Source organism: Salvia hispanica, chromosome 6 (assembly GCF_023119035.1).
Source record: "Salvia hispanica cultivar TCC Black 2014 chromosome 6, UniMelb_Shisp_WGS_1.0, whole genome shotgun sequence".
In the NCBI taxonomy this organism is placed as follows: domain Eukaryota; kingdom Viridiplantae; phylum Streptophyta; class Magnoliopsida; order Lamiales; family Lamiaceae; genus Salvia; species Salvia hispanica.
In genome coordinates, this window is record NC_062970.1 from 46,932,400 (window position 1) to 47,036,309 (window position 103,910).

The window sequence follows — 103,910 nt, forward strand, 5'->3', positions numbered from 1 at the left end:
TAGATGCCCTCAACCTCATAGCGACTCGTGCACAAAATTCGACTTCTAGGATGGTCTCCATCTGATGAGAATAATTCATACAAAAAAGAGAGTCACTGAACTGTGAAATTAGGATAAATAGTAGTACTACTTTAAGTTGGTCATAAGTTAGTGTAAGAGTATTTTTTCTTTCTAAGATGAACAAAAAAGATTGAAGATAAAATACATATACCTTTATCCCCAAGACCTCGCAAGATGCGTCGTATAGACATTCCTTTGAGTAGGTTGTCAAAAACTATGAAAAATCGCTTTCCTTTTAGGAGCTGGCAAAGCATCTGTCTTAGACTTCGGTTATCCTTTCCCTCCAACAACGAATCTCTTCCAATTAGTTGTTCCTCACTGCCTACCACCATCTGTTGTATCAGTTCCACAAGTACTTCTTTGTAGCTCATGTCATTAGAAATTGACACCCAGCCACGACGTTCAAACCGGCTGACAACGTCCTTGTGGTTGTACACTAGCCTAGCAAGCGTTGTCTTTCCGATACCAATCATGCCTTTGATATTCCAAATACTGAGGTGGGGTGGCCAGCTAGAGTTGTTTAAAACTGCTTTGTCAAGCAACATTTGCACGACGTTTTCCAACCCCACCACAACTTGTTCCTTTTCTTCGTCTCCACTGATTTTATCTTGAGCAGCTCCAAAGTTTATCATACGCATTTTTGTCGACTCGATCTCCCTTTTGTAGTACTCTAGCGATTGAGTGAAATGGAGAGAGCTCATGTCCTCCACACTTTGAGCCGACTCGACCAAGTCCGCCATTAAATATTTTAGCTTGCTCTTGTCTTCCATTTTCAAGCCTCTCAAGAAATCCAACATCTCTCTCAGCTCTTTCATTTTGGTCTCCAGGATGCCACGCGACTTGATATCCGTACACGCAACATGCGAAGTCTCCAGATTTTGTATCAACCCTGAGATCATGGCCTCCTCCTCCATCTTTATTCAAGATTAATTCAATTTCTGAAACCAAGGATCCAAATTCACAATTCTTGATAGTATTAAAAAACAACAACATATATAATCATGATAATTGACAAGGTATATTTCCTATTATGCATCAATTGATAAGGTAAGAATTTGCATATGCAAAATATGGATGAATTAATCATGTTTTTATTGTTGAAAATAGAGCCAACTGAAGATTTAACTATGACAAATTAAAAATTCATAATTAAATTGATCAATGCAGAAATAAGTTTTAATGTAAAATTGCAGAGCGTTCATTAGTAGATAACATTAAGTTCATATCTAGGGTGTTTGGTTTGCAAGATTGTATCTCAGATTAAATATGTATTAAGTTCATTTCTAGGGTGTTTGGTTTGCAAGATTGTATCCCAGATTAAATATGTATTAAGTTCATTTCTAGGGTGTTCGGTTTGCAAGATTGTATCCCAAATTAAATATGTAGTGCGTTTAGTTCATGAGATTCAATCCCACAATTCAATAATCATGGATAATTAGTAATAGCTAACCTCCTATGATTAAAATAATCTCACAACCTAATCTTAGATTGTATCTTGGTATTATTTTATCTAATAAACCGAACACCACCTTCTAGTTCATATTTAGTTCATTCTAAAGAACCTATTTTAAAAATATGAAGAACATTTTTAGATCATTTACGGATCCAGGTCATTTTTAGTCAATTTTTAGTTCATTTTAGGAAGGATGATCTAATAATAATCTAAAAATGATTAAAATCAGAAATTTCTAAATATGAACTAAAAATTAACTAAGTATAATCTAATAATCATAGTTCTGCATTACTCCTAGTTCTATTTTAATCACATTCCTATATATTTCATAAATCCTGGTTGAAAATTATTAATAAAATTTAAGATGAAGCTATTGAATCCTAACTAGGGCGTTGACTAAATCATGCAGAAATTGAAACTTAAATCTTTTGAACGAATTCAAACTTGTTTAAAAAAAAACAGCAACATATATATAATCATGTGATGAATTGGAAACTAAGTACATAATTTAAGGAAGGAACGATTAACATACCTTTTTTTTTAGGTTATCTTCTTATCTTTGCCAGTTGAGAGAGATTTTGAACTGCAAATTCATCAACTCAGAGTTAGTAATTCGGAAAAAGTTAGAACTTAGAAATACTTGAGTTTTAATTAAAAACTTATGAGGCACCTGTAAAAATGTATGCCATGTGAGAAGAAGGCAAGTGAATGAAGTTATAATTTAAATTAATTCAAAGTTGGTTTACAACACATTTCTCGATAATTTATTCTAAGATTTTCAACGGCAAATTAATTTTTTAATGCAGATTTTGCTTCCACTTGCAGGCCAGCTATTTTTTCATATTTATATTAGTTGATTACTTCTTGAATTTGACCAAAATAAAATAATGGGGGAAAATAGCTGGTCATTGTTTCACATGATGCTTTTTCAAGAATCTAGAGAGCATAAATCTCATCTAATTATAATTAATTATTCTGGTGGATTAGGTGTGGAAGAGCAAGAGCAACCATCTTAATTTTATGATCAATTTATCATAATATTACTTCATTATTTTGTGAAAAAAATGAATTAAATCTATATTTTTAGTTTGAATAAATGAAAACACAAGATGGCCAAACTGAGGTCATAAACCGTGGGCTGTAAATTCCAAAACTTGGGCTTCGAAATTATGAATGGCCCAATTTTACTACAATACTTGGTATTGCAAGGCCCAATGTAAACTACTTAAAATTATGAATGGCCCAATTTTTTATTTGTTTATCCTAATTAATCATTTATCCTGTTGTATTTGAACGTAAGTGTGGAAGATGCTTCCCAAGGGAAACATAATTATTTTAAATTATGATTAATATTTTTGTCCATATTATTAGAATTACTATTGCTGGTATTTTATTTGATATATTTAATTCATAATCAATTTGACCATAAAGTTAATGAATTTGTTGATCACAATCCCATCACCGGCAAAATAGAGGAAAGAGTTGAATCGGAAAATTGATTCCAAACAGGCAAATATAAGAGGAGTTAATCTCAAAAGGTATTTTATTTTCATTGAATAGCTTCATAGTTCACTTTCAATAGTATAGTTAGAATTTTTTACAGATTTTTGAAATCGTTAGCTCAGAAACTTTACTCGGTCCCAATTAATGGTAAAAATTCCAAATATTCTAAATTTTCAATGAGTGTTTTCGAAGAAATCTGTGTTGTCGAATTAAAGCTTCTACAAATGAGTTAAGAAGATTTACCAACTTTAATGGCATAGATAATAGTAGCTTTATATTCCCAAGGTTTTTAATTTGTGCATACCAGAAAGTGAGACCCAATCAGAATTCATTTTTCAGAATTCGATCAATTTTAGATCTGAATCTGGATTTGTTTTTGGTATCATTATCATGTCCAATTCTCTATTTTAAACTCATGAAGTCATTTATACTCCCCCTATCGATCGTACTTTTATGCAATAGTTGTCAAAATTTTAAAGTAAAATGTTAGTGAAATGGGATGTTTAATAGTTCCCAAAATGAAGTAGTAGAGATATTCAATGGTGGGCATGAAGAGTATTACTCACTCCGTCCCGCTTTAGCAGTCTCATTGACTTTTCTGCCATCTTCTTATAAAAATGATAAAAAATAGTTAAAGTAGAGAAATGGTAAAGTAAGAGAGACAATAATATAGATAAGACTATTCTCTATATTATTCTCTCTTTTAATTTACCATTTCTCATCTTTAACTATTTTATATTATTTTTACAAAAAGATGGCAGAAAAGTCAATGGGACTGCTAAAGTGGGACCGGGGGAGTATATGATATAGATTATGTTTTCATTTTTAATGGTGTTCATCTGAATTTCTAAATCAATTCCTTGTAGTTTTTAATAATCTTCCCCGGAAATCATGTCGGAGGCCATCATCTCAGGGGCGATAGAGGAGCTGGAGAGTTTTCTAGTTGAGAGCGATAAAGGGTATCTCGCAAAGACGGTAATAAACGAGCTGCGAATGATGCTGGATTACTTGAGGTTCAAGAACTCGGGAAAGAGGAGAAGGATGCTAAATCATTTGGTAGCTGACTTTGCTGAGATAGCTCAGTATTCAGCTGACCTCACAAGAAAAGCTGATCAGACCTCCTTATACAATGAAATGGGCATTGTCCTCGACTGGCTGAGGCGGTCAAAAAAGCGGATGACGGAGTTTGGAGTCGGTGAGGGGGTGAGCAGACTGCAAGATGTTGGAGAAAAGGGAGACAGAGTTTCCGTGGTGGGGTTGGAGAAGGACATGGAGCAACTTATTGGGAAGGTGATTCTTAACGAGGAGGCGGCCCTTGTGAGTTCTTGTATCAAAGGCATGCTTGGTGTGGGGAAGACGACTCTTGCCAGACAAGTGTACAACCATCCGGCTATCGTTGGGAAGTTCAAGCAACGTGCGTGGGTGACCATTTCTAGTGACACGAGTGTACATGAGGTGCTTGTGGAGCTGATACAGCAGTTGGTGGTACTTGATGGGGATTCGTTGTTGGTGGAGAAAATGGACAACCGGAGTCTTAGACAGATGCTTCGCCAGCACCTGCAAGGAATGTCGTGTTTCATTGTTGTCGACAACCTTCTTGCAGAAATGCGCTTGGAATCTTTCTTGCTAGGTCTTGCACAGATAGGTATGTTCGTCTTCATTTCTTATCTTGGAATTAATTACGCGTGTTTACATTTTGAATGGGACATTTCAAAGGAAAACGTGTCACTTTGAGCAGAACATGACATAGGGAGTATATTATAAAGATTTGAAAAAATTGAATATTTTTGGCTAAAAGTATTACTCCCTCCGTCCCCCATTAGGAGTCACACTTTGACCGGGCACGGGTTTTAAGAAATGTAAAGAAAAGTTGGTTTGAAAAAGTTAGTGGAATGTGGGACCCATTTTTTATATTGGTTTTATAATAAAATGTGAGTGAATTGAGTTAGTGGAATGAGACCTACTTACCATTTATGGTAAAAATGAAGTGTGACTCTTAATTGGGAACATACCGACATGGAAAAGTGTGACTCTTAATAGGGGACGGAGGGAGTAGTACTCTTGTTGTGTATATTAAAACTTGTGGAAGTATAGACTGTATATTAATTGTTCTCAACATGTATATAATCAGGCAATGGAAGTAGGTTGTTGTTAACCAGTCGCTATAAGATTGAAAGAATAAACATAGGTTATATTCACGAGATGAAAGCTCTGAATCCGGACAAGAGCTGGCAATTGTTTTTGAAAACAATTGATAAATTTACTGGGGTTGAGAACAAATTCTCGAAGGAGTTGGAGAGGAAGGGCAGAGAGATGTTGAAAAAATGTTGGGGTTTGCCGGTAGCTATCATAAATGTTGGAAGGCATAAAGTGAAACAAAGACTTTCGGGGATTGAATGGGAACAACTTTTTGATTCAATTGATTTGCGAGAATCGTTGAAGATATTGGAGCCGATGTATCGTAATTTGGATGAGACACTCAAGGCATGTTTCTTGCTCATGTCATTGTTTAAAGAAAATGCAATAATGAGGGAAGAAAAGTTGGATCATGTTTGGAATATAAGAGGAATAAATGTAGGAAGATCATGTACGTACCGGTTAGTTAGTGAATCCATTTTTGAAGTCGTGCACGAGTTCCCGTTCGTACGAGAAGTAAAAAGGTGTCACATGAATCCTCTACTACACATGTTATCCGTCAAAAAAGCAGAGGAGGAATTGGGCTTTGAGATCTTGAGGAGTGGAAATAGTCGACTCTCTCGAAGCTCACGAATTCCTTGTCATCGTGTTATTCATTGTGGTAGAGACAAACTTATTCACTCCAAGAATCAAGACAAACATCTTGTTTCTCTCGTCTTTCATGGAGGTGGTCGCTACTTGGACGACGCTGGAGAGGCTTATTGGAAGAGTTTTGAACTCCTCGACATACTCGACATGGAAGATTTTGGGGTGAAGACTTTATCAGAAACTATTGGCACACTGATTTCGTTAAGGTATTTGGGATTGAGAAACAATTACACGCAAGAGATTCCTCACTCGTTGGGGGGATTGAAAAGGCTTGAGGTTCTCGACATAGCTCTAAACTTTATGGTGGAGGTGCCGGATATCATCAAGGAAATGGGTAGCCTTCGTCATCTCTACATGTCTGATGTGATTTGTCGGGAGCCTTTGAAAGTAGATGCGCTACAGAAGCTTGAGACACTAACTTGCATCCCGATCTATGATTGGACATACGAGTTCTCAAGCTTGGAGAAGATGAGTCGTCTTCGTAAATTGGGGATCGAAGAAATTGATGAAAACTCGGATGTTATAAAGCTCTTTGGATCACTATTTAAGTTGAATAGGCTTGAGCACTTGACCTTGAGAGGGTTTCGTTTCAGAAGCATGCCGTGTTTGGACCAGATTGGTGTTCTTGATAGACTCGCGACGCTTAAACTGGATGGACGCCTAGCTAAGCTACCAAGTGCGGGTGATTTCCCTCAACGTATTCGCTACTTGATTTTGGTAAATACTTGTCTGGGCGAAGACCCCATGCCGGAGCTAGAGAATCTACCCTCCCTAGAGCGCCTCAAACTGCGGAATGCATACACTGGTCGAGAAATGGTGATTCAGCACAACGGGTTTCCTAAGCTCAAAGTGCTTCGGATAAATGAGCTGTGGAACCTTAGAAAAATACAAGTTGGAGAAGGTGCGATGTGGAAACTCGAGCAACTCGAAATCAAGAACTGTACACATCTGGTGAAGTTTAAGATTGGGTCGATGAAGCGTCTGAGGAAGTTAAGAATGGTAACAACCAAACACATGGCAGCAAAGATTAGAAACTCGAGCTCAATCTCCAGAATAATTGAAGTTGATATCAGTCCATAATTTGAAGTGTATGAGAAAGTGGATATTTTTGTTTGTTGCCTTTGGAAGGATGGTGTGTACTTTTCCTTCTTTCATTCCTCCTTTGTTTTGTGTGTTTGCAAATAAATGTGTATAGTTTTAAGGAACAAACTATATGTATTTTATGTTAGTATTATTTAATATGATATGGCTTGAGAATCCAGCTCATAAGAGCATCTCCAATGGCTTCAGGCCAGCCACAGGCTAGCCACTCTCTCTCTCTGCCACATCATCAGCACTAAAATTCCACATGCCACATCATCATTTTACTCAAATAGGCTAGCCCAAGGCTAGCAACAGGCTAGCCGCAATAAAAATAATTCAAAAACAACTACATTTACGCAATTAAATTTACGATAAATTACTGAATTAAATTTACGAGACATATACGGAAGAATGCATTCATTTCATTTAAATAAAAAAAAGATACATAGATAAAAAAAAGTACATAATAAAAAAAAAAACCGGGCTTCCACACACAAGCCCCGCCTCTCTCTACTCCTCATCGCCATCCCCGCTGCCACCCGGGACCTCCACATCAGTGGCATCTGAGCCCGCGTCTGAGCCCCCAATCAGTGCCCTCGTGGCATCCAAATCCACCTGCATGCTCTCGAGCATCGAGTGAAGAAACCTCTTCTCCATGAGGTCAGTTGCGGCCTCCACTCTTGGAAGACCTTGTACATCTGTTCCCGCATTTTTTTGACGCGAGAATAAGGTGTACGCGCGTGGGGGGTGTCGAGAGGACCTCCGGGGGCGATAGGGGGGAGGATCCCTTGCTGCCTGTTGCGCCCGCTTTTGGCCAACCGGGCGAGGGCGACGAGCAAAGGATGGAGGGGTCGGAAACTCCTCAGCATCCGGGGGGAGGTCGTGGGATCTGCCGCCGTAATCGCCGGAATAGTTCAGCCTCTCGCATCTTCGGCCACCCAGCTTCGACCCCCGCCCGGAACTTCTCGGACTCCTTTAACACCAGATAGCATTCCCAGTAGGTGAACTCCTTATAAGTCCCCGGCACGGGGAACTGACTCTCCGCTATCATCCGGGCGTCCTCCTCGTTTGCCCACTAGTCATCATGCGGAGGGCGTTGGTGTACAACCCCGAAAATCGGCCGACCGCGGCCCTGATGCTTTCCCACCCCTTCCGGCACTCCTCCCCGCTGTAGTCCTTTCCATGCGGGCAGTACCTCATGTAGGCTGCTCTAATCTTAGCCCACATGTTGACGATTCGCTGGTTGTCGGATCGTCGCAAATCGACAACCACGCCTTGGCCAGGGCGACGTACTCATCCTCCGTCCACTTCCTCCGCGTGGGGGTGTCGTCAACAGCCGGCTACGACGACTCACCGACCACCTTGCTCTTCCCCTTGGTCTTCTTCTTCTTCGGCGCGGCCCGACCCGCTGGAACGGCAGTGTCCGCTTCCCCGATATCGATCCTCAGCTCATGCAATGAGAACTTAACGGTCATCCCCAGTGAACTGCGTCTCCACCGGGGTCGACGTGTGAGACGAAGCCGTCAAAAAATCAAGAGAGGGGCGATAGACCGTGCCCCCCCCCCCCGTGACCCCCCTCTGCACCCCGGGATGCATACCGGGCTGCATCCCTCCCTGCCATACCAGCATCATCCACATCATCTGTTGCATGGTACATCTGCTGCGGCATCCGGGGGCATACCTCCCCCATCCCGGCGTTGCCCTCCCGCCGCTGGCCCGCCCAACGCCCGGCATCCCCCTCTTCATCCCCCCTGCGTCCCGACATCATCCCCATCAACTGCGCCAAGGGATGTTAAACCCTTGGCCCATCTCGGGCTCGCCCATCCCGCCCCCCCATCCAGACCCCACTGGGTCTTGTAGAGTCTGAGATCCGCTCGTCGCCGACCGGACTCGTTCTCCATCGCTCGATGTTGCTCTTGTACTGAAATTTAGAGAGAGAGATAACTCGTTAAAACAAGTGGTGCAAATGAAAATGAAACTAAAATTGCGTATATATAGTTTTTCAAAAAATTTCAAAAAATAAAAATAAAAAATAGAGCTGGCCGATCGCTCGCCGATCGGCACGCCACAATGGCGGCCAACGCCCACAAATCGGCGTGCGCTTGCCTATTCTCTCGCCGAAAACGCGCTGGCCGATTCCAATGGTTCGGCTAGCGACACGAATCGGCTAGCCGGTGGGCTAGCCGCTATTGGAGATGCTCTAACGCCCCAACTGACTTGAGAATCTAGCTCATTTTAGATTATGCTAATTTAATGAAATTGAATGCATTCAGCTGAAGCTCATTAAAACTGAGAGTGTTCTTGGATTATTGTTTGCTACCATCAGAGAAGAAAGCATAGAAAATGTTATTCATTTTATGTAGAAATAATGATTTAAAATAAGATTTTTTTAAAAAAATAAAAAATAGTTTATATTAGTGTTAAACAAAACTTTTATTTAAAAGTTAATAAAATTTTGATTAGAAGTTAATTTATTTAATAAAAGTGATTTATTACTAATTGTCTAAGTCAACTAAACTAGGAGTAGTTTAACCATTCCACGAATCAAGACAACAAACGTCTTGTTTCTCTCATATTCCATGGAGGTGGTTCCTACTTGGACGACACTAGCCCGTCTTATTGGAAGAGTTTTGAACTCCTCAAGATACTCGACATGGAAGATTTTGGGGTGAAGACTTTGTCAGAAACAATCGGCACATTGACCGAGTTAAGGTACTTGGGATTGAGAAACAATTACCTAACCAATATCCCGCGCTGGTTGGGGGATCTTGAAGACCTTGAGGTACTTGATATAGCTTGAACTTTATGCTTAGTATTCCGAATATTTTATGGAAAATGCGTAGCCTTCGTCATATCTACATGTCTGATGTGATTTGCCCGGAGCCTTTGAAGATAGACGCGCTACAGAATCTGGAGACCCTAACCTACATCTCGATTTGTGATTGGACCTATGAGATCCCGAGGTTGTGGACAACCGGAATCCGTATATTAGGCATTGAAGAAATTGATGAAAACTCGGATGTAAGCAAGCTATTTGCATCACTTGTTTGGCTGTCGAGGCTCGAGAGGCTTACCTTGAGAGGTTCGTTATAGGAGCATGCCATGTTTGGACGAGATTGGTATGCTAGTTACACTCCGTAAAATCAAACTAGATGGACGCCTATCTATGCTTCCGAGTGCGGCTAGTTTCCCTCAATTTATCAGTTCCTTGATTTTGGTAAATACTTGTCTTGACGAAGACCCCATGCCGGTACTGGAGAAGCTGCCCAACCTAGAGCGACTCAAACTGCAGAATGCATACACTGGTCGAGAAATGGTGATACGACAGTACAACGGGTTTCCCATGCTCAAAGCTCTTCACATCAATGAGATGTGGAATCTTAGGAGAATACAAGTTGGATGTGCAATGTGGGCTCTAACGGAACTAGAAATCAAGAATTGTCCGCATCTGGAGACCCTCCCGGAAGAGATTGGGAAGATGGTGTATCTGAGCAAGTATAAAATGGTTACAACCAAACACATAGCAACAAAGATCAGAAATTCTAGTTTGTCTCCAAAATAGTGAAAGTGGATATCAGTCCCTAACTTGTATTTTCTTTATTGGCATTTGGATGCCTTGTATCAAGTTGGACTATTATTTGGAGGTACCAAATCAGAGATCACTAATAAAATACTACAGTAATTAATTTGTAATAACGTGAACCATGTTAAAGAGCAGCTTAATTCATTGTTTCACGTCAGAAACAGCCTCTTCATTTCCACATTCATGCATCCTGCTTTATAATTCTATTTTACTGGATTAGGTGGGATAGACCTATCATCTTAATTTTATGGTCATTAAATACAATATGTGGAATATAAATAGGAAAAAAAAACATTTAGTCAACAATTAGATGCGTAAAAGCAATCATTCTAATCTTGTGTGCTAATCAAGTGGCCCAGGATCACCTCAAAAATAATAACCTACTTGCCTCCGTTCACATGGCTTATATTAATTTGTTACTCCCTCCGTCCCCTAAAATTTGTTAATTACATTTTTTTTCCGTCCCTAAAAATTTGTCACCTTTCACTTTTACTATTTTTGGTCCTACATTCCACTAACTCATTTGCACTCACATTTTATTATAAAACTAATATATAAAAATAGGACTCACATGGTGACGGAGGGAGTAGTATTTTTTTTGCGCTAATCAATTATGCATCCTAGAAAGTTTAACATTGTAACAACCAGATACATAGCAACAAAAGTTTAAATTTTCAGACTTAATTTCCATCTATTTTAATCGAACTATTTGTTTTGTCCATTCATTCACCAATCAATATGACCATACTAAGTCTTTGAACTCGCCGGCAAAGCTAAAGGAAAAGAGAATTGAAGAAATAATCACGAAAAGGTATTTTCATTTTTTTGAATAGTTTCATAATTCACATGATTATGTTGTTTGGCATAGGTATTTGAAAGCCTTATTCAATCCAAATTAATGGTAGAAACCTTCCAACTTTTCTAAATCTTCAAAGAATGTTTTTTGAAGATTCGAAATTGTGCCGTCAAATTAAAGCTTATACAAAAAGCTTGGGGGAAATGAGTTAAGAAGATTTACTAACTTCAAATAGCATAGAAATCTTAATTGGGATACAGAAAAAAGGTTAAAATCTGGAACTTAGCTTTATATTCTTAAGAACTTAGCTTTGTCAAATTTAATTTAGGAAGGCATATTATAAGAGAAGAAACTAGTACTTACACTAGTATCTTGTAATTTGTATCATGCTTGATTCTTTTGATATTTGAGCTTTGTACTTATACTTGCCTAGCAGTGGATTCAAATTCATTTTTCAGAATTTGATTATTCAAACATTTGATCTGAAATGCTTGTCTTTAATAGTAGTAGTGTTGATCTAATTTGGTGACAGATAGTGTGCTTAGTGACACAGTAGTTTAGAGTTCAAATTTCAGTAAAAAAAAGTAGTAGGAGTAGTATATTTTGTACTCCATATATATAAATGCAAACTCTTACTAGTATACCATTCTGGTACTTGCAGAAACATGTCCGAGGCCGTCATCTTAGGGGTGATAAGGGAAGTAGAGAGTGATTCAGAAGAGAATCAAAGTATCGATAGTGATTACAAAATGATTCTACTTAATGAGCTGAGAATGATGTTGTGTTTGTTGAGGGACAAGGAATCGGGAGTACTGAGGTGCAGGCTAGATCATTTGGTAGCTGACTTTACCGAGATGACTCAACTTTCAACCAACCCCACAACACAAAGAGTAATAGCCTATGCCCGAGATTGGCTGAGTAAGATAGAAAATTCGATGATGGAGTTTGGGATCGATAGGGAGCATCACTTGGAGGAAGGCCGTACTGAGTTTGTTGGCTTAGAGATTATCGGGAAGGAGCAGAATCGACTCGACTGTGTGGCAATGTGGGCATGTCTAGACCTTTCTACTGGAAAATGTATGACGGACGTGGTCGTGGAAATGATAGCGAAGTTTGTGAGACAGGGAGCGGAAACGAAAGGGTAGGTAATAGATTAAATAAAAATAAAAATGATTTTGCAAATTCTTACAATTTTCGTACATGCAGATATTACAGAAACATGTCGGAGGCCATCATAGCATGGGCGGGCGAGCAACTGTGTAGTTTTTGGGATAGCAAAAGTGAGGGCGATCACAAGTCGATCACGGATGAGATAATAAATGAGCTTGAGCAAGTTGTGAATTTTTTCAACAAGTCGGAACCAGGAGAGTTGGACATGCTGAATCATTTGCTAGCTGACTTTGCTGAGATGGCTCAACTTTCAGTGAACTACACAATAAACAGTGAAGAGATCTTCATGAAAATTGAATTGGAAATGGCACGGGATTGGCTGAGGAAGCTAAGAAAGCGAATAATGGAGTTTGGAGGTGGCGAGGAGGCAAACGTCCCCCAAAGTGTTGGAGAAGAAGGTGTCGTAGTGGGCTTAGAGAAAGAAGTGCAGCTTATTAGTAGAGCGATCCTGGATGAGTCGACACGTTGTAAATTGATCCGTATCAAAGGCATGCTTGGTTCGGGAAAGACAACTCTAGCCAGACAAGTATACAACCACCCGGACATCATTCAGAAATTCAAACACCGTGCATGGATAAGCCTTTCTAGTGACACAAGTGTGAATGAGGTGCTTGTGGAACTCCTACACAAGTTTGGAGGTCCATTATATGTGGAGGAAATGGACAACAAAAGTCTCCAACGATGGCTGCACTGGCACATGCAAGGAATGTCACATTTCATAGTTCTAGACAACGTGCCAAAAAATATGCGCTTGGAATCCATCTTGAGTGGTCTTCCGGAGGAAGGTATGTTCATCTTTATTTCTTATCTTACAATTAATTCTCCATGGTTAAACGTATTCACCTTATAAGTAGAAATACAAATTAAAATTTTTTTACAAGGCATGGAAATACATTTCCAAATGATTTTAATGTGGGGGAGTACCTCTATTTAGAGAACACTAATTATAGCCACACTAGGAAACATATCTCAAGAGAAAACATAAGGAAACAAAGCCTAGATATGGTAGGAGATATCGCCTAATCTTCTCTTCAAGTTCTAAGACCAATTGAAGTTATACATAACTTCATCTTCTTTAAGGTCACCAGCTTAGTACACATGTATGTTGGACTCTCGCTTCCAAGTATATTCTCAAGTTGTAGGATTTTCATCACCAACAAGTGTTTAATGTAATGATACTTCAACTCTACATGTTTTTTTCTAGAATGAAATGCTTGATTCTTTGCTAAGAAAATGACACTCTGAGCCCAAGTTCATCTAAGAAACTGTGCAACCACACGATCTCCTTACTTGCTTCCACCAACTCATTGTGCTTCTTCTTCCATCGGGTAGTCTGCATCCACACAACCTATCAGCTCAACTTCTTTCCATTGAAACATAATAAAACCTTTTATGCGGTATCTCTTAAATATCAAAGGAACCGTTTAAATGTTTCTCAATGTTGTTTGCTCAAATGACCCATGAACCGATTCACTACTCTCACTACTTGTGCAATATCGGGCTACGTACAAACCATTGCATATATAATACCGTAAACTGCTAACGCATAAGGACCTTTCAAGTTAGCAAAAGGACCTTTCATCATTTCAACATGTTCTTCTCTTTTACTCGACAACTTCTTGACAGCTTGACGTAACTGCCCAAAGGCACACTTACTAGCTTTGAATCATACATGTCAAATCTTTCCATAACGTTACCACGTAAGTGGCTTGCAAAAGATACAATTTACCTGACTTCTTGTCACGCTCGAGTCTTATGCTCAAAATCTGATTAGCCTCTCCAAGATCTTTCATGAGAATCGTTCAGACAATTGTTTTTTCAATTGATCCATCTTCTTTGCATCGCCTCTTGAGATCAACATATCATCAACATATAATAACAGGATAACCTCTCGTCACACTTATCAGTGGCGTTTCCAGAGTTTTTGATTTGGGGGTACGAATTGTATGTTAAATAATATATAAAATTATTTAAATAGTACTAATAACTTTTTTATATGAAGTACTAGTTGTACTAAAAATAATACTTCCCCCGTCCCATAGGAGTCCCGATTACCATTTTAGTCCGTCCACATTAAGAGTTCCAGTTAGAATATTAATATATGATATTAGGCTTCACATTCCACTAACCTTATTTCACTCATATTTTATTATAAAATTAATATATAAAAATGAGACTTACATTCCACTATCACTTTTCACCAATTTTCTTTACATTTTTTAAAATGCGTGTCGAACTTAAATGTGACTCCTAAAGTGGGACGGGGGGAGTATTATCTAAAATGTTAAAAATGAGAATTTCATATTAAAAAATAAAAGCAATAAAAGAACTAAGAATTTTTTGTTTGAAGTACGTTACATTACTTAAAATGATTAAGAAAAATAATAGAGTATAACATAATAAAAAAAAACAATTAAAATCAACAAACATAACAAACATAAATAGGGAAAATCAAAATAAAAAAGTATAGTAAACAATCCTAATGTCTAGAAAATAAACATAATTAAAAACAATGAAAAGGAAAATGAATAACAAAAATGAAAATGTGACTACCCAAATAAAAAAATACTTCAAACAAAATTAGAAAAAAAAAGAAAAAAGAAAAAGGAGACTAAAAGAATTAGAGAGGGTTTTTGCCCCAGCGGAGGGTCGAACTCGGAACGGTGGATTGATTGACATTATCAGCAACTTACCACTGGAACACCAAGGTTTTATCTAAATTTCCACTATGGGGGTGTTCAGTTGGCAAGACTAAATCTCATGATTAAATATGTATCATGTTTGGTTCATAAGATTGACCCCCTCAACTTAATCCTAGATGGATAGTCTCATGATAATTAGTCATAGCCTCCCCTCTCCTACTAAAATAATCCTACAACTTAACCCTAGATGGATAGTCTCATGATAATTAGTCATGGCAACCGAACACCACCTATATATGTATTTGGGGGTACAGTTGTACCCCCTTGCTCCTACTTGAATACGCCTCTGTCTCTTATAGTAACAACAACTACCAATATCCATCATTAATACATCAAACTTCTTATAAACTACTTTGGAGCTTGTTTTAGACTATACAAGTTTTTCTTCAACTTACACACAAGATTTTCTTTTCCTTTTACTACGAATCCCTCAAGTTGTATCATATAATACTCATCTCGAAATTACCATGAATGAATGTCATCTTTACATCCATTTGATGTAACAATACATTTTCTACAACTACCATGCTCAACACTAAATAAATAGTAGTCACTTTCACAACAGAAGTGAACACATCTGTATTATCAATACCATATCATTAATAAAATTCCCGGACAACAATCCTCGCCTTGTAGTGCTTGCTATCATCAATTTCACCCTTGATTCGAGCGACCCACTTGCAATGCAATATCTTTTCATTTTTGGAAATTTCACAAGCTCCCATTGTCATTCATGATAAGAGAGACAAGCTCATCATCCATGACAATTTTTCACACTCGCTTATCAGGGACTTCTCCTGTCTTTACATAGCACTCAGGCTCACCACCGTTAGTAAGGAATGAATAAATTTAGAGGGTGAATACATGTCAAGTGCACGTTGTTCTCTAGTCGGTCTAGACAGTGTTGGAGTACTCAATTCCTCTTTAAGCACCTTCTCAACATCAGGTCCCTCCTTGCTCCTGCTCGAGTTTAAGATGCCTAACTCGATCACTTGGGGTTCAAAACTACTAAGACTTGATACCGTCAATCTGTGTGTGTACAATATATGTTCATTGAAAACCACATCTATACTACAAATAACCTTTCGGTTTTGCCATTCCCGGAGTCTATAACCGAACTCATCACCTCCATAACCAATAAACGTACACTTAACAAATTTAGCATCCAACTTACTTCTAAAATCAGAACTAGCATAAGCATAAGCAATATACCAAAAGATGCGTAGGAAAAATAGATTTACTTCTTTTCTCATCCAAACCTTTTCATGTGTATGAAATGCAACGAAACTGATAGACCTCTATTGATTAGAAATGCAGATGTGTTGACTACATCCGCCCAAAAATTATTTGCTAAACCAGTTTTCAACCTCGTACATCTTGCTCATCTATTCAATGTTCTGCTCATGCACTGAGCAATTCCATTTTGATGAAGAATCACTCTCACAATCTTCTTCATGTTGTAGAAACTGCGTACAAAGATACACTAAGCTGGCGTAATACAATCCATAAGAAAATGGAGAAATTACAATATACGGAATTAAGCTAAACTAGAATAGAGACAACAAAACCGTAAATAAGAATCAGGCGAGTCAAAGAGTCCTCTTTCTGGAAGACAAGATACGCCTCGTAGTGCTCTCGGATTGACGTGTCGTCCCTAGAGATAAACCGGCTTAACCTTGTTTGTTGCAATCGCTGACGGAATAAGCTTCAGCGAACAGAATGTAGGCGAGGTAAGAGCTTCGGAAGAATATTATGAGAGAGGAAAAGATCTTATGATGCAGAGGATGTTTTTGCTTTTTTTTGGCATGTAGAAAGCATAGAATGAATATCCTATTTATAGGCCAAGTCCACTACATTGGGAGCTGGAGTGAACAGAATTCAAATCTGTCATCATATGGCTGCAGTTCCGTCGGGGTTTACAAGCTGTTACAGGTGCCATCGCTGGAGCTAGAGGCTGATCATGGACAGGACCTCTTTGCTATCTAAATGAACTAAAAACGATAAAAAAAAATGACCTCTTTGTTATCTAAATGACCACCCTGTTTCAAAATTCTAAACTTTTAGAATGAACTAAAAATGGTCTAATAATGAACTTTGTTGTGTTGGTTCTGTAGTTTGTCATTAATATTGTCATATTGAGATTTTGCATGTATCACAATTCACAACCCTTGTATAGTATTCCTTCCGTCCCCTATTATGTGTTAGTTTTCCATTTTGGTATGTCTCATATTAATTGTCTCACTTTATTTTATCATTTTTGGTAGTGGACCTCACATTATACTAAATTCATTCTCACTCACATTTTAAAATTAATATATAAAAGTAGGACACATTCCATTAACTTTTTCAACTCACTTTCTATTATATTTCTTAAAACCCGTATCGAGTCAGTGGGACACATATTGGGGGACAGAGGAGGGAGTGGTATATTACAGAGATTTGCTGATAATAGTCACTTTGACTTAAAGTAATATGTTGTCCTCAATTGGCGAGCTCAACACCTTTGGCAAAATATGATAAGAATACATATATCCGGTCATATGGCTCCTTATTATGGAGTTATCTACTTTAGCAAATGGACCATAAATCTGGTATTGTTGTGTAAAATTTGACAATCTTAGATTTGAGCCTCCCGTTTGCCGTTAATTGTCCTTAACATGTCTATGTATTCAGGCAATGGAAGTACGTTGATGTTTACCAGCCGCTATGTCATTGAAAACGCATGCATCCATTATGCTCATGAAATGAAAGCTTTAGAATCTGATAAGAGCTGGCAATTGTTTTTTAGAACAATTAATAAAATTATTAATGATGAGAAGAACAAATTCTCAAAGGAGTTGGAGAGGAAGGGCAAAGAGATGCTGAAACAATGTGGGGGTTTGCCGATAGCTATAATAGATGTTGCAAGGCAGAAAGCAAACCAAAGACTTTTAGGGATGGAATGGGAAGAAATTTTTGAGTCAATTGATTTGGGTAGATTATTGAAATTAGTGGAACCAATGTATCACAAATTGGATACTGAAGTCAAGCCATATTTCTTGCATTTGTCCCTTTTTAAGGAAAATGCAATAATGAGAGAAGAAAAGTTGAAACAGATTTGGATTGCAAGTGGAGCATCGTCCAACATGAAAACACAGATGATTGAAAACCCATGTGATAGTTTAGCTAAAGATTCGATTATTAATGTCGTGAAACGTGGCTCACTTTACTGTGAAACGAGAAAGTATCGCCTCAATCCGTTATTGCACATGCTATCCATTGAAATAGCAGAGAAGGAGATAGGCCTTGAGGTCATTAGGAGCAATGGAAATAGTAGACTCTCTCAAAATCCCCGTCATCGTGTTATCCATTGTGGAAGAGAGAAGTTTAGTCATTCCACAAATCAAAACGGAAAACACCTTATTTCTCTCATCTTCCATGGAGGTGGTGGCTACTTGGACAATGTTTGCTCGTCTTATTGGGAGAGTTTTGAACTACTTAAGGTACTCGATATGGAAGATTTTGGGGTGAAGACTTTATCAAAAACTACTGGCACAATGACGAATTTAAGATACTTGGGATTGAGAAACAATTACCTAACCAACATACCACACTCATTGGGGGGCTTGGAACAGCTTGAGGTTCTTGATATAGCTCAGAACTTTATGGTTGAGGTGCCAGATATTATATGGAGAATAGCTACCCTTCGCTATCTCTACATGTCTGATGTGGTTTGCTCGGAGCCTTTGAAAATAGACTTATGGAAGCTAACCACTGTAACCTACATCTCGATTTATGATTTGGTGTTTGAGGTCTTGAGCGTCTTTACGCCAAGTAGGCTTCGTTTCTTGGGCATTGAAGACATTGATGAAAACTCGAATGTAAGCAAGTTGTTTGCATCACTGACTAATATGATCATGATCAGCTTATGCCTTACCTTGAGAGGGTTTCGTTTCAGAAGCATGCCATGTTTGGACCAGATTGGTATACTGATATATAAACTCCAAAAACTCAAACTGGATGGATGTCTGGCTAGGCTCCCTAAAACACTATGTGAACTGCGTGATGCTAAAGAGTTGGTTTTGGTAAATACTCGTCTTGGTGAAGACCCCATGCCAGCAATAGAGAAGATGCCCTTTCTACAGCGCCTCAAACTGAGGAATGCATACACTGGTCGAGAAATGGTGATCAAGGACAACGGGTTTCCTCATCTCTCCGTCCTTAACATCAATGAGTTGTGGAATCTGAGAAATATACAAGTTGGAGAAGGTGCAATGCCATTTCTCGAGAAACTAGAACTCAAGAACTGTCCACACCTGAAGAAACTCCCACAGGAAATAGGGTCGATGGAGTATCTGAGGAAGTTTGAAATGCTTACAACCAGACACATTGCAACGAAGATAAAAAATTCGGGGTTAATCTCCAAAATATTGGATGTGGATATTGGTCCATTGTCAAGCATGGCTTGAGAGATTGAAAATAAAAGGCATTGTAGACTGGAATAAATTTGAGAAAAGTGTTGTTGATTGTATTCTGTTGTGTGTGTATTTCAAATTGTTTTAAGGGAACACATATTGTATTTTTCCTTTTCTAAGAAAACATCTTGCATTGATTGATTATATATAAACTCTAGCATCCATCAAGAGAAAGTTGGCCTGCTACTTCTCTTGTTTAGTATGGACATATCGATCTTTTTAACATATTCACTAGTGTCTCTATACATTATATTTGGTTTCTCTATACAATATTTGGACTATCTAAATTGAGATTTTGTACCTAAAATTGTAAGGTGGACATCCTAGGGAAACAAGTGATAGGGTTTAAGTTCCCTATCGAGCGATTTGTAGAGCACGCGAAGATTGAACGGAAATAAATCGATAATTCCCTAGTTGAAGTTCTAGGGTTTTGGAACAAGAATGAGAAAAGAAGTATTTTATTTCTTAATTCTCAATGAATCAAAATGATAGAGAATTCTATAATTTATAAAATTCTAAACCCTAAAGCCTATCTTTCTAAGCAAGCAAAATATATTAAAAAGATTACAAAAGATATGCAAAATCAAATCAAATACTATTAAAAGATACTTTGAAGATTGAGAGAGATTTGGATGCGATCATGTGCGTGATTTGGATGCTCGAGGGCCCTATCAACAAGCTCCGGCTGATCAGTTACACTTGATTGTCTAATTCATCTATTTCAATTTTTAGGAGTCATCTTAATTTTATAACTTACTCCTTTCGTCTTTGGCAGACAAGTTATTGTGAAAAGCGAGAAATGTAATGTTACCCTTTTTCCATGTGACTGTAGAGGTGGCCAAACCAAACCGGACCGCCGGTTAACCGCCGGTTTCCAACCGGCGGTTCGGAACCGGAACCGGAATCGGAACACGGTTACACAGTTTTTACGGTTCGGTTACGGTTCAAAAAATATGCAATCGGAACTGACGGTTAACCGCTGGTTTGGAACCGCCGGTTAATCGGAAATATGTAGCCGTTCGCCGGCAGGTTCGTAGGGTTGCAGGTGTAGGTCTGAAAAAGGTAGGTTAACCGCCGGTTCCCGACGGTTTAGGGCTAGGGTTTAGGCGTAGGGTTTAGGGTTGCAGCGTAGGGTCTGAAAAGGTGTCGGTAACCGCCGGTTTTCTGACACAAACCGGCGGTTCGGTCAGAAAACCGGCGGTTTTCGACCGTTTTCAAATTTTGAATTTCAAATTTTTTTATTATTTTTTTTAATATCAGATTTTTCCCCCATTTTTATCTATAAATACCCCCTTCTTCATCACTTCTACTCACCCCATTCTTGTGTTAACAAGGATTTCTCTCTCAATCTCTAATTCTCTATTCTCTGCCTCATTCTCTCAATTTGCTCTCTACTTGTTTACCTAAGTTGTTCATCAATTTTCATAATTTGCTCTTTATATTAGTTACAACTTGTTCAACTACATTACTATAAAAAAAATATGTCTTCTTCTCGTGGTGGTGGTGACCGTGATCGACGGGGCAAAGGAATTGCCGAAGATCATGATGGGGTTTGGTGCCCCTTGCATAGCGGAAGACTTGTATAAAACAAATAAATCAGACGTAGGATCTATTTGACCGATTATGCGATTAATCAATTCACATGTTAAACAGATAATTGCATGCTAGAATGCAAATAATTCATGCTCAAAGATAGTAAATCCTAAAACATGAATTCTACGGTTTAGAGTTACCGATTTTGATTCTCCAAAGAATCGTCGATTGCTCGCGCCTTCTCCACGATGATCTTCAATACTAGACCACGGATCTTCTCTCTGGTTCCCGAACTGTATCTCGATATCAGGGTGGGCTGATCTTATCAAAATACTATGACTCGAATAAAGAAGACAAAGAAATCCTTCTCCAATTATGAGAGAAATTCGAACTCCTCTAGGTAGAGGGGAACGAAAATTATGAGTAATAATAATTATTATTTCTGTCTCCTTTATTCTCCTATTTATATTAAGTTCCTTTTGGGCCCAGACAGGGATCTATGGAAGGTTTTGGATATGGGCTCGCCCAATTAGCTTTTTACTAATTAAATTGAACCCACAATTTAATACAAGCTTATATTGGAATATTACGAGCAGCCACTACAGAAGTAATATTGAACTCTCCCCATCCAAATCCGAAATTACAAGTAATCCGGGTTTCCACTTTGTTTATTATTTATTTCTCGCGCTTAAGATATAAATGTCCATTAATTAATTAATGTCTGCTATGGACTTAATTAATTAATATCTTATTAATTCCAAGAGTGGACTTAGCAAGAAACATTTATTTATTTATTCATAGAGTAATAAAACTCCAACTGGCCAGTTTTCCGAATAATAAAACCTTGTTCGAGCTCCTCTTGAGGACATTATCAAACGAGACTCACCTCGCGCATGTTTCAACATAATAGCAATCCTAGCACCGCTAGATAATAATCACCACTACCCAATATATCAGGATTATTGGGTTGCGAAAAACCCGCACCATTTGATAAGTCAAAGTAGTGCATAACCAATACCGTATGCTCAATGCTAACATATGTAGATTAAGAAATAGTATTTTATCAAGACCTAGCCTTTCAGTAGATAGCATAAAGACACGTCTTGCTGTTAGATCCGTTCAGTGCTATACCACACCAATGTCATCTTATTTCAGTAAGGCTTAGAAATATGCGGACTGACATTGCAACCTTTCACGATAGGTAGCCAAAGCCTATCTAAGTTGTGAAATTCTTCTTTTTCTTTTGCAAAGCATTGCATAGATCTGACCGTGTTACCTTAAAGTGGACGACGCCCACAACCGGTCTACTAAGCAAAAGACTTAGACTTTGTTTACTTCTTATGCATTTAAATGTTTATAAAACATCTTATAAATGCACAAGCAAACACAATGTCATAATAATAGTGATTCTATTCGTGCGGAACTGCTCGAATAATACTGAATCGGGTTAAAAGTGGATTATAGATTTTACGTATACAAGCAAGATTCTATTCGAGCGAAACTTGTTCGAAACATGCTTTTCAGTATACCAATTGCCTAAGATCAATCTACCCGTCCGAAAAAATCACGACGACCTACTCGTCGAGAAATTTTGGAAGAGGTTTCCCATGCTGAGGCTGTTCGCTTACAAGTAAGTTATAAAATATTTTGCATATTATTTTTTTTATACATAACTTAATAAGTTTGAGTTCATGATTTTTCTATGTTCATCTTCTAAATTCTAATTCGTACATATACTACTATTTGTAGATGGAAGAAGATCGTCGTGCAGCTGCAGCCATTGCACTAGCCCAATTGGGTGGTCATGGCGCGGTTGGCGCCGAATCCGATGCTGATAATTACATCTCGGTCGATGATTACGATATTGATGACGTTAATGTTAATCTGAACGATGATAATGAGGACAGTGACGGTGACCACGAAAATGAGGAAATGCCCCCCCCCCCTTCACAAGACGGCCGCGGAGAAAAATCTAAATATAAATCTGATATATTTGTGAAACATTTCAAAAAGGTCCCAATAGTTTCTTCCGCTAATGAAGTGCCGATATTTTTTATGGCATATTGTAACTACTGCACCAAAAAATACAAATTCAAGAAGTCCGGGGGATATGGCTCTCTCATCCGTCACATGCAGACGATTCATCCCGAACTATATGGGCATAGCGCTAGCCAAACCCAACTCAACTTCCAAAGTGCGAGTGCCCATGGCTCCGCCTCCGGTTCGTCTCAAACAGGTACGCCGTCCTCCGCTCTTTTAAGATATGATCATAAGCATACTACTGACGTTATGGCTAAATTTGCTGCCATGCATCATCTTCCTTTTGGTATTTATGATAATCAAGATTACGAAGATTCGATGAAAGAGTGTTATAATTTGAACTCAAAAAGACTACCTAGAACTAGTATTCAACGATCTACCAAAAATCAATATTATGAAATGAAAAAAGATTTATCACAATATTTGAGTAACTTGGGACACAAAGTGAATATTTGCTCTAATGTATGGACTGACGCTTTCCAAAAGCATGCATACATGGGAATTACGGTTCACTTTATGGACAATAGTTGGTCTTTGAACAAACGTTTAATTGCTTTTAGAGATTTTCCTACACCACACACTGCAAATGCAATTGCTTTTTTAATTATTCAAGTTTTGAATGAATATCAATTATGCAATAAGGTGTTTTCTATTGCTTTTGATAATGCAACTGCTAATACTGCAAGTATTAGCGACTTGATTGATGCGTGCTCTCCGATTATCGATGGTAAGTATTTTCATCAAAGATGTGTATGTCATATTTTGAACTTATGTGTACAAGATGCGCTTTCTTTATGGCAAAAGCATGTTGATCCTATTAGAAATGCAGTTAGAGCGATCCATTTTAAGCTTGGCAAGGCTTGGAAAAAATATTGCCGTAACAGAAACATCAGGTATACAACTTTCATAATGGATGTGTCTACTAGATGGAACTCTACATATGATTGCCTCAATTCTACTTTGGAGCATAAAGATGCTTTGTGCGATTTTTTTAGAACTAACTATGGTGATATAGTTCTTACGCCTAATTGTTGGGACCAAAGCATGAGTTTATGTCAATTGTTCAAAGCTTTCAAATGTGCGACCGTTGAATTATCGGGTGTTTACTATTGCACATTTGTTCGTGTGTTAGAGCATTGCATGTATATAGCACTTGGGTTTAAAACATGCATGAAAAATGCTAGATCTCGTGAGTTAATGTGTGTTTTATTTTATATGATTGAAAAATGGTTGAAGTATTTTAGTGAAATTCTAATTGTGTTTTTAATTGCTAAGTGTTTGGATCCGAAATGGAAATTAGCTGGCACAACTAAGATCTTAGATTTCTATTATCAAAATTTGCGTTCTATTGATCTTAGTCCACTTCAAAATTTGCCTTATGATGATGATGAAACCTCGAGAGTTTTTGAACTAACCATTCCTGATAGATCACTTGTTCAAGCTCAATTTAAAAGTAGTTTGTGTACTCTCTTTGCCGAATATGAAGAAAAGTATAACCGTACCCACCAAATTCGTCCACGTACACAACTTGCTCCTCAACCGCAGCAATACGGCGGTTTTGGTTTTGCTTATGATGACCCCGATGCTCAATCACAATTAGCCGACTTATACGGCTACGGCACAAGCTCAAGTTCAAGGTCCACCTCAATGGGATCGGTAAGCGAGTTAGATTTTTATTTGGAAGCACGCCACCATACTTTTAGTGATGCAGGTCCTACACCCGCCCAAATCGACGTCCTAGAGTGGTGGGGAACACACGAGAAAAATTATCCCATACTTGCGTCAATGGCTAAGGAGATCTTTGCAGTCCCGGCTTCCACCGTAGTCGTCGAGTCCGCTTTCAGTGTTGGAGCATGTGTCTTGGACGTGAGAAGAAGCAAACTCTCCGCGAGAAATATGGAAGTTGTGATGTTACTTGATTATTGGGGAAAAGCTGCAAAGAGAGCGCAAGAACCAGATTGGGATGCTCGTGAAGAGAGTGAGGAAACCTTCACCGACACCGAGGATGAAGGTGGAGAATGAAGGCCAACCGTCGTCAACCGCCAACCAACAAGGTAAGCAAGGTAAGAGAACTATGTGGACTTTGATTCCTCAATGCAATTGAGCATTAAGTTGAGCTCAAGTCCTTTTCCTTTTATTTCTTTTTTTTTCTAAGTTTCAACTTTACTTTTAATATGTTTTTAGTAAATTGTAATTTTGTATTTAAATTTTAAATTCAAGTGTATAGTTGTATTGTTGTATTTTGTAACTTGTAATTGTAATATTGTATTATAGAAATTTACATTCAAAGTTTCAAATCAATAAAATTGCAATTCTTTATCATTATCAATTCTCTTTGGATTTTATTATAGAATTGCAATAAAAGTTATAACTCTAAGATTTAAAAAAAAAAATGAACCGGAACCGGGCCGGTTACGGTTCAAGATATCGATGAACCGGAACCGCCAGTTTTCGAACCGTGGCCACCTCTTGTGACAAGTAAGGTATTCTTACATTAGGTACGTGTATTGTTTAGTCAGTTGGGCCTTTCAAATTTATTTTGAGCTAATATGGGCTTTTAAACTAGTATAGAATCGGCCATTCAATTGGACCTGCTTTTTGTTTATTTTCTCGTGTTCCACTCTAAACGGGCCCTAGATAGTTTTTTCAAATTAATTAGATTGGATAGGGCTCTATGACTATTTAATCATACGGTGTAATATTTTATTTTTCAGATGAAAACTTGAAATAATAAAAGATAAAATAATACTAGCATTATTTATTAATGCACCATTGATAAAGAAACGTTTGAAAAATGTCTCTTTGAAAATCCAACCACTGCTTAAAACGTTCACATTGAAATGAGGATACAATTGAACTCCAAATAAATGGAGTAAATAATTAAATAACTATAATTGATAAATAAACCAAAAAACAAAGCATTTTCCTAATGTCCTTTCTTTTTTCACTTTGTTTGGCAGTGAAATGAAAAAGTGAAGGAAACACAATGAGGTGTGCGCCAAACATTCTTCTTTTAGAACTAGAGTATTCAATTTTACAAGAAAGTGAAACGTGGTTAAACAACACAAAGATTAGTGTTATTTTTTAAATTATTATACCGTTCATAAAAAATAGGCTAGTTTTACTATTTTGAGGTGTCTATCAAAATTAGACTAAGTCTAAAAATAAAATTTTACAATCAATATTAACCATACACGTCAATCTAAATATGGATCCCACAGTCCACTAATACCTATTCTCCATATTTTGTCTTCATTTTTCTTATTTTATCAATATAAATTAAAACTTGTGTCATTCACAATTTTGTCTATTTTTCATGAACGGAGAGAGTATATTTTAATTAGCAAATTAAGTCCCAAAATATCGTTTGGTAGATCAGTCATGTACAATGAAAATCCAGATTTGTTCGTGTACTAATTCCAAATACATGTTTATTTAACATTCAATGAATGAATTGATAGATCTATCAAATTATGAAGACCATGAAATTGTACTTTGGTATATACTTTGATCATTGATGAGACGTGTCACTCTCTTATAATTTTAAAAACTAATGGTGTTCTATAATTGATAATGATCACATTCAGATTACAAAAAATGAACAAAAAATTTGTTCATTAATTGAAAATTAAATTGTTAGATAAAATTGGAAGTAGAAAAAACACAAACAACAACTATTTAATTTTGAATAAAATCACACATCCAAACAGAGACTTAAATATTATCCTTCCTTGCACACAAAGCCGGATCCCTTCGTCCAAATCCATTTCGCTCCCAATTCCTAAACGGGTCGGTTCCATTTGTCCTCATCGCGCGATAATCGCTGCCCCTTTGATTATCTGTGAGTCGGTGGTTTACGATTTGGATTTAGTTTGATTTGCCTGATTATTTTTCGAATTTGGAACGAAGTTGATTTTCCTGAATTGTGAGACGGATTTGCAGTGGGTTTTAGGTTTACAGGTTGATTCAATTTCCAAGTTTGGGACTTGTGCAATTGCGTTTAGTTGATTTCAGTTTGATTAGTTTGCTTCTGTTGGTTACTGCAGATGTTGTGTTTGAGCTGATTTGATTGAAATGTGGGCAGTTTATTGCTTTGAATGTAGGGTAGTTGGTTTGGTGTGTTTGATTTTTCTCTTTTTTTTGGTTGAGGAATTGGGGGAAATGGAAAACTAAGGAGATGGTTGGGTACTTGATTGCTTGATTAGCCATGGATTGATGTGTGATGGAATGGTGATAACTTTGAAATGAAAAACTTGTGGCAAATTCTATGCAATTTGATATGTACTGATATGAAGATATGGGAGAAGATTACAAGATATGGAATATATCTTAGTTGATTTATTATTCCATTAGTTATCTTTATTTTGTTATTTCCATTAGTTATCTTTATTTTGCTATTTTATTCAAGTCAGTTAGGATATTATTTACTTTTTGATTTGTTTAGATTTGGATTGAAACAGAACCCTTAATATATTCATCTATATATATAGATGGACGATCAAGAGGGTTAGGAATTCGTTCCTTTCTTGTTTAGGGTTCGTCCCTTTCATTTCTTTATCAATTTCCATATTCATTTCTAGTTTGTGTTCTCTCTAGCTTTTACTCATATCACAATTGTATATGCATTGCCTGAAATAAGTGTGTTGGTTTGTCATAGAACTTGTCTTATCGATTCTATACAATGGTATCGTCTAAATACTAAAAAGTAAGGTGTATATTGGGCATTCATGTATAGGGTAAAAGTTTATAAAGGATATTTGAATTATAAATGAGAGAACATAGTTGAACCACTATACAATACCTCTCTTAATGTTGCCTGAATTGTAAAAGAACCTAACTTGATTCTGTAATTGAAGCATGCATTTGCTATTTCAAATGGTAGTTTAGTTTTCCATTTATATGCCAAAGCCTTTTTGGGGTTTTCGTGTCTCCAAACTAGATTATACTTGTCTAAACCATGCATTTTAATTTTGATTTTACAAGTTTATTGCTGTTTTACATCCTTTTACTAGCATCACTTTATTTGTTTCCGGAGACTACTATCCACACAAATATGGGCGATTTGAGATTCTCATTAGGAACTGTTTTAATATATGTGCTCTGAGTCCCTTAATAGTGTGATTAATCTTTGGTCCCAATATGTTAACATCTCTTTTAAATTTCTTTTTGCAGATATCTAAAGTATTTAACCAAACAGATCTCAATTCTTTACTTTAGTAGTTTAGTATAAATATATGGGCTGAAGTGTACTTTTCATGGGAGGTGTAGAGGATGATGAACCACCGTCGAAACGTGTGAAGGTGACCTCTATAGATTCAGGGGGTATTTCCAACAGTTTATATCTTAGACAGAGAGCTTGCACACACACACTTAGTGATTCAATGGCTCGGCTTTTGGCAACTGAAGGGGATGATGAGGTTGTTGGTTCAAAGGGTATCATAAAGAAAGTTGAACTTGTTCGTGTTATAGCTGAGGCATTGTATTCGCTCGGCTATTCAAAGTCAGGGGCATGCCTGGAGGAAGAGTCTGGAATTCCATTTCATGCCCCTGAGATAGATTTTTTCATGCATCATATTCTTGAAGGCCAATGGGATGAAAGTGTTGCTGTGTTGCACAAATTTGGCGTAACGGATGAAACAATTGTTAAGTTAGCATCTTTGGCAATATTTGAGCAGAAATTCTCAGAACTTTTAGATGATGGAAAGGTCATGGATGCTTTAGAGACTCTGCGGACAGAGATCACTCCACTTTGCGTAAATTACAAGAGAGTTAGAGAGTTGTCTTCCCTCGTTTTGTCTCCATCACAAAATTTACTTGATGGAACTTCTAGTAAAGGGTCAAAACTCGAATCTCGTAAGATATTATTGGATAAATTGCGCAAGTTGCTTCCCCCAAAAGTAATAGTTCCAGAGAAAAGATTGGTGCAACTCGTCGAGCAGGCCCTTGTCTTGCAAAAGGATGCTTGTAAGTTTCACAATTCCTCAGTCGGGAAAATGTCATTGCTTGCTGATCATCAGTGTGGGAGAGACCATATTCCTACTCAAACATTGCAGGTAAATTAGCTTTTTTTTTTTTTTTGCAATGACTATTAAAAGGTTGCATATCGTGTCAGCTTGTGATCCCTTAGATGCTTTTTTATTTGTGAAAGTTTCCTAATACATGCTATAGCTGATCCATAAACAGCTCAGCGATAAGTATATCTGCTTATAGATGGAATTCCTACCTCTGTTTTGTATTGACATATCAATATCTTTTAAACGTATTGACTAGTTTCTCTATACATTATATTTGGTTTTCTCAAAAGATTTGATATCCTCAGAGAATCACTAGAATGGCATTTAGCTGATCTCTTTTACTAATTGAATCCACCAGGTATTACAAGAACACGAAGATGAAATATTGGTTTTGCAGTTTTCTCACAATGGAAAATACTTGGCCTCATCATCTGGTGATCACCTTGTTATTATATGGGAGGTAACACTTACTCTTTCTTTATCCTTTTATTGATTTTTAAACTTCTATCAGGCATTCTAATTCATTCACTTGTATGTGAGGTTTTAATGTCAAATCATAGGTACATAATTTTGAAATTTTTGCATTTGAACATTTCATCAGCTTATGATCATTGTTTCTAGATTTTAGCAGCCTTGTATGTTCTAGTTTTTTTATATACACAAAAATTTGTGTTGAATAACTTTTCTGCATGATAGTTATCCCCATCCCTTGCTTAATGATAAGTTTGATGGTTTCATCTTTGATAGGTCTTGGATGCTGGTCAAGTTCTTTTAAAACATAGATTATATGGTCATCAGAAATCCGTATCCTGTATATCGTGGAGCCCTGATGACAAACAGCTCCTTACATGTGGAGGAGAGCTAGTTAGAAGGTGGGATGTTACCTTGGGGGAATGCCTCTATATATACGAAAAAAGTGGCCTTGGTTTGGTCTCTTGTGCGTGGGCGCCAGACGGGAAGAGTGTATTCTCTGGTGTTACTGATAAAAGCATCATCATGTGGGATCTGGAAGGGAAAGAGTTGGAATGTTGGAGACGACAGAGAACTCTTAGGAATGCTGACTTGGGCATCACTAGTAATACGAAGGAGCTTATTACCGTTTGTAAAGAAACTGTAGTACTATTGTTCGGATGGGAATCTAAGTCCGAGCGATTCATCGAGGAGGATCAAATAATAACCTCGTTCTCTTTGTCCGAAGATGGCAAGTTCTTGCTCCTCAGCCTTTGGAACGAAGAACTCCATCTTTGGAATATCGATGGAAGCCCCAGGCTGGTATCTAAATACAAAGGCCACAAGCGTTCCCGTTTTGTTTTGCAATCTTGTTTCGGGGGATTAGATCATGCATTTATCTCAAGCGGCAGTGAGGACTCACAGGTAATACATGTCTCCTCCTTTTTGTTTGATAACTTAGATGTATAAATTTGAGTTTGTTTGATCGTCTGATCTTATTTGAGGTTTTGTTTGATTCGAGCGCCTCGTTGCTCACATGTGTGTGTTATCCGCATGTTTTTGGTTTAGATGTGTTAAAGCTATTGGACAAGATTTAGTTCATTTGGTCGTCTGATTTCCTTCAAATACTCAATCACACAGATCTTGATAGGGTTTTGTTTGTATCAAACTGCTCGTTGCTTACGTGTGTGTGCTCTCTGTAGGTTTACATATGGCACAGGCTCTCGGGAGAGCTGATACTAACGTTGGCCGGGCACACGGGGGCTGTAAACTGCGTCAGCTGGAATCCGGCAAACCCCCATATGCTGGCGTCAGCGAGTGACGATCGGACGATACGAATCTGGGGACTGAATCAGGTTAATGTGAACAACAATGGGAGGCATAGTAATGGAGTTCATCACTGCAATGGGGGGAGTTGAAGTTGGAAAGGAAATGACTCATTCCTCCATCCATCTAATTTCTTCTTAGTAAATTGCTTTTTATGTAAATTCTTTTGCTTAATATGTCCAATCCAAACTATAGAACAAGAAGAATGTGAATTTGCATTTAGTGTCTTAATAATACTCACTGAAAATCTTCCCACTGCTAAAATACTCTCTCATTTAAATAATCAAGAAGTATGGATGCATCTCAATTCCTACTAAACAAATACTCCTTCCGTCCCAAAAAAGATTACTCCTTTGTGCTTTTGGTTGAGATAAATCAAAAAGGAAAATGAGTTATCTTTAGTGGGACGGAATGAGTACTAATTAAATGACTAGAAAACAAATTATTTTCCTATTTTCCTTTTTTCACTTTGTTTAGCGACTAGGACGTTCAGTCCACTAACGTGGATGCTCTAAAAGGAAAAAGTAAATGAAATGGTTTACTTGTTTTACCAAAGAGGTGTGTGCCAAACATTCTACTCTAAGTACTAGAGTATTGTAATTTTATAAGAAAGTAAAAAGTGATTAAGCAACAAAAGATTAGTGTTTTTATAGTTAAGTTAGGGGGCATGTTAGGGTGCCACCACCTCTTAAAATAACATCATATCATCATTCCTAGCCAATCATTTATACACGGGGACAAATAATAAGCTGCCACGTGGCAAAAAAAAAATTCTGAAAAACTCGGCCAGCAACACGGGGACAAATAATAAGCTGCCACGTGGCAAAAAAAAAATTCTGAAAAACTCGGCCAGCAATATGTTGCTCTTTATACAGCAATTTTTCTTGTCCAGCAATATCCAACACGCTATAAAGCAATCTATAAATTGTTGTCTAGCGTATTGAATATTGCTGTGTAGCCTAATATTGTTATATAAATGGTGTCACGGTGTCACTTTAAGAGGGATTGTCATTTTAACACAAACCTAAGTTAGAGTTAATTCTCCCACAACAATAAATTTAATGATCATATCAAGATTACAAAAATGGAATAAAATTTTTGTTCATTGATTGAAAATTTATTAGATAAATTAGATGATTAGAGTGAGTGTTACTCTTTCCTTTGCATAACTAAATTCACACATCCAAACAGAGAATAAAATATTATCCTTCCCTGCACACAAAACCACCCATATAAGTACCAATTCCCAACCCGGATCCCCTCTTCCAAATCCATTTCGCTCCCAATCCTTAAGTGGGTCGGTTCCATCGATAATCGCTGCCCTTTTGATTCTCCGTGAGTCGGTGATTCGTGATTTGGATTTAATTTGATTTGCCTGATTATCAAAATTGTATTTCGAATTTTTGGAACGGAGTCGATTGTCCTGAATTGTATGACGGATTTGCAGTGGGTTTTAGGTTTTCAGTTTGATTTGATTTTCAAGTTTGGGACTTGTGGGATTGCGTTTAGTTGATTAGTTTGCCTCTGTTGGTTACTGCAGATGTTGTGTTTGAGCTAATTTGATTGGAATGTGGGCACTTGATTGTTTTGAATGTAGGGTAGTTGGATTGGTGTGTTTGATTTTTTCGTTTATTTTTGGTTGAGGAATTGGGAAAATTAAAACTAGCTGCTATGTGTGGTTTGTTATGTGTGGTTTGTGGGGACTTGATTGCTTGTTATGTGTGGTTTGTTGCTGATGCCTTTTGGATTCGGCGTATGGCTGACTGTTACTTTGGCGATCGGATGTGTGATCGGTGAAGCTAACTGTTATTTTGGTGTCTTGATTAGCCATTTTGTTGATTTGTAATGGAATGGCAGTATGCTTGCTTTGAAATGAAAAACTTGTTGCAAAGTCTGTACAATTGTATATGCATTCTGTATGCACTGCTGAAATAAGTTCGTCTGTTTTGTCATAGTACTTGTCATATCGATTCTATGCAATGGTATCATCTGAGACTAATAAGTAAGGTGTATATTGGACATATTAAAGGATAAAAGTTAATAAAGGTGATTTGAATTCTAATGAGAACATTGTTGTACCAATATACTATATCTCTCGTAATGTTGCCTAAATCATAAAGAAGCCCAACTGTAAGTTGTAAGTGAAGCATGCATTTGCAATTTCAAGTAATATTTTAGTTTTCCCCTTATCTGTCGAAGCTCTTGGTGGTTCCATGTTTTCTCCATTTTCCCATTGTGACTAGATTATGCTTGTCTAAACCACACATCTTAAATTATTTATTTTGATTTTAGAAGTTCAGTTTTTTATTGTTGTTTTACATCCTTTGACTACTATCCACACAAATATGGGCTTTTTGAGATTCTCAGGGGGAACTGATTTAATGCATCTGTTGTTATTAGTCCCTCAATAGTATGATAATGATAAATCTTTGGGCCCAATCTGTTAACATCTTTTTTCAATTGCTTTTTGCAGATAGCATAAGTGATTTCTGAAGTATTTGACCAGACAGATCTCAATTCCTTACTGTAGTATAAATATATGGGCTGAAGTGTGCTTTTCATGGGAGGTGTAGAGGATGATGAACCACCATCGAAACGTGTGAAGGTGACCTCTCTAGATTCAGGAGGTATTCCCAACAGTTTATATCTTAGACAGAGAGGTTGCTCACTTACTGATTCAATGGCTCGACTTTTGGCAACTGAAGGGGATGATGAGGTTGTTGGTTCAAAGGGTATCATAAAGAAAGTTGAACTTGTCCGTGTTATAGCCGAGGCATTGTATTCGCTCGGCTATTCAAAGTCAGGGGCATGCCTGGAGGAAGAATCTGGAATTCCATTTCATGCCCCTGAGATAGATTTTTTTATGCAACATATTCTTGAAGGTCAATGGGATGAAAGTGTAGCCGTGTTGCACAAATTTGGTGTAACAGATGAAACAATAGTTAAGTTAGCATCTTTTGCAATATTTGAGCAGAAATTCTCAGAACTTTTAGATGATGGAAAGATCATGGAAGCTTTAAAGACACTGCGGACAGAGATCACTCCACTTTGCGTAAATTACGAGAGAGTTAGAGAGCTGTCTTCCCTCGTTTTGTCTCCATCACAAAGTTTAGTCAATGGAACTTCTAGTAAAGAGTCAAAACTCGAATCTCGTAAGAAGTTACTGGATAAATTACGCAAGTTGCTTCCCCCGACAGTGATAGTTCCGGAGAAAAGATTGGTGCATCTTGTCGAGCAGGCCCTTGTCTTGCAAAAGGATGCTTGTAAGTTTCACAATTCCTCAGTTGGAAAAATGTCGTTGCTTGCTGATCATCAGTGTGGGAGAGACCATATCCCTACTCAAACATTGCAGGTAAATTGGTGTTTTTTTTTGCAGTTACTAAATATAGTTGCATATGGTTTCCGCTAAATTTGAGAGAACTTGAATTCCTACTTCTTTGTTTTGCATTATCTTTTTAACGTATTCACTAGTTTCTCTATGCATTATTTGGTTTTCTTAGAAGATTCGATTATCCTTACAGACTCACTAGAATGACATCTTGCTGATCTCTTTTGCTAATGGAATCCACCAGGTATTACAAGAACACAAAGATGATGTTTTAGTTTTGCAATTTTCTCACAACGGAAAATACTTGGCATCGTCATCTGGTGATCACCTTGTTATTATATGGGAGGTAGCACTTGCACTTTCTTTGTTCTTTTTATTAATTTTTAAATTTTTACTGGGGATTCTAATTCATTCCCTTGTATGTGAGGTTTTAATGTCAAATCAAAGGTACATAATTTTGAATTTTTTGCATTTGAACATTTCATTGGCTTATGATCATTGTTTCTTGATTTTAACAGCCTCGTATGTTCTAGTTTGATGTACAAAAATTTGTGTTGAATAACTTTTCTACATGATGTTTCTCCCCAACCCTTTGTTTGATGATTAGTTTTGATGGTTTTATCTTTGATAGGTCATGGATGATAGTCAAGTTCTTTTAAAACATAGATTATATGGTCATCAAAAATCCGTATTCTGTATATCGTGGAGCCCCGATGACAACCAACTCCTTACATGTGGAGCAGAAGAAATAGTTAGGCGGTGGGATGTTGCCTTGGGGGAATGCCTCCATATCTACGAAAAAAGTGGCCTTGGTTTGGTCTCTTGTGCATGGGCGCCGGACGGGAAGAGCTTATTCTCTGGTGTTACTGATAAAAGCATCATCATGTGGGATTTGGAAGGGAAAGAGTTGGAATGTTGGAGAGGGCAGAAAACTCTTAGGAATGCAGACTTGGGCATCACTAGTAATACGAAAGAGCTCATTACCGTTTGTAAAGAAACTGTAGTACTATTGTTCGGATGGGAATCTAAGTCTGAGAGGTTAATCGAGGAGGATCAAATAATAACCTCGTTCTCTTTGTCTGAAGACGGCAAGTTCTTGCTCCTCAGCCTCTGGAACGAGGAACTCCATCTTTGGAATATCGATGGAAGCCCCAGGCTGGTATCTAAATACAAAGGCCACAAGCGTTCCCGTTTCATTTTGCAGTCTTGTTTCGGGGGATTAGATCATGCATTTATCTCAAGCGGCAGTGAGGACTCGCAGGTAACACTTGCGTCCTCCTCTTTGTCTATCGCGCTTTTTGTTTTAACAGGCTTCCACTTTGGGTGATAACTTAGCTGTATAAATTTGAGTTTGTTTTATCGTCTGATCTTATTATCGAGCGCCTCGTTGCTTACATGTGTATGTTATCCGCATGTTTAGGGTTATGACGTGTAAAAGATAATGTAGGCCAATTACACTACCTACGTTGATGAATTGGACTAAATTTAGTTCAATTTGTCGTCTGATCCTTCAAATACCAATCACACGAATGTTAATTACGGTTTTGTTTGAATCACACTGCTTGTTGCTTACGTGTGTGTGCTCTCCGTAGGTTTACATATGGCACAGGCTCTCGGGAGAGCTGATACTAACGTTGGCCGGGCACACAGGGGCTGTAAACTGTGTCAGCTGGAATCCGGCAAACCCCCATATGCTGGCATCAGCGAGCGATGATCGGACTATACGAATCTGGGGACTGAATCAGGTTAATGTGAGCTACAATGGGAGGCATAGTAATGGAGTCCATCACTGCAATGGGGGGAGTTGAAGTTGGAAGGGAAATGGCCCATTCCTCCATCCATCTAATTTCCTTTAGTTAATTGCTTTTTATGTAAATTCTTTTGCTTATTAATATGTTCAATCCAAATTCCAAACTATAGAACAAGAAGAATGTGAATTTCCCCATTTTACTTTCCTTGGTTGGTTTGGTTGAGTTTGGATGAAGGGATTTAGAGTAGGATTTTAATGTTTATTTAATCAAATAAAATTGTTCAACATCTTCCATTTGATTTTTACATGATGTTTTACACTCCAAAACTTTAATAATCTACAAAACAATAATGCTATACTATAACTTTTCTATCACATTTTCATATTACAGAATATGAATGCCAACGATATGGAGTATATTTTTACATTACATCTCATATTTCAGAATCATCAATGCACGTCACGTGTATCGAATAGCGAATACATCGGCGTCTACACGACGTCTATCTTTTCCTAGCTTTACTAGCCTTTGGAGAGTTCGACCCCGAAGAAGAAGACGAGAATTTCGTCCACTTTTGTTCGGCCAAGTCCTTGCTAAACGCTTTCATCACGTCCTGCTTGAGCTCCATGTAGCGCATTCGCTTCATCCGCTGCTCCTCCATTGTGCCCTTCTCGAGCATTAGCGAGCCGAGAGTGTCGTCTTCCAGGAGTTGGTCGAGAACTTCGGAGCAGTTGGGGAAGAAGCGACGACCGGACGCCACTGCAGAGATATCGAAGAGTTATTGGAGAGAAAAATAGTGCATGTGTTTATTTATCCTTAACCCTAATCCGGCTGCGATTTAATCTCCGCAAACAACACAACTTTTATCCGAACTAGAAATATACGATTTTTCAAACGTTGCAATTACGAAACCACATTTCGGTTTTTCGCTTTTATAGCACAACCCGATGTTTCAGCAAGTGAAATGACGTCGTTTTAGCAGTATGTACCACTTCAAGCCACTTGTTTCCTAAATCCAACTAATCGAATAGGAAATGCAGCAGTAAAGATGAACTCACCAGTTTTTTGAAGGGCTTGGAGCCTCCTCACATGCTCGGGCGGGATCTCGTTCAAATCGACCTCTTTAAAGCTCCCGTACGCGCCATTTGCAGCCGAAAGTCCAGCAAACTCCATAGTTGATTCTGCACGCGCCATCTGCATTGCCAGCCTGGCTTCGTGAGGAAACAACGAGCGCGCCATTGCCACTATACATGCGCGCCATATCAGCAAAATAATCGAGCAAGTACAGCAGTATAGTACTATTCGACAACGAAACCTTTAAAATTTACCTCTGTTTTCAAGGAGAAGAAGTCTCATGTGCAGATCATCGGCTACCATCATCGAGGACAGCGTGATATTTCCAGCCAACGGATTCCTCCGCATTTCCCTCTCCAGGACCTCTATGCATAGCCTGTCTGCGTTCGTCTCCTGGCCGTGCTTCTTCACCTCGTTGAAGTCCTTGGGGCGCGTCAGCCTACGACAGATTGTGAGAGGCGTCTGTCCGTCTCCCGTGGCATCCGAGACATTAGCCCCCCTGTGGAGCAGCTCAACAATGATCATGGGGTCCTTGCGCCTCGCAGCAACGTGCAGGACCGTGTGGCCCCGCGAGTTCCGGAGGTTTACGTCAGTGTTCTCGAGATTTAGAACCTCGTTCACGATCTTAGGGACACAATAAGCAGCGGCATAGTGAAGAGCGCAGGCGGCATCCAACGAGATGTCGGATTCCTCGAGAAGCTTCTTCACCAATTCGACGTCGTCAGAGTCCAACGCCCTGTGGATATTCCTGACACGCTTCTCGTTCAAAGGGTCGACTTGAATGGAGCTGTGCTCCTCGTCCTGGTTGGATTTGAGGCGAAGTGATTTGACGTCGTTGAGAAGCTCAACGGGGAGCTCCTTCTCGAGGATGATGTTCTCCACATCGGATCGAGCTACTCTTTGGAGACAATGCGAGAGAAGCTGTTGCAAGCCGCAGTGAAACGCGACCATGAGGATCGGCATCACATCTTCGATATAAGCTTTGTCGACGAAATCAGAGAGATGACGCTGCAATAGAGAAAAACTTACCAAAATCAGAAGAAAAATACCATATGTGAACATACATCAATCAATGTATTCCAATATCTTTTTGTTTGCTAATCTAAATCATCTTCGTTTGCATGGTAAACGAAGAACACGGTCATAAACACGAGATCCTCGGATCAAACGAGAAATTCAGTGTTTCGAGTAACACTAGTTCAACAATATGCAAAGACAGCTAACATACTACTACCAATCCTATTATAGCCACACCATCATTTCTTCATACAAAACAAACAACGGGATATACAAAAACACGGTCCAAATTGCATATATCGTGATTCTAGATCATAAACATCGAGCAATCTGTTTCACTGACTGCATAGGTCAAAACACATAGAAACGAACGCAATGTCTCGTGAATCATACTAAACAACGACCATCATCTTACAAAACATCAAAATGTCGCGATTTTAGACCATAAACTGCTAAAAATCTGTTTCACCGGCTGCATTCATAGCCTTCCCCCTCACTGTTTTTCTCTTAGATTACTGTTCTTTTTTACTTAAAACAAGTTCGAAACACATAGAAACGAATAGAATGACTCGGTAAACATATTACACAACGGCCATCATCAAACAAAACTTCGCGATATTAGACCAGAAACAGCTAGCAATCTGTTTCCCTAGCTGCATTCATAGCCTTCCTCACTGTTTTCCGTTAAATCACTCTTACTTAAACAAATTCAAAACACGTAGAAACAAACACAATAACTCGAGAAACATACTAAATAACGACCATCATCAATGAAAGCTTCAAAAGATCGAACCTGAACAACCATCACGAGTTCTTTAATCTGAAACGTGGCAGAAGCATACATCATCTCCACCGCGTAGTTGATGGCCGGGCCACAAGCATCGTGAGCACAAGACTCATCAACGCAGGTGGAGACATCGGTCGGGGAGGCCTTCACCTTCCCGGTGTACAAGTAATTCAAAACCACCATAAACGCCTCGTACCCTACTCTTCCCTCGGGCACCAGATCTTTCATGAGATATCTCAGCTTCTTTCCCTCCACGGATCCATCAACGCCCGTGTTTCTGAACAGCTGGTGGAAGAACTCGCTCCGTGCAGCTAGGATGCAGCGATTGACACCTACACTCACTCCCTCGACCTCTACTTCGGCATCACTGTAGTCATAGTCAGCATCAACCACGAGCTTCTCGAGACTCAAGCTAAGCCTACTCAAACTCAACAGCTCGGGGCTAGTCCCTACTTCGCACGAAGATGCATTATGGCCACTCGAGCCATTTGATAGATACGAATACGAGGCAAAGCTCAAGGACGACGACATGTCATTGCCATTCTCCATAGCAAGCAAGCAATGACCGTACAAATCAAGAAAGATACAAACTACAAACTACAAACACAACCCCCATTCAGTTCAACTGCAAGAACAGATTTTTAATCCAAATTCCTCCAAAAACAGATCAAATTCCTATCATCCAGCCCATATCATCCAAAAACTCAGATCCATATTCATCAAAAGAAATAACAACCTCACTTCAACAATAAAATCAGGACCAATTGCTGAAAAAAACAATCCAACGTCTCCAAACTCTTGACACTTCCCAAGTCAACTCCCCATTTCTTGATTATTTCAGTCAAAAATTCCCTCACCCATTAAGCAATACATCAAGAACTTCAATTTAGACCTCCAAAACCTAATTTTGAGCATCAAATTCTGTAAAGATCCCAACTTTTTCAGCCAATATGCCTGCCCAGTTCAACAAAACAATAATAAGAGCTAAATAAACAGAACCCACTACGAAATACAAAAAAAACATCATCTAAAAGTTTGAAAACAACATGAGGAAAGAAAGCATCTTTTCTTTTTTCTGAAATCTCTGACTGACCTATTGTTGTAGCTAGTTTGTGATTGAGTGAGAGTTGACTTGACCCAGAGTCGTGTTCAGTTTCAAGAGCAAATCATAAATAGAAACTTAGTGTAAGTGATTTTGAGTGGCAAAGATTTAGATAGATAGAATCATAGTATAACTAACATTTCATAGATTTTGTCATGTGGTCATTGGTTTTAAGATTTTTGCCATTTATAGTCTTTAGCTCTATTCTGTTTGATTTATTGTTACAAAAGTATATAAACCATATTTTAAAATTATTATTTACGATTATAATAATGTGAGTTGTAAGTGTGAATGCGCGTCAACGTGCTTTGAAAGTTCATGGAGGATGCATTTATGGAGTAGTAGTTGTAAGTAATTTCTTTTATCATCATTAATTATTTATAATTTCAGTCAAAATTATTACAATTATTATAATTTTCGTACTACTAATTAATTACTCAATAAATTACATTTGTACAATATTGTAGTGGTAATATGTTAAAACAACACAACTTCTATAAAAAATAATACTATTACCTCATTTTTACTATCCCAATTGATTAAATTACATAAAATGCAATGTATAGCACAAAAGCCTAAATATTTGCTATGATTATACATTTTAGGAATAAACTAAAATGTCAAATAAGCTTAACATTTTATCAGTCTAATCTCCAATCATACACCAAAACTCATTTTTGATGTAAAAATCATCTTCATTCATACACCAAACTCAAATCCATTTTAGGGATTTTCTAAGGATTTACACCAAATATGGCGTAAACACTAAAAATTTGGTATATGATTCAAATTTGACGTAAATGATCGGAGATGGTCGATTAAAGTACATAAAACAAATGATCACCGACTTCCTTTGAAATCTCAAACGTAAAGCACGATTTTAATTTTTGTTAGGAACACGTAATGCCTAAATGAATCTGCACAAGTCTATTCAGCCTTTTTCCCTAATTATTCACAGGAAAAAAACGCTTCAGATTTTCTTCCTCCAAATATTCACAGGCAACAATAATCTTATAAATACAAACATAGTAAAACACGCTTTCTTCACTCCCTCTTGAGCGTTTTCACCATCCCCTTGAAGATCTTGCTGAACCAGAACAAGTTCATCACAGACAGCACCAACGGGACGACGTGCATCATCACCACGCCTATCTCGTGCATCAGCTTCACCTGTTGATGGAACGACAAGCGAAAAACGTGCACAATCATACTCACATTGTCTCGATTTTGAGGCTGTTTTTCATGCCACGGGCCGTTTGTAGGGCTAGTGAAGTTGCTAAAAAGGCGTTATGTTCGTCTAGTTAAGATTTCGATATTCTAGTTAGAATGTTACCTCATCGTAATATATGTAAGAGTGCCAAAACAAGTAAATGAACAGCAAGATTCTTGCAACCTGAACATGAAAAAACACGAAAGATTAAGGCAACGTTTAGAGGAGACGAGCAAGTTGTTTGCAAGAACTTACGAGCCATGATAGGAATATCACGACTCCGTTTATAGTATACGCCTTCGACCTCTTCATTCCAGCTGCATCGAGATACCTATTTTTAGGACATTGGCATCAAGAGGTGAGAAATGTAACGTTGCCACAAACGAGAAGCTAGAGATCGGGTTACCATCTCAGATTGATAGAAGGCGTGGTTGCCTCGGATATTAAGACCATGTACGTGTAGATCTGTGCTTCACCCGTGAGCATAGCGTAGGCCACGCTCGCCAACGAGAGAAGATGATGAACTACCTAAAACCAAGAGAAATCAGAATTTAAGTAACAAAACATTGAAATGCAGAGTTATTGAAGATAATGTTTGAACTGTGCTTACATACTCCATCCCGCCTAAAGAAGGATACCGCCATATAATCATGCTGAGATCCGAAAGGAAATAGCCAACGGAAACCTATTCGAAGAAGGGCAAAACGCGAGATGAAGATAGCAAAAGGGGAAGGAAAAGAGGAGATAACAGAACAGTACTCACTCCCAAAGCAGAAATTGATGCTGTTGAGCTACGAAGAATGACTGGACCGCGCTGTGGGTCGTTCTTGAAAAGATCCGACCACAACACGAAGTATAATGAGACGGTGGCAATGCACATGGCATGAAACGTCGACATGGCCCTGCATCACATGATGATGATACGCGTCTGATCAATACTTAAGGTGGACTAATTTGGAGAGATGGAACGAATCAACTCACCGGTTGCTCCATTCGAGCTGAAGGCCCTTTGTGAGGTTATGATAGCTTTTGAAGTAAATGGGACTAATAAGCTGGCTAAGTTCATACACCTGAAAATCAATGATGAATAGCTGATGAAAAACGCGATGGAAACGCACGAAATGAAATGGTGTTTTTTGTGTACCGTTTTGCAGGCGAAGATTCCGATGATTACAGATGCGTATACAACGAAAAGATCAGCAGACACATATTCCCTATCCAACATATTACTACTTTCAGTTGACAGCATCACAGCATAACCTCACTCGCGATCCCTATGCCTGAAAATCGAGACTATCAACAACGAATCGACTAATTCCAAGCTACGGTATGACCATTCTAAGTCCAACATCAAATATACTACTACTTCATAGCATAGTAACACGTTACTAACTCAAAAATCGAGCAATAAACTACTACGTTAGCTAAGGATTTCGAGTGAATCTTTCTGATTCAAGATATGATCATCATAAGATAATGCTCCTTCTCCTTCAAAAACAAGTTCATCACAAGCAAATTCGAAACACAACCAACATCAACACTGCTTAGAACGTCGTTGAAAGGCATAGCAATCGCACAAGAGAAGATCAAGAAAGCATCAACTGATAAAGGCAATCTGCTGCAGATGAAAGCAGCACAATTAGGCCAAAATCACACATCACTAACTAAAAATCGAACACTGAACTGATACGTTCGCTAAGGAGTTTGCTCATCTTAAGGTAATGCTTCTTCTCCTTCCAAAACAGACAGGCAATTTCAAAACATAACAAGCATCAAAACTGATCAAAACGTCGTTGAAAGGTATAGCAATCGCACAAGAGAAGATCAACTGATAAATGCTATCTGATGTAGAGAAATGAAGCACAAATAGACCAAATTTTCCAATGAATCAAACTACATCATCAACCTATAGCACATCATAGTATAGCCCTCTTTCGCATTTCCAACTCAAAAATCGAGCACGAGACTAACACGTTAGCTATACTTCGATCATTATAAGGTACTACTACTAGCTTCTTCTCCTAAAGCAAATAAACAATTTCAACACAAATTCAACAAAATCCAAAGTTAGGCCAACTAACCTCACCAAACACTATAACTTACTATTATTCCAAAGGTAAGATTATCATCATATTGTCTGGATAATACAATATAGAAACTAATACCCTTATAAAGTAACAGCTAAAAAATCCAACTTTGTCACAACTTGTGAGAATCTAATCAAACATTTGATCAAGAACACATTTTTCAACTTCTGGAAAACAAATAAATTCAACCAACAGGAAACAGGGATTGAACAAGTTAATCCCCACAGAAAACTTAATACATCTCTCAATAATTCATTACCAGCAACAACAAAGAAAAAGTTCACATTATTGGATATAAAGAAAACAAACACCATATTTAAAAGATAACAAATTTTTCCAAGATTCATCATTCCCAGAAAGGAAACGTACCAGGAAAGTTGAAATTTCGAGAAGCTGGCAGAAACAAGATAAATCTAATTGGGGATTATAATATATTAAGATAAACGCGTACAGTTTCTTATTTTATTAATTAATTAGTTAGTATATATTTTATAGTATTTTAGTTGCTTGTAAGAGTAACGATATGTCGGGATTCAATTCGATTTCACCCTCATTCAATATGCATTAAAATAAAGAATATTTATGTTTGCATTTATAATTGATATGCCTCTCCTAGAAAAGTGGAGGAAGCAATGAATTTAAAAATTAGACAATAAAATGCTAGTGATTTGTTAATTACATGCAATAAATTATGTTCCACTTTTTTGTTAACCTCCTTCCTTTGACTATAATTTATTTATGGTCCTTTTTCGTTTGGCCAAAGTTAGTGTATTTTGATACTTTTGTAATTGAGAAAAATAATTTATTGCACAAAAATTATAATAGTATCCATATTAAATTGTAGATAGAACACGAATTTAAATTTTTAAAATTTCACGTTAAGTTAAATTTTCCCTTTGTGTAACTCATAATCATTTGGAGAAGTATTTTTGATAATTATCAATTTAGACATATTGGACTTCTTTTCTCTTGCAACAGACTTTATTGGGCCTTAATTTGAGCTCCCATTAGAAATGTTAGATTTGGGCCCAACTTATATTTTAGCGCCCAAATTGAGCCCAATATGAATTTAATTTAAATAGTATTCGTAAATAGCCATTTTAGTATTTCTAATATTAAATACAGATGGGGGCGAGAATACGGATATCGGGTATTGGATTTACCCATACCCGACCCGAGATTTGGATACCAAATATCCAATTTTATGCGATTGGGTATTGAAATATAAGATAAATCGGGTATTGGATAACCCGAATGGGTATCGGGTATTACCCGAATATCCAATTTATTATTTAAAGCATATATTAAATTAGGTTTAGCCATTTTGCATTAAATATAACCTTATACTTTAAAATAAAAGTGATCCATTTTTTTTAGTTTTATACTACAAAATAAATGAAACATTAAAGATATTAGTCAATTTAGATATTTCTATTAATATATAAAATTTAATTTTTTAATTAATTATTAACACATGTAAAGAGTCGAGTATTTGGATACCCAGGGTGGGTATTGGAGTACCCGAAAATATATCGGGGTGGGTTTTGGATAGACATTTTGATGATTTTCGGATTTGGACACCTTATTTTTCCGAATCGGGTATCTGCGGATAGCCGTATTCCCACCCCTAAGTACAGAGATGTATAATACTGTATATAATATGTTTCCCTCTCTATTTGAATTCAAAACTCAACTCCGTTGTGCACAGTCACACTCCACCTTTCTCTCTCCCCTCATCACCTCTTTCTCTCTCTACAACGATTACTCACTGAAACTCATTCCATTTGTAGAGATGCACGCATCATCTCGCTACTAAATTGAGCTAGTGCAATGCCATAATTTTGCTGCGCGAATAGGAAATCGTAGATTGAGCAGGGGCGGAGGGCTCGCCGTATCAATGAGCTGCTTTTTCAGCTGTTTTCGCGTCAAAGACTCCGCCGATAATCTCGTTAATCCTTCGCCGGTATGATTTCAAACTCTGTTTGTTGTTGTTTTTAGAGTGAATGAAATTGAATTTTTCCTTCGGAATTGCAGGATCCGTGCAGTAAAAATGCGCTGTCGTCGCTGTTCCAGTGTGATGGTAACTCATCTGTTTAATTGAATCTTCATTGATTTTTGCATTGGTGTGTTGATTGATTGATTGAGTGATATTTTGAACTTGTATTGCAAATAACTCGATATAAAAAGGAGAGGAGTGTCAGAATCGGTTGCCTGCAGAAATCAATATCAAAGAGTTCAAGGATGAGGTCCGTAGCTTTTTTTTTAAATTCATTCTGCATTTCCCCCTTTTTCATTTGGAATTTGATAATGTTAGGGTAACTAATCTGCATTTACAAGTCTAGCTGAAATTAGTGTTATTTTTAGAATTGATTTCCTTGTTCGGATTAGCATTGATTTCATTTACATTTATAAAATGGATCTGACGAAATGGAGAAACAGAAACTGGAGATGCAATCTAATGAATCTTCTGCACTTGCTGGATCATGTGTTCTCTTGGACTCTCCAAGCAGGTGAAGCTCCTGACTGAGATATATTGTGCTAATCCATCTCTATTCATTTGACATTCAATGAATTTTGGACTTACTCCCAATCTCTAATGGATTGTTAGCTGCATGACTGATGGATATTACACCGGTAGAGAATCGAGCAGCTTGATCCAAAGAAGTGATACTCATTATGCAGCTGAAATTCATTCTGAACAAAGCAAAAATGAATGTGTTCAATCTCACCATACATCAGATAGGTCGGCTATTTCATCAATCTTTTCAGAGCTATCTGGATCAGCTGGAGCTCGTGGTGCAACAAAGCCGTTACCATATCCAAAGAGGGAGGAGGAAGAATTGGGGGATGAAGATTCAGCTTTCAGTCACCAGGGACAAGCAAACAAGCAAAAGAATGTAGATCCGGTTATTGAAGAGGAGGAGGATGGTGAAGGAAGCTTAACTTCTTGGTTCAAGCCAATTTCAGCCAAGCGAGATGGTAGTAACAAACAACTTAGTTCCATTTCCAGTCAAAGTAGGAAACCTCCTGCAGATAGGCCTATTCTGGGAACGGTTGCAGCTCATTGGAACGATGTTGAACTTGAGGTGCCTAATGATCCGCCTAAATGGTGGGATGGGAATGGAATTCCAAATTCTACTAACAAGTACAAAGAGGTATTCTGATTTTTTCTCATTTTTGGCCATTGTTCTCTCTGATACACCTGTCTCGGCTTACCTAAACTGCACTGCCTCGCAGGATCAGAAAGTCAGTTGGCACGCGACTACTTTTGAGGAGAGACTAGAAAAGGCACTGTCTGAAGAATCTTTGATTTCTCACAAGTATGTTAAATTGTTGACAATTTATATGATCTATACATGATTTATAGCTTCAACATATAGAAAATAAACAAATCTCTAGTTGTGACAAATATTCTGCCTCAATAAAGCAAAGTAAATGCAATCATTTTTTTAACATTCTGCAGGAAGACTACCAACACAACTCCTCCATTTGAGCTCAATGAAGAATCTGATACCGCAACATCACATTTCCAATCTTCACCGCTTCCCGGATCTGTTGTCTCATTCTGATGAAACTCCCTCGTGCCATTTTGTCGTGAGTCGATCATTGTATGGTGCTGATGATGTTTACTTCATGAAACCCATTTTCTGAGTGGATGTTAGCAACTTTTATTTCCAGAAAAAATAGCTGAAGTTGCTACTCTCTGCCATTGTATATAGACAACTGTGGCCTTTTTTTCTCTGAGTTTTTGCTCATTGTTTGGATTGATCAATTGGGATATATTGGTGATTTGGCCATTAGATTGCTCTCTTTTACTACTCCTATATCATTTGATGAATCATATGATCAGTTCACTTTATATTGTTTGTCAAAATTTTGGTAAGTTTGTTTGTAATCATAATAGATATATATTTTAAAGTGTACAATGTAGAATGAGTACTCATCGATAAATGGCTCGAGTTTGAATTTTACCAATGATTCTGTGAATGTCACACTTGATTTTCTAACATGGGTTGAGAGTTCTCATGATATCAAGCAAATGAAAAATCCTTAAACAAATGAAAATTGCAAAAAAATTATTGAACCATAATTTGTGCAATTTGGTTATCCCATGCAATAACTACTCCAAATAAACCACTTGTAGAACCTCGTGGACTCAATTGGTGCAAAAATAATAGTAATTCGTAAATTAATTTTATTCTTAGATACAGGTATATAAAAAATCATTATTAATTACAATTTTAATTAAAAAAATTAGGGCATCCACAATGGGATGCCCTAAGCGACGCCCTATGTACCGCCACGTCAGCATTTTATCCTCCTCCTATTCCACCTGCAGTGGGGCGGACTATAGCCCACCCTAAGCGACGCCCTAAGCATTGGGGAGAAGGTTCCATATCGGACAACCCGTATGAGTTGGTGTTGAAGTCGGGATCGTACTCGGCGTTGGTGTCGAATGACCGGTATTCGTCGGGTTCTGTACCCGGCCATCGTGCACCACCGAACATCGGACTATTCGGATAATCTCCGGAATCCATTTTGCTTGAAATGTAGAAAATGTAGTGAATTTGAGAGTGAAGTGAGTGAAAAATGAAGTGAAAAATGAAGTGAAAATGAGAGGAATATATAGGTTTTGAAAATTTAATAAAAAAAAAAGGGAAACGCGTCGCATCGTCCGTGACCCATCGTCCGGGTCGTCCATAGTGGCGGACGATGCGACGGACGATGGGTATCCTCCGCGCATCATCCGCGGGCGATGTATCGGGTGCAGACAATGGGTTACCCATCGTCCGCGATGCTGGAGTGACAGACGATGCGATAGGCGATGCATCGTCCGTCCTATTGCGGATGCCCTTAATGAGTTATAGTAAATAATTATATTATGATCAACGTAGTAAAAATATATTGGGCCAGCGTATGAATGAAGCCCAAAACATTCTTTTGCTAAATTGGAATATGAGATGTGGGAATAGAATTTAATCCCCAATTCCCCAATTTCACGAAATTAGGGTTTTCGCCATTGGAGCATGGAGGCAAGTTCTCATTACGTAAGCCTTTCTTCTCGTCTCGCTTTAATTTGATTAGGCATTTCAATGCAACGCATATTTCCTCATCAAGTTCGTCCCGATCATGCATTCAGTATTAGCTATTTAGCTGTCACTTTCTTTTGCTGTTATTTTTATGTTTTTTTCTTTATCTTGCATATGATCAATCTGTTTAATGTAATCTATAGCTAAATTACCATCTCTGCAGTGATGAACAGCTGAATTGGAGTAAAATGCAGCAACTTGATCAAGTGAAGGAGAAGCCTGTTCCTCTGAATATGGGAGAAGTGGTAAATGTTCTGATATCTTAACTACCACCAGGGATTTTATTGTTTTTCTAATAAAATAGTTCAGTGTACTAAATGTGTGCGTTGAGGGTATGAAATATGTTACCTTGTAGCTGAGAAGCTTGTGTTTTTGAATCCAAATTGATGAGTGGACTTTGATGGATTTCTCCCTTTGTCAGAACTTTTCCCAAGCTGAGGATGTACGGTTGGAGACTACACGGGCTAGATGTATGTCATTGCATTAATTTCTTGTTATCTGAAATCACATTTCTAGTGTTTGAGTAATCATTGTTTAATCAAATCTGTCTTTTTGTTGCCAGTCTCGAATCTCCTTAAGCGGCATGCAGAATTAACAGAGCGACTTTCTAGGTATAAATCGCTCAACAGTTTTGCTTTTGCGGTGGAATATATTTAGCTTATATGTATGGATCTTATTGATATTAGCTTATTGCTGACTAGCTTTGCCCTTGATTGCTCACTGATTGTATATGAAAAGTGTCTATGCTTGAAAAGTTGTTTAATTTCTGTCATTATTGTTATTTGTAATGCTTATTGGTTACATCAGCATAGTTCTTGTATAGTTATTGGAGGTGCTCCTGACTCCTGAAAGCCTTGGAGCCTTAGAGGCCCTTGGGGGGATTTTAAAGAACAAAAAGACTCTTTGTTTAGTTCATCCGAGGAATTTGTCTTGTAAATTGGACATGAAATTAACAATATCAACCTTATCATTGTCAGTTTAATAAACACATAAAGGCTCAAGGCTTCAACAAGAGAAAACTACATTCTCTCATATAAGCAGTCTTGATAATTTACTCAGTAGGGAAATTAAGTGTTAGCTAATCTCAATGATTGGTGCTGGGCTAGCAAAAAAATCAAAGTTTATCATTGTTTGTTTACCAAATTATGAAGCTGCAATTTTTTTTCTCCCAAGTGTTGCTTACATAATTTTCAACTACATGTAGTGGATGGCTAGTATGATGTAACGGAGTGGTTCTAAAAGTGGTTAAATTTCTCAGGGATTCTGATAAATCTGTTTTTGAGCGTTTACAAAGAGAATTTGAAGCTGCACATGCTTCTCAAACTCAAGGTAGTCATTTATGGGCACACGCCCAACCTTTTACTTAGTAATATATGTCCTTTCAAATTAATATGCATATTTTCTATTTCTCTTATCCGTATTATATTCACCTATATTGATGTGACGCTTAATCTCTTGAAGAAATATGTTTGGATGGTGAGCAATGGAATGATGGGTTATTAGCTACAATAAGAGAGCGGGTATGTTGATCGTATAGTTCTTTACTGTTTTGTTATTGATGGATCGAGAAACTATGAAAAGATTCTTTAATTTGGAACCTGGTTAAACATCCATTCTAATACTTTTCCGTACTTGTATACTCCACACTGGGATTTTATCATTACTTCTACTCATTCATTTACTCTGTTAGTCAGTTGCATTGGTGGAGCATATTTTTTCGAGATATTGCGTACTATCTATATGCCATACTTATGGCACTTTATTGTTTCAGGTTCACATGGAGGCTGAAAGAAAGGCAATTCTACAGCAAGGGGATGCTGCTTCAGCGCCCAATTTACCTTTTCATGAAAAAATAACTTACAGAGTTGGAAATAAAGTAAGTCGTGATTCTAACTAATTTGTTCTGTTTAGATTCCTTATTTAAAGTGCATTCTGTAGAATTTTTCTTTCATTTCTCATGAAGTATTGCTTCAGTTTGATTTAAGCTGTGATTGGTTTCTGACACTAATGGTTTGAATGAGCAGATGATCTGTTGTTTAGATGGACCAAGGATTGGCGTTCAATATGCGACCTCATTTGCTGGTAACTGCTGAACATCATAAACACTGATTACAAAGTATATATTGTAGATGGTGTTTAAATTCTTCATCAATTTAGTGTTTAAATGTCAGATTCTGTTAGAAATCATGGTTACATGCGGTTGACGTGATATCTTCAATTCTTCATAATTCTTTGATTATATTTGTGCAGTTTTTCTGGTTTAGGAAGCTAGTTGTGTACTGAATATTGGAGCTTACAGCACGTTTCTTTAATTTGTGAACTTCTCAGGAGAACCTTGTGAGATGTTCCATTGTGTTCTTGAAAGCAAATCGTTTCTTGAGAAAATGACAGTTCTTGAGCACACAATACCATTTTTCTTGCCGATACGAGAAGCAGAAAATGATTATCTCTCTTCAAATGCAATGGTGAGGTTGGCTGCATTAGTATTTAGTAATACTTTATTATGCTTGGTTCAAATATTAATTTGTTACTATTTGGGAAGCAGAAGTTCATAGATTACGTTGGGGACTTGCTGCAGGCCTATGTTGATAGACGAGAGCAGGTACGAGTACGATATGCAATTTATATCATAGGATGAATAGATAGTCCTTGATCAAGGTCTAGAAAGGCCACGCTGAGATATGATATGATATGTTATTAGTAATATATCAACATGGAATGTTGATACAACTTGGGGAATCCTGGCATGATCTATTGATTTTAAAATTCCTTACTGATTATATCTCTATCTAGTGGCATTTGTTTGGTCAAAAAATATTTGTAGAAACTGGTATGAGCTAGTGTTTCCAAGTTTGTGTATGGAGCATGAGACTATAGTGTGTGAGGTAAGATAGATGCAACAGAATGACAAACTATGGTATGAGAGAAGTAGTAGTTTTTTACAATTTTCTTGGAGTTATATGGTTTTATAGAGCTTTGGAAACTTGATCATTATATGTGTTCGTGTAAGTGAATATACTAGACACTCAATTAAGACATCTGTTCTTCACTGCCTTATGTTTTACTCTTTTCCAGGTTCGCCTTATTAAAGAGTTGTATGGAAATCAAATAGGAGAACTTTATTGCAGTCTTCCATATCATATGATTGAATTTGTGCTCGCAGATTTCGATTGGTAAGTAATGATAGTTTTGAATGCAATCTAATCTTGAGTTGTATCTTGACTAGCATCTAGTGCTCCCTCTCTCTACTTTTCCATACAAATAGTGAAGATTCTCAGAGGAGTGCTTATCTTGTAGAAGCATGTTAATCGATCATCTTGGGTTGCATACCATTTTCTGACATTATATGGGTCGCTTGTTTATTTTGTTTCTCTCCAGTATGAATAAGCAACTATTAGTGTGTCATGGCCCTATAGTTACATTGATCTTTCTTTTTCCTTCTAACAGCAAAGTGATAGTCAGCACTAGATATGGGGAACTCGTCTCTACGCTTCCTTCAACCATCAATGTCCTTGCTTGGCCGATGCACCAACATAAGAAACTCCGGACTTCTGTAGCACCATTCAGCAGGAAGGAAAGCCATGGCAATCAACTAGTTCCCGCCCGACTAGCACATGCTGAGGATGCATTGCGTTCAATGAGTCTACCCGAAGGTTGGACCAATTTCTTGCTATTTATCCTCATATCTTAGCCGGATCTACAGATTATCACCCATGTAGTAGGAGATGTTGCTTAATGCTGCATTAGATGGTCTGGCTGTGGCTAATTCTCGATTACATGTCTGAAACATAGCCGATCTCCAAATCCTTGCAGTTAAGAACTAAATGATGCTTTTTCGTTTCTTCTCTCTCCCTCCAGCTTTCGCAGAGATCGTTCTGAGCATGCCGAAAGCTCTTGAAGAAGCATTTCCGGATCAAAGCGTGAATTCCCGTGTTTCCTCGCAGTAGAGGTGGATGGATGGCATCATGCATATATATTAGTAAAGGATGATACATTATTTACTATCCCTTCTCACCTTCCTACAGTTTTCGGGGAAGAAACAGTTGCTCGATCGGATCATATCAAGTTGAGGCCATTAGTTTCGACACAGTTTGATGAATACTTACCTTTTACCAGATGAGGGCAGAGTCTCTGTTTTCTGTTGTTAGGCATAGTTTTATCCAAAAATGTGAGGTCAGGCTAGACTGCAGGAGGATTTTGTGAATTTTCATTTGTGTGTAGTGTTGTGCTCCCTTTGTATATCAATAATTCAACATCATGATTTGCTCCCTTTTTAAATGCTGTTTAACAAAAGTATAGCTCGAAAAGGAATTGCTGATTTTCTCTAATGATCAGTAATAATAGTGCATGACAAATGTACAGAATTATAACACTGTATCTACAAATTGAACTAATAGTGGTATATGATAACATCAAGAGGAATGGAGATGAATTGTGTTATTATGCCTCGAATCTGTATAGAACATATTTCCTAATTGGGATGGGATCATGTTTCCGAATTAGGATAGGATCTCATGTGTGCTTATTTATATTGGAGTAGGACGCATAATTCGTTAATCTGAAATCGGTAGCAATGTAATCTGAAATCAGTAGTCATAATCCGAAAAACAATCTGAATGTAATCTGTTCCCCGTTTCCGCCCGCGGACATAGCCAAGGCAACATTGATGAACCATGTAAATTTTGTGTCTCTTTACATTTCTGTTTGAATGTGTAGCACCAAAATAGAACAACAACAACAACAACAAAATAATAATAATAATAATAATAACAATAATAATAACAATAATAATAATACTTCGAGAGACTAGAATTCCACCATGAAATAATTTTCTCAATAAATCTCAGAAATTAAATTCAATTTGATGGTAAGCTTATAATACTACTAATATGCCTTCATGATTGATAATTTTTAAGAATATCTACCAAGCCTTTATATGATTTTTTTTTATTTTTTTCTACAAATATTAACATGATTGATAAAAAAATTTTATTTAAGTTTATAGTAGTAATTGTTTTAAACTTTATTCATAGTTATTCATTATTTTATTAAAATAGTTGGCGTTTCTCTGTGAAATCAGTTAGTTTTTCAGCATTTCATAAACTCTTTTTCCCAAACAACGAATTTTGAAGGAAAGTGTGCGAAAATTTAAACAAACTATCACTCAAATTAGCAGCGATGGCCGGGAACGAATTCCGATTCTTCTTGTCGTGTGACATTAATCTACCGGTGACTTTCAAAATCGAGAGATTGGAGGGCAAATTATCTGCTCGAAAGCCGCCCGATTCAGGTATTCCAATTTCTCTTTCAGTTTTTTTTCAGCTGTTTGTAGTGAATTGCTGTTTTGTATTATGTTGTTGATGTGAATTTGAAGTGTTTGCAGGCTGCAGCTTCTAATTAATTTGTTTATAATGATTATTATTGGAGGTGGAAAGATGCTATAGCTTTAAACTGAGTTATTTAATGTTGGATTGGATTCTTCAGTGTATAGTGTAGGATTGATTAGGTTTTAGGGTATCTCTGACAGGAGTGGTTCCGGTTGCAATTTTTAGTTGAGATTGTGATTGTTGTTATATGGATTGGACTTGTGTAGCTGATGATTGTACCATAGAGGAGAAGAAACCCGAGTTGTACGTCGAAAGCTTGCTGTACATCGATGGTGCACCTTTTGGGCTCCCTATGAGAACAAGGTTTTGATCTTTGGTATCACTTTGGTGGCCTCTGTATTCTGGTTTTCCTTTTTTTGAAGGATTTACTGGTGATTTTGTGTTGTTTACAAGTGTAGGTTGGAATCAGGAGGTCCGTCGTATTGTTGGAATGAACTCATCACACTGAGTACTAAGTATCGTGATTTGACCGCAAATTCACAACTTGCTGTTACTGTAAGTATGGAATTCTCTAGAAGAAAAAGCATTATTGAAATTGAGTTACTAGAGGATGTGAATTGAGAACTTTTGTGTAGGTGTATGATGTTTCATGTGGGAAAGATGAGGAAGTGGTTGGCGGGGCAACCATTCACTTGTTCAACATGAAAAAACAGCTCAAGACGGGGAAACATAAACTTAGACTATGGGTGGGCAAAGAAGCAGATGGATCTATCAATACAAACACACCAGGGAAGGTATTAATGTGTATAGTTATTAGGTATTGTTCTGTGTCGTGTCGACTCGACTCGACTTATGGTTCGGTTGATTGGCAATTTCGGGTTGTGGTAGGTTCCTAAAGAGGAAAGAGGGGAACTAGAACGCCTTGAAAAGCTAGTGAATAAGTATGAGAGAGGGCAGATTCAAAGAGTTGATTGGCTTGACCGGCTCGCATTCAAAGCCATGGAGAGGATTAAAGAACGCGAGAGCTTGAAAAACGGGAGTTCTCATTTGTACGTTGTCATTGATTTCTGCAGCTTTGAGCACCGCATAGTGTTCCAGGTACTATCGATGTACCTAGATATTGTCTTTCCTCATCCTCGGTTGCTCTATTAGATATTGGAAACCAATAGTTGATTCTTGCAATTCTCAAGGACTTGATTTTTTGTTCATCGAGTACTATCAGTTTCTGTAACCATAGAATTCAATCTAATAGCAGTTTGATGTGTAGGAGTCTGGTGCAAATATTATAATACCGTCCACAAATGAAGTGGTTACAGTTTGGGACCCTGAAGTTGGAAAAATTAATCCATCTGAGCACAAGCAACTAAAGCTGGCTAGAAGCTTAAATCGCGGCATCATCGACAAAGATCTTAAACCTAGCATTACAGAAAGGAAGTAAGTTTTATCAGTACTAAACCTTTCCCTTCTCTTCTAAATGTTCTACTGCCTTTTACTCCCTCTGTCCCACTCTAAGTGGAGCATTTCTAATTCGGCACAAGATTTTATGTAGTGTTGTTTTGTGAGTAGAGTGGAGAGAATAAGGTAAGACAGGGGGGAAAAGTAGAGAGTGATGTTTCCATATTTAGAAATGTGTCATTTAGAGTGGGACATCCTAAAAAGGAAAATGTGTCACTTAGAGTAGGACGGAGGGAGTATTATTTATCCTCAGTGTCATGCCACTTCCTTTGATGACTATCTTGCTTACTACGTTTTGTGTGCAATCATTTCAAATCTCTAAGACGAACCACTGTGCTAATCAACACACTTGATTACGTCTAACGCCATATACATCCAGTTTGTTCTTTTCCTAACTGAATCCTTATCCTCATGCTACCTAACTTAAAGAAATTCATAAAGTGAAACTTTATGCATAATGTTATTATTTCATTATGATGTTAAACTATTTCACCTTGTAGCTACTGAGCTAGCCTTTGATTTCAACAGGTCTATCCAAAGGATATTAAGATATCCACCAACTCGGACCTTGAACGGAGAGGAGAAGCAGCTCCTCTGGAAATTTCGTTTTTCATTAATGGCTGAGAAAAGGGCCCTGACTAAATTCTTACGCTGTGTTGAATGGAGTGATATTCAGGTAAAGATTTCTTAAATCTCAATGCCCTAATCTAATTATATGGCCCTTACACAAAACTTTGAGTTTTTACCGCCCACTAAGTTACTACTCTTATATGCAGGAAGCAAAGCAGGCTTTAGAACTGATGGGCAAGTGGCAGATAATTGATGTATGTGATGCACTAGAGCTTCTATCTCCAGTTTTTGAGAGCGAAGAGGTTATCTTCCTATACTTTAGTAGTCCCATCCCTTTTTCTCTTCGATCAGTCTAATTTTTTCTTTTAAATCAACTCATTTATTTTATCAATTTGATTTTCTCCTACAGGTTCGTGCATATGCTGTGAGTGTTCTTGAAAGAGCTGATGATGAAGAGCTCCAGTGCTACCTTCTTCAGTTGGTTCAAGCACTTCGTTTCGAACGTTCAGACAAATCTCGCCTTAGTTATTTCCTTGTGGAACGCTGTAAGTTTGATGCAACAGAGGGATGCTATAATGATTTTCTTGTTCTATTACACTTGATCTAAATCCTTTACTCATTTGATTTCACAGCATTGTGCAATATTGACTTGGCTAGTTTTCTTCGATGGTATGTGGCTGTGGAACTCCGTGAGCCTACATATGCTAGACGTTTTTACAGCACCTATGAGCTGTTAGAAGAAAATATGTTGAAGGTGTGTGGCTTTTCTGTCCCATGCCCCTCTCTCTCTCTGTTTTATGCTGCATCATCTTTTAATACCTATTTATTTATAGCTATAGGGTTCAAGATGATAGTTAAAAAGGATGATCATTTCTTAATGGATTAGTTTATATATAGACATGTCAACCGTTCTGCCAAAATTGTAGGTGCTTGTTGGTTGAGCTGCTATGATATGCTTAGCACTATTTGTTAAATAATTTTCTGGATATGTGATGAAGGACCTCAACGGTCGTTGATGAATATATACACCAGCCTGTTTTGGCTGATTGGTGATACGTCGTTTCAGTTAGGACCAAGTGCCAATAGCGATGAAGATGGTTTCAAGCTTTGGCAGAGTTTGGTGCGTCAGACGGAATTGACTGCGCAATTGTGTTCAATAATGAAAGATGTGAGAAACGTGAGAGGTGGAACTCAAAAGAAGATTGAAAAGCTTAGGCAGCTCCTATCCGGGCTTCTTAGTGAGCTCACCTACTTTGATGAGGTAATTTTTTAATGGCAGTTTTTCTGTTATGTGCATTCAACCACACACAATTAGGCATAACTGTCGTAAGATTCATGGAAATTTTATCTTTTCAGCCTATACGGTCGCCTCTGGCACCAAGGGTCCTTATAACAGGGATTATACCATCTGAATCATCGATCTTCAAAAGTGCACTGCATCCTTTGCGGTTGGCTTTTCGAACAGCAAGTGGCGGAAGCTGCAAGGTCATATTTAAGAAGGGTGATGATCTTAGGCAAGACCAATTGGTAGGTGCCTCCATTCAATTTAAAACTGATTTATTTTAATTTTCCAACTCGGCATGCTTAAAACAGGTTATTCAAATGGTATCATTAATGGATCGACTATTAAAGCTGGAGAACCTCGACTTGCATTTGACTCCTTACAGAGTGCTAGCAACTGGGCAAGACGAAGGCATGCTGGAATTCATTCCTTCAAAATCTTTAGCTCAGGTTTTTTCCTATAAATTTCTGAGCTTATATACTTCATTGCATTGGATTGGATGTTGATATTAAGTGATGCAATCTCCTTATTTTTATTTGCAAATATGTTTGAAATATTGCACTTGCTTACAGATTCTGTCGGAGCATCGTAGTATCACAAGCTACCTGCAGAAATTCTACCCAGATGAAGACGGGCCTTTTGGAATAACTGCAACGTGTCTCGAGACATTCATAAAAAGTTGTGCTGGCTACTCAGTTATCACATATATTCTGGGCATCGGTGACAGGTTATTTCACAAATTTCTCAAACTTGTCTTATCTTAATTTACGATCTTCATTGAATCAGTTGATCTCATCATTGTAACCATTTCGATGATTTCTGAATGCATTTGAACTCAGCTCTTGTTTAAATAGAAAATTCTCTTGGTCTCCAGGCACCTCGATAATCTGTTATTGCAAGACGATGGCCGCCTTTTCCATGTGGATTTCGGTTTCATACTTGGCCGAGATCCAAAACCTTTCCCACCACCTATGAAACTCTGCAAGGAAATGGTGGAAGCTATGGGTGGAGCAGAGAGGTATGTTGCCCCTACCAATATCTGAGATAACTGTTGGATCAATCATCAAAAGCATTGCTTACATTCGATGCTTCCCCGTTTCTCCACTTGCAGTCAATACTACACCAGATTCAAATCCTACTGCTGTGAAGCTTACAACATTCTCCGAAAATCAAGCAACCTAATACTAAACTTGTTTCACTTGATGGCCGGTTCAAACATTCCAGACATTGCTTCCGATCCCGAGAAGGGCATTCTCAAGGTGACCAGATTCATTTATTTTGTGGTGAGACCATTCAACTATCATTGGGTTTTATTCCTGTTTCCATTGTTTGTGCAGCTTCAAGAAAAGTTCCGTCTGGACTTAGACGACGAGGAGTCCATCCACTTCTTCCAGGATCTCATCAACGAGAGCGTCAGCGCGCTGTTCCCACAAATGGTCGAGACCATTCACCGATGGGCTCAATATTGGCGCTGATCCAATGGTGGGAGACGTGTCAGGTGAGGCGAAGTTCATTTTCCCTCTGGATTAGGGATGCCAATCTTGTCTGAAACCGATTGGTTGGGCCAGATGGACTGAATGAGGATTATGGCCGGAAATGGTTCGGGGGCCATGCTTTGAGAGGTCCGGTCAGGCCTGCTCGGATCTTTCCGTTCGGTCTGCACTAGGCTGATATTGAGTTTCTTACACTCTTTCATTTTCTTTTTGCTACAGAAAAACAAACATTTTGATGTGCATATGCAGTGATGAGAGAGTTGGATTTAAATTTTGTATATTTGTATAAAACAATATTGGACTTCATTTTTAATTTCTTTAGGAATTTGACTGGTGAAATTGCAATAGGTACGAAAAATGTGATTAATAGGTACCAAAAGCGATATAAAATAAAGATCAGGTACCATTTATGTGCGAAAGTGAAAGATCAGGTACCGTTTTTGTAGTTCACTCTATTTATAAATGCTGAGGAATTAATCAAAGTGTGGAAAAATATATTTTATGAAACCAAGAGTATATATTTCGCATTTGAAAAGGAACAATAAGTCTATAATTGGGACAATAAATAAATGGATTTGGTGACAATTAAATTTGTCAAGAAAAAAGATTAAAGAATACAGATTGAACTACTTCTCAACTAGAAGGATTAATTTGGAATTAATGAAAAAAGGTAGGGGGCCTCTTCGAAATGTAGGAATCGCATACAACCCCACCGCAGAAGGGATGAGGTACAACATCTAAAGCGAAACGTCCAAAATCGCAACTCCGATTCCCCAAACATTCCGATAGCTAGAGAGAGAAACATCCGGCGGCCATGGTTTTAGAGAGAGAGATGGAGGAGGAGGACGAAGACGAGGAGGAGGCAATGCTGAAGAAAGCAGAGGAGAGCGAGAGCAATAGCAATAGTAACGAAGCGTCGTCGTGGAGCCGGAAGATGATGGTGGAGGAGACGGCGCGGAGGCTGAAGAGCGGAGATCTCAGGGCGAAAATCGAGGCGGCGAGAGATGTGAGGAAGCTGGTGAGGAAGTCGTCCAGCTCCAATTCCAAGTCCGCCGTGCGCGGCCGCTTCGCCTCTGCCGGCGCAATCGAGCCGCTCGTGTCGATGCTCCACAGCACGATGCCGCTCGCAGCTCGGGAGGCTGCGCTCCTCGCGCTCCTCAACCTCGCCGCTCGGAATCAGAGGTAGTCTCTCTCTCTCTCTCTCCCGCTCGCGCGCTTTTTTCATTGGTGAAATTGCTGAAACATGGTGAATGTTTTATCTGAAAAAATGACCTAATTTGAGATTTTGGATTTGTATATATGATGCCAATTCTTGCTCATTAGTTTCAACCACATATCTACTATTGTTTGGTTAAGAATTCCTGCTTTTTCGCTTCTGATTTTGAAGTGAAGTGGAGTGTTGTGCTTTGATTTCAGCTTCATTAGTTCATATCCAGATTCTTGAGAAAATAGAGGTATTGCTCAAATTTGGTAGCTTATGGTGATATATGATGTTGTAACGGTGAATTGCTTTGAGGACCTGAAATACAAGTGTCTAGACTCTTGAGGTTTCAGCGCGATCTCGGACATTAACTGCTCGAATCTATTGTAGTTTTATTGATTCCTTTTGTGCAAATGGAGGTGTTGTGACTGTGGTTCGCCTTTGCAAAGGTTGTCACTTGTAAATTGTGGCGAAATAGGATGTAGGGAAGATTATACTCTTTTGAGGACTTGAAATACAAGTGTCTTTTGGTTTCAGCATGATTTGTTCTTGTACAGATTCATAAACATTATTGTAGTATTGATGATATGGTGGTATTGTGCGGCTGTGGTTGCTTTTGTAAAGTTTTCATTTGTGGAAGATGGTGAAATTGGATGTAGAAAAGATTATATGCCATAAGGACTTGTGTATAAAAGTTTCTCTGGTGGTGTTTCGTGATGTTAGTTAAGATGTTACGCTATGTTAACTGGACGCAGGGATCATCTCCTTGTTTGTTCGGTTTGTTTAAACTTATTTGTATAATTGTATTAAGTTAGGGAGTTATATCTTGATGTTGGGCCAGCAAATAAATTGGAATATTTGGCAAAAAAAGGTTGACATCATAGTTTTGTTGAGAGATGAGATTAACTCATTCATTTTACTTGAGTTAGTGTTTACTATTAGCTTCTCATTACAAGCTTTCTTGATTCTGTTGCCACAGTTGCTTTGGTTCAGTTCTATGTATGTGTTGATGAGTGTTTGCTTTGGTTACCTGCGACTGACCATTAACGCACTTATTTATCAGAAACAAGATCAAGATCGTTGCTGCTGGTGCTGTTCCACCTCTTGTGGAGCTTCTCAAAAACCTAACTGGCAATCTGCGAGAATTAGCAGCTGCTGCAATTCTATCATTGTCGTCAATTCCATCCAACAAGCCAACCATAGCAGCATCCGGTGCTGCACCTCTGCTCGTGCAGATCCTCTGTTCAGGAAGTGTCCAAGGGAAGGTGGACGCCATCACGGCCCTCTACTACCTCTCGACGTGTGAGGAGGAGCCAAAGCTTGCCCTCGATGCTAAAGCCGTGCCTCCACTAATAGACCTCCTAAAAGAATGCAAGAAATACTCCAAGTTTGCTGAGAAAACCACGTTCCTGCTCGAGATCTTCTCTGCTTCTGAGGAAGGACGAGCTGCAATCACGTGTGTCGAGGGTGGGATCCTAGCTCTGGTGGAGACCATCGAAGATGGATCTCTGGTCAGCATGTCCCACGCAGTTGGAGCTCTGCTATCCCTATGCCAGAGCTGTCGCGATAAATACAGAGAGCTCATTCTAAAAGAAGGCGCCATACCCGGCCTTCTTCGCCTCACAGCTGAGGGCACTCCAACAGCACAGGATCGAGCTCGGACTCTCTTGGACATGCTCAGAGACTCCCCTCCTGAGGAGAGGCTCACCTCGTCCGAGCTGGAGAGGATCGTCTACAACTTCGCTGCAAACGTCGATGGGAAAGATAAGGCGGTCGAGACTGCCAAGAAGCTTCTGCAGGGCATAGTTCAGAAGAGCATGGACCTCAGCCTCAACCGGTCCAAGCTTAGAACCTCGCCTTGCACCTCCACGAAGGCCTAACGAGGCGCGAGTGAAGGTACCACGTATATAACGACCCGACCCGACCCGACCTTTTAACCCGGAAATGCACTTGTGTTGTTACCACGGCTAGCCATGTTTGTTGTGTGAGTTTTTTACTTGTAAATTTTGAGTTAGTTTTTAGTTTAGGGAAACATTGTAGATTTGGTATGGTTTTTCTACCCTTTATCACTATTACAATGTATTAAGCATCAACAGTTAAATTATACAAACAATAATGAATGATTATTGCTACATATACGATAAAAAAATGGATGTTTTTCAATCTATATTTCAAATCAAACATTTTTTGTCAAGTAAGAATAAAATTATTGCCAAACATTAAATTTTATTCCACTGTACTAAAAAGACATTTATGCCACTGTTGGCTGTCGGTGTCGGTGCATCTGAGGGTGCGCACGATAGCAATCGCCACCAGTCACGATCTCTCACGCTCTCAAAACAATGCATAATTTAATTCGAGGGAGAGCCGGCGGATCTAGATTGCGCCAGAGTGCGCGTTACGCCGTTGACAAAGTAGGGAGATGCCTCACGTTTGTAGGCCTCGTTTGGGTGAATTAGATCTTCTTATTCCATCAAAATTAAGGGTAATAATGGATAAAACACATCATGTAATAACTAACAACTTTCCTAATTTTCATATATGGAGCGTATAATGTTTAGTGAATGGATATTAATTGAAATAGCATAAACTAAATATGGAAATTTGCCTACATAATTGAGGTTGTATAATTATGCCATTGTATTAGATTTTTTACCCTAAAATGCAATCGGTGAAGTAAATTTAGTGTCTTCCTTAAATTTTATGATTGGTTTTTGAATTATTTTTCCTCTCATATTTAACTCCACTAATAAATGTTCTTTTTCATTTTATTCATTTGTTAGATGTAAATTGTAGATTGATTATTGACCATTAAATAAAGAAAATACTCCTTACGTCCTACTTTAGGAGTCCCGGTTGAGTTTGACACGAGTTTTAAGAAATATATAATAAAGTTGGTGAAAAAAGATAGTGGAATATGGGTCCTACTTTTATATATTAGTTTTATAATACAACGTGAGTGGAAAAAAGTGAGTGGAATGTAGGGCCTATTACCAACTTATGGAATATTCTAACCGAGACTCTTAAAATGGGACACCCAAAAGTAGAAAACCGGAACTCCTAAAATGGGACGGTGGGAGTAATTAATTAGACCACATAAGATTGCGATATTTAGGAGTGAAACAAAATTTTACGTACCCCTCCGTCCCGCTTAAGATAACACGTTTTCCTTTTTAGTTTGTCCCAACTAAGATGACAATTTCCTATTTTGGTAACATTCTCTCTCCAATTAATACATCCAACAACTTTTTTCTCACTCCTATTAAATTATTCTTCTTTCTTTCTCTCTCTATTTTGATACTTACACCCATCTTTTCTCTCTCCAATTAAACACTTTAATCAATAACTTCTAAAATTCCGTGCTGCCTAAGGAATGTGTCATCTTAGCCGGGACGGAGGGAGTATTTATTCAGACCAAATGAGAAATGCCAAACAAGGTATACAAAAATACGAAGCCATCACCGCGGCGCATTTTAGCACACGCCTTATTTTATAGAGTTTCCCCATCATCATTTTCACCTTTCAAGATTCTGCAGTAGCTCCAGTCCACACTTCATCTCTCTCTCATCAATCGGAGCATGAAGCGAAGAATGCCGGTGAGCTGATCTACTCTCCTCTCGCTGCATGAGGCGATAGCCATCCGCATTGATATTCACAACTTTGCATCGATTGCCCTACTCCAAGCAGCAGATCTGTGTCGCCCGCAGGTTTTGTCTCATCTCTGTCCCCATTTTAGCTCAATCCGAAGCTCCTCCTTTCAATTCCGTAGCTGGATTTCATAAATCGTTTCGTTTTTCGGCCGATTGTTACAGTTTGCGATAGGGAGAAATGATGAATCAGCCGGCGTTTATGCTGTCTAGAAACGGTAGTTTCAGAGCTGAAAACCTAGGCGCGAATGCGATAGCCATGATTAAAAATCTGTGTTTCACTCTATTTGTTGTCGGTGTTCTCGTTTTCACTATAATCGCCGCGACCTACCAGCCTGAGGATCCCCTGTTTCACCCTTCCTCGAAGATGACGACATTCCTCACATCGAACTCGAACGCCACTTTCAAATCTGACATCGCCGTTGTTAAGACGGGAGAGGACTTCGTCGCGTCGAATCAGACGGCGTTTGAGACGTTTATCAACATAACTGATGTTGATAATGCGGTCCAGGCCACCGCCACGCCTGAGGAGGCCGAGGCGGTCTCCGAGACCGGTGAATGCAGGGCCGATGAGCCGGTTAATTGTCGCGATCCTGATGTTTTCCATCTCTTGATGAGGTTTACCATTGAGAGGTTTCAAGACATTCACTTCTATCGATTTGGAAAGCCGGTGGCTGGGAACAATGGTAGTTCTTGCCACATGGCGTGGCGGTTTAGGCCCAAGGAAGGGAAGGCGGCTGCATTTTACAAGGATTATCGGAGTTTTGCGCTTGTTAGGGCTGAGAATTGCACGCTTACTGTGGCTGGTATTGGGGATTATCACTCAGGTGGGAATGCTAGGAAGAAGAGAGGGAGAGGGAGAGGGAGAGGGAAGGGGAAGAATAAGGAGAAAGATAATGAGGTGTTTGAGAAGGTTGCAGCTAAGGTAGATGAGAATCCGGTTGCCTTGCCGGATGTTGGGGAGACTGTTGATGATTCTCTTCCTACGGTTGAGTCGGAGGGTTCGTTTGGGCAAAGTAAGTACTTGATATACTCGGGTGGAGGGGATAGGTGCAAGAGCATGAATCAGTATCTTTGGAGTTTCATGTGTATGTTGGGTGAGGCACAGTACTTGAACCGGACGCTGGTTCTGGATCTGAGCATATGTTTGTCAAAGATGTACACTTCGTCTGGTCAGGACGAGGAAGGGAAAGATTTCAGATTTTACTTTGACTTTGAGCACTTGATGGATTCGGCCCCAGTGTTGGACCAGACACAGTTTTGGTCAGATTGGGGCAAATGGCAAAAGAAGGATGGGTTGAGTCTCCATCTCGTGGAGGATTTCAGGGTTCCGCCTACGAAGTTAGCCAATGTCAAGGACACCGTGATCATGAGGAAGTTCGGGGCTGTGGAGCCTGATAACTATTGGTACCGGGTTTGTGAAGGCGAAGCAGAATCTGTCATTCAACGCCCGTGGCATATGATTTGGAAGTCCAGAAGGTTGCTGGACATCGCCTCTGCTATTTCAGCCAGACTGAACTGGGATTTCGATGCTGTTCATGTCGAGAGAGGGGAGAAGGCAGCCAACAAGGAACAGTGGCCGAATCTTGAAAGAGACACTTCTCCAGAAGCGCTTTTGTCAGCTTTAAATTACAAGATTGAAGATGGAAGGAACCTTTATGTTGCGACAAATGAGAAGGATACGTCCTTCTTTGATCCTTTGAAGGACAAATACTCCACACACTTCCTCGACGAGTACAGCGACCTGTGGAATACTGAGAGTGATTGGTATGCTGAGATGACGAAGCTCAACAATGGAAATCCAGTGGAGTTTGATGGTTACATGAGGATATCTGTCGACACTGAAGTGTTCTTGAGGGGGAAGAAGCAGATTGAGACATTTAACGATCTCACCAAGGACTGCAAGGACGGGATCAATACATGCACGACGTCTGCTAGTTAAAATTGCACACAGAAAAGGTCCAATCTTTATTCATCCTTGTTTTTGGAACAATGGCATGTGTACTATTACCTCTCTTTGTGTTTCTTGCTAGGTTTCCTTTTTAAGTTCGTTGTTGTTTCATTAATGGTAGGTTAACGTTATAAGATCTCGGGATTACTGGTATTTCGAAGGGACACAGATAGATTTGTTTCATTTGTTGGTGTTCTTCATAGTACTAAACTTGTTGCACATGTGCAATGTGCTATCCATTTTGAGGTATATGCGCCAAGAACCTGTGTTTTGGACATGGATATTTATGATGTTTTCTTCATTTGGCAATGTTTTTGGGATCACTTCTCCATTATACTGGTTTTTGTGTGATCTTTGAGTTTGCTGGTGAGCTTCCATAAATTGTAGACTAGCTGAGAGAATGGAAAACATTCATAAACTGCAGAAAAAAGGTAATGTGTCGTTACGATGGCTTCTTGATTTGAAATGTGTTTGGCTTCGGGTTCAATCTCGTGCCTAGGCTAGGCCCATAAAATTGATATATGGGTCATTTTGCGCGTGACCTTTTGGTCACGATACCCGTCCATTCTACCAACTAGGCCCGGCTCGGATATATGTCCAAAGATCGTGAGTTTGTTATAAGTTGTGCTTTTGAGAAATTGTTAGAATTTAGGCAAAGTTTTCATTTTTATTTACCTCGAGAGAGGTCCTTTGTTTGGTGATCGTGAGGGGGGCAACAAGGCTAAATTAAAGATTAGAAGTAATGAGAGAAATAAAATTAAGCATACCAAATTTTGTGTCTGGAAATGGTGTAGTCAACATGTTAATCGACAATTTGATTTTGTACAAAAATATGACAAGATATACGTAACTAATTTAATGGTGTGACATGCCAAAATTTCATTTAGAAATTACACAAACATTATGTAATCCGTTGCACTTAACAAATCCTCTAATAAATCAATGATAACAAAACAGAAACAAAAAATTGTGGCTAAAAATCAGGATATACTGAATATGAATTTTAGAATAAATTGTGAAAAGGAAAGGAAATAGAGAGAGAGGAAGAACAGATCATCATCAATATACACCCAAAAAGAGAAGAAAAATCGTTGTTTCCTCTCAATAGATACATCACAATTCGTTATAAGATTGAGCAACCATTTGATTTGAAACAAATTCAAAGGTAATTCTGCTTCTATTCTGCAATTCATTTGAGTTTGAGAAATTTCTGTAAAGATTGAGCAACCTTTGTCTTGATTCCTAACAAATTTCTTGTGTTGAATAGGTTTCTTCTATGGCAGAAGAATCAAGACAAATGCGAAGGAAGGAGAAACCGACGATGGCTATGCCGAATCAGAGCATAAACGCCATGAAAGCCATGGCCCGAGCATCATCGGTTCCGACAACGCCCGCCCTGGAGAAGGCGAAAAGCCTCAGAAGCAACTGTCTCTGCTCGCCAACGACACACGCGGGCTCCTTCCGGTGCCGGAATCATCGGAATGCGAACCTCCCTCGCAGCAGCATTTCCATTGGCACCAAGCTCTCGGAGCTCGGTGGCAGCATGCCCGTTGGCCCAAAACTCCCGGAGCTAGGGGCCCAGGGCTCCTAATCATCCAAGCTCATTAATAGAATCTTGTTTAGCTTGTGCAGTGTATTCCTTTTAACTTGTAGAGACCATGTGCATATTGTTTTCGTGCTCGTTGCTCGCACGTTTAAACGTGCAACGAGCAATGAGCATCACCTCCGTCTAGGTTTACCGACCCTTTTATAATCGAAAATGATGAATTTATCAGATGTTTAACGGCTCAAAAGTTCTTGAAAGCTTCCCATAATATATACAAACACGGATAAACGTCGCGCTGACCCGTCGCTACAAAGAGGACGCAGAATACTGGCAGCTTACGTATATGCATCGGACTACTACACGATCTTCGTGATTCTAACGGATACTTCTCGTCTCCTATGCTGTACACACGTCGTAGATTCTACCTCACATGGGGCACGAGGAGGCGTCCTCGGCTTCCTGTGGCATCATGTAGTTCCGACAGAGAGGGCACGTCTTGTTCCAGTAGTTGAGCCACTTCTCGAGACAGGGCTTGTGGAAGACGTGGCCGCAGGAGAGCTGGTTGATCTCTGCCTTGGGCTCGAATTCGGTCAAGCAGATGGAGCACTCTTGCTTGGGGCATGGGCAGATGAAGACCGACTCGTACTGCATTGAGGGCGAGCGGCTCCTGAACTCCTCCACGTAAGACTCCGAGGGGCGCCTGCAGCACTCACCAGAGTTTGAGGGCTCCACCGAGAAGTCCTCCCACGAGGATATGTGAATGCCGATGACATGTAGGATGGAGCGGAAGATCTCCTTGAAGATGGAGATCGAGATGGCCGTGTTAGCCAGGATTACGCAGAGCACTCCAGCGTCTGCAGGAGTCGGGTAAGATGAAATCGCCATTTTTATCCTCAACCTACGCAGAATCCCATCTTTTCTACATTAGCGATAAAAGCATACACAACGAAAAACTACAAACCACGAGCAATGCAAGAAAGTTAGTGACGATAAGATAGATTTACACGAACCCCCTACCTCAACCCTGTCATTCTACCTAGCTACGTCGATCAATAAACATCAAGAATACATCCTTTAGCCTGAATCTACGCAAAATCCCAAGTTTTCTACATTAGCCAGAAAGCAAACACGACGAAAGACTACAAGCCTGTCATTCTACCTAGCTAGGTCCATCAAGAACACATCCAATGGTTTCAAACAACTAGACAAGGTCAGTTCTTGAAAAGCAATGAGCAATCTAGATCATACGGCAATAGCTAGAGGTATATAAGGATTCGGAGCATTTCCAAAAATCTTTTCTTCACAAGATAATGGTTCTAATAAATCACTGCAAACAAACAAAAGCAGCCAAATCAACAATATGTACGAATGTAGACTCAATTGTCACTTAGTAATGGTTCCTATCCACCCCATGGTGGTTTAAACCCGGGGCCTATTGGATGGAAGAGAAGCGTCATACCAACTAAACCGTGCTCCATCGTATACAGTCCCGAGGTTAGTAGGTACAAACAAGAGAGAAAAGAAAACCCCAGTTCTACATTATCACAGGTTACAAATTATAGGTAAACAAGACATCTGGAATCCAAAACCCTTTCTTTTATCCTCTTCTCCCCATTACCCCACCTCTCTCTCTCTCTCTCTCTGTGTGTGTTTGTGTGTGTGAAATTGAAGCCACAAGACACAATCAAACCAAACATCATTCTAAAAACTTTTGTGATCAGAGCCAAGAAAAGCTAAAAAGGTAAGAGTCTTTGCCCATGAATTTCAGGAGAGAGAGAGAGAGATTCAGCTAATAAGTTGGACAGGAAAATCAAGAATGAATTTTTCTCCCCACAGATGCAAACTGTAACTAAATTAGCAATCTCATGAATCAGATAATCTGAATCAACATCATATAACAGAAAAAAAATCACAAGAACATCACCAAATAAATACTAATCAACTAAGCATCATCAACTGCAACAGCAAGAAACAACAAAAATACCACCTAAAAATAAGGAAAAAGGCCAACGAAAAATCAAGAAACCATAGATATACCTACAGGTGGAGAGATTGAGCTCAAAAAGTTGCGTTCTTTTATCCTAAAAATTGTGCAAGGAAAAAAATGAGCTGGGGTTTGCAAATGGTAGATAAAGATTGTCCTAATTTATACTGCTGTTAAAACAGCTGCTGACCCCACCTTCAATTATCACATTCCCTCACTCCTCCCATGTTACTTTGTCACTACTTTATATATGTCTTGTTTTCTCTCACTAGTTGTATTCAGAGAGAGGAAAGCTCTGAACTTTTTTAATTCATAATAATATTGAGAGTGTTTCAACCCACCGTTTGCATTTGGAGAATCTTATCTTACTTCTTCTTTAAGTATTTCTACTTGAAACATATGTGTGTGGATTATAATTTATATTGGTGGATTTATAGATTATTTTTCGAAAATAAAAAATATTTAGTGTCTTTCTAGAATCAAACTTATACTTTACACACACTCATTTTGATATGGAAAGATAATATCAACCATTTGTATTAAAATATATACACATTGTTGTGAAAGTGTTCGTTGTTGTATTATGTTTAAGATTAACTAATAAAAGAAAATTTGAACATTTTCAACTATTGAGTCTATTTGAGGTGCCAAGTTCGAGCCCTCTTGACATTAGTTGTAATTTCATCCTCTCTTAGGAGTTTATTTGTAATTTCCTCCATACATGAGTTTTTTTTTTTTTTTTTTTTTTTAAAAAATCTATTTGATAATATAATGTTGTTGTTTTTATCAAGGTCCTAGTAACATAACATATTATGAAACTTGTTTTTCTTGTAGAGTTTGAGTATTCTTTTAAATGAATTATTGTTGGACACCAAATGCTTTAGTAGGTTTAAGAGTGACTTATTTTATAGCCTATCACATTTAAATATTCATGTACTATTTCTCAAAGTATTTTCAATTCATTGTATGTATATAATTTATGTATATATATGGATCTCATGTGATTTTGTAGATTGTTTGTGTCCATAGTCAAATGACTCAAATCTATTATTATTTGTCAAGAATCAACCCATACAATGTACCAAATCCACAAACTATGAAAAGAATATCAACGTTTTCCTAAACAATCCATGATCATTTTTAAATAATAATTATTAAATTTGACATCTCGTGGAATAGTGTATTTGGTCGGGGTAGTAATCTTACATTAATTGCACATAGTTATAAATTTAATAACATAGGTAGTGTACTAGTGTTAGTATTATAAATATTATGGTTATGGAAGGTATAAAATATTTTAGTACTCTAAAATTTTTAATACTAGCTGCTTTCGTTATGGCCATGTGAAATTTAATTCCATGTGTGATGGCTAGAAACATGCTATAAATATTTGGTGTGGCCACATGCACTAAGTTTTGTACTTCAATATATTTGAGTTTAGAATTTAATAAAAGTTTAGTTCTAAATTAAATGTGTCCAAATGCTAATTGGAATTTTTGGGAAATATAGTATAATTTTGTAACTAATCATGCATGGGATGTAAATCATGAATGCATTAACCAATTAAATATTACTATCAAGGTAAGAAGAAAAATATTTTTTTCCCACGACTATAAATAGGGATTCCTCATATCATTCAAATCATCTTTGACAAAAAAAAAAAAAAAAAAAAAAAAAAAAAAAAAAAAAAAAAAAAAAAAAAAAAAAAAAAAAAAAGCAAGCAATAGCTAAGAAGAAAACCATAGAAAGAAATTGACTCACAACACGCAATCGTTTAGAGAAAAACATATTTTATTGTATTTTAGTGTTGTAAGATGAGAGATTTGCCTAACAATGATCAACAACACAATCTTAGGTAAGATTTGCAAACCAATTTAAAAATTTATTTTAAACAAAGTTGATGTCTCGATAAACTGCATGTTGGTATGTAACGTATGGTCAAAAAGAGTTGATCAAAATGTCAAAAGCAAGACTCAACATTTTTAAAGTCAAGCTCTATCAGCATAATATTTTTTATATTTTTCTAAGATATATTAACATTAAAATTAGTAATTAATTTATATTCGAATGTGTGTTGGCGATTTTTTTTTTTTTCATGTAATTTACAGCTACTTATATTTTTTTGTAATTTTCGAAATTTAAAATCCTTTATAGTTGGAAATTGTGGTCATTTTAAAAAGGAAATATAATAGTACTAGTATATTTGGGGTAATTACACCTTATATACAAAATGTTTCAATTGAGTACAAAATGTTTTAAGTTAATAAATATCATACAAAAAGTTTGATTAGTGTTTCATATTAGTACATTCCGTCTAGAAATCACTAACATCATTATTTTTTCTTATTTTTCATCCTTTTTAACTCTAAAATTAGCTACAAATATTAGTTGAAAGTTAAATGTGAATTCATTGCTTGATAAAATGCCCATATGGCAATGCATAAGGTATTATTTAAAGAAATAATATCATGTTTTTAGGCATAATTTTGGATAAAAACAAGAAAAAGTAATAGTGCTAGTGATTTTAGACAGAATGGTGTACTAATTCGTAACACTAATTAAACTTTTTGTATAATATTTATTAACTTAAAATATTTTGTACTCAATTGAAATATTGATGAAATATTTTATATGTAAAGTGTAATTACATAGTAAATGTGATTGCAATTATTTAAAGGTTTGAATAATAAAGCCCAATAATGAAAGAAAGATATAGGCCCAATCCCACAAAATGCATAGTTTCAATTCAACAAAATAAGCAAATTTCTAAAACCCTAACATAAGCCCTAATTCGATTTTGGGGGAAGTTTGAGCGAAAATCTCAGAAGGGGAAGTGATGGCAGAAGCAACGCAATCGGTCGATGTTAAGAATATCGGTAGGAAACGGAAATCTGGGAAAAAGAAGGGGATAATGGCGAAGAAAAGGCAAAGAATGCATCAAGGTGGTGAAAAGAAGGTCAAAATTAATCCGAAAACGAGGAAATTGTATCAGAAAAGGGCTAGGGACTACAATTCCGATGATACAGAAGAAGATGAAGAGCCCCAGCAAGCTCCCAGTGCAGTTGCAGTTGACGAATCCAAGCAAATTGGTGATGGATTTGACGACGGCGGTGATGAAGAGGATGAAGGGTTTGGGGGAGAGGAGGAGGGAGAAGTTTCGGAAGACGAAAGCGGTAAAATTCAGCCAGGGATTGTGAGGTTTTCCGAGGGGATTAAGGCGTTTAAGTCGGCGTTTAAGAAGATTGTTAAGAAGAGTGGTGGAGATGAGGATGTGTTGGTGAGCTGATTTATTCAGAAAGAAGTGATTTTTTTTAAATGTTGTTTGCGTTTGAGTGGGAATTTTAAGTTATTTGTGTTTGATGTGGTTGCAGGGCCCTGTGTTGTCTGCTAATAAGAAGCTGATAGCTGAGAAGCTTGCTGAAGAGGATTTGGAAAAGAAAGTGAAGGGGGAGGCGAAGAAGGAGAGACACATAGTAATGGATTTTTCGATCTTTGTGATTTTTGTATTCTTGATTTATATCTTCCATGTATGTGTTTGTGTGTGTTTGATTCAATGTTTGGCTATTTTTTTATGATCTTTGTGCTTTCATGTGTGTGTTTTGGTTGATTGTTTGGCTCTTTTTTTATGAAAAGATAAGCGAGAAGGGGCACGTGAAGCCTGCAGACTATTTGGATGCTCATGAGAAACTTCTGTTGGGAGTGGCAACTAAAGGAGGTATTAACATTGTTTTCTGTTGGTTGTGATAGCGTTCTTATGTTATATGTTGCTCTCATTTCGGAACTGACTTTGGTTCTTATCATGTGCCCGTTGTAATCCTCGGTGGTCAGTGGTGAAGTTGTTCAATGCTGTAAGTTTTTTTTTTGTGTTTTATGTAATTTTGTTTCCCTGTTTCAAGTGTAAATGAGTGTGCGGGTTTCTGAAGCTACTGTTTTTATATACAGGTAAACAAGGCCCAGAATGCTCAGAAAGGTCTAAATCCTTTAAGAACTAAGGACGAGAAAGGTAGGACGAAACAACTAAGTACCCACTTTTTATGCAGCATGTCTGGTTCTGATCATTGCTTTCTCGGTTTGCTAAAATCTAGTGTCTTTTAATGTGTGAAATTACTCAAGTTTGAATGTGTTATTTTGAAATTTTGTATAATCTGCTAGACTTGACTCCTGTTCAGATCAATGTCATACACCCGTAGTATTGGATATTCTTTAGTGGACATGGAATATAAGGATAATGAATTGAGAGTAAGTAATTGTAATGAAGAAGTATCCGTGGATTAGCATCTTTCTTTGGTGTCATTCACAAATGATATTTTTAGGACCTTTGGTGTTTTAACATCTTTCTTTCTATCTAGTGAAGATGGATTATTTTTTTTTAATATTTGGAAGTAAGGAAGTTGAGCCTGTAGTATTAAATTGCTACCTATCAAATATCGATCTCCTTACACTACTATTATGAAATATGCCAGTAATAAAACAACGAAGGAAGGAAGCCTTCTTCTCAGAGTTGGGCAGGACATCGACCCAAGCAGCAGCGACAGTTATCAAGGTCCATTACAAGATATTCATTTATTATTTAATAAACAAAATGTGTGCGATGACTTGCGGAACTTCTGTCATCCAGCTAAACTTATCTATTAATTTGTCAACTTGCAGGTTGGCTCCTCAAGTGGCCCTGGGGCCGTTGAAGCTCCTGCATGGGCCCCTCTGCGTGACAATTATATGCTGACAAACCCCAAGTTGAAAGATTGGGATAAGATGCAGGTAATGTTAGTGTACACACTACACACCGTTTACTTAATGAGATTTGATTTTGATGCATGACTGGCTATAGTTGTTTTAACAAATCTTAGAAGTGTTTATTGTTCATTAAAAGCTCAGGCAATTCGGGTTTCCTCCTCACCCTCTTTTTTGCTTCTAGGATGCCAATGCTGCAGATGACTTTGGCCGGACATCAGATGCTGATTCTTCATCAGATGACAGTGATGCATAAAGTTAGATTATTAATCTACGGTGAACTGCTCAAGTTGGAAGAAGCTGTGCGGTGCTCCACTGTCTTGACTTGTTAGACGATCTACTTTGAACACTTCCCCGAGTAAAGAAATTGATGATCCCGAGCTGGTTTAGGGGGAAGAAAATTGGCAGGACACTTCCATGTTCTATGTTGTAGGTCACTCCATGTTACATAAAATTATTGATTCTGTTTTGTTGAGTTTATGGCATCTCCAGAAATATAGTTTTGATATTGTAACAAGCAATGTTTCTGGGTATTCCTAATTAATACTCCATGAAGGATACAGAGATTTATTTAACATTATCTTGACTTGCATGAGGAAATCAAAATAGGGGGAAAATGTTAATGGTATTATTGAACGTTGTGTGTATATATTGAATATTTATGAACATATATGCTTATATACATAGGGTGAAAATTTAAGTGTATTGAACATCTATGTGTATATGTGCTTCTTGAAAATTACAAATCCCCACATTATTTAAAAAATGCTCGAACAAAAAAGGGATATACCAGACAAAAATTTCTATATTTTTGAAATAGAAAGCATGTGAAAACACCACATTCAAAACATCACTGACAAACAAAATCCATTAATTGGTGTCTACATGTATAAACAAATAAGAAATGAGGCTTTTATAAACAACAAATGTCAGCCTTTGTGCAAACACTACAGCTGTAATGAATCAGTTTTACATGTCATTCAAAAAGGGGAAAAGGAGAAAAATAGATAGCAATACAGTTTATCCTTTCTTCTACTCCACCAAGCTCTCAGACAGACACTCTTTACTACATCTGCATGCGAACAACCAGGTTCCTCGAGTGAGCAAAGCATATCTCGGCCATCTACACGCGAATGCACAGACCGTGCAGAATTGTTGTTCCACTGATATAATGACAAATGTACACCTTGAGGGGAGGATGATACTCTTAAGAGGCTTGGAGGCTCTTTACCCTCTCCTCACTGGTAATACTAATCTAAGCTAGCTGGTAAGTGCCCAGTCGGGGGATTCTCGTCTCTTCCCACGACAAATATGCATCTGGAGCTGTCAAGGGGAATGGAGAAATTTGCATCAGTTGTCCAGCATTAGGTTTCGTAGTGCATTTAGCATCTCCAGTTTAATGTTGCTTTCTTATACCCTTGATTACTTTTTTCACTCAGTAACTCTTGCTTGGGCTAAGTGGATCGTAGTCGTAGGTTTCACCAGCTTTGACAAAGCGTCCCTTCACACGCCTCCGCACATCTGCTCTTGCCTTGCGAGATTCGTACCTCACCTTCTTCTCAAACCTGTCGTGTCATTGAAAGTAACATGTAAGAAGGAAAGTCGAGATAAGTAGTAAATGCTCCACTCGAAGAATGAGGGAATACTTACATTCGTGACTTCTTCTTTTCTTTGTACCGCATGACAGCATTGGTCCTGCTAGTAGAAGGTGTGGAACTGTCAAGACCTGGAGGGTACCATGGTGGGTCCCCCACAATTGCCATTGATGAAACTCCACAGTCTTGATAATCTCCATCAGTGGTTTCCCCAGTAAGACCGGAGAATGAGAGGCCCGAGTGTCCCTGCTTTGTGAAACATAAGTTGGGTTCAGTTTTAGAGCTAATAACTGAATCTGCAGGTGCTACATCGCTGCAAGCCGGTTGCATCGGGTTCAACCCTCCAGTCGATGATACCTAAGAAGTAGCAAGAAACCAAGTACCTTAGCCTTTCCAATAAACTCTATTAGTCTTCAGATAGGATTGCATAGTAAAAGAGGCGCGGTGTTTTAAGAAATTTCATAATACTCGGAATTAGGAATTACCTCTGCAGCAGAAGCACCTTCACAATTGGATGTGGACATATATTGCATCCCAAATATCCCATCGTTACCAAAAATATTTTTTGGATTATCGAGAGACATACCAAAAAGTTCATCATAGTTTTCAAAACCCATGTCAATCTCATCCATATTGAGATCATCATAGCAACCATCATCCGCATACAAAGCACGCCCTTTTGCTCCTGGCAAGGGAACCTGGAATGCAGAAAAGATGCAGAGTTCCATCAGCGTATTGAAATACCACGCCACACATTCATTTCTTCACGTTGCCTTTTTTCTTAAACATTTGTTAGCAACCTATAGGTCACAAATCTAATCAATTCTAGCCTGCATTCAAAGATGAAATTTTACGAGGCAGCGATAAACTAAAGAGAAAATAGTAGTAGTAAGATTTACTGCTGGAGATCAACCAACACTCTTTAGGTACTTGGCAGAAAGGTCCGCAATTTTCAGCCAGTAGCCGAATGAACACAAGAGGTGAGAGGTTAATTGCAAGGTTCGATATAACAGCCTCATACGACTAAGCCAGATGATAAGACGATGCAATAATAAGTCTTTACACCTCACTATACCTCAGCAACATCAATTGGTGCACAGAAATAGATTCAAACAGACAGGTAAATACCGTCACTGTTGACAAATTTGGTCATGTAAATATAAATAGGTAGATACCTTGGGCATGGAAGAGCTAGTAGATGCAGTCGCCTGATCCACATTCTGCAGCCTCTGATCAACAATAGGAGTTAATGACTCCATCCAATCTGCTGATTCGTCCAAGTCCAGATTAGGCTGGCTGCTAGCTTCACCCCGTAAGGATTCATTCTGCACATTCGCTTTTTCTTGGGGGTCTTGGCAATCTATTGTTCTGTTATCAGTAATATTCATTGAACCCATTTCCTGCTCACATGCAGAATCTCCGACTGAAGGAGAGTTGAAGAAAGGCCAAACAGCAGAAAGTTCTGAAGCTAAAGGGCAGCCAGAGTAACAATTAACGGGTTGTCTCTTATGCCCGGGACTTGCATTTGAATTAACATGCCCCATCCAATCACAATTCTGACAAAGGGATACCTTCTCCTCTACACATCTTACAAAAGCTGGCTGAGAATTGCACCTTTCACAAATAAGTGTCCTCGAGTGACGCCTTGAAAGGGCATTTGCAGAATGGATAGAGTAGTCACAAGACAAACATAAACTAGCTGCATCGGACCTACAGAACACTGCGGCTCTTTGCTCCCCACAGAAATCACAAAGATAACCCATGTTTCAATTTTTCCAACAACTTATCCAGCCAGCAGAAACCAGGTGGTCTGAGAATCGTGACGAAGTTCTCCTGGAAGAGTGTTGGAGTTGGGCAATGCTCCACGACTGGATGTGTAAAACTATCTGCATTTTAAAGGTGTTAGAATTATAAGGAAGGTAGCAACTGCCACAACTAATTAATGCATGCAACAGTCAACTTCAACAAGATCAAGGTAGACATACATGATATACGAATATCAACACCCGAAAAGGAATGAAAACGACTGGCGGCTACAAATGAAGCAGTCCTCAACAAGTGACTGAGAAAGATCTTGAAACAGGAGTGGAGAAACTGCCTTCGGATCAGAAACGCCAAGCTACTTTATTACTAAACAATGCAAGAACAAGTTCTTAGCAAAATGTATCAACAGAAGATAAGCCAAAGCCAAAGCCAAACCAACAGAAGCAAAATGAACTCAGACACATTATAAAAAAAAATACTACTACACAAAAGAAAAAAGGCGCTTCATTTATGGCTCCAACATGATACATGTATAAACCTAATTGCCTTTTTAGAACTACAACACAGACATTTTAATTGTAACAAGAAACACATCATTTTCATGCTGTTTTCTTCTTTTAAATCACAACACCAATCTGTTCTTCATTTCTACTATATCATAGTGTCTATGTCAGCTGCAAATACTCCCTGGAAAACATGAATAGGCTGAAGAAAAAGGAAAGTAATGAGTTCATTGTTTGGATTAATAAATCATTACCATTTACCACAGCTCTCTGTTTCCAATGACATGTTACAAGAATTTTCAGCAAACAAGTAAACAAGCTCGTGTTTTAGTAACAACTCTCTCAAAATACCCAAAATACCAGCAGAATATTCGATTCCCAGAATATACTCAAGAAAAAAAAATCAAGCAAAATTAATAACACATCAAGCCAGAAGAAGAAGACCAAAAAAATTCCAGCAAATCAGTTCCTGCTAAAGCTAAAATCTTTACCCGAATCAGCATGAAAAGGCATCCAACAGCAGGTTCTATCACACCAAAAAAAAACAGCAGAGCTTTGAATCTCGGTAAAACCCCAACAAACAGCACAGAAAAAGATAAAGATCTGACCTTTCTGGAAGGAAATGGCGGTCTGAGCAGAAAAGATTGGGTCTTTGGGTGCTGAGCTGTTGGAGAGAAGGTGAATAAATTAATGGGAAAAGTGATAAAAAGTGCATTTGATGAAGAAAGGGCAGTGAGGTGGGCCCCTGTCCTTTTCATGAATAAGATATATGCCCATTTTCTTTTTCATGTTTATCATTTTTGTTAATTTTTAAATTATTTTGCTTATTTTCTTCTCCTTTGAAATTTGTGGTCATAATCTTGTTTATTTCTACCTAAACATGTGCAGGTATTATTTGTATTTAATGGCTTGTGTTTTAAGTTGGGAATTGAATGTGTGCTTAATAATATCCACGTTTTATTACAAAATATTACTACTAATAGTGAGTTAATTAGCAAAAACAAATTTTACTTTGAGACTGATAGATTTTGAACATGGATTTAGGAAAAAAAATTTATAGTGTTTACAGTGAAAAACAATAGATTTTCAATCTCCACAAATTTGGACATCAAACGGTCTTGCCTTGGTATAAATTTCATTTAGATATTTATTAGTAATTAAAATGGTTATATGAAATACATTAATCAGCTGGAAAAGTTAGTACTAGTATTATGTAATGTGCAAGTACAAGAAAAGTATGAATATTGACTATTTTGAGTAATTATTAAGTGTCATTTTATAAATGTTTGGTGGGGTTGAATATGAAAAAAAGTCATATTTCTGTAAATTAAGATGATGAAATAAGCTTTAACTATATGCAGAACTAATGAAACCTACTTAATTTATTTAATTTCAGAATCAAATAAAAAAATTTCCAACATAAGTAGCTCACCTAAAAGAAATTCTCTCTCCCTTTCTTAATTTAGATCATTGGATAAGTTTAAACATGTTATTATTTGACAACAAGACAAATATCTTTGACCACACAAAGTATCTTTGAGTCACAGCTACATTTTATTTTATTAAGTTGAAAACCTATGATGAGATATACTTATATCCACCGCCGTGATGAAAGATATGATTATCTAAATTGGATGACAATTAAGGAAAAATGCAATAAAAAATATGATTAACCAAAGATGTTAACATATTACAATATTATTACAATATTAGCGTGTACTTCTTTCATCCATGAATAGGAGTATCAATTTTTCATTTTAGTTCGTCTAAAAATAGGAATCCGATGTGTTCATTATAAATAGGAATATGTCTCACATTCCACTTACTCACTCCGCTCATATTTTATTTAAAATAAATATATGTAAAAAGAATCTATATTCCAATAATTTTTTAACCAATTTTTTTATATTTTTTAAATTTCATGCCACTAACACATGCTACTCTTAAAAGTGGACGGAGAAAGTATAAATTAATAACTAAACAACTATTCCCTCCGTCCCAGATAATTCGTCCCAGTTTTCCATTTCGGTCTGTCCCACATAATTTGTCCCACTTCACTTTTACCATTTTTTATAGTGGATCCCATATTCCACTAACTCATTCCTACTCACATTTTATCATAAAACTAATATATAAAGGTATGACTCACTTTCCACTAACTTTTTCAACCCATTTTTCATTACAAATCTTAAAATCTGTGTCCGGTCAAAGTGACCCAAATTATGCGGGACGGAGGGAGTATACTACAAGAGGCAAAAGGAAATTTGCTTTTTTAGTAGTAGTAGTATAAAAAATGTGTTGGATTAACACGTGGCGGCAAAGAAAAGCGACAAAGTTTTGGCATTACCGTACACGTCAGCCTTAACTTCGGAGAAAATGTCTTTAAACTATAATTAAGATGACGCTACCAAATTACAGTAGTATATATGGTTTTTTATAATCATTAATTATAGGATTTAAATTAATTAGGATTATAATCATGGAAAACGGAGATTAAAAATGGAAAATCTGGGCCGGACCAAAACTTATTGGGCCTTGAATAAATGATTAGGGCCCAATATATGTTTGGCTATAAACATTTTTATTGTCCAGATTTTTATGTAAAATTGATAAAATATGAAAAAAAATAGAAGAAATAATGTTAATAGAGAATGGAATTCAATTTATTAGTGAGAAATTTACTAAAAATAAATAAGAATTAATTTTTGTAGATGAATCGAAAGGAGACTATTGGTCGTTACCAATGATAGGTAGATAAATATTATCAGCAAGAAATTTTCATAATGAAATTTTTGATAGAACTAAGTAACTAACCTTCAAAGAAGTACGTGTATATTGGTAAGAGTTTCTATGGATAGAAAGGACAGCAAGGAAAACAAAGTCCAGCAAACAAGTGTATTTGCTAATGTAATTAAACAACGGAGGTGCGTGAATAAACCTGCAACGAGGCGAATACTTCGTTGTTTGCTGATACATCCTGATCATGACCAGGTTTTCCCTTGCCAGATTCAGCAGAAAATAGGTGTCCTACAAACTTTCTATGCAGTTGTGGTTTGAACAATCCGTGACAAGCACCTGCAGAGACGTAGAATCCTCGTGTACCCAGTTCTAACATCCTTAACAGCGTCTCTGATTTTGTCAAGAATAATCTCAGATGACGGATTTGTGCAGCTGGAAATGGGTGATGAGAGTTCAAGTGGAAGGATCTCCGAAGGATAGATTCCTCTGCAGCAAAGCCAACTCATCAAATTTATTGTACTGCACAGTATTGGCATAGGTCGGACCAGCAGGGCATCTACGATTTCTAGCATAGCATTCTGGAATGTTTTCTAATATTTGTTCCAGCTTTTACATAAAGCAACTCAGTACTTCTAGCATAACACTCAGGAACGTTTTAAGAAATTGTCCCGGATTTTACAGAATAGCAACTTAGTACGGGAACTAAATGATCCTAACTGTCAAGTATGGATGTGGTGTTTGCCCTTTCTACAGTACTCTAGCAAACAACTGAAACAATTAAAGTAGAATATGAGAGTCGTCCAACTGCAAAGCTATTATCTATCCTAAATGAGACTATGGGGACACCGGTCTACTGCTAGCTTCACACAAACTTTTTTTTTTGCATTTTGTGCAGATAAGCTAATAATCTAGTAGATACATTGAGCACAGTAAGTATACTAGATGCAGAAGAGTTCATTAAGAAATGGAAAGATAACTCACCGCTTCAAGCAAGAAAGATCAAATGTGAAGGACACCTTCCCCCCAGAGTTGAAATTAAAGAAACAAAGCATCAGATCTAAATGATCCACTGCAAATGGTTGCATAAGACATTTCAACATTAAGGGTAGGAACGATCAGTATCCAGCTATGCAACAAACAGAAAAGAAATTGGAGAAATCAATCAGAAAAACACTTACTAGATGGTGAAGAAAAGCATGTCTGTGTTAGGTTCTGAAACTCTATATGTGCTGTTTGTACCTCCTCAACAACATCAAGTAAGGTACCTAAAAGTGAACTTGTTACCTGTGAGCCATAGACAGATAAAGAGTAATGAGACGAATTATCTTATCAATTATCTTAAAGATGATAGGCACCTGCTACTTACTTGAGTTTCTTGTACCAAATTTTTAGCACTGACATATTTGTGAGCAGTGTCAGTGTTAAACACAAACTGAAATGCTATGCAAGCATCCATATTTGGAAAATTCTGTGAAGCAGTAACAGTTTAGGCATCGAGATATTGAGTTAATAGCAACACGCGAAAATAAAACTTCTCATGTATATTGCAGTATCACCTTTGTGATGTTTGTCTCGTTCAGCTTAAATGAGCTTCTGACACTAGATGTAGGACCAGCAATGATTTGTATGCTGCAATATCGTTGATAAAATTAAAGTGAAACGGTGAGAGGAGGCAGTAAAGATACTTCTACTATCACAGCATATGAAATATATACCTCTGAATGATTAAATCGAGATGATTCAGGATAACCTTGTGCTGACCATTTGAACTGGACAGGCCTTGGACAACCCACATCTGGAGATAGAATACATTTTACTTTCCAGTTTGATATGTATAGAAAGTCACACTTTTCAATTATAAAATTAATCACAATTATGTCTCCCGACAAGTTGCCCAAACTTAGTTTGACATCTACAATCAAATTTCTATCCACACATTCTAAAATAAGCACCAACTTTAGATATCAAATCAACAAACCCAAAACCAATCTTCTGAAAATGTCCAATGACCCCCTCACAGTCGCAGGCAAGTAATATTGAATGTGCCATCTATCTCTTTTTCTATACATTTATCATAAAATGTTCGGTGTGCCATTGCCAGTCTATGTTTTTGTCCCAATTTTGTATGTGCTCTTACCACTGAGTCTCCCCAGCCATAACACACTATCACCTCCATTTCAATGAACAAACTAAGTAGCAACTAAGTAAGAAAAGCAATGTAACAATTAAGTTTTAAAAGTTCTGTGGCAAGGGTATACACCTGCGTATCCAGACGAATAAACCTGCGAGAAGTTTTCTTTGCCAAGTGTTCAGTGACCAAAGTAATTGTCTCACCAACTCCAGGTTCAGCTTTTAATTTGCAGCATGAATGTAACGTTCTCTTCATGGTCAAAATCTCTCTATCCAAAGCTTCTAAGGTCTGCCTCATTGTAGTCAGTTTATCATGGCAAACCTGGCAGAAAGAGAATACATCTCACTTTTCAAACATGATTTGATAAATCTAGGGGAGCTGAGCGGAGCTTAATACAAAAAGCTCGAATCAATCTGAACGAGTAAAACAAGCAAGGCAAGCTCAAGCCTATTGATACTACAAGGCTGGTAGCACCGGAAACATGATACTTGTTGCATGTATTGCAGTTGCATATTAAATCTGACTTAATACCTCATGTTCCTTTGTTAGGTTGACAGACAACAACCGGTTACCAACAGCACCAACAGTAGAAGTGCATATGCCCATGGGAAGTAATGCCATATTTGCTTTTAGTGTCTTTGAATCCTCCATCCTGGAGCTCAACAAATTTAGCCTTTTCTGCAAACAGAATGGAGTGTCTTGTTACAAATAAAATAAAGGCGCTACATGTTCAAAAACAAGAACAGTACCAACAGTCTTTCTCTCTTCACATGCTTCAGCTGCAATTTTGCCTTTTCAAAGACAACTTTATGCAATAATGACTTTGTTTCAGTTATTCTGCATAAACAATCACTTGAGTAAATATGCATTTTAGCCTGCATCAAGTCATGAGTTATAAATAAAAGAATCGCCATGCAGATGCAAACACCCATCACATGTCAGTTGCTCATGGATGGAAAATACTTACTTCTCAAGCTGGAGATCATGAAGAACAATTTCCCTCTGGAAAAAAGGAAAAATAGATCAACTCAGATGCAGTCAGCAACTTATCACCCAAAGCAGTTAACAATGTCAAAAAAAGATGTCACTGCAGCTGGAGCTTGAAATTACATCATTTATTCGTTTCCCTTCTTGGATAAAAACAGTAAAACTTTATAAATCCGAGGGCAACAGTACAGTTATTGTCAAGTCTGCAGACTGCACACAGAAATCTTAGATTTGGAAAGATCATTTTTTGTAACTACAGCTAAAGATCATTATAATCTCTTACCTATAAAATTTGTTCGAGGAGATTATTGGAAAAAACTCAAACAGTTAACTAACAGACCTGAGGCGCAACTCCATGCTGAAGCATCTCATATACTTTCAACCTCTGCTGGTGAACCAACATATCTTCCAGCACATCAATCTGAAATATGGATAACATTACATTATCAAATAGCCTGGCCCAAATAATATGCTGGTGAAAGCAAACGAATAAAGTACTAGTAAAGAAATATTGGAAGTTCAGCTTATATATAAGAAGAAAAAAAACAACATGATTGTCTTTATATGTAGTGTAGGACACTAGAAGAGTTACTTCAGCTTTACAAATATAATCCATAAGAAGGGAGAATGTTATGAGGCATACCATTTTAAAACTAAGCTTATCAGCTGATCCAGAAATCAGGATTCTCATATCTTCAGTGAATTTAGAATATGCCTGCAATTCAGATTGACAGATTCATAACCATGTGAGACAAAAATGATGGGCTGCTGCATCAGCGAGCTCTCTAGACAGATATAACAGAAAATGGGTTGAACCTAAAAAGAACATACATCAGCTAGCTTCCGTTTGTCTTGGCCATTTTGTTTGGTTCTATTGTCAATAGAATATACAATATTCTCTGTATCATGATTGCCACTTTTAAGAAGTTTAGGACTCCTTTCAAGCTTCGTGATTTCTGTCCTATGTTGCGGATCTCTCAGCAATAGTCCTATGTTTCTCTTGTTTGCTGAATAGCTTTTCACGCCACCACTTAACTGAATGATTCTTGGAGAGGCTATTTTGGGGATTTGTTTATCATCAGGCTCTTTCCTTGAAGGGCTACCTGCAGAGAACTGTTTGCAAACTGCATCAGTTTTGCCATGTGCAAATTGAAGACTAAGTCACCAAACATAAACCACTGTAGCCTTTATGTGACCAGATAGGTAAATGCATAGTACATAGTACAAAATTCTATCAAAAAACTGAAGGTTTATGTTTCTGGAGAGAGGGGAATGGGAGGGAGACAAGAAATCTAGCAGACCTTATAATGTCGGTATCTGGGGATTTAAATCGCTAAGACTGAAACAACACAACAAATTGACAACATAAACTTGTGCAAGTACATGAAACAACTAGGGGAAAAGAAAAAAATGACCTGCAATTGTGGTTGGTCTAAATTCCTGCGGGCAAAAGGAGAAACAGACTCATGTGAAACCATTCTGGACCCTGCTTCAGATATGTTATCCTCAAAGCTGGAGGTGTCCCTGTTTGTTAGGTCACCAACTTCCAGATGCACACCTTGGAACTGGCTCTCTTTAGTTGGAGAACTGAAGAGACCAGTGGTTTGCATTATTTCCTTCCCGTTATGCATATCAGTACCTCCGTTATCGGTTGCTCTTAGTTCAATCATGTTTAGGCGGTTGACTTCAACATATGGTGATCTTAACTTTCCATTCTTTCCTCCAGACACAGTATGGATGCTGTCAGTTGCACTTGAGTTAACATGTGCAGGATCTCTCCCTGGAGTGAAATCTCGGCCATTGTCAGAGTTTTCCATTTGTTTGAAACGACTCCGCACATCTACGGATAGACTAGATACAAGATCCGGTGAAGCTGGCAAGTTCTCATCCAACACTCTGTCTGAAGAATGAACAAATATAGGGGTGTTTGCTTTTTCACCTTCAATAAAAGCACTTTCAGCCAACGAAGACTTCGTTTCAGACTTAAGTGAATTTTCATACTTAGAATTGGTTGTAAACATACTACGTATGGAGTTATATCCAGACAGTGTCTTCTTAGAAGGTGAAGCAGCAGTGGGGCCTAGATCTGATTTGCCTGCAGAATAACTTTTAGCATTCAATGCATTAGGTGATTTTCCATCCATTGTTTGGTTCAATGATTCCTCTAAAAGATTTTCACCCCTGGCATGATCCATGTAGAAATCGAAATTCCTTTCTGTACTCTGATTTACACTGGCAAGTTTTTCTTCACTGTCTGAATCTTCAATGAAACTGATTCTAGAGATGTCATAATTCTTTTCTACTGCATTAGGGGATTTCGAAAAATCTAACGACTTGATTGTGGACTTGTCGACTTTAGCACTGAAGACAGAAGAGGATGCTGCAGCCTTTTCAAGTAATTCCAGTTTGGAAATGCTTTTCTGAATGGATGTCTCAGTCTCATGATGTTCAATTCTTCCATTCCTCAGCATGGAACTTGGTGGTTGGGATGTCACTCCCCAAGGTTGAGATGGAGATGCAGTAGTCAGAAGCGTTTGTTTCAGTTTAACTGGAGAAGATGTAGATACCAGCAGTGAGGAATCAAAATCATCCTGTACCAACCAGACCAACTTACTTTTGTTATTTATCATACGGAATTTCTAATTAACTAAGCATACTTAAGAGTTTAGACTTCCATAATTAGAATGGGGGAGTGGACAGGGGACAAAGCACAACAAAGTGTAACCCACTGCCCTTCTTAGTTAAATTGTCGCTAATAAAGTACTAATAATCAAAGTAAACTTTGTGTACATAATATTTGAATTCAGATGGTTCAAAACAAGCAGATAGATTACGGAGTGCCTACTACTAGTATAACCTATATATTGGCTGTTTCATTCAATGAAAACAGCTTTAGATTAGTTTGTGCTCACAATTCTTTTCCTACAATGAGATGCTTTTAAGCTTTATAACTAAAATGAAGCTCCAATTGACATGAATTTGATCACGACAATTATGTTCTCGGTGAGATACAATGGTGAAACTTCTAAATAAGGACTCAACTATTGCCATCCATCAACTGTGTGGAGATCATTATGACAAACAAAAACACTCCTGAAATACTCTTCAAACTTATAGAATAGAAAAGGCATGAGCAAGGGCATTCATGAGAAGAATGGACTGTAGCTAGAGAAAAATCAAAGTGTATCTTGAAAAGATGACAAAAATGCTTGTCGCATAGCTAGGGAGTATGCATATGGATACCAAATTTTAGTATGAATTCTTACTTTACTCAATTGATATGGTGAACTAATTGGTTTACGACTTTCTGTGTGAGAAGCTGTGACACTCAACATGCTGGTTGACCTTTTAGGAGAACAACCACCACGAAAGCTTCCACGAGAACCATTTGCATCACCAAATTGAATGCGAGCATCAGATTTGTCTCCATTTGTCACCCTGTCGGAGTTAATCCTCTCACTTCCTTTCCTTACAGAGTCATAATTTCCATGACTAACAGAATATGAAACTTGTCCACTGTTCTTTTTTGGTGAAGTAATATCATCAGGTGCAATAACATGAAGCAAGTTCTTCCGGTTCTCTGCTAGGATTGCATCTAATTCTGGGGATAGTTTCTCATAGTCATACTTATTAGTGTTCCCCAAAACGAGACTCATATCATTGGAGCTTTGATTCTCACTTGCTTCTGTAGCAGACACAAAAGATCTCGGAACATGAGGTTTACCTAAAGTGAAAACCAAGGAGAGCTCTTTATTTGAATTAGTAGGTGTCTTCTCTTCAAAGAAGAGTTGACCCCTTGTTGGTGTCTTTAAGTCTATTCCAGACTCTGATCCAGCAATACTGTGGAAATGCATGGAAAAAGATGTTGAGTCCATTGTCAAGTCATGATGATCATCAGAAGCAACAGAATCTGACAAGCGGCCAGGCCTTATGAAATCGGTTGATACAGGGCCAAAAAAATTATCTTCTGCTTTAAAAAGGGCAGAGAATTATGCATTAGTAATTTGATATTTATGGAGAACGAAATTAGCAAGAATAAAGGAAATAGAAGCATCAAGACTCTAGTAATGAAAACAAAGACAGGAAAGTGTCTGATATAACCGCACAATAACAACTGCTCAAAATATTTACAGCAATTAAGCATTTTAGGCCTAGAAACGAATGCATCAGCATACTTGAGCAGGAGTCAAATATATGTAGTAGACAAAATTATACTAAAATCATAACAATATTAAGGTTTCTTTAGAGTTAATGCGAAACTTTTCTTTCTAACCAATACCGAGTTAATGATAGTGTATCAAAGATAGATGTGAAATGTTTCACTCCCTGTTCAGTATAATATATACTGAGTTGTCCAGGTTTCAGGCTGAAACAATTAAACTGAGTACCAGAAGCCACCAACTGCATGCAGTTTCAAAATCGCGTGTATATATGAGAACAAATTGTGCATCACCTCTAGATGAAGCAGTACTTTACAAATTAAGTGGTATTGACTGGGAATATGAAGATCATGAATGTAAGTGAATCTTTTTGCTTCCAATTTTAACGAGGGTGACAGAATCCAGGACTGAATCACCAATTTTCAGTATAACTGAAAATTTCAGTTATCACTACTAGGGGCATCACTCTTAGATCCTGCCTCCGTCACTCAATCTATGAAGAAACTCAAAGTGGACATAATAATATTTTGATGGAATGTGAATATTAAATTTGTGCAAGTGAAACACTAACATGCTTCTAAAAATTTCATGAAGGGAGACTATAGATCACTCAATTAGCTGCAAACTGATGAACTACCAAATTTAAACAGTAAGACAGCTCCCGATTTCTTTCGTATTTAAATTTGACACTATATCGAAATGCCGAGCTGACTACTAACTGAGTCGTAAATCTCCAACAATAAACCAAGACAGAAGAACACAGAAAACAGTCATAAAACGAAACTTGCCATCGTTTGACGAGGCAGAACCCATTGTGCTCCCTCCGGAGGAAGGCGATCCAATCGGGCGCAGAAAATGCCTCTGCATTTCTCTTATCTCGTCCTCGAGGTTATCACCTCCATCATCCTCACCTCCAAACTCCTTACTCCGCTGCAACAGCCCGCCAAACCTAAATTCAGCTGGCGAATCGTCCGCCATTTTCGCATTCTCCGACTGAGATATCTCATTTGATTCCTCATCGCGGTCGTAGATGCGAACAGATGTCAACTCAGCAAAGCTCACCCTGCGAGCCCGCTTTTTGTTCAGAGCCACGGTGTCGGAATTTTCAGCGGCCATATCGCGGCGGTCTCCGTCGGTGTTGGCTTCCTCCTTAGAATCCATGATTAAACCTCCGAATTTTTGGGATATTTTGTGGAATTTGACACCAATTACAACTAGGGCTTTTGCATTTTCCAATCAATTTCGGAGGGAAAAGTGTATTACTTCTCCATTTGAATGCTGAAGGGATAGTTACTTTTGAAAATTGCACTTGTGACCCCTGGAGTTTGTAAGAATATGAGAAACGCCCGGGGTATTTAAAATTATTATTAGAGCATCCATAATGGCGGCTAGCGCACCGGCTAGCCGATTCGCGTCACTAGCCGGTCGGCTAGCCGAACCATTGGAATCGGCCAGCGCCTTTTCGGCGAGAAAATAGGCGAGCGCACGTCGATTTGCGATGCGCGACGATCGTGATCGGCCAGCGCAATTTTTTATTTTTTATTTTTTTAAAACACTATATATACGCGATTTTAGTTTCATATTCATTTGCACCACTTGTATTAACGAGTTTTCTCTCTCTCTCTGAATTTCTGTACAAGAGCAATTTTTTTATTATGTACCTTTTTTTTTATTTAAATGAAATGAATGAATTTTCCCGTATATGTATCGTAAATTTAATTCCGTAAATGTAGTTGTTTTTGAATTATTTTTATTGCGGCTAGCCTATTTGATTAGAATGATGATGTGGCAGGTGGATTTTTAGTGCTGATGACGTGTCAATGAGAGAGGTGGCTAGTCTATGGTCTAAAGCCATTGTGAATGCTCTTAATTGCCCGCGATTAAGGATGCAATTAGTTATTAATGCTTTGAAAATTGATCCATTGTAAACGTCAGGCGGGATTATTTAAACCATACCACGATCTAGCTATGTCATTTACTTCAACCAAAAAGTGTCTCATTTCATGTTACATTTTTTATGTGTCAATGAGAAATGATACAACGATTATTGCTATATCATCTGGTAGTACAATCGAGATATCCCGTGGTATGTTATGTTAACATCTTTCATGTTAAATCTTTCGCTGTCCCGACCAAAAAATGTCGCAAAACAAAACGTTCAGGTCGGGCCAAACTGCACAATTTTCTGTACAAACGTGGTTCGGTGGCTGGGCGCTCACGCATACTAAAAAATAAAGAGGCAAGAGGCATTGCAGCATAAGAGTTTGGATATGTGTAAAAACTTATCTTCATAGTAGAGTTCGTGGGTGAACAACAAGACTGCAATTTGACATCACACCGTTTTTTAGACTCAAAAACAAGAACATAGAACTAGAAGATGGAGGCTCCCCCCATAGGCTACACTACGATATCATCCCAAAGAGAAACGCAGAGCTAAACGAGAACATCATCCGTATAGTGCACGCCAAGCCTCTTTGCCGTCCCTGGAAGCCTTGGTTGGACTTTGGACCATCTTTTCTTTGGAGAATGTAAGAGACGAAACACTGGCCAAGTGTTCTCCAATCTGGCAGGTCACCTGTCAAAAGTGTCAAAAGCCGTCATTAGAATCAAAACTAATAACAGCTGATGAGTATGTGAGGCTAGTTCAATAAAAGAAGATACGGGCCATGGTTTGATCGATAAAGGTGGTGAAATGTAACAGAGCCAAAAATGTTGAGCCCTTTCTAGTTTTATTTAGATATGTTTAGTATCCTAAAACACACCCCTTTTCTGCAGGCAAATGGACTATGCTGTTATACAAAAATAGTATGTCCTCCCGTGTATGCTCGATGACACAAGAATTCCAAGCATTCAGGTGCAAAATCAAAAGTTACTACTATAAAACTTAACTTCCAAAAAACTCAGCTAGACATGGAAATATCATAGTACCTCGAGGTCCTCGTTGGAGTTTTTACTTGATGTTACGCCAATCATCACAACGGTTGGGAGCTTCATGACATTTACCAAATGAAGCAACAAGGCCAATTCCTCATGTAAAATCTGAGAAAACAGTGGCGACTGTTGCAATCTGGAGCTCAATAACTCAGATACATCTGTTTTGGGGCCTAATTTCATGCCATACAGTGAAACCTTTTCGCTTTTCCCAGAATATCTATTTTTCAGTTTGAGCTTAGTTTCTGGCACAACGAAAGGGACTATGAGTGTTGGCAGGGTAGATTGTTCTTCTCCGGCTAATTTCAACAAAACTTCATTCAGAGCACAAGCTAAGACTGGAGGCTCATAATTCTCCAACATCAAAATAGACACCTATGTGTTAGCAGAGTAAGTTAGGCAAAACTCGAGAATCATTATGCAAGCGATAATCGTGATTCTGTGTTTATAGCGTTACGTAACAATAGATTACCAAAACAAACAGCAGGTTGCAACATAACTGATCTACAAGAGCAGTAGAGCATCAATTATCAAATCATAGACATGAAAATGTTATAAACACACCGAGCTCAAATATAACAGCTATTGATCCCAAGCAACTAAGCTGTATGTATCTTCAAACATATTCAATTTCATGAATACAGCGCAAAATTCAATCTCAGATCAATTTCTAGGCAATTTTTCCAGCTCGATTAAAGGAAAGGGGGAAGCACGTATGTGTATGGCAATTACCTCATAACAGCCACCTGAACCGACGAAATGAATTACCTCGCCGGATGCCATCAGATCTTTGATTCCGTAGCATTCTAACGAAAATCGGAAAGATTCCTTTCTGCCGAAATCGAAAAATCACAACATTTTATCAAAATTGATTTTCAATATTAGGGGAAAAATGTCGAGTAAGGAAATGTCAATGCTACTCACGTAGTCTGAAGCTTTTCGCTGGGATTCGGGTGGAGACTGCCGGCAATGGCGGCCGCGACGCCGACGTTACCGCCGTCGAGTAAGAGTATCACTTTCTCGGCGACCTTCATTTTCTACAAATTAGTAATTTATTTATTTCTTTTTCTAGCTTTTATTCGTAATTTTATTTTGAATCTTGTCAGAAAAGAAAAGATGAAACTGGGCTTCGGAATCAAGCCCAATAATCTGGGCCTAGTTAGGCCCTTATTGTTATTTTTACAATAATTTTTTATATTGTTATTTATTTACTTTATAAGGGCACGTTTGATAAGGGCATGTTTGATAAGTTAGTAACGCCTACATAAAGATATGACTATTTCTAAGTGTTTGATATCATAGTTAATCTATTATGTCAGTCCGTGGTTTTTTCTATGGCCCATCCGAGGTCGCAAATTTTTCCTTAAAATACAAAGATATGTATCTCACAAATTTGGTCGGATAGCATTTCTACCTCATTTATTATGATTTATTAATAAAAAATCTAGATAATTTCTTGTCTACCAAACAACAAACGAAAAAACCTTCATCCGAACTTATCTTGACACGAAGCCCGCATTTCTTATCTTATTTAACAAATCTTGTTATATCTCGTCTTTCTTATCAAACGAACCCTAATAGTATTGTTATTCTACATAACATTATTTCAAAATCGATATGCATAAATTCGAGGTAAATCATTAATTAATAGTAGTATGAGAAGGTTGCGAGTGGATTTAGTTTAAAATATTTTTTTACAATTTTTAATAGGGAAAAGTTGTTAAATGTGATAATATATAGTAAAAATATTCCACTCAAGTATACCCCTTCGTTTATGTGCATTAAAAATTATAGTTGTTTTATGACTAATACCGTGACCTTGTTTTATTTATTTAAATTTAATTTTGAATGTCCCACCAAAGGAAAAAGTAGTTGGATAACTAATTCTGATATCATAATCAATTGATTAAAGATTTTTGTCCTACCCTACAAGAAATGAGTTTATGATGAAGTCAAATTAGTTTGTCACACCTTGCACTCTAAATGTTTGTTGTCTTTCTTTTTCATTGCTACAATTCTACCGTAATACTATATTTTAACAAATTAAACAGATTAAAAGCCCACACCAATTATTTTTTAACCACACTTAAACCTCCACGATCAAATTGTTCCAATAAAATATACTACTACTATTTAATTTTTTACTTTTCAATTTTAAAACCTATAGTACGTGGAAAATTTGATCCTTCTATTTACCTTTTTATTGTTATATTTTCAGAACCTATGTTTTTATAAGCCGATTGTATTTCAATTTATGATATTTGCGGGGGGGAAAAAATTAATCAACCACAATACGCAATAAAATATTACTATAATTAAATTTTTTGATTTTGATGGGATCAATTAATGGCACATTAACTACATTAATATTTATGATGATGATGATGGTAATCAATGGTGTACATCAACTTTGATATCTATTTATGCATTTCATTAGCACATATCAAATCAACCTATATCCACGTCGGGAAATTATATGAATATACTACCAATATGAAACTATGGATATATTTTGAGTAATTTGATACGTTGAAAGCATGATATTCAGTTAGGAAATTGCTAAATCCAACAAATTAGACCATCCCAAAATAAAATCATAGATAATTTAGTTATTGGGACAAAATATTTAACTTTTTAACAATGTATTTTCGGATGGTGAAATATAATAAAGGAAAAAGTAAGAAAACAAACCACAATTCACAACATATGGCGAAATAACGTGGGGACTATTAAACCATTTTAATTTATTGAAGAGTCAACGGTTGATGGCTGATTAAGATAGTAAAGAATTGACCAATTTGTTCCTTTTTGAAAATTTGACATGTTCAATGGTTTAGACTCAAAATTAATCATACCACATGGGGGTAAATTGTTAGTGTTATATTACATTCATTTGGACTTCAATATTAACTTTAAATCATAATTAAAATGTAATACTGTAAGTAAAATACTACTATGGCAATTGCATATATTGATTGGGCCATCAAGTACTAGATAAATTCCGAGCCTATACAACCACAATGGCCCTCAAAATTGATAATGGACGATCACACTTATGAGCGACCCAATTTTTACTAATTTGTTGGTAGAATTTGAACTTAAAATCGTTAATTGTTATTAGACATGCTCACGGTTCGTGAACCGGCAGTTTCGAATCGGAACCGGAAAAAGTGAAACCGGAACCGAACCATGAGGCTATTTGACGGTTCCGGTTTCGGTTCGAAAACCGGCGATTCCGAATCGCCGGTTTTCCAGTGACTTTTTACGTTTTTTTACGATTCCGAACCGTCGGTTTCCGGCTCGGTTTCACGGTTTTTTGACGGTTTTTCACGGTTCTGGTTGGGAACCGTCCAGAACTGGCGGTTCCGGCACGGTTTCGGTTCGTAAAATTTGGAACTGGAACTAACCCGCGGTTCAAAATATGGCGGTTCCAGTTCAAGAAAAAAGTCACGGTTCCACGGTTAACCGCCGGAACCGAAAACCTTGGGCATCTCTAATCGTTATAATCAAAATTAAAATACTTCTACTATGACAATATATGTGACTTTTCTCGTTTGCTAATTTGGTAGTGGAGCTTTTATTATAGTTTAATTAATCCATACTTCGTTGGCACATTAATGTTGTATTTTATAAACACGAGCACGTAATTATAACTAGCTTTGATTGTAATTTAACATGAGTCAGTTGAACCATCAAAATATTTAATCCATATTCGTGAAAATCTAGAAAAAGTGACTTGTATTTATTTTTGAATATAATTTCCTTAATAAACATTGAAAATTAAATAGTTGGGCCGGTGACTATTCACCAATACCTCTGGAAAAAAATGTACATTCTGTAATTACAATAAATTAACTTGAAAATGTCAAAATAGGACATTTTTTCAAAAATAAAATAAGTGATGCCACTTTTATTTGAAAGCGTATATTAAACTCCATGTAAACACATATCATTAGTATCACCTACTATAATTTTCGAGTATATATTTCCATGTTTCGGTTTGAATTTTTCATTATTTTTTAAAAGACTCCCGGTCCATATTCGTATGCGCACATATTAATTTCATGTTAAATTAAATAAATATTGAATGTAGAAATACTAATTATTCGAACTAAATGTCATATTTCAAAAGATAGTGATAAAATGCAAATTTATATATTGTACAAATTCAAAATTCCTCAACACAGCTTCAACACACTTTCAATACAATATCAATACAGTGTAAAATTTCAAAATTTTAATGTCAACACAGTATCAACACAATATCAACACAACATCAATCATTGACTACCTTTGAAATGCTGTTGACATTTTTCTGTTGATGCTTTTTTGTGATCGATTGACATTTTTCAATGGTCCAGATCATAGTTTTGAGTTTGTACAATATTTAGAGTTTTAATTTTATCACATTCCTATTTCAAAAAATATAAATATAAATGACGTCAAACTTCCAATATTATCCTCATTCGACTTAGAAGTTAGAAGTAAAAAGATCAAATTTTTCCACTTTCTTGATATATTTTTTTCACATATTTGTTTGACTATGAAAGTAGTACTACACCTACTTATTGTGAATATAAATAATCAATTCAACACACTCCTTTTTCCAATTAAACTCGATGCAAAGTCCAATATATAGAAAACCCATAAAATAATCCTACAAAATCGAAAAACCATAAGCCATTCTTGAAAAAACGGTTTCTTCTTCTCAAAATCCCCACTCCCACCATTAAAAATTGCAAATTCTTACAGCATTCTTATGTGAAACCGCGTAAAAGGTGGCATTGGGCAGCTCCAATAAGTTCAATATTCAAAGTCTCCCCCTTTGAAACATCCATCAAATTTCTTCTTCTCCATTTTGCCCCCTTTCTACATCTCCCCTTCTCCGCTGCATTTTTCCCATTTTCAATCCTCTCACGCCTTTTCTCCAACAGGGAAGTCAAAAAAGCTTCAATCTTGGCTTTCAAAATCACACCAAGAAGGGCCATCGAGCTGGGTTTTTTGATTCCTCTTTAAAAATTCAATCTTTGTGGGAATTCTCTCCCATGGTTTCCAAGTGTTTTCAAGATGTGTTGTGCTTGTTTTTATTGTTATTCTTCCATAGCTTCTTAATAGCAGCTAATGGCGATGGAAATTCCAACGCATCCACTCTCACAGCCATGGAAATCCCCACCTTCACCGCCGCCGCGGCCGATTGCTCCTTCTCCGACCCGAAATCAGACAAAAAAATGCTCGAAAACGACGTCAAAACCGGCGATTTCAATGTGAAACCGACCGTTATGCTACACATGAAGCACCGCCGCGCCGGAGCTAAGCCGGCGGACTGCGTCGTGGAGTCGACGGCGAAGGATTTCACCCGAATTCAGACGTTCAAGACGAGAATAATGGAGAAGAAGAACCAAAACACCGCTACGAGACTCAAGATTGACGGTTCCGGCTCTCCTCCGCCGGAGATTTTTTCCGGCGGAGGCGATGCCGGAGGCCAGCTGGTGGCGACGCTGGAGTCCGGGGTGAGCCTCGGGTCCGGCGAGTATTTCATGGATGTGTTCATCGGTACACCTCCTAAACACTTCTATTTGATTCTTGACACTGGCTCTGATCTCAATTGGATTCAATGTGTTCCTTGCTATGATTGTTTTGAGCAAAAGGGGCCTTACTATGATCCGAAGGAGTCGAATTCGTATCGAAATATAAGTTGTGATGATCCCCTTTGCCACTTGGTGTCCTCCCCTGAACCCCCTCAGGGGTGCAGGGGCGGGAATGGGAGCTGCCCGTACTACTATTGGTACGGGGACAGCTCCAACACGACGGGGGACTTCGCGTTGGAGACGTTCACGGTGAACATGACGTCGTTTGACGGGACTTTGGAGTTTAGGAAGGTGGAGAATGTGATGTTCGGGTGCGGTCACTGGAATAGGGGCTTGTTCCATGGGGCGGCCGGGTTGCTAGGGTTGGGGAGGGGGCCTTTGTCGTTCGCGTCTCAGCTTCAGTCGTTGTATGGACACTCGTTCTCGTATTGTTTGGTTGATCGGAATAGCAATGCTAGTGTTAGTAGCAAGCTCATCTTCGGGGAGGACGAGAAGCTGCTCAGGCGTCCGGAGCTGAACTTCACCACATTGCTCGGTGGGATGGAGAATCCGGTGGATACGTTCTACTATGTGGGGATTAGGTCGATTGTGGTTGGAGGGGAGGTGTTGGGGATCCCGGAGGAGACGTGGAGCCTCTCCCCGGAGGGGAATGGTGGCACCATCATAGACTCGGGGACTACTCTCAGCTACTTTGCTGAGCCGGCCTATAAGATGATCCGGGACGCGATCATGGAGAGGATGAAAGGGTATCCAGTTGTGGAGGACTTCCCGATTCTCGATCCGTGTTACAATGTGTCTGGTGTCAAAGAACCCTACTTGCCTTCTTTCGGGATTGTGTTTGGGGATGGGGCCGTGTGGAACTTCCCGAGTGAGAACTACTTCATTAGGCTCGACCCTAGTGATGTCGTGTGCCTCGCCATCCTCGGGACCCCCAGGTCGGGTCTATCGATAATCGGGAACTACCAACAACAAAACTTCCATATCTTGTATGATACTAAGCAATCTAGGCTTGGGTATGCTCCAACTAAGTGTGCTGAGATGTAGGAGAGTGTGTTGTTTTGTATAGTTTTAGGTTGTTTTTGGTGGGACAATGTAAACATGATGAGATGGAGGGATACATATGCCTATAGGTGTCATGATGCAAGAATTTGTCATGATGTTTTAGGCTTTTCATATCATTCATATATAATGATTAATACTATATTATTTCAAATTTTTGTCTAATGTTTGGATGATAAGACTTAGTCTCATGTAGTTTTGACTGACCCAAGCAGAGTTGTCTAGCATTGAAATTCATTCGGGTTTAAAAATCATACTTTTTCACTATGTCCTTCCTAATTATTTGTGACTTTGGCACATTCTTATCCAAATTGTTAGTTATTTTTTGTGTGTGAGATTGATGTTGCTAACATTTCAAGAAGTTGGAATTTCCATTTTGATGGCTAATATGTGTATATTTTATCTACTACTATCATTCATATATCAACACGCATAATATGAGGGATTTTTTAGCACATGATCTTATACTAATACTCCCAAGAAAAAAATATACTCCGTAAACAGAAAAATGTAACGTCCACGCAAGTGCCACTAATTATGATTAATCGTTGGTAAATTAACTATAGTTTTCATCGTATTACAAAAATGGCACGATTTTAATTTTTCAACGTAACTTAATTTTAAAACTAGGAGTACAAAATATACTACTATAGTAATTTGAAAACACCAACAAGAATAGATGCACGCATCAATAGTATCGAGAATAATAATTTACTTGTGTTTTAATTGTGAATTGTACTAAGGGCAGCAATGGGATGGATGTCCTGGCGGACATCCCTATGGACTTCCCAAAAACACCATCTGCCACGTCATAAGGACATCCCACTGCAAAGTGACGGACATCTCCAAGGACATCCCGACGGACTTCCACGATAATAAAAATTCATAAATTCACCAAATTAAACAATTTACGGAATTAAAATTTCGACACGTATAAGGGAAAATGCAATGATTTTATTTTTAAAAAAGCATATATATTTAAATTAAAAAAATACATAGTTCGCAAAAAAAAAAAACAACCCAAACCTAAAAACGATTCAAACAAAGTACATATAGAGTTTGCAACGAGCCGTATATATAGAGTTTAAAAAATATATCAAAAAATCGGGACGTCCGTCGGGACACCGCAATCGCAGACGTCGCGACGTACGTCCCCGGAATGCCGCGGACTCCGGTGTCCGCAACGCTCGTCCATATCCGTCGCTCTGCTGCCTAATGGCGGACATTTGTCGGGACGGCCGCCGTTGCTGATGCTCTAAGTATTGTAAATTCGGGCATAAATAAATTGTCATTTGAATTTAGAAATATTTAAAATTTTATGGAGTTGTAGTACTAGTTGTTATATAAATAGCTAGTATAACAAAAATATAAAATTGTCAAAAAATGGGCTGGGCTGCTGGTGTGGGCCGGATCCATATCAGATCGTGATGGATCATTCAATTGAGGCCCATATCATTTTAGGCGTAGGGTTTTAGAGGATTCTAAGATTTTAGGCGATGGAGTTTGATTTTAGCTAAGCAATTAGGGTTTCAGAAGAGAATTTGTGGATTTTGGTGATAGAAAAATGTTGAGGAGAAACGTGAGGTTAAGGAGAGAGTATCTGTACCGTAAGAGCTTGGAAGGGAAGGAGCGATTGCTCTATGAGAAGAAGCGCAAAATTCGCGAAGCTTTGGAAGGTTACTACTCATTAACTTCTCATTTTCAGCTCAATTCCAATAATTAACGAAAAAAATCATTTGTGTGTAAATTAGAGGGAAAACCGATTCCTACTGAGCTCAGGAACGAGGAGGCCGCCCTCCGACAGCAAATCGACCTCGAGGATGAACAAACTGCTGGTATATTTTTTTGTAATTCCGTTGCGAATAGTTTTATGTTGTTTGTATAGCTTGAAAATCGGGAGCTTTTGAAAAGCCTTATGTTTATTTCTCAGTTTTGGCTTGTGAATAGGTGTAGGTATGTAAGAGATGAAGATTATGGGTTTGAATTTGAAACTAAGTTACTTTTTTTTTTCTTGAATACAGTTCCCCGATCAAGCATTGATGATGAATATGCAAATGCAACTGTCAGTGATCCTAAAATTTTGCTTATCACTTCACGGGATCCGAGTGCTCCCCTTGCGCAGTTTGTAAAGGTTGTGCCATGTTTAATTTAGGGGTTTGGTTTGCAGTATGGTGGGGGTTGGTGCACTGTGCTTATCAATGTTATGCTGTTTCTGTAGGAATTGAAGTTTGTTTTTCCAAATGCACAGCGTATGAATCGTGGTGGTCAGGTTAGTCCGTTGTCGATTGCTTATGTTTTAAATGATGTCGTGCCATTGTTATTCTGAGTAGTTTCTTAGCTGTGGGCTATAGGACCGCAGACAGTTTAAGCTATGTGGTTCGGTCACATTATGTTGTTGGATGAAAGATAAAGCCAGTCTATAGTTCGTGCACATATGCTGATGTGATTGCCCATTATATCTTAGGTTATCTCGGAAATCATTGAAACATGCCGGTCACATGATTTTACTGATGTGATATCGGTACATGAAACCCGCGGTGTGCCAGATGGCATAGTCATAAGCCATCTACCTTTTGGCCCCACTGCATACTTCCGATTACACAATGTGGTGAGTAAGCACACAGTTTTGTCATATGTCATAAGCACACTTTATTTTTTTGTTTCAACATATTTCTGACGAAAGAGTCTCATGTAGGTTACGAGACATGATATCAAGGACAAGAAAGCTATCGGAACTATGTCTGAGGCCTACCCACATTTGATAATTAATAACTTTAACTCTAAGGTCAGTAATACTTCTTAAAAACTGAGTCATGAATCTTGATTTGATGAAACTTTTTGGTATATATGTTCTAACAGTGTTTGCGCAAGAATAGCTGCTTAATTGGGTGTCTCTTGTTTTTCTTTTCTATATTCATTAGTCTTGTCTGAGTCTATTTCAATCTTACAACGGTACAACCAATCAAAATTGAAAAAACAGTCTTCTTGTGTGTGTGCAGCCTGTAAGGAATTAGTCTTGGTCAAGATGAATCTTGCAAACAATGAAGAATTCCTGTTACAACACATCACAAACTTTGCTTGTATCTTCTTTTTGAGCAAGCTATATCTTATCGAAGCTTGGAATTTACCTTTATGGCTACTGCAGAAAACATAACCTGTTCCTTCAAATTTTTGGATAAGACTAGAGAATCTTGATGGTGTTGAGATCTTACTTGGATAGATAATTCTCTTTGATTTATTACACTTTTGCATCTTAGTCTATGGAAGGCAGACATTTCAGAGTTGTAGTTTGCCTGGTATATCAGTGCTGATAATCATGGATTTGTTAAAAATTTCAGCTTGGTGAGAGGACTGCGAACATTTTAAAGCATCTTTTTCCAGTACCCAAACCAGACTCGAAACGTGTCATGACTTTTGCTCGTGAGCCTCAGTCTGATTGGATTTCATTCAGGTTGTTATCTTTATATTGTCTGAACTTGTGCCCTAATTTCTCGTGGTGTGAACTTGTGGGAAAATATATTTCTTAGCATGCTATATTAAACTATGCAGATAATGTAGAAATGTATTTTACTAATGGAACCATTGGAAGAAATTTTCAAGTTATGTTTGTTTTTGCATCTTGTGCCTGTTATCTCATTCTGTTGTGGTTGTAACTCACACTCTGTAATGCAGGCATCATGTCTATGAGAAACGCGGAGGTCCAAAATCAGTTGAACTGAAAGAAGTTGGTCCTCGTTTTGAAATGTTTCTCTTCAAGGTACCACCATATTAACCTTAAAATGCATGTTTCAATGATTCTTCATCAATCAAATGTTCATGAATGATCGTTGGTGTTTCAGATAAAACTGGGAACGATGGATCAAGAAGAAGCTCCGATAGAATGGGTCCACCGGCCTTACATGAACACTTCCAAAAAACGCAAGTTTCTGGGCGATTGATCAGAGTTTTAGGGACTATGAAGCTTTACTACATTTGTTTGTTTGTCTAAATGGGTGGTTACTATAGAGCAAACATTCATCACTAGCAAGTTTTTCATGTATGGAATTCTGTTACAAGTGTGACAAGTATAAATATTATTGCTATTGGTAACTTAGTTTTTCACCACAATTTGGTCATTAGGGATTTCTTACTATTGCCACAATCCTATATATCCAATTTCATCAGAAAAAATAGTAGTGTGTGAAGTGTGTGAAAATGTGTAGTCTCCTATTTCAAGAATCTCATCCATCTCCATGCATGGCTCCCCATACCAACCTCCAATTTCATTGCATGGTATTGAGGTCTCTTCCATTATACGAAACCAGTCGAAACCTGTGTTGTTGTTGTCGTTATTGTTGAGGCACCAGTAGCTCTCAATGCCCGAGTTGGGATTTGAGTCTGTGACCTCTGCAGTTTGCTTTGGAGCTGCACCATCATGGTCACGGTCTGCCTCTTCCTCCCCTGTTGGCTCGTCGTGAAGCAGCTCCCATAGCACGTTCACATCGAACTCTGCCACTTCTATCTCTTCAAACTCATCTTTGGATGTGACTGGTGATAGAGGTGAAGGTGAAGGATCCATCTTTTTGATATAACAAGATTTTCTTGTAAAGGGATTGTGCTTGAGAGAATTTAAGTGTAAGAGCAAAAGAATGCTCTATATATAGTGAGAGGCTATGTGTTGATGGATAAGATATGAACCCTTTATATGATTGATAGCAGCGTTTACCTATTTTCTTAAATCTTTATATTTTTGTTTTCTTCAAAATTGCATTTCTATAATTTAAAAACATACCTATGCAAAACGTAATAGTAGAGTAATATATAAAAATTAGGTAAAATAATGGTGATTGTATCTATGTCCACCTTTTCAAAGGAGTACAATAATTTGAAATTATTGGGAGTTTTCTCTAAATATCAATTTCTTATCAATGCTAAATCATAGGTGTGACAACCATACTATTGATGTGTGTTTCCACTATAAGTAGTACTATCAAATGGTCTGATTCAAAGATACCAGTGTAATATGAAGCTTTCATTAAATCCACATTAATTTTACTTATTGTTTTATGCACTTTGTAATTCTAATATCTAAAAAAATACTATTCATTTTATTATTCTACAAATTACTTCAAAATTATAAGGTGTTATTAATTTCATTAAAAATCAAATTCCATGTGTATGAGGCAAAAAGAGTACACAAGTAGGCTATGGTCCTATCTTTGTAGATAAACAATTGAAAGCGAATTGTTTGGTGAATATTTTGGCGCAATAACTAAGACAACTGCCATCATATTCAATTATTTAATTTGTGATTTTAATACTTAGATATTTAGATTCTAGGGATGTGTACATTGTATATAAACATTTTATATATAAGTTTAAATATGGGTCGCACAAATTCGAACTCCTGCGATTGAGAAAGCGCCACGTGTCATTTGTTGTTTGGTTCTCACAAATTTAAAATACTTCAAAATATTAAATTGTTCATAATCTTTTCGAATAAATAATTTAATATACCACATATATTAAATTAAAGGTAATTTTATAAAAGTTCTAACGAAAACATAATTGTATATGTTTAGACGAATATTTTATACAAAAAATATGAAAAAATGAAAAATCTTTAACAAAAATATGTAACTGTAAAAAAAAATATAAATATTTGTGTCAATGTACAAATCAACTCGGATCAATGTACACGTGAGCATGAATCAGTGTACACGTCAATATGATACCGTACATAGATTCAAATATGGACCATTGTGAGAATGAATTAATGTACAAATTAGCATAGATCATTACACAAAGCAGCATGAATCAGTGTATATATCAACATATGTATTAACTTATCCAAGTATTATTGTAGTACTAGGAGTAGTATTTTTTTATTTTTTATTTTCTCTTAGATAATACCGAAATGATGGAATATATTATTGATTGATACCTGAAGTTTGGTTAGTTTCAAACTGGACAAGCCTAAATAGTGGCTAATGTCCATCAAAAAAATATATACTACTACTATGATTTTCGAAATTGAAGAACTAGTCGAGACAATGCATATGGTACCACATGGCATGAAATAAATAATTTGCCTTCAAATTTATATTGTTTTTTTATATAAATAGGATGAATAATTGAACACGTAGACGTAGGAAATACAATAAATTTGCATTCACGACATAAATATTATTTATTAAGTTATAAACCCACATGTCACTATATAACTCTTAATTAACTTGTGTGCATGAAATAGAAGTCAATGTAAAAATAATATTCCTGAAAATATAGTAGTATCGTTTTCAACAATATGTACAAATTTAAATTTTCGAAATTGCACTCACTCAAAAAATAAATAAATGTACAAATCTAAAAGCACGTGGTGCAACTGTATTAGGATTGGATATTAGTCGGTTGGTGTCTATTGCGTATTAAATCATATAAATTGGTAGGTTTATGTCCAATCTCTAATTCCAACACATGTTTTAATCTATTTATACACTCGAATTTATTTAATCATTATTTATTAATATATCATATTTATACTTATTTAGAAGATATTAAATGATTTCAGCCACCTTTAGGTTGAATATATATCACTCAATCAGCCCAAATTAACCAAAAGGCTTTAGTTCATCTTCTATTTAAAACCAAGAAAATAAACATTTGATTTGAATGGATAATTTCTAAACATTTGCCCTAGTCCAATAAATAAGTAGATGAGGCCCGACAAAAGGAATATAGATTTAAGCTAATTTAAAATAAATAATTAAAGCATAAAAATACAGAAAAAAAAATTAAATTTAGCCAATATGGCATAATCTTTACAATTTTAAAGTAAAAACTTTCTCATTAATCAATGGTCCATACTGTCTAACCTACTTTCCTACACA

General features: G+C 37.7%; 18 protein-coding genes and 1 pseudogene across 36 annotated transcripts; 12 read left to right on the plus strand and 7 right to left on the minus strand.

Moving 5' to 3' along the window:
- LOC125195582 overlaps nt 1-974 on the minus strand; it is a 5,319-nt pseudogene extending 4,345 nt beyond the window's left edge.
- Nucleotides 975-2,952: 1,978 nt separating this feature from the next.
- On the plus strand, nt 2,953-7,061 carry LOC125196165 (probable disease resistance protein At1g58602). Of its 2 annotated transcripts, none has more exons than XM_048094562.1 (3): nt 2,953-3,051; nt 3,883-4,661; nt 5,148-7,061. In XM_048094562.1, exons 2-3 carry the CDS (start codon nt 3,908-3,910, stop codon nt 6,878-6,880), a joined length of 2,487 nt encoding a protein of 828 aa, XP_047950519.1. In that variant the 5' UTR covers nt 2,953-3,051; nt 3,883-3,907; the 3' UTR covers nt 6,881-7,061. The 2 variants fall into 2 exon arrangements, with proteins under 2 accessions (XP_047950519.1, XP_047950520.1); XM_048094563.1 differs by having other exon boundaries at nt 2,962-3,051; nt 3,930-4,661.
- A 4,086-nt stretch (nt 7,062-11,147) lies between these two features.
- LOC125196164 (probable disease resistance protein RF9) lies at nt 11,148-19,790 on the plus strand. Its single transcript, XM_048094561.1, has 4 exons — nt 11,148-11,277; nt 11,924-12,403; nt 12,469-13,217; nt 17,808-19,790. Exons 2-4 carry the CDS (start codon nt 11,928-11,930, stop codon nt 19,580-19,582), a joined length of 3,000 nt encoding a protein of 999 aa, XP_047950518.1. The 5' UTR covers nt 11,148-11,277; nt 11,924-11,927; the 3' UTR covers nt 19,583-19,790.
- Nucleotides 19,791-26,851: 7,061 nt separating this feature from the next.
- On the plus strand, nt 26,852-31,215 carry LOC125196166 (WD repeat-containing protein 26 homolog). Of its 2 annotated transcripts, none has more exons than XM_048094564.1 (5): nt 26,852-27,002; nt 28,334-29,214; nt 29,534-29,635; nt 29,923-30,549; nt 30,828-31,215. In XM_048094564.1, the coding sequence occupies exons 2-5, from the start codon at nt 28,417-28,419 to the stop codon at nt 31,041-31,043; spliced, it is 1,743 nt and encodes a 580-aa protein (XP_047950521.1). In that variant the 5' UTR covers nt 26,852-27,002; nt 28,334-28,416; the 3' UTR covers nt 31,044-31,215. The 2 variants fall into 2 exon arrangements, with proteins under 2 accessions (XP_047950521.1, XP_047950522.1); XM_048094565.1 differs by lacking the exon at nt 26,852-27,002 and adding an exon at nt 27,032-27,121.
- A 918-nt stretch (nt 31,216-32,133) lies between these two features.
- LOC125192595 (WD repeat-containing protein 26 homolog) lies at nt 32,134-36,234 on the plus strand. The gene is made up of 5 exons (XM_048090218.1): nt 32,134-32,286; nt 33,425-34,303; nt 34,524-34,625; nt 34,911-35,540; nt 35,872-36,234. The coding sequence occupies exons 2-5, from the start codon at nt 33,512-33,514 to the stop codon at nt 36,085-36,087; spliced, it is 1,740 nt and encodes a 579-aa protein (XP_047946175.1). The 5' UTR covers nt 32,134-32,286; nt 33,425-33,511; the 3' UTR covers nt 36,088-36,234.
- Nucleotides 36,235-36,383: 149 nt separating this feature from the next.
- On the minus strand, nt 36,384-40,156 carry LOC125192596 (BTB/POZ domain and ankyrin repeat-containing protein NPR1-like). The gene is made up of 5 exons (XM_048090219.1): nt 40,002-40,156; nt 38,915-39,862; nt 37,359-38,112; nt 37,089-37,274; nt 36,384-36,789 (listed from the first exon to the last, which is right to left on the minus strand). Exons 2-5 carry the CDS (start codon nt 39,455-39,457, stop codon nt 36,533-36,535), a joined length of 1,740 nt encoding a protein of 579 aa, XP_047946176.1. The 5' UTR covers nt 39,458-39,862; nt 40,002-40,156; the 3' UTR covers nt 36,384-36,532.
- A 784-nt stretch (nt 40,157-40,940) lies between these two features.
- Nucleotides 40,941-43,758, minus strand: LOC125193289 (TLC domain-containing protein 4-B-like). Of its 2 annotated transcripts, none has more exons than XM_048091059.1 (9): nt 43,677-43,758; nt 42,365-42,500; nt 42,202-42,290; nt 41,984-42,122; nt 41,831-41,905; nt 41,627-41,748; nt 41,476-41,551; nt 41,344-41,403; nt 40,941-41,180 (listed from the first exon to the last, which is right to left on the minus strand). In XM_048091059.1, exons 2-9 carry the CDS (start codon nt 42,467-42,469, stop codon nt 41,055-41,057), a joined length of 792 nt encoding a protein of 263 aa, XP_047947016.1. In that variant the 5' UTR covers nt 42,470-42,500; nt 43,677-43,758; the 3' UTR covers nt 40,941-41,054. The 2 variants fall into 2 exon arrangements, with proteins under 2 accessions (XP_047947016.1, XP_047947017.1); XM_048091060.1 differs by lacking the exon at nt 43,677-43,758 and adding an exon at nt 43,127-43,248.
- Nucleotides 43,759-45,028: 1,270 nt separating this feature from the next.
- On the plus strand, nt 45,029-47,116 carry LOC125196959. Its single transcript, XM_048095629.1, has 7 exons — nt 45,029-45,270; nt 45,342-45,387; nt 45,495-45,553; nt 45,747-45,817; nt 45,916-46,462; nt 46,545-46,627; nt 46,771-47,116. The coding sequence occupies exons 1-7, from the start codon at nt 45,205-45,207 to the stop codon at nt 46,874-46,876; spliced, it is 978 nt and encodes a 325-aa protein (XP_047951586.1). The 5' UTR covers nt 45,029-45,204; the 3' UTR covers nt 46,877-47,116.
- A 1,121-nt stretch (nt 47,117-48,237) lies between these two features.
- On the plus strand, nt 48,238-52,675 carry LOC125192841. 4 transcript variants are annotated; one of them, XM_048090502.1, is made up of 14 exons: nt 48,238-48,355; nt 48,561-48,642; nt 48,819-48,867; nt 48,960-49,008; nt 49,656-49,726; nt 49,859-49,917; nt 50,169-50,273; nt 50,422-50,479; nt 50,726-50,862; nt 50,943-50,999; nt 51,473-51,570; nt 51,845-52,050; nt 52,256-52,346; nt 52,423-52,675. In XM_048090502.1, the coding sequence occupies exons 2-13, from the start codon at nt 48,586-48,588 to the stop codon at nt 52,342-52,344; spliced, it is 1,035 nt and encodes a 344-aa protein (XP_047946459.1). In that variant the 5' UTR covers nt 48,238-48,355; nt 48,561-48,585; the 3' UTR covers nt 52,345-52,346; nt 52,423-52,675. The 4 variants fall into 4 exon arrangements, with proteins under 4 accessions (XP_047946459.1, XP_047946457.1, XP_047946460.1 ...); XM_048090500.1 differs by having other exon boundaries at nt 52,256-52,675; XM_048090501.1 differs by having other exon boundaries at nt 48,308-48,340; nt 52,256-52,675.
- Nucleotides 52,676-53,494: 819 nt separating this feature from the next.
- LOC125193991 (phosphatidylinositol 3-kinase, root isoform-like) lies at nt 53,495-58,943 on the plus strand. 6 transcript variants are annotated; one of them, XR_007171670.1, is made up of 17 exons: nt 53,495-53,687; nt 53,991-54,087; nt 54,183-54,279; nt 54,360-54,518; nt 54,613-54,822; nt 54,992-55,158; nt 55,708-55,855; nt 55,956-56,051; nt 56,159-56,294; nt 56,382-56,503; nt 56,816-57,010; nt 57,106-57,276; nt 57,343-57,480; nt 57,604-57,758; nt 57,906-58,049; nt 58,143-58,653; nt 58,744-58,943. XR_007171670.1 is itself a non-coding variant. In XM_048091976.1 (17 exons), exons 1-16 carry the CDS (start codon nt 53,576-53,578, stop codon nt 58,504-58,506), a joined length of 2,511 nt encoding a protein of 836 aa, XP_047947933.1. In that variant the 5' UTR covers nt 53,495-53,575; the 3' UTR covers nt 58,507-58,529; nt 58,600-58,943. The 6 variants fall into 6 exon arrangements, 5 of the variants coding, with proteins under 5 accessions (XP_047947933.1, XP_047947934.1, XP_047947935.1 ...); XM_048091976.1 differs by having other exon boundaries at nt 58,143-58,529; nt 58,600-58,943; XM_048091977.1 differs by having other exon boundaries at nt 58,143-58,529.
- A 262-nt stretch (nt 58,944-59,205) lies between these two features.
- Nucleotides 59,206-61,859, plus strand: LOC125193993 (U-box domain-containing protein 4). The gene is made up of 2 exons (XM_048091981.1): nt 59,206-59,706; nt 60,789-61,859. The coding sequence occupies exons 1-2, from the start codon at nt 59,339-59,341 to the stop codon at nt 61,603-61,605; spliced, it is 1,185 nt and encodes a 394-aa protein (XP_047947938.1). The 5' UTR covers nt 59,206-59,338; the 3' UTR covers nt 61,606-61,859.
- A 1,375-nt stretch (nt 61,860-63,234) lies between these two features.
- LOC125195973 lies at nt 63,235-67,099 on the plus strand. Of its 3 annotated transcripts, none has more exons than XM_048094288.1 (3): nt 63,235-63,432; nt 63,538-65,331; nt 66,591-67,099. In XM_048094288.1, exon 2 carries the CDS (start codon nt 63,554-63,556, stop codon nt 65,312-65,314), a length of 1,761 nt encoding a protein of 586 aa, XP_047950245.1. In that variant the 5' UTR covers nt 63,235-63,432; nt 63,538-63,553; the 3' UTR covers nt 65,315-65,331; nt 66,591-67,099. The 3 variants fall into 3 exon arrangements, with proteins under 3 accessions (XP_047950245.1, XP_047950244.1, XP_047950243.1); XM_048094287.1 differs by lacking the exon at nt 66,591-67,099 and adding an exon at nt 65,445-65,632; XM_048094286.1 differs by lacking the exon at nt 66,591-67,099 and having other exon boundaries at nt 63,538-65,632.
- An 18-nt stretch (nt 67,100-67,117) lies between these two features.
- LOC125195975 (probable E3 ubiquitin-protein ligase XERICO) lies at nt 67,118-67,754 on the minus strand. The gene has a single exon (XM_048094289.1). The coding sequence runs from the start codon at nt 67,752-67,754 to the stop codon at nt 67,296-67,298; it is 459 nt and encodes a 152-aa protein (XP_047950246.1). The 3' UTR covers nt 67,118-67,295.
- A 3,852-nt stretch (nt 67,755-71,606) lies between these two features.
- LOC125192248 (RRP15-like protein) lies at nt 71,607-74,164 on the plus strand. The gene is made up of 8 exons (XM_048089771.1): nt 71,607-72,130; nt 72,225-72,326; nt 72,487-72,568; nt 72,682-72,701; nt 72,796-72,856; nt 73,317-73,396; nt 73,504-73,611; nt 73,769-74,164. Exons 1-8 carry the CDS (start codon nt 71,690-71,692, stop codon nt 73,838-73,840), a joined length of 966 nt encoding a protein of 321 aa, XP_047945728.1. The 5' UTR covers nt 71,607-71,689; the 3' UTR covers nt 73,841-74,164.
- Nucleotides 74,165-74,438: 274 nt separating this feature from the next.
- Nucleotides 74,439-78,117, minus strand: LOC125197292 (zinc finger protein CONSTANS-LIKE 10-like). Of its 6 annotated transcripts, XM_048096017.1 has the most exons (7): nt 78,055-78,096; nt 77,938-77,972; nt 77,165-77,309; nt 76,355-77,065; nt 75,665-75,877; nt 75,235-75,536; nt 74,439-75,149 (listed from the first exon to the last, which is right to left on the minus strand). In XM_048096017.1, the coding sequence occupies exons 4-7, from the start codon at nt 76,940-76,942 to the stop codon at nt 75,020-75,022; spliced, it is 1,233 nt and encodes a 410-aa protein (XP_047951974.1). In that variant the 5' UTR covers nt 76,943-77,065; nt 77,165-77,309; nt 77,938-77,972; nt 78,055-78,096; the 3' UTR covers nt 74,439-75,019. The 6 variants fall into 6 exon arrangements, with proteins under 6 accessions (XP_047951974.1, XP_047951975.1, XP_047951973.1 ...); XM_048096018.1 differs by lacking the exon at nt 77,938-77,972 and having other exon boundaries at nt 78,055-78,117; XM_048096016.1 differs by lacking the exon at nt 78,055-78,096 and having other exon boundaries at nt 77,938-78,048.
- Nucleotides 78,118-80,207: 2,090 nt separating this feature from the next.
- LOC125192901 lies at nt 80,208-88,682 on the minus strand. Its single transcript, XM_048090579.1, has 16 exons — nt 88,252-88,682; nt 86,570-87,270; nt 84,719-85,894; nt 84,135-84,416; nt 83,947-84,018; nt 83,644-83,724; nt 83,284-83,318; nt 83,066-83,153; nt 82,848-82,994; nt 82,446-82,637; nt 81,901-81,980; nt 81,742-81,814; nt 81,552-81,653; nt 81,364-81,469; nt 81,167-81,254; nt 80,208-80,671 (listed from the first exon to the last, which is right to left on the minus strand). Exons 1-16 carry the CDS (start codon nt 88,622-88,624, stop codon nt 80,485-80,487), a joined length of 3,783 nt encoding a protein of 1,260 aa, XP_047946536.1. The 5' UTR covers nt 88,625-88,682; the 3' UTR covers nt 80,208-80,484.
- Nucleotides 88,683-89,734: 1,052 nt separating this feature from the next.
- LOC125193202 lies at nt 89,735-91,455 on the minus strand. The gene is made up of 4 exons (XM_048090957.1): nt 91,319-91,455; nt 91,127-91,226; nt 90,392-90,769; nt 89,735-90,038 (listed from the first exon to the last, which is right to left on the minus strand). Exons 1-4 carry the CDS (start codon nt 91,426-91,428, stop codon nt 89,910-89,912), a joined length of 717 nt encoding a protein of 238 aa, XP_047946914.1. The 5' UTR covers nt 91,429-91,455; the 3' UTR covers nt 89,735-89,909.
- Nucleotides 91,456-95,184: 3,729 nt separating this feature from the next.
- On the plus strand, nt 95,185-97,195 carry LOC125192874 (aspartyl protease family protein 2-like). Its single transcript, XM_048090545.1, has one exon. It carries the CDS (start codon nt 95,440-95,442, stop codon nt 97,024-97,026), a length of 1,587 nt encoding a protein of 528 aa, XP_047946502.1. The 5' UTR covers nt 95,185-95,439; the 3' UTR covers nt 97,027-97,195.
- Nucleotides 97,196-98,530: 1,335 nt separating this feature from the next.
- LOC125192422 (U3 small nucleolar ribonucleoprotein protein IMP4) lies at nt 98,531-101,130 on the plus strand. The gene is made up of 9 exons (XM_048089990.1): nt 98,531-98,717; nt 98,793-98,876; nt 99,063-99,172; nt 99,260-99,310; nt 99,506-99,649; nt 99,737-99,826; nt 100,380-100,492; nt 100,714-100,798; nt 100,881-101,130. Exons 1-9 carry the CDS (start codon nt 98,606-98,608, stop codon nt 100,977-100,979), a joined length of 888 nt encoding a protein of 295 aa, XP_047945947.1. The 5' UTR covers nt 98,531-98,605; the 3' UTR covers nt 100,980-101,130.
- Nucleotides 101,131-103,910: the final 2,780 nt, after the last annotated feature.

Bases quoted from the DNA above. Each gene is read 5' to 3' on its own strand.
- LOC125192248 (XM_048089771.1), top strand. From the start codon at position 71,690: ATGGCAGAAGCAACGCAATCGGTCGATGTTAAGAATATCGGTAGGAAA. The intron at 72,569-72,681 runs GTATTAACATTG...CTCGGTGGTCAG, and splicing joins GGGAGTGGCAACTAAAGGAG to TGGTGAAGTTGTTCAATGCT. The intron at 72,702-72,795 runs GTAAGTTTTTTT...TTTTATATACAG, and splicing joins TGGTGAAGTTGTTCAATGCT to GTAAACAAGGCCCAGAATGC.
- LOC125193993 (XM_048091981.1), top strand. From the start codon at position 59,339: ATGGTTTTAGAGAGAGAGATGGAGGAGGAGGACGAAGACGAGGAGGAG. The intron at 59,707-60,788 runs GTAGTCTCTCTC...CTTATTTATCAG, and splicing joins CTCGCCGCTCGGAATCAGAG to AAACAAGATCAAGATCGTTG.
- LOC125195975 (XM_048094289.1), bottom strand. From the start codon at position 67,754: ATGGCGATTTCATCTTACCCGACTCCTGCAGACGCTGGAGTGCTCTGC.
- LOC125192874 (XM_048090545.1), top strand. From the start codon at position 95,440: ATGGTTTCCAAGTGTTTTCAAGATGTGTTGTGCTTGTTTTTATTGTTA.
- LOC125193202 (XM_048090957.1), bottom strand. From the start codon at position 91,428: ATGAAGGTCGCCGAGAAAGTGATACTCTTACTCGACGGCGGTAACGTC. The intron at 90,770-91,126 runs GTAATTGCCATA...GCTAACACATAG, and splicing joins GTTCAGGTGGCTGTTATGAG to GTGTCTATTTTGATGTTGGA. The intron at 90,039-90,391 runs GTACTATGATAT...CACTTTTGACAG, and splicing joins ACTCCAACGAGGACCTCGAG to GTGACCTGCCAGATTGGAGA.
- LOC125195973 (XM_048094288.1), top strand. From the start codon at position 63,554: ATGATGAATCAGCCGGCGTTTATGCTGTCTAGAAACGGTAGTTTCAGA.
- LOC125196164 (XM_048094561.1), top strand. From the start codon at position 11,928: ATGTCCGAGGCCGTCATCTTAGGGGTGATAAGGGAAGTAGAGAGTGAT. The intron at 12,404-12,468 runs GTAGGTAATAGA...TCGTACATGCAG, and splicing joins CAGGGAGCGGAAACGAAAGG to ATATTACAGAAACATGTCGG. The intron at 13,218-17,807 runs GTATGTTCATCT...CTATGTATTCAG, and splicing joins GAGTGGTCTTCCGGAGGAAG to GCAATGGAAGTACGTTGATG.
- LOC125192841 (XM_048090500.1), top strand. From the start codon at position 48,586: ATGCAGCAACTTGATCAAGTGAAGGAGAAGCCTGTTCCTCTGAATATG. The intron at 50,274-50,421 runs GTAAGTCGTGAT...TTGAATGAGCAG, and splicing joins CTTACAGAGTTGGAAATAAA to ATGATCTGTTGTTTAGATGG. The intron at 52,051-52,255 runs GTTGGACCAATT...CTCTCCCTCCAG, and splicing joins TTCAATGAGTCTACCCGAAG to CTTTCGCAGAGATCGTTCTG.
- LOC125192422 (XM_048089990.1), top strand. From the start codon at position 98,606: ATGTTGAGGAGAAACGTGAGGTTAAGGAGAGAGTATCTGTACCGTAAG. The intron at 98,718-98,792 runs GTTACTACTCAT...TGTGTAAATTAG, and splicing joins AATTCGCGAAGCTTTGGAAG to AGGGAAAACCGATTCCTACT. The intron at 100,493-100,713 runs GTTGTTATCTTT...TCTGTAATGCAG, and splicing joins TCTGATTGGATTTCATTCAG to GCATCATGTCTATGAGAAAC.
- LOC125197292 (XM_048096018.1), bottom strand. From the start codon at position 76,942: ATGGGTTATCTTTGTGATTTCTGTGGGGAGCAAAGAGCCGCAGTGTTC. The intron at 75,878-76,354 runs GTATCTACCTAT...TCTGCATTCCAG, and splicing joins CTAGCTCTTCCATGCCCAAG to GTTCCCTTGCCAGGAGCAAA. The intron at 75,537-75,664 runs GTAATTCCTAAT...GCTACTTCTTAG, and splicing joins AAGGTGCTTCTGCTGCAGAG to GTATCATCGACTGGAGGGTT.
- LOC125193289 (XM_048091059.1), bottom strand. From the start codon at position 42,469: ATGCTGTCAACTGAAAGTAGTAATATGTTGGATAGGGAATATGTGTCT. The intron at 42,123-42,201 runs GTGAGTTGATTC...CATGTGATGCAG, and splicing joins CAGCTCGAATGGAGCAACCG to GGCCATGTCGACGTTTCATG. The intron at 41,552-41,626 runs GTAACCCGATCT...TCCTAAAAATAG, and splicing joins CCTTCTATCAATCTGAGATG to GTATCTCGATGCAGCTGGAA.
- LOC125193991 (XM_048091975.1), top strand. From the start codon at position 53,576: ATGGCCGGGAACGAATTCCGATTCTTCTTGTCGTGTGACATTAATCTA. The intron at 54,823-54,991 runs GTACTATCGATG...TTTGATGTGTAG, and splicing joins AGCACCGCATAGTGTTCCAG to GAGTCTGGTGCAAATATTAT. The intron at 55,159-55,707 runs GTAAGTTTTATC...TGATTTCAACAG, and splicing joins CCTAGCATTACAGAAAGGAA to GTCTATCCAAAGGATATTAA.
- LOC125192596 (XM_048090219.1), bottom strand. From the start codon at position 39,457: ATGGAGAATGGCAATGACATGTCGTCGTCCTTGAGCTTTGCCTCGTAT. The intron at 38,113-38,914 runs GTTCGATCTTTT...TCTCTATTGCAG, and splicing joins AACTCGTGATGGTTGTTCAG to CGTCATCTCTCTGATTTCGT. The intron at 37,275-37,358 runs GTAAATTTTAAA...GCGCATGTATAG, and splicing joins TCTTCTCCTTGAAAACAGAG to TGGCAATGGCGCGCTCGTTG.
- LOC125196166 (XM_048094564.1), top strand. From the start codon at position 28,417: ATGGGAGGTGTAGAGGATGATGAACCACCGTCGAAACGTGTGAAGGTG. The intron at 29,215-29,533 runs GTAAATTAGCTT...TGAATCCACCAG, and splicing joins TTCCTACTCAAACATTGCAG to GTATTACAAGAACACGAAGA. The intron at 30,550-30,827 runs GTAATACATGTC...TGCTCTCTGTAG, and splicing joins GCGGCAGTGAGGACTCACAG to GTTTACATATGGCACAGGCT.
- LOC125196959 (XM_048095629.1), top strand. From the start codon at position 45,205: ATGAGCTGCTTTTTCAGCTGTTTTCGCGTCAAAGACTCCGCCGATAAT. The intron at 45,388-45,494 runs GTAACTCATCTG...CGATATAAAAAG, and splicing joins GTCGCTGTTCCAGTGTGATG to GAGAGGAGTGTCAGAATCGG. The intron at 46,463-46,544 runs GTATTCTGATTT...ACTGCCTCGCAG, and splicing joins CTACTAACAAGTACAAAGAG to GATCAGAAAGTCAGTTGGCA.
- LOC125196165 (XM_048094562.1), top strand. From the start codon at position 3,908: ATGTCGGAGGCCATCATCTCAGGGGCGATAGAGGAGCTGGAGAGTTTT. The intron at 4,662-5,147 runs GTATGTTCGTCT...GTATATAATCAG, and splicing joins GCTAGGTCTTGCACAGATAG to GCAATGGAAGTAGGTTGTTG.
- LOC125192595 (XM_048090218.1), top strand. From the start codon at position 33,512: ATGGGAGGTGTAGAGGATGATGAACCACCATCGAAACGTGTGAAGGTG. The intron at 34,304-34,523 runs GTAAATTGGTGT...GGAATCCACCAG, and splicing joins TCCCTACTCAAACATTGCAG to GTATTACAAGAACACAAAGA. The intron at 35,541-35,871 runs GTAACACTTGCG...TGCTCTCCGTAG, and splicing joins GCGGCAGTGAGGACTCGCAG to GTTTACATATGGCACAGGCT.
- LOC125192901 (XM_048090579.1), bottom strand. From the start codon at position 88,624: ATGGATTCTAAGGAGGAAGCCAACACCGACGGAGACCGCCGCGATATG. The intron at 83,154-83,283 runs GTAAGTATTTTC...TTGTTTATGCAG, and splicing joins CATGATCTCCAGCTTGAGAA to AATAACTGAAACAAAGTCAT. The intron at 82,995-83,065 runs GTACTGTTCTTG...TTCTGTTTGCAG, and splicing joins TGAAGAGAGAAAGACTGTTG to AAAAGGCTAAATTTGTTGAG.